At 49.7% G+C, this 141161-nt stretch overlaps 3 protein-coding genes across 3 annotated transcripts in view; 2 read left to right on the forward strand and 1 right to left on the reverse strand.

The window, feature by feature from the left end:
- The window catches only part of SLC35B4 (solute carrier family 35 member B4), a 15163-nt gene extending 8153 nt beyond the window's left edge, over positions 1 to 7010 (reverse strand). The window contains exons 1-3 of the mRNA XM_039711953.1: positions 6793 to 7010; positions 1521 to 1634; positions 968 to 1070 (exon numbers count right to left, since the gene is read on the reverse strand). Of these exons, the coding sequence (XP_039567887.1) occupies positions 968 to 1070; positions 1521 to 1634; positions 6793 to 6869 (294 nt within the window). The 5' untranslated portion in view covers positions 6870 to 7010. The remainder of the gene's footprint in view (positions 1 to 967; positions 1071 to 1520; positions 1635 to 6792) is intronic.
- A 10764-nt stretch (positions 7011 to 17774) lies between these two features.
- Positions 17775 to 120063, forward strand: LOC120503462 (collagen alpha-1(VII) chain-like). Its single transcript, XM_039711952.1, has 85 exons — positions 17775 to 17802; positions 28581 to 28714; positions 30224 to 30404; positions 30919 to 31078; positions 31742 to 31835; positions 32964 to 33137; positions 34090 to 34250; positions 36161 to 36290; positions 38115 to 38231; positions 38731 to 38886; positions 39682 to 39798; positions 43389 to 43535; positions 44120 to 44239; positions 44845 to 45003; positions 46887 to 47015; positions 47417 to 47566; positions 48329 to 48466; positions 48866 to 49012; positions 49713 to 49832; positions 51973 to 52119; positions 52255 to 52443; positions 52865 to 53004; positions 54256 to 54379; positions 55569 to 55712; positions 57102 to 57292; positions 57736 to 57804; positions 58416 to 58496; positions 58582 to 58608; positions 58808 to 58852; positions 59803 to 59871; positions 59967 to 60044; positions 60787 to 60813; positions 60970 to 61023; positions 61655 to 61726; positions 61970 to 62029; positions 62213 to 62248; positions 62763 to 62798; positions 63022 to 63057; positions 63561 to 63593; positions 64635 to 64697; positions 64991 to 65050; positions 65751 to 65786; positions 67039 to 67101; positions 69885 to 69929; positions 70147 to 70218; positions 71706 to 71759; positions 72910 to 72948; positions 73121 to 73156; positions 74184 to 74309; positions 74865 to 74975; positions 76721 to 76834; positions 77237 to 77244; positions 80278 to 80353; positions 80546 to 80734; positions 81621 to 81656; positions 82774 to 82818; positions 83544 to 83588; positions 84466 to 84501; positions 85166 to 85201; positions 86307 to 86366; positions 86961 to 87086; positions 87709 to 87780; positions 87941 to 87976; positions 88270 to 88329; positions 89056 to 89100; positions 90143 to 90178; positions 91016 to 91051; positions 92753 to 92809; positions 92928 to 92999; positions 94804 to 94875; positions 95331 to 95366; positions 100399 to 100479; positions 102384 to 102437; positions 102680 to 102733; positions 104522 to 104584; positions 105012 to 105074; positions 106383 to 106499; positions 109881 to 109958; positions 111164 to 111217; positions 113490 to 113538; positions 114316 to 114354; positions 114812 to 114964; positions 117693 to 117749; positions 119506 to 119676; positions 120014 to 120063. Exons 2-85 carry the CDS (start codon positions 28645 to 28647, stop codon positions 120061 to 120063), a joined length of 7209 nt encoding a protein of 2402 aa, XP_039567886.1. The 5' UTR covers positions 17775 to 17802; positions 28581 to 28644.
- A 9294-nt stretch (positions 120064 to 129357) lies between these two features.
- UCN3 (urocortin 3) lies at positions 129358 to 136460 on the forward strand. Its single transcript, XM_039711954.1, has 2 exons — positions 129358 to 129477; positions 135792 to 136460. The coding sequence occupies exon 2, from the start codon at positions 135801 to 135803 to the stop codon at positions 136257 to 136259; it is 459 nt and encodes a 152-aa protein (XP_039567888.1). The 5' UTR covers positions 129358 to 129477; positions 135792 to 135800; the 3' UTR covers positions 136260 to 136460.
- Positions 136461 to 141161: the final 4701 nt, after the last annotated feature.

The raw sequence follows: 141161 nt of genomic DNA on the forward strand, positions 1-141161 counted from the left end.
GAGTCCCTTCATCCAGGAGAAGGGGAGGAAATGAGCTGGGTGCCTTGGGAATAAGGATGTGGGTTGGATCTCCTGGCCAGGAGATCTTTTTTTGTCATTGTGGCCAAATCCCAGTGTTTAACTGGGACCAGGAGCCCAGCTCCAGGGATTGACTGCAGGAGCAGAGCCACAGCTCACCTGGGACAGCTCTCCTCCAGCCTGGGCTGGATTTATCCTTCTGAACCTCTCCTGATCCCAGATATTCCACCCCCGGCATGTGCCGTGGGCAAAGAGCTCCCACCAGGAGATTTTGTTATTCCCAACAGCTGGGGCTCCACTTCCTTGGGGTTTAAAAGATCTTTCAGCCTGGCACTCACCCACACTTAAGTGCAGATGCAGTTTAATGTTGTTTTTTGGTTTATTTTCCCAAAGCAAAGACCTGTGCAGGTGGAATTAGGCCAAATCCCAATCCATGAGCTGTGATGTTCAAGAGCAGAACATGAAGCACGTGGTGGCAGGGAAAGCTGGAGCCCTTGGGCCAACCAGAGCCTGGGACTGCTTTTGTCACTGCCACTTCCCCCTCAGCTCTGGAATTCCAAAGCCTCTCTGAGCCTGCCTCCCTGTCTGCCCTTAATCTGGAATTTAATGATCAACGCCGTAAGTTTGGAGCTGAGCTTTGGAGCCAGGCTGCTCTCCCACCAGCTGGAATAATCCAGGATCTCCTCCAACAGGGGCTTGTGCCCTCAGGGCACACGGAGCAGGGACAGCTCCGGCAGAAAGGATGGAATGGGAGCCCCAGGAGCAGGAGGAGGAGGAGGAGGAGCAGGAGCAGGAGGAGGATGAGGAAGAGGAGGAGGAGGAGGAGGAGGAGGAGGACGAGGACGAGGAAGAGGAGGAGGAGGAGCAGGAGGAGGAGGAGGAGGAGCAGGAGCAGGAGGAGCAGGAGGAGGAGGATGAGGAAGAGGAGGAGGAGGAGGAGGAAGCTCACCGAGCGGAAGATCATGTGCAGCGGCATGGCGATGTTCAGGTTCAGGGCGTAGTTATTGACCACGCTGACGGTGAAGAACATGGCCACCATGATGAAATAGTTCCTGAAACAGGGAAAAACTCCTGGGAGATGGGCAGGAACCTCCCGAGATGCTGAGAGACCCCTCAGGAATGCACAGAGAGCTCCCAGGTCTGCCACCAAGCTCGTCCCCAGTGGAGAAACATGAAGTGAATTTGGGTGATTTTCCAGGGAATCTTTCCCTTCCCACCACACCAAATCCCAGGGACACAAAGCTCTTGAAGCACACCAAACTCTTCCCTGTACAAAACTCTGTTCCTGCGACAGGGAAGGATCTGATGGCAACTTCCCATCAAAAATTCCTGATAGATCAGTGTGGATTTTATCCAGCCTGACAACTTCCTACCATGGCTCTGCAGGTGCTGCAGGACGGATGGGATTGCCAGAGGACAAGTGCAAAATCCATTTTACGAAAACCTTTTTGGAGATAAAAGAGATCCAGGCAATTCCTGCTGGGGAAAACCTCGGGATTTACCTGATGGGGATGGCCGGGCGCTTCCTCCCGAAGTTGGCCTCGAAGATGAAACCTTCCAGGGCAATGAACAGGAACTGGGAGAAGGTCACGATGTTCCCACATCCTGGGAACTGCCTGCAGGCAGGGAGAGCCCAGCATCAGAGCCATCCGTGCAGAGCTCACTCTGCCATCCCAGAAAATCCCTCACAAAAAGTGACAATCCCATGGCTTTTCCCAGAATCCCATCCCTTTTCCCAGAATCCCATAGCTTTTCCCAGAATCCCATAGCTTTTCCCAGAATCCCATAGCTTTTCCCAAAAAGAGACCCACCCTGGAGAGGATTCACTCGGGGTTTGTTCACCTGAGCTTTGCAAACACCTGCAGGGTGTTTCCTCCAACATTTCCCAGGAGGAACTGGTCAGTGAGATCAGGAATTAAAAAAAAATCTGCTGGATGTCCCTCTTTCCCACGGGAAGGGGCTCCAGGAGGACTCTGTCCCTCCCTGAAAGCTGCTGGGTTTGTTAGAGGTCGGGTCATTGAGGTAATCTGATTTTCCAGGGGGAAAAGGCAGCTGGAAATTCAATATCCCTCATCCCTGCTGCAGGAGGGAAGTGCCAAGGTCAGGGCTGTGCTGGCAGAGTGTCCCTGGTTCACATTTGCTCAGTTTCCCCTAAAAAACCTTCAGCTCCCCTGGGATGCAAAAAAAAACCAAAAAAACCCAAAAAAAGACCCTTTGGTTGTCTAGAAGGGACGAAAACTCCTCACAGGAGCCCAAAAAAGTCCTGGCAGAAATCCCACGTGACATCCACGGATCTTGGATTTGCTCAGTTTCCCCTAAAAAAGCTTCAGCTCCCCTGGGATGCAAAAAAAAACCAAAAAAACCCAAAAAAAGCCCCTTTGGTTGTCTAGAAGGGACCAAAACTCCTCACAGGAGCCCAAAAAAGTCCTGGCAGAAATCCCACGTGACATCCACGGATCTTTTTAAGCAACTCCACAAGGTTTCAAACTCCACAGGGTTTTGTCTGAGCTCAAAAGGGACCCTCTCAGTCCCCTTTTGCCCCCCTAGAGGGACCCAGGAGTGCAGAAACGCCACCACCCCCAAAAAATCCAAGTGTTTGTCCTGTGGGAACAGGAATTCCACACCAGGGAATTCAAGCAAAGCCTCCCTGAGGAGCTCCAGGGAGCAGGGAAGGATTTCCTGGGAAGCAGAAGCTCAGAGGAGACAAGGAGATAATGAAAAAGCTCGTGGGAGATGGAGGGATTTAGGGAATCCTTCCCAGAATTCCTGGGAGAGTCCTGCTCCTCACGGAACATGCAGTTTTGCAGGATTCAAGCTGGGAAATGCCCTGGAAAACAGGAATTTCCAAGCTGTCTCCAACAAATTCTGCTCTGTCACCCCACAGAGCTCTCAGGAGGCACCTGGGGAATGCTGGGCTGGAAATATTCCATTTTCCCTGTTTTTTCTCAGGGAGGGGCACCCCCCCGAGCCACTTCCCACATTCTTCCCAGCTTCATTATCCATAAAACTTCAACCCAGAGGATGAAATGCCCTGGAAAACAGGGATTTCCAAGCTGTCTCCTCCAAATTTTCCTGTGTCACCCCACAGAGCTCTCAGGAGGCACCTGGGGAATGCTGGGCTGGAAAGGAAAATTCCATTTTCCATTTTCCCTGTTTTTTCCAGGAAGGCACCACCCCGAGCCACTTCCCACATTCTTCCAAGCTTCATTATCCATAAAACTTCAACCCAGAGGCTGAAATGCCCTGGAAAACAGGAATTTCCAAGCTGTCTCCAACAAATTCTGCTCTGTCACCCCACAGAGCTCTCAGGAGGCACACGAGGAATGCTGGGCTGGCCCAACAGCAGCTGGAAAAATTCCATTTTCCAGGAATGGGCACCACCCTGAGCCACTTCCCACTTCCCTCTGCCACTTCCCACATTCTTCCCAGCTTCATTATCCATAAAACTTCAACCCTGAGGATGAAAGGTCCAAAAGCTCCTGGCAGGAAGAGAAGGGACCTTGAAGCAGAGGCAGAAGCTGCAGGATTGCAAATCTTATCTGCAGAGGGGATCACAAGGAGCTGGAAACCTGGGATAACCCAAGGATAACCCAAGGATAACCCAAGGATAACCCAAGGATAACCCCAGATCCCACTTTATCAGCAGAGTTGGCACCCAGGGTTTTGTGCTGGCTGATAAGGCACAGCTGAGCATGGCTCCTTCTCTGGCTCGCTCAGATCCACCTAAAAAATGAGATAAATTTGGATCTGTCCACCCAAGATCTGCTTCAGCTGCAGATTAACCAAAAAAAGTCCTCCCAGGAAGAAGTTTCCCTGCTCTCTCTCCTGCTTCGCCACGTGGAAAGGGAGAAAATCTGATTTTTGGGCCTGATTTACAGCCCTTCCACTGCAATTTGAGCCCCTTAAATGAGGAAATGTGGGATTTCTTGTTCTGCCTCCACAGCCCAGCAGCCACTCTCCACACATTTGAAGTATTTTTTCTGCCCTCAGGCATTTCCAGACTAAACACTTCTCATTCCTTTGCTTTCCTTCTAAATCCTGAGCAAATTTCTTCCCAATCACCTTTGCTGCTCCTCTCCAGCCTGGTCACTGCCTTTTCCTGGGATGCTGCTCCAGGATTTTGCTTTTTATGGCAATATTCACCTGCAGGAGGAACTTTTCCTTCCAAAACCCAAACAAAATAATTGGTGTTACCCCAATTTTTGGGATTAAAGGGGAGCAGGGTAGGTAAAAGGGATTGAGCTGGAGGAATTTTTAGGAATGGAGGAATTTTAGAAGTGGATGAGAGGTGCTGCCTGAAAAGCAGCTTTTCCCTGATGGCTGCAGTTGATTTTCTGGAATTTGCTCCTCTGGGCTTCAGCCACTTTGAATAATTCAGGTTTTGAACAGAGCCAAATGTTTTGGTTTTAGTTTGCTTGGAGGAGACACGAGTGGCGAAAAAACCCCAAATCCAAAGGGGTTTTTTTTGCTTCCAAAGGGTTCATTCCTCCTCTGGCACTCAGGCAGAGATTGGATTTTCCTGAGAGGAAAAACAACTCCTCACACAGGGTCTCTTCTTCCAGGAACTGCTTCTTGATTTTTCCAGGGATTGTGCACCATGTTGGAGCAGATATCCCAGCTGCTGGGCTTTGCACTCCCTTTTTCCTACAAAAATCTGGGATGTGGATGGGCTGGGAGGGATGAAGGGCTGGGTTTGGGAGCTGGAGTGGCTCAGGGGATGCAGCCCCACGCTGACTCACTGGGATTTTACACACAAACCAGTTCAGGCAACGCTTCTTTTCCAGTCAGGATTTCCCAGCTTTCTGACCAGCCCTTTCCAAATCCTCCTGGCCTTCCTCCAGCAGGGTGAGGAAACTGAGAGCCCCAAAAACATCAGGGTGAGTGAGGAAACTGAGAGCCCCAAAATCATTGGGGTGAGTGAGGAAGGTGAAAGCCCCAAAAACATCAGGGTGAGGAAGGTGTGATCCCCAAAATCATCAGGGTAAGGAAGGTGAGATCCCCAAAAATATCGGGGTGAGGAAGGTGAGAGCCCCAAAAACATCAGGATGGGGAAGGTGAGATCCCCAAAGTCATTGGGGCGAGTGAGGAAGGTGAGATCCCCAAAAACATCAGGGTGAGGAAGGTGTGATCCCCAAAATCATCAGGGTAAGGAAGGTGAGATCCCCAAAATTATCAGGATGGGGAAGGTGAGATCCCCAAAGTCATTGGGGCGAGTGAGGAAGGTGAGATCCCCAAAAACATCAGGGTGAGTAAGGTGAAATCCCAAAAACATCAGGGGGAGGAAGGAAAATGATCCCCAAAAACATCACAGTGAGGAAGGTGAGACCCTCACAATCATCAGGCTGAATGAGGAAGGTGAAATCCTCAAAATCATCAGGGGGAGGAAGGTGAGATCCCCAAAAACATCAGGGTGAGGAAACTGAGATCCCCAAAATCATTGGGGTGAGTGAGGAAGGTGAGATCCCCAAAAAATATCGGGGTGAGGAAGGTGAGAGCCCCAAAAACATCAGGGTAAGGAAGGTGAAATCCCAAAAATCATCAGGGTAAGGAAGGTGAGATTCCCCAAAGACATCAGGGTGAGGAAGGTGAGATCCCAAAAAACATCAGGGTGAGTGAGGAAGATGAGAGCCCCAAAATAATCAAGATGAGGAAGGTGAGATCACCAAAATAATCAAAATGAGGAAGGTGAGATCACCAAACACACCAGGATGAGGAAGGTGGGATCCCAAAAAAAATCAGGGTGAGTGAGGAAGGTGAGAGCTCCAAAATCATTGGGGTGAGGAAACTGAGATCCCCAAAAATATCAGGGGGAGGAAGGAAGGTGAGATCCTCAAAATCATCAGAGTGAGGAAACTGAGATCCCCAAAAACATCAGGGGGAGAAAGGTGAGATCCTCAAAATAATCAAGATGAGGAAGGTGAGATCCCCAAAATCATGAGGGTGAGTGAGGAAGATGAGATCCCCAAAAACATCAGGGGGAGGAAACTGAGATCCCCAAAAATACCAGGGTGAGTGATGAAGGTGAGATCCTCAAAATCATTGGGGTGAGGAAGGTGAGAGCCCCAAAATAATCGAGATGAGGAAGGTGAGATCACCAAAATCATGAGGGTGAGTGAGGAAGGTGAGATACCCAAAATCACTGGGGTGAGGAAGGTGAGATCCCAAAAATCATCAGGGTAAGGAAGGTGAGATCCCAAAAATCATCAGGGTAAGGAAGGTGAGATCCCAAAAATCATCAGGGTAAGGAAGGTGAGATCCCAAAAATCATCAGGGTAAGGAAGGTGAGATCCCAAAAATAAGGTGAGATCCCCAAAACCACCAGGATGAGGAAGGTGAGATCCCCAAAAGCACCAGCCTCCAATGTAGGAATTCAAGGGGACTCGGTGACTTTGCAGCGAGCGGCGATCCCGGCTGGAAAACATCCCAAGGTTCCGAGCTCGCGGTGCCAGGTGAGAGCATTCCCGGCTGGCTGGCCCTGCCCGGCATGGGGACACCGCTCCTTGTGCCCGGACAGGTCACCCACAGCCATAAAAATACCCCAAATCCCCCCCAAAACCCCCCAAATCCCGATCCGGGCGCTGATGCAGGTCTGGGCTCCTCCCTGAGGGGCACCGAGGCCTGAGGGGTAAAACCCCCTCAGTGCCAGCCCCGCACCCCAAATCCCCCAGACCCACGCTGCCACTGCGGCCCCTCACACACCCTGAGGGGGGATCACCCCGATCCCATTGGAATGGGCTCCCCTGACCCTTTATCCCCCCCAGACCCTCCCCGCACCTGGCCAGCAGCTCCAGGAACACCACGTTGCTGCAGCAGCCGCCGAACACCAGCCCCACCGCCACGGCCGGGTGCATGGTGTCGCTCCGGGCAACGAGGCGGCGTCCCGGGCCGCGGCCGCATCCCGATCCCGGGACTCTGCTCGCTCCCGGCCCCGCCGCCCCCGCTTCCTCCGGCCGCCGGTAGTTCGCTGTCCGCCTGCCCGTAAGAGAACTACAACTCCCGGCGGGCTCCGCGCCGCCTCAGCGCGGCTCCCGGCGGGCGCCCAGCCGCGGGGCATGAAGGGAGTTGTAGTTCTGGGGTGAAGGGTGTCATGGCGGCGCTGAGGTGGCGTCAGGAGGAGGAGCGGCTCCAGCGCTGGTTGTGGGGAGGAGCAGCGCGTAATTGACTTTTTGGGGTTATTTAGTGACCCCAAAACGCCAGTTAAAGGCAGGTCCTAAGGATGCCGTGCCAAAGAACTGTTTCGCTGTTCAAAATAATAATTATTATAGATAGGGAGAGCTGGGGGCGCTCACCTGGAGAGGAGAAGGATCCAGGGAGAGCTTCCAGCACATTCCAGGGGCTGGGTGCTCACCTGGAGAGGAGAAGGATCCAGGGAGAGCTTCCAGCACATTCCAGGGGCTGGGTGCTCACCTGGAGAGGAGAAGGATCCAGGGAGAGCTTCCAGCACATTCCAGGGGCTCCAGGAGAGATCCCTGGGATGAGGGATGGAGGGACAGGAGCCAGGCCAGTGCCATGGATGGGATTTTGGGAAGGAGGAGTTCCTGGCTGGGCTGGAATTGCCAGAGCAGCTGGGGCTGCCCCTGATCCCTGCAGTGCCCAAGGAAGGGTTGGAGCAGCCTGGGACAGGGGAGGTGTCCCTGGAATGAGCTCTGAGGTCCCTTCCCACCCAAACTGCTCTGGGATTCTGGGATTTGGGACACTCAGAATCCATCCTGAGGGATTTTTATGGAAGTTGGGGATGGAAATGGGAAGGGAGACCCTTCCTGGTTTCCTGAGATTCCCAGTGAAGCCCCTGGGTCAGAGTTGGGGTGGGGATGGATCCAATCCCAGGCTGGGAGAGCTGGGAATGGAGGGAACTCCCTGGCAAGGGAGATTGGGGTGGGATGTTGGCCATGAGGAATTGCTGGCTGGGCTGGAATTGCCAGAGCAGCTGGGGCTGCCCCTGATCCCTGCAGTGCCCAAGGCCAGGCTGGACATTCTGGGACAGTGGGAGGTGTCCCTGCCGTGGCAGGGGGGGCTCTGGGTGGACTTAAGGTCCCTTCCCACGCAGAAAATTCCAAAATTCCATCGTGAGTGTAACTTCCAGTTCTAAGGTTTTACGGCATCCCCTCCAAATCATCTGTCAAACCACAGAAACCACCCCGACTCCAGAGTGGGAATTCCATCCCACAAATGCTTCGCTTTCAATCCATTTTTGAGCTGAATCCGACCCTCATCTCCTCCTTCACTTTTGAATTCCACAGGTGTGAAATCCCACCAACAAATCCCAGATCAGTCCAGGAATGCAGCGCTGCGTTTTTCTGACTTCCAGCTCCTCCAGGAACGTGAATGAAACCTTGGCAGCTCCTCTGCTGCTCAAAGCTGCTCAAGACACGGTGAAACTGCCAGGATTTTCCTTCTTTTTTTCTTTTTTTGGCTCACTGTGAGACTTTTTGGGCTCTCTGACTCCAAACTTTTAATTTTTTAATTTCCCTAATAAAGAACTGTTATTCCTGCTCCCATACCTTTGCCTGAGAGCCCCTTAATTTCAAAATTACAATAATTAAGAGGGAGGGATTTACATTTTGCATTTCAGGGGAGGCTCCTGCCTTCCTCCATTCCCATTCCTGAATCCCATCCTGCTGCTTTTCCCAAGAATTCCCTGTGGGATTTGGCTGTGCAGACAAGGCTGGACCCGTCTTCATTCCCTGAATTCCCCTCAGGATAAAAAAGAGATTTGGAACCAGTTGGGAAATGATGCTTGGGGTGAACGTGGGGATTTGTTTGGGGGTTCATTCCCTGGTTTTCATCCCAAATTTCTTAGAAATGAGGGGAGGGTGAAAGAGGGAAGAGCACCCTGGATTTTAGTGGGATAACAGCCAGCTGTGGGGTTTGGAATGCTGAGCTGGATTCCTTTTTTAGGGATATTTTAGCTCCTCACAACCTGTTATTAATTCCATTTTTAGTGGGTTTAGGTGAGGAAACTCACACAACATTCCCAGGGCAGCTGTGGCTGCTCCTGGATCCCTGGAATTGTCCCAGGTTTGGAATGCTGAGCTGGATTCCATTTTTAGGGATATTTTAGCTCCTCCCAACCTGTTATTAATTCCATTTTTATGGGTTTAGCTGGGGAGGCTCTCACACAACATTCCCAGGGCAGCTGTGGCTGCTCCTGGATCCCTGGAATTGTCCCAGGTTTGATTCCCAGGGCAGCTGTGGCTGCTCCTGGATGCCTGGAATTGTCCCAGGTTTGATTCCCAGGGCAGCTGTGGCTGCTCCTGGATCCCTGGAATTGTCCCAGGTTTGATTCCCAGGGCAGCTGTGGCTGCTCCTGGATCCCTGGAATTGTCCCGGGCAGGGCTGGGAGCAGCCCGGGATGCTGGGAAGGCTCCGGAGGGTGGAACTGCAGAGCTCGGGGTCCCTTCCCACCCAAACCACGCCAGGATTCCAGGCTGAGGACACAAACAGAGACCCAGCCCCGTCCCGAGGGAAGCAGGAGCAGATCCCGGGATTTGGATTCCTCCCCGTGGTTTTTATTGCCCTGGCAGGGGGAGGATTGATGGGGAGATGAAATCCTTTGTGGTGCCTGAACCCCAAACTGATCCAGCCCAGCCGGCACCTCCTGCCCCAAACCCCTCAGCTCCAGAAGTTCCCAGCCCAGCTCCCTCACCTTTTTTTGGGAATGTGCCCAGCAGGAATTCCGCCCCACTCCCACTGGAAATGCCCCAGCCCTGGAATTCTGCAGCTGGAGGAGTTTTTTTGGGAACATTTTGTGGTTTTTTTTGCTTTAATTTCCCCCTTTTTGTGCTCTATCACATTAATTAAAAATAACCTAAAGAGATATTTTTATATCTATTTATTTTTAGGAGCTTTTGAAGGGCTGAGCCTCCTCTCCTTAAATTTTCTCATTCTTGGAATTATTTATTCCATCCAAACCTTCCAGCTCTTCCTGCTGCTCCCTCCTCAGCAGAGAGGGATTTTTCCCAGAGAATTTTTTCCCAGGAATTCCAGTTATTTTCCAAAATATGTCTCATTTTTGGAGCTTTCCTCAGCTCAGCATTCCAGAAATTCTCCCTGTTTCTCTGGAGGGAGAGGAGAAATTCCTGCTATCCCAAACTTTTCATTTTCCATGAGATTCAGGGGATTTTTTTTTTTCCACTGCTGGATTTTTCCTTGAGTTTTTCCCTTTGGTCCAAAGTTCCAGGCTCCTTTCTTTTCATCAATTTTTATTAATTTTTTAATCCCCCCAAATTTTTTATTCCTTTTATTTTCCTCTGCCAAGTGGGGTTTTTGTTGTTTTTTTTGTTTTGTTTTGTTGGGTTTTTTGTTTGTTTGTTTGTTTGGGGGGGTTTTTTTTGTTTTTTTTTGGGGTTTTTTGTTTGTTTTTTTTTTTTTTTTTTTAATTTTTATTTGTTTGTTCTTTGATTGTTTGGGGGTTTTTGGGTCTTTTTTTTGGTTTTTTTGGGTTTTTTTGTTTGGTTTTTTGGGGTTTTTTTTTTAAAGGGATGAATTCCATTTTTTTTCTTGCTGCTCCACCCGCCTGTGTCTGTTAGAACTTGTCAAATCTACTAAAGCCTAAAAACTCCAGGCACATTTTGGGGGAAAATTTGAAATAACTCCTTTTTTTTGTTGTTTTAAACCCTCTCCCCTTCCTCCTCCTCATTCCTTCAGGTTGTTACATTTGACATCCCTGTAAACGAGCTGGAAAAACTCCAGGCTGAAATTCCTTTCCCTTTGGAAATCCCTTTCCAGAGGTGATTGATGGGAATAATTTCCATTAAAATTCCCTAAAAACGTGCAAAAATTACATTTTTATCAATATTTTAACTGTTTTCTTTTTTTTTTCTTGTCCAGAACATGAATCAGAGCCATCCATACCCAAACTTGTTTGGATTTGGAATTCTGGCCTTCCAAAGGGAACCATCCCTAAAATCTTTTTCTCTGGAATTTGTGTCTTCTTTTTTTTTTAATTTTCTCCAACTTTTTCTGCTTTTGCCTCCCACATTTGGGAATTCCAGCTCTTCCCGACCTCACGGAAGAGCCATCCCTACCCAAACTTGTTTGGATTTGGAATTTCGGCCTTCCAAAGGGAACCATCCCTAAAATCTTTTTCTCTGGAATTTGTGTCTTCTTTTTTTTTTTTAATTTTCTCCAACTTTTTCTGCTTTTGCCTCCCACATTTGGGAATTCCAGCTCTTCCCGACCTCATGGAACCAAAGTTTAGTTTGGGAAATTTGGGAATTCCAGCTGTTCCTGATCTCACGGAACCAAAGTTTAGTTTGGGAAATTTGGGAATTCCAGCTCTTCCCGATCTCATGGAACCAAAGTTTAGTTTGAGTTCACTGCAGGACGTGGAGAGTTTGGAAAATTTGGGAATTCCAGCTCTTCCGGACTTCATGGAGGGTTTGGAAAATTTGGGAACTCAAGCTCTTCTGGAACCAAAGTTTAGTTTGGAAAATTTGGGAATTCGAGCTCTTCCCAACCTCATGGAACCAAACTTTAGTTTCAGCTCACTGCTGATGTGGAGGATTTGGAAAATTTGGGAATTTGAGCTCTTCCTGACTTCATGGAGGGTTTGGAAAATTTGGGAATTCCAGCTCTTCCCAATCTCATGTAACCAAAGTTTAGTTTGGAAAATTTGGGAATCCCAGCTCTTCCCGACCTCATGGAACCAAAGTTTAGTTTGGAAAATTTGGGAATTCCAGCTCTTCCCGATCTCATGGAACCAAAGTTTAGTTTGGGAAATTTGGGAATTCCAGCTCTTCCTGATCTCATGGAACCAAAGTTTAGTTTGGGAAATTTGGGACAAAAAATATCTGGAAAAGGACAAAAAAAATCAAAATAAATCTGGGAGGTTCCTTAAAAATCCCTTGGGACGTTTGGATTCGGGGGGATGAGGGAAATTTTGGGATTTTTTCCTCCTTCCTTGCATTATTAAATCAAATCCTGCAGCTTGGTATTTACAGGGAGATAAAATCCGAAGGGGAGGTTTGAAATCTCCCCCAAAGGAGGCTCTGGTTATTTCTCGGAACTGGATTTTCCGTGGGATGAATCAGAATTCCCAGAATTGGAATTCTGACCAAGGTGGGTGTCACCGTGAGGGGACAGTTTTGTGTCCCCCACTTTTGTCCTGCTCCATTTATTTTTATTGCACTTATTTTTATTTTATTTTATTTTTATTTTTATTGCACTTATTTTTATTTTTATTTTTATTTTTATTTTATTTTATTTTTATTTTTATTTTATTTCTATTTCTATTTCTATTTCTATTTCTATTTCTATTTCTATTTCTATTTCTATTTCTATTCCTATTTTAAGGAACAGGCTCGGCCTGCTGCTGCTCCATGGCAGAACCGGGATTTTTCCCTCTGTTTTCCATCGGATTCCCTGTGGGGCAGCCACAAATTCCATCCCGTGGAAAACAAATTTTTTGTTTTGATGTATTTTATTTTATTTTATTTTATTTCATTTTATTTTATTTTATTTTATTTTATTTTATTTTATTTATTTTATTTCATTTTATTTATTTCATTTCATTTCATTCCATTCCATTTCATTCCCATTATTCTTTTCCCTTTCCAATTCTTTCAATCCTGCCAATATTAATCCTATTTAATATTATTAATATCCTAACAACATTAATATTATTGTTAATACCCTAACAACATTAATATTATTAATACCGTGAAATATTAATATTATTGCTAATACCCTACCAACATTAATATTATTAATATCCTGAAAACATGAACAGTATTGTTAATACCCTGAAATATTAATATTATTGCTAATACCCTAACAACATTAATATTATTAATACCCTGAAAATATTAATATTATTGTTAATACCCTGACAATATGAATGTTATTGTTAATACCCAAAAAATATTAATATTGTTGTTAATACCCTGACAACATTAATATTATTGATAACCCAAAAATATTGGGGTGGTTTTGGGGTGGATTTGGGGTGGTTTTGGGGTGGATTTGGGATGGATTTGGGGTGGTTTTGGGATGTTTTTGGGGTGGATTTGGGATGGATTTGGGATGGTTTTGGGAGCTGGAATCCCATTGATCTGGGACAGGGATGGATTTCCCACTGCTGCGGTTTTGGGGTGGATTTGGGGTGGTTTTGGGATGGTTTTGGTGTTTTTGGGATGGTTTTGGGGTGGTTTTGGGGTGGTTTTGGGATGGTTTTGGGGTGGATTTGGGGTGGATTTGGGAGCTGGAATCCCATTGATCTGGGACAGGGATATCTACACCTGATGGATTTCCCCCTGCTGCACTCCCAAGGTGGGAATGGATCCCATTAAAAGCTCCAGCTGTTCCAGCTCTTCTGATTTTCTCTCCAGCTGAAGGACGGGTTTTTAGCAGAATTTTGGCCACAATTTTGGCTGCTCCCCAGTTTGGAGTGGCCCAGCCATGGAGGAATCCTGTGGGAACGGGATGAATCCAGACCTCACCCCTCTCTGAGGGATTTTTGACCACAATGGCTCAAAATCCCAAATTCTCATAAATTTCCCCCAATTTTTTTGCCATTTTACTCCCCACAGGGCTCATCCCAGGGAACAGCACTGGGAATGTGCTCCAGGACCAAGGCCGGAACCTTTTGGTCTCAAAAACGTCGGGAGAAGAGGCCGTGACTGGGTCGGGAAATTGAAAAATTGGGAAATTTGGATCCCAGTGACCAAACTGAGGTGGCTTTTCCATCCCTGCCAAGGTTTTTGTCACCTGCCCACCGTGGAATTGATGGTTGCTCCAGAGGAGATCCTGAAGCGATTTTTATTTTCTTTTCTATTTTTTTAAATTAAATTGATGAAGGGTGGGAATGTTTGGAATTGTTTTCCATGAGGAAATTTCCTGTTCCTGGAGTTGCTCCCTCTGGATTCCATGTTGGGATGTTTTCCCTGGTTCAGATTCCCAGATCTGCCCCCTGTTTTTGGTCTAAATCTGCTTTTATTTTCCACTTTGAAACATTCCCGGTGAAATCCTGCACGTTCCAAGTTAAAACCCCCTTTCCCAGTGTGATTTAGATCGCCCTAAACTGGGAAACCCCAAAAAGTCCTCGGTGCTCCAAAGGAGATCCTTGATGGATTTTAATTTTCCATTTTTAAATTAAATTGGTGGATGCTCCAAAGGAGATCCTGAAGCGATTTTTATTTTCTATTTTTTTAAATTAAATTGATGAAGGGTGGGAATGTTTGGAATTGTTTTCCATGAGGAAATTTCCTGTTCCTGGAGTTGATCCCTTTGGGTTCCACTTTGGGATGTTTTCCCTGGTTCAGATTCCCAGATCTGCCCCCTGTTTCTGCTCTAAATCTGCTTTTATTACCACGTTGAAGCATTCCCAGTGAAATCCTGCCCAATCCAAATTAAAACCCCCTTTCCCAGTGTGATTGAGATCACCCTAAACTCAGAAACCCCAAAAAGTCCTCAGCGCTCCAAAGGAGATCCTTGATGGATTTTAATTTTCCATTTTTTTAATGAAATTGGTGGATGCTCCAAAGGAGATCCTGAAGCGATTTTTATTTTCTATTTTTTTTTTTTAATTAAATTGATGAAGGGTGGGAATGTTTGGAATTGTTTTCCATGAGGAAATTTCCTGTTCCTGGAGTTGATCCCTTTGGATTCCATGTTGGGATGTTTTCCCTGGTTCAGATTCCCAGATCTGCCCCCTGTTTCTGCTCTAAATCTGCTTTTATTACCACGTTGAAGCATTCCCAGTGAAATCCTGCCCAATCCAAATTAAAACCCCCTTTCCCAGTGTGATTGAGATCACCCTAAACTCAGAAACCCCAAAAAGTCCTCAGCGCTCCAAAGGAGATCCTTGATGGATTTTAATTTTCCTTTTTTTTTCCACATTCAAACCCCCTTTCCCAGTGTGATTGAGATCACCCTAAATTGGGAAACCCCAAAAAAGTCCTCAGCGCTCCAAAGGAGATCCTTGATGGATTTTAATTTTCCTTTTTTTAATTAAATTGGTGGATGCTCCAAAGGAGATCCTGAAGCGATTTTTCTTTTCTTTTCTATTTTTTTTTTAATTAAATTGATGAAGGGTGGGAAGGTTTGGAATTGTTTTCCATGGATCCCGTGCAGGGCCACACTTTGCTGAGGTGACTCAGTGAACTCATCCAGCTTTGCATTCCCAGTGAATCCAATCCCTTGGATTCGCTCTGGAGATTCAAAAAGCTGAGCAAGGAACCAGGACTGGTCCCATCTCCTAACTCCTCAGTGCTCCAAAGGAGATCCTTGATGGATTTTAATTTTTTTAAAATTAAATTGGTGGATGCTCCAACGGAGATCCTGAAGCGATTTTTATTTTCTTTTCTATTTTTTTTTAATTAAATTGATGAAGGGTGGGAAGGTTTGGAATTGTTTTCCATGGATCCCGTGCAGGGCCACACTTTGCTGAGGTGACTCGGTGAGCTCACCCAGCTTTGCATTCCCAGTGAATCCAATCCCTTGGATTCGCTCTGGAGATTCAAAAAGCTGAGCAAGGAACCAGGACTGGTCCCATCTCCTCGTTCCTTAATTTTTCTCCCAAAGGTTTGGAGCAATCCCCTTCTCCCAGTCCCATCCAAGGGGGCTGCTCTCGTTTCCCTGGATCAATCCTTGGGTTGCTCGGGGTGGTTTTGGCTGGAAAAAGGAGCAAGTTTGGGCATGGCCCTAAATAAGGGAAAGGGTGAGAGGTGTCTGTGGGGAGAACCAGTTAAACCAGTATGGGGAGGAGGACACTTCCCGTAATCCCATAATCCCATAATCCACCCCTGGTGTGGGGTTGGGCATCCCAAGCAATGTTTCCTCTCCCTGTTTTCCATTAAAAAAAAGGAAGGAGAGGGATTTTTTAATATGGACCCAGGGAATGGCTGCCAGTGCCATGGATGGGATGTTGGCCGGGAGGGTTGGAACTGGGTGGCTTTAAGGTCCCTTCCATCCCTTTCTGGGATTCTGGGATTCTAAACCACCTTTGTTGGGTTTTCCGTGGAGCAAAGTGGGAGAGTCCAGCAAGGAAAACAACTGGGAACACAATTTTGGACCGGAGCAAAAGCCACTCTGACCATTTGGGGGCCAAATTTATCAAACAGGAGTTTAACGAGTGTTTATCAAACCCTTATCTCAATGTGGGGCTGATAAGAACCATCCCAGGAGCTGGAAATCCTCAAAGCTCCGCAGGGCTGAGTGGGACCTCGTGGAGCTTCTTCACTCCAGCTGTTCTTGGTCTCTCATCCCAAAAAGTCATTTTTGGGTCTTCCCTGCTGCTTGCAGGGCCTCAGCAAGAGCAGTGGGACAGAAACGGGGGCTGGGGGCATTCCTGGTGTTTTTCCAGAGGTGCTTTGGGATCAGAAAACTCTGCTGGAGCTTTCCCAGCTTTTATCTTATGGATGAGGTGTGGCTGCCAGGACTTTTTGCTCAATATGAAGCCAGAATTCCAGGAGATGGAACCCCTTCCCTCTCCAGAGGGGGTGGCATTCCAGGAAGTGTTTGCCCTGCCTTGCCCCCATTGATTGCCCCCAAATATTCCTTGTTGCTCCAGGAGCTGAGGAGCCTGGCTGGAAACCTCCCAAATTTGTTTCAGCACAGTTGATTTTTGTGGTTTTCCGTTTGGCCTGAGTTTGGTGTTTCCCCCTCCCCCCGTTTTTTTGGGGTTTTTTGACAATTAAAGAACTCGTTTTGTTCTTCACCCCCGCCCTGATGGAGCCTGTTTGGCTCCGGGGCTTGGGAATAAAAGCACGGAATTGTTCAGCTCCAGGGGTTCCCCTCACACCTGCCAAGAGCCCAGCATGAAAATTCCACATGGGCCGAGCCCAGATCCATGGGGAAAGTCACCCATCCCAACATTTATGGACAGGGACACTGGCTCAGGGTGCTCCAAACCCCAAAATCCAGCCTGGCCTTGGGCACTGCAGGGATCAGGGGCAGCCCCAGCTGCTCTGGCAATTCCAGCCCAGCCAGCAATTCCTCATGGCCAAGATCCCATCCATGGCTGCCCTCTGGCACTGGCAGCCATTCCCTGGCTCCTGTCCCTTGTCCCCAGTCCCTCTGCAGCTCTCCTGGAGCCCCTGCAATGTGCTGGAAGCTCTCCCTGCATCCTTCCCTTCTCCAGGGAACATTCCCAGCTCTCCCAGCCTGGCTCCAGCCCTGGAGCAGCTCCGTGCATTCCTCTGGATTTGCTCCAGCAGCTCCAGGTCCCGCTGCTGTCCCCAAGTGCCACATCCGCACCTCCTCCCGACCCCGCAGGGTTAAACCCCTCCGGACCGGGGTTCAAACCAGAACTCCTCTGGTTTTAACATTTCGGGAGCGCCAATCCCGTCAGGAATTGTGCTGGAGCTGCACAAAGAGCTCCTGATTGCCCCGCTCCGGGTTTGGGGGCGGATTCAGCTGCTGAATGCAGACCCGATTGCAATTAAGCCCTTTCAGCTCCCTAACGAGGCGTTTGCGGGGTTTAATTGGGCTCGGTTGTTAAGCCTGAGTTTATGGAGTGCTCCTCTGAAGCCTGGGGGCAGCATCGATCCCTGAAACTGGAGTTTGGAGGCAAAAATTATCTGAAGGAGAGGAAAAATTGTGGATATTTATGGGCAGGAAGCAGTTAATCAGTTAATTCCTGGGATTTTCTGCTGGAGACGGGGAACATCAGCTCAAGCGATTTCCCTGCAGGGAAGAGCAAAATTCCACCTCTCCCACCTTCTAATCCTGTGGATGTTTGAACACCTGGGAGCTGATGGATGATTTAAATCTCTTGTAGCAGCTCTTGGAGCCTCTCATTCATCACCGGGGCTCTGCAGATCCTTTGGCCTCACCTGGAGCCAGGTGGGGCTGGGATTCCCTGGAATTTTTTCCCATCTCAAGCCGATGTGTCCCTGCTCACCCTGGAGGCTCCTGCTTTTCCCTTTTCCTCTGTCCTTGACCTTTTTGGCCCCTTTAGCTCCTGGCCAGAGGATTTTTAGGGATGGCTGGGACCCTCCAGGGTGAGATCTGCTCTTCGGAATTCCCAGCACCCCAGGCACGGAAATCCTCGCTGCAAGCAGGAAAAACTGCTGGGATTTTGGGATATGGGGCTCTAATTCTTGCTATTTTTATTTTTATTTCTATTTTTTTACCTGAGCTGAAATTTCCTCTCTTGGTATGGTGGCAGCTCCAGGGTGGGTGGGTTGGGGTTTTCCCAGTGGCTGGAAGCTGCCTTGGGATGCAGCTCTGGATTTGGCTGCAGGAGGTGGCTGGAGCTGAGGGGAGAACTCAGATTTATTCCTGGGATCGTGTTTGGAACTGAGGGGAGAATTCAGATTTATTCCTGGGATCGTGTTTGGAATCAAAGGGAGAATTCAAATTTATTCCCTTGATCCTGTTTGGAACTGAGGAGAGATCTCAGATTTATTCCTGGGAGGAGAATTCAGATTTATTGTTGGGATCCTGTTTGGAGCCAGGGCTGAGAATTCAGATTTATTCCCTTGATCATGTTTGGAGCTGAGGGGAGAATTCAGAGTTATTCCTGGGATCATGTTTGGAGTGACATCTCAGATTTATTCCCTTGATCCTGTCAGGAGCCAGGGCTGAGAATTCAGATTTATTCCCTTGATTGTGTTTGGAGCTGAGGGGAGAATTCACAGGGCTGAGAGTTCAGATTTATTCCTGGGATCCTGTTTGGAGCTAGGGCTGAGAATTCAGATTTATTCCTGGGATCCTGTTTGGAGCTGGGTGTGAGAATTCAGATTTATTCTCTTGATCCTGTTTGGAGCTGGGAGTGAGAACTCAGATTTATTCGTGGGATCCTGTTTGGAACCAAAGGGAGAATTCAGATTTATTCTCTTGATCCTGTTTGGCGTTAGGGCTGAGAGTTCAGATTTATTCCTGGGATCCTGTTTGGAACCAAAGGGAGAATTCAGAATTATTCCCTCCATTCTATTTGGAACTGAGGGGAGAATTTAGATTTATTCCCTTGATCCTGTTTGGAGTTAGGGCTGAGAGTTCAGATTTATTCCCTTGATCCTGTTTGGAGCTGAGGGGAGAATTCAGATTTATTCCTTTGATCCTATTTGGAACTGAGGGGAGAATTTAGATTTATTCCTGGGATCCTGCTTGGAACTGAGGGGAGAATTCAGATTTATTCCTGGGTTCCCGTTTGGAGCCAGGGCTCCCAGGAGGGTGAGAATTCCAGAATTTCAGGATTTCATTTGTGCTGTCCCCCCTCGTGCCCCTCCAGCCCCCCAGCAATGTCACACTCCCACATTTGAGCCATAAATCAGTTTTTCACCCCAAGCCTGCTGTTTTCCACCCTCTCCAGGTGCTGGGAGTTTTTATCTCCCTGGGAACAAACTTTCCCCCTCTCCCTGCGCCGGCCCCTTCCCTCGCAAACATCCCAGTTATTTTATTATCATTTTATGCCCACAAGGTAAAAATATTTTAATTTTTTTTCCCCTTTTCCCTCCCTTTCTCCCCCCTCTCCATCCCCACATTCCTGCCCAGAGCGAGCGGGGTGGCATCCCCGTCCGTCCGTCCGTCCGTCCGTCCGTCCATCATTCCAGCCGCGGGGTCCCGCCTGGAGCAGCCCCTCCTCCCGCCTCCAAAATTCCTGCTTTTCCCCAGCCCCTGGAAGTTTCTCCGCCCGTGGAGAGACCCCTGGGCGGGGGGGGTGGGGGGAGGAAAGCCGGAGCCGGGTGAGTGAGCAGCAGGGTCTGTCTGTCTGTCCGTGTCTGTCTGTCCGTCCGGCGTTTGGCTCCCTTGGGTTTGGTTTTTTTTCCCCCTCTCCAGTCTCGGGTTGCAGCTAAAGAACGGCGGAGGGGAAGGAGGGAGAGGGAACGGGGAAGAGGAGGAGGAGGAGGAGGAAGCAGCAGCTCCCAAAGGGGAGGATGAGGAGGAAGAGGAAACTGAGGAGGGAGAGGAGGAAGAGGAGGAGGAAGAAGCAGCAGCAGCTCCCAAGGGGGAGGATGAGGAGGAAGAGGAGGATGAGGAAAGTGAGGAGGGAAAGGAGGAGGAGGAAGCAGCTCCCAAGGAGGAGGAAGAGGAGGATGAGGAGCAGCAGCTCCGGATGAGGAAACTGAGGAGGGACCCTCTCCAGTCTCGGGTTGCAGCTAAAGAACGGCGGAGGGGAAGGAGGGAGAGGGGCCGGGGAAGAGGAGGAGGAGGAGGAAGCAGCAGCTCCCAAAGGGGAGGATGAGGAGGAAGAGGAGGATGAGGAAAGGGAGGAGGGAAAGGAGGAGGAGGAGGAGGAAGCAGCTCCCAAGGAGGAGGAAGAGGAGGATGAGGAGCAGCAGCTCCGGATGAGGAAACTGAGGAGGGAGAGGAGGAGGAGGAGGAAGCAGCACCTCCCGATGGGGGAGGAAGAGGAGGATGAGGGGGGAGCAGCTTCTGATAGGGGAGGAAGAGGAGGATGAAAGGGGAGCAGCTCCCGATGGGGAGGAAGAGGAGGCAGCAGCTCCTGAGGAAGAGGAGGATGAGGAAGCAGGCTTTTGAAGAGGAAGATGAAGAGGATGAGGAGGCAGCAGCTCCAGATGAGAAGGATAAGGAGGATGAGGAGGCAGCAGCTCCCAGGGGAGAGGATGAAGAAGATGAGGAGGTAACACCTCCCTGTGGGGGTGGAAGAGGAGGATGAGGAGTCAACTTCTGATGGGGAAGATGAAGAAGATGAGGAGGCAGCAGCTCCAGATGAGGAAAATGAGGAGGAGGAGGTAGCAGCTCCCTGATGGGGAGGAAGAGGAGGATGAGGAGTCAACTTCTGATGGGGAAGATGAAGAAGATGAGGAGGCAGCAATTCCAGATGATGAAAATGAGGAGGAGGAGGCAGCAGCTTCTGATGGGGAGGAAGAGGAGGATGATGAGGAAGCAGCTCTGGATGAGGAAGCACCACATGGGGAGACTGGGGAGGAAGAAAATGTTGAGGAGCAACAGCTCCCAATGGGGAGGAAGAGGAGGATGAGGAGCAGTGGCTTCCAAAGGGGAGGATGAGGAGAGTGAGGAGGGAGCAGCTCCCTGATGGGGAGGAAGAGGAGGATGATGAGGAAGCAGCTCTGGATGAGGAAGCACCACATGGGGAGACTGGGGAGGAAGAAAATGTTGAGGAGCAACAGCTCCCAATGGGGAGGAAGAGGAGGATGAGGAAGCACTGCATGGGGAGATGGAGGAGGAAGAAGGGGCCGGCAGCTCCCGGTGGGGAGGATGAAGAGGAGGAGGAGGAGGCAGCAGCAGCCCCAGCTTCCCCCTCACTGCACAATCTGAAGCCCTGGGTGCCGCCCCAGCAGGGCCCGAGGTGCCCCAATCCTGCCTGGAATTGGGATTTTGGGATGAATTTCCACCGCCCCTGTGGGACGTGGCTCAGGGGCATCACGAGGAGCTTGGGAAGGAGATTCCAGAGCATCGTTGGAAGGGTCACCAAAGTGCCTCTCCTGGTCCTGCCCAGGACAATCCCAAGACTAGGGATTTGGGTGTCATTTGGTTGACAGATCTTGGGATTTCTCCTGGTCCTGCCCAGGACAATCCCAAGATCCCACCACATTCCCGAGGGTGTTGCCCAAATTCTTCTTGATCTCTGTTGGCATTGCCAGAGTTCCCATGGGTTTGTTTTGGGGTTTTTTGAAGTATTTTGGGAAGAATCCAATTCCTGTTGCTCCTTTGATGCATCCAGGTGGTCTGAGTGTGAAGTGGGAAGAATCTGATCCCAGAAATCTTCCCACCAGTGGGATAAGTTTTAGGATCACTAGGGATTTGGGTGACATTTGGGTGACAGATCTTGGGATTTCTCCTGGTCCTGCCCAGGACAATCCCAAGATCCCACCACATTCCCGAGGGCGTTGCCCAAATTCTTCTTGAGCTCTGTCGGCATTGCCAGAGTTCCCATGGGTTTATTATGGGGGTTTTTGAGGTGTTTTGGGGAATAATCCAATCCCTGTTGCTCCTTTGATGCTTCCATGGGGTCTGAGTGTGGAGTGGGCAAAATCTGATCCCAGAAAACTTCCCACCAGTGGGATGAGGAGATGGATTTTCTCCTGGTCCTGCCCAGGACAATCCCAAGATCCCACCATGCTCTCGAGGGTGTTGCCCAAATGCTCCTTGAGCTCTCTTGGCATTGCCAGAGTTCCCATGGGTTTGTTTTGGGGTTTTGAGGTGTTTTGGGAAGAATCCAATTCCTGTTGCGCCTTTGATGCCTCCAGGGGGTCTGAATGTGAAGTGGGAGGAATCTGATCCCAGAAAAGTTCCCACCAGTGGGATAAGTTTTAGGATCACTAGGGATTTGGGTGCCATTTGGGTGACAGATCTTGGGATTTCTCCTGGTCCTGCCCAGGACAATCCCAAGATCCCACCACATTCCCGAGGGCTCCGATCTGGGACAACAACGGAGCAAATCCCTTGGGAATGGTGATAATTCCAACAAAACGGATATTTTGGTGGGATGTGAGAGAAGCAGGCGTTGGTCTGGAGCCATTCCTGGCTGGAGAACTCACAAATTCCAGGGTGGAATTCCCCTTCCCTGCTGCAGGTTTGATCGTGGCAGTGGATGCAGGGGTTGAGTGTCTGGAATCCTGGAATCCACATCCAGCTGTGGATTTGCTCCTTTCCCAATCCAGCTTTTCCTGCCCCAGTGGTGGTGGCTGAGATCCACTCACAATTCCCAGCTTCCCCTGTGGAATGATGTTCCACAAATTCCTTTTTGATTCACAATTTGGTTTTTTTGGCTGCTCTCCAAAATAACGGGAATTCTGCTGCAATCAGGAATTGCAGGGAAGTGTTTTTATCAACAGCCGGGAGATGATTCCCGGAATGTCTTTGAGGCTCTTTGTGGTTTGGGGTGGAATTTCCAGGAATTTCTTCCTGTGGTCACTGCACCTGGGAGGAGGAACGGGGAAGGGACAGGGAATGTTGGGGCTTCCCGATTTTCCTGCAGCTCCAAGGATCCTCGGGAAAGGCTGGAGGTTCTGTTGGGTTGGCACAGGGATATGGGGACACGTCCTGGCTCTTCTGGGTGGCGTTTGGTCCTTTTTGGGTGGCACTGGACTTTTGGGATCACTGGATTTTTGGTCGTTATTTCGTCCTCTTTGGGTGTCACTGGATTTTTTGGGATCACTGAGGTTTTGGTCCTTGTTGAGTGTCACTGGAATTTTGGGTGCACTGGACTTTTGGGATCATTGGATTTTTGGTCATTATTTGGTCCTTTTTGGGTGCCACTGGATTTTTGGGATCACTGGGGTTTTGGGTGTGATTTGATCCTTTTTGGGTGTCACAGATTTTTGGGATCAGTCACTGGGTTTTTAGGATCCCTAGGGTTTTGGGTGTCATTTGGTCCTTTCTGGGTGCCATTTGGTCATTTTTGGGCTCACTGGATTTTTGGGCATAATTTGGTGCTTTTTGGGTGACATTTGGTCCTTTCTGAGTGTCACTGGAATTATGGGATCGCTGAGTTTTTGGGTGTCACTTGGTGCTTTTTGGGATCACTGGGTTTTTGGGTATCATTCAGTCCTTTTTGGGTGTTACTGGATTTTTGGGATCGCTGGATTTTTAGGATCCCTAGGGTTTTGGGTGTCATTTGCTCATTTTTGGGTGTCATTTGGTCATTTTGGGGATCGCTGGAATTTTAGGATCACTGGATTTTTGGGTGTCACTTGGTCCTTTTTGGGATCACTGGGGTTTTGGTCCTTGTTGAGTGTCACTGGAATTTTGGGTCCACTAGACTTTTGGGATCATTGGATTCTTGGTCGTTACTTGGTCCTTGCTAGGTGCCGCTGGATTTTTGGGATCTCTGCGTTTTTGGGTGTCATTTGGTCCTTTTTGGGTGTTACTGGATTTTTGGGATCGCTGGATTTTTAGGATCCCTAGGGTTTTGGGTGTCATTTGCTCATTTTTGGGTGTCATTTGGTCATTTTGGGGATCGCTGGAATTTTAGGATCACTGGATTTTTGGGTGTCACTTGGTCCTTTTTGGGATCACTGGGGTTTTGGTCCTTGTTGAGTGTCACTGGAATTTTGGGTCCACTAGACTTTTGGGATCATTGGATTCTTGGTCGTTACTTGGTCCTTGCTAGGTGCCGCTGGATTTTTGGGATCTCTGCGTTTTTGGGTGTCATTTGGTCCTTTTTGGGTGTCATTTGGTCTTTTCTGAGTGTCACTGGAATTATGGGATCGCTAAGTTTTTGGGTGTCATTTGGTCTTTTCTGAGTGTCACTGGAATTTCGGGTGCACTGGACTTTTGGGATCATAGGATTTTTGGTCGTTATTTGGTCCTTGCTAGGTGCCACTGGATTTTTGGGATCACTGGGTTTTTGGGTGTGATTTGATCCTTTTTGGGTGTCATTTTGGGGATCGCTGGAATTTCAGGATCACTGGATTTTTGGGTGTCACTTGGTGCTTTTTGGGTGTCATTTGGTCCTTTCTGAATGTCAAAGGATTTTTGGGATCACTGAGTTTTTGGGTGTCACTTGGTGCTTTTTGGGTGTCATTTGGTGCTTTTTGGGATCACTGGATTTTTGGGTGTCATTTTTTATTTTCTGGGTGTCACTGGATTTTTGGGATCACTGGGTTTTTAGGATCAGTAGTGTTTTGGTGTCATTTGCTCCTTTTTGGGTGTAATTGGATTCTTGGTCGTTATTTGGTCCTTGCTAGGTGCCGCTGGATTTTTGGGATCACTGGGGATTTGGGTGTGATTTGATCCTCTTTGGGTGTAACCAGATTTTTGGGATCAGTCACTGGGTTTTTAGGATCCCTAGGGTTTTGGGTGTCATTTGGTCCTTTCTGAATGTCAAAGGATTTTTGGGATCACTGAGTTTTTGGGTGTCACTTGGTGCTTTTTGGGTGTCATTTGGTCTTTCCTGAGTGTCACTGGAATTATGGGATCGCTAAGTTTTTGGGTGTCATTTGGTGCTTTTTGGGATCACTGGATTTTTGGGTGTCATTTTTTATTTTCTGGGTGTCACTGGATTTTTGGGATCACTGGGTTTTTAGGATCAGTAGTGTTTTGGTGTCATTTGCTCCTTTTTGGGTGTCATTTGGTCCTTTTTGGGATCACTGGGTTTTTAGGATCCCTAAGGTTTTGGGTGTCATTTGGTCCTTTCTGGGTGTCACTGGATTTTTAGGATCACCAGGTTTTGGGTGTCATTTGCTCCATTTTGGGTGTCATTTGGTCATTTTGGGGATCACTGGAATTTTAGGACCACTGGATTTTTTGCGTGTCATTTAATTCTTTCTGGGTGTCACTGGAATTATGAGATCACTGAGTTTTTGGGCATAATTTGGTCCTTTCTGGGCATCACTGGGATTTTAGGATCACTGGATTTTTGGGTGTCACTTGGTCCTTTTTGGGATCACTGGGGTTTTGGGTGTAATTCAATCCTTTTGGGTGTCACCAGATTTTTGGGATCAGTCACTGGGTTTTTGGGATCACTGGATTTTTGGGTGTCATTTGTTCTTTTTTGGGTGTCAATGGAATTTTGGAGTCACTGGGGTTTTGGGTGTCATTTGGTCATTTTTAGGATTATTGTAATTTTAGGATCAAAGGGGTTTTGGGTGTAATTTTGTCATTTTTGTGATCGCTGTAATTTTGGGATCACTGGGTTTTTGGGTGGCATTTGGTCCTTTTGGGGATCACTCAGTTTTCCCAAGCACAGCTCCTTTGGGAATGGGAAAACCCAGGGGAGCAGGGGATGGATGGAGGGATGGATGGATGATGGATGGATGATGGATGGATGGATGGATGGATGATGGATGGAGGGATGGATGGAGGGATGGATGGATGGATGATGGATGGGTGGATGATGGGTGGATGATGGATGGATGATGGATGGATGGATGGATGGATGGACGGATGGATGATGGATGGGTGATGGATGATGGATGGGGATGGATGATGGATGGATGATGGATGGATGGATGATGGATGGATGGATGATGGATGGATGGATGGGTTCCATGGATGGATGGGTTCCATGGATGGATGATGGATGGATGGATGGATGGATGATGGATGGATGGATGGATGGATGGATGGATGGATGGATGGATGGATGGATGGACGATTTGGGATGAGGGATCTGCAGGTGGTGTCGAAGCTGTGGGGTGTTCTCACCACAGGCCTCACCTTCCCGTGGAATTAGCAATTAAATTAATGGGAAAAGTCAGAGATTTGGGTTCAGAATTATTAATTAAATCAATGGGAAAAGTCAGAGATTTGGGTTCGGAATTATTAATTAAATTAATGGGAAAAGTAAGGGATTTGGGTTCAGAATTATTAATTAAATTAATGGGAAAAGTCAGAGATTTGGGTTCAGAATTATTAATTAAATTAATGGGAAAAGTCAGGGATTTGGGTTCAGAATTATTAATTAAATTAATGGGAAAAGTCAGGGATTTGGGTTCAGATCCTTGGCTCCAGCCCAGGGGCTGAGGGATCTCTTCCTGACTGGTGCCTCTGGATCTGCTTCTGCCATTCCCTGCCCATAAATCAGGGAATCACGGAGGGGTTTGTGTTGGAATGGGACTTTAAAGCCCATCCAATTCCTACCTGGCCTTGGGATGTTCCCAGGAGATGGGAATGTGGGAATTCCATTCCCAAACTCTCCTTGCCGCCTCCTTCCACGTCCTTATTCCAGCAAAAGCAATTCTGGAGGCAGGGAAACGGCAGCAGATTCCTGATGGGAGAATTTCCCCTGCCCCAAACCCAGGAGGCTCCCCGGGGTTGCAGAAACTTTGGGATCTTTGCTTCCTTTGTCCCCAGCTCCTGTTTCCCTCAGGAGCACTTGGAAATGTGAATAACCTGGAAAAGTTCCAGCTGGAGGAACCGGAGCAGCGCAGCCCTGGCTGCCAGCCAGGCACTCAATCTCTTCATCCGTCACTTTCCAACCCTTTTTTCCCCTTTTTTTAACCTCCACCTTCTTCAAATCCAATGATTTTCCCACAAATCCCCACCTCTCCTTGGCCGTGGATCCTGCTTGCCTGGAGACATTCCCTTTTTGAGAATGTCTAATCCCATTCCACCTTTTTTCAGGGAAAACGGGTGAACAAACGTCACCCCCTGGATGCCCCCCATGGCAGCAGGGTGACAAAACTGCAGATATCCCATTCTTTATTCCATGAATCCGTCTGATGAGCGGTGATTCCCAACAAAATTCCCCTTTGGAGTCACCCACCCCAAACCTTCACTCCTCTCCTGGGATTTCCTACACGAATTGGAGCTCAGGGCACCAAACCCCTCCCTTGCTTTGCAGCAGGCAAATCCAACTTTTTTTCCCCCTCAAATTGTTCTTCTTGGAGAGGGAGGAAGGTTCTGGCTGGAGATGATCTTCCCAGGAAACACCCAGCTGGAATTTTCTGCTTGGAAAAGCCTCTAAATTTGGCTTGAAAAGGTGATTTTAACGTGAAAATTATTTGTGAGGAGTCACCACGGAGCAGGAAAAAAGAGAGGAGGGTCTGGATGTCATTCCCAGGACTCACCAGGTGTTTTCCTGCTTTTCCCCTGGATGCTTCCAAGCTGAAATCCTCCATCCCAAATCCTGGAATATTCATTGTCACAGGAATCTTAGAGGGGCTCCTTATCCTCATTAATCCCTGATGTTAATTGGAATGAAATCCCTGGAAAAGAACGAAGCTGGATGAAGCCATTGGGATTTATTTTTTTCCCTGAATCCATAATTTCCAACTTGGAAGTTGTCTGTGCTTCCCTGGGAACAGGCGAGGCTCAGAGCAAGAGAAGAACTTTTGATTGCCCGTTAAAAAAGAATAAAATTCCTTTTGGCAGCACCACGGGGAGAATTCCCTTTTTTCCAGAGGGGGAATTCAGCAGCAGTTCTGGGAAGTCATTAAACCACAGCAATAACCAAAATTCCAGACTCCTCTGGCCTGGTGGGCTGGATCCTCAAGGAAGTTCATGCTGGATTTAGGAGCCTGGAGATCAGGGTTGGATGTGGGTGATTCCTGATTTTCCTGGCCTTTTGTCCCGGATTCTCCTGGATCCTCAAGGAAATTCATCCTGGATTTAGGAGCCTGGAGATCAGGGTTGGATGTGGGTGATTCCTGATTTTCCTGGCCTTTTGTCCCGGATTCTCCTGGATCCTCAAGGAAATTCATCCTGGATTTAGGAGCCTGGAGATCAGGGTTGGATGTTGGTGATTCCTGATTTTCCTGGCCTTTTGTCCCGGATTCTCCTGGATCCTCAAGGAAGTTCATCCTGGATTTAGGAGCCTGGAGGTCAGGGTTGGATGTGGGTGATTCCTGATTTTCCTGGCCTTTTGTCCCGGATTCTCCTGGATCCTCAAGGAAATTCATCCTGGATTTAGGAGCCTGGAGGTCAGGGTTGGATGTGGGTGATTCCTGATTTTCCTGGCCTTTTCTCCCGGATCAATTGGAGTGGGAAGTTTCTCCTGCTTTTATCCCACCACCAATATTCCCATTTGGGCCTCGTTGCCTCAGGTGGATGTTGGGAAGAAGGGTGGGGGCAAAGCTGAGCTCTCAGCATTACAAAGAAATGAAGGAATTCAAGAATTTATGGATTTCAATCCCAATTTTCCATGACAAGAGGAGCCTTTTTAGCTGGACAAAATCTTTTCCTGGCACTGGAGGTGGGTGAGAACTTCACCTCAGGTGGCCCCAGCTCCAACCTCTTCCCCTCTGCAGGTGAGGGACTCTCCAGGCTCTGTGCTGGCTTCCGGGAATTCCCAGGAGCTGCTTCCCAAGGGAAATGCTGTGTGCCCAGATCCTCGTCCTGGCCGTGGCCGCGGGGCCGCTCCGAGCTGGGGCTGCTCATGAAGGTGAGTGACAAGTGACAAGTGACACCCGGGTCACCACGGGTGCAGCGCCTGGGACATTTCGGGGAGGAAAATCCCTTTTCCGAGCAGATTTTCCTGGATCCACGCATGGATCTGTCAGGGTGGGGCTGTGGTGCTTTTAATTCCTGCTCGGGATCCTCTTAGGGTGGGATCATGTGGATAACAGAGCACCTCCAAAGGAATTCAGGGCCTGAATTCTGGGATTCATGGAGAAATCAGGGCTCTGCTCCAGCTCCTGCTCCAGAGGAAAGTGGGGAGAAAGGGAAAACAAATCCCCTTTGAATTCCAAGACCTCTTCCAGCCACCTCCCAGGAGATGGGAGAGGGAAAACCTCAAGGAAGCCTTGACTCCTTCTCCTGCTCTTCAGGGAGTTGGGATGGCACAAGGATTCACCTCCCCAGCTCCGTGCAAGCCCAGAAAGAGTTTTTGGGGATGAGGGGCTGGATCCAAAAAGCAGCAGGAAAAAGAATTCCAGGGAAGAACCTCATGGATGACCCAGGGTGTATTTTTTTGGTCTCTGGTGGGGAGATCCTTGGGAGAATCCTCCAGAGCGAATCCAGAGCTCCCAGGATTGTCCCAGGCTGGGTGGGATCCTCCTTTTTCCAACAACCCCCAGGTCTGGAGGTGCAGATTCATCTAATTCCGTTAAATCCAACAAGGAGTCAATGGAATCTTCAGCATCAGCTCGGAAATTAACTTGATTAAGCTGCTGTCCATCAATTAACCAATGAACTCGACTCTAATGCTGTTTAATTCCGGGCTGGGAGCGGGGCAATAAATCAACCTTTGGAGATGTCTCTGGCAAAGCCGTGAGGGATGGAACGGGATCGTTCTGGAGGTGCTTGGAAAATCCCAAATCCCATCCCATCCCCCTGTGATGGATAGAGCTGTCCGGGGTGGGATTTTCTCCAGAAGGTACCAATCCAAATATCTTTAACATCCCGCATTTCCCATGACAGCTCCAGGTGCCTGATCCAAACAGGAATTACGAGGTTTTGGGAAATTTTTGCCCCCTCAAAAAAAGGAAAGCCCCCAGAATGAGCTGGGATTGTCACATTATAGGGAAAAGGGCACCATCCCACCCTTTGGAATCCGTTATTTGTTGTTTCCTTCCTCATTATCCCTGGATGCAAATGAGGGTGGGGTGAGGAAGACTCAAAAATCAGGATGGATGGAGGAAGTTCTGCCATGGACAAGGACCTTCCACTATCCCAGGTCATCCTGGCCTTGGAGACTTGCCAGGATGGGGCATCTCTGGATGAGCAGCTTCTCCTGGGTCAGAACATCCCAGGAGATGAGATTTCCTTCTGATTCCATCCATCAATTAGGACTGGATGGAATTAGAAGGAAATCAAGGAGAGCTAAGGAGAACACAACACTCTGGGACGCACCAAAACACGGTCTCTCCATCTCCTTCCCTTCGGTGTCCTGGGAATTCAGGTGGCTCTGGGGGAATGAGGGATGAGCCTCCCTGTCCCTCTCGTCCCCCAGCCTGCAGGACAGCCGAGGTGGCCAAGGTTCTGTTCCTCGTGGGGCACTCGGAGGGTGCAGGGCAGGAGAGCTCCCGGCTGCTCCGGGATTTCATCGGGAGCGTGGCCGGATCCTTCGAGAGCGCCGGGATGGGAGGAGGAGGAATCCAGCTGGGCCTGGCTCGGTATGGGGAGACACCAAGGTGGGTCTGAGCCTCCTCCTGCATTCCTGGAATCCAGCTCGTGGATGAAGAGCTTCTGCAGCTCTGGGGAGCCTCTGAGCAAGAGCTGAGCCCTCAGCGGAGTCATCCAGGGGGGCTCGGCCACAGGGAATTCTTTCAGGGCAGGAAGGAGGGGTTTAACACCCAAATTCCAAGTTTTAGATCCTGGGTTGTGGTACCACTGGCTGGGGCTCGTTCCCTGCACTCCCCTGACTGCTGTGAGGAGAACTTCTTGGCATGAGTAGAATCCATGGAATGGTTTGGGTGGGAAGGGACCTTAAAGACCATTTAATTCCAGCTTTCATGGGCAGGACACCTTCCCTTATCCCAGGGTGCTCTAAGACCCATCCAGCCTGGCCTTGGACACTGCCAGGGATCCAGGGACAGCCACAGCTTCTCTGGGAAACTGGGAAGAAACTAAATGTCAGCATTACTGCTGGTTACGGCCATTTTCAGTGCATCCTTTTCTCTTTATTCCCCCATCTGTCACTCCCAGGATGAGCGTTGAGCTCACGGATTATGTGACCATCAAGGAAAGGCTGGATGCACTTCAGGATCTCTCCTTCCAAGGCAGCAGCCTCCACACGGGCTCAGCCCTGGCTTTTGCAACTCAGGCCTTGGCCCAGCAGGACACCCTGGGAGAGGAGGCAGCAAAGGTGGGTGAGCTCCTGAGGTGTTGTCCAGGGAGCAGCTGGGTCATCCCAGAATCCTGGAATGGTTTGGGTCGGAAGGGATCCCAAAGCCCATCCAGTGCCACCCCTCTGCCATGGACATGGACACCTTTCACCATCCCAGGCTGCTCCAAACCCCATCCAACCTGGACTTGGGCACTTCCAGGGATCCAGAAACAGCCACAGCTCTGAGAATTCCATTCCAGGTCCTCCCCACCCTCCCAGCCAGGAATTCCTTCCCAATATTCCCTCTGGTAGTGGGAAGCCATTCCCACTTTGTCCCGTCGCTCCATGATCTTGCAAGTTGTTATGAAGAATTCTTTCCTAGTATCCAATCCAAGCCCAGTCCTCCCTTGGGAGCTGCTCATGAGGACTCGTAGGGATGAATCCTCTCCCTGTGCGGGCAGGAATTTCCTCCTGGAGCTCCTGCCCCAAGCAGAGATGAGCCACAAGGGCAGGAGGGCCGTGCAAGAAGATCCCGAGGGGAGCAGCTCTGCTCCTTCCCAGCTCACGACAATGATTCCGTGGGAGTTTCCTCAGATTTAATTCCAAGAGAGGGATTTCAGGGATGCAAAACCCCACAGCTCTCACCCCGACCTGCTGATGTTGGGCCTGTTTCCTCCCTGGCTCTTATCCCAACTCTTGCAGGTGGTGGTTCTGATCACGGATGGGAAATCCAGCGATTCCGTGGAAGAGGGAGCCCGGATCCTGCAGGATGGGGGGGTGACAGTGTTTGCTGTGGGTACGTGTGGCCACCAAAACCTCTGTGTGACCAGCCCTCCTTCTTCTCCCTGGGGAATACTCCTGATTCACAACACCTCCTTCCTAAAAACCGCTCCCATCCCCAGGCTCAGCCTTTGGAAACCACTGCAAGTCCAGGAAAATTGTTGTGTTCTTGGATTTTGTTGTTGTTGTTGTCAAAAACTGATTTATTCAGTGAAAATCTGTGGGTTTGTGTCTGTCAGAGCCACTTGGGAATTCAGAAGGAGTTCAATAAATGGTTCCATAAAATGTTTTGATGTGGCATTTAGAAAAAAACAATTGAAAATGCTTTTGCTTCTGAAGTTTTCTCTTAACGGGACTCAGAGACTGACTCAAAAATGTCCCTCAGAGTAATTCCATGAGCAACAAAAGGTCCCACTGCTCCCCCCATCCCCAAGAGTGAAATTCCACCAGTCAAATCCTTCCCCAAATATCTCAGGGAATGACAGGAATGCTGGTGGGGTTTCAATACAAAGAGCAGCCAGGTTGATTTGAACCAATATGAGGTGAGAATTGAGGAAGGATTGGTTTTTTGGGTGGGGTTTTCCCCTTTTTTTGGTTCAAACAGAGGAACACCCTGGAATTTTCAAACAGCCTCCCAAAATCCCGTTGTCTGCTCAGCACAGGAATGTGCCTGTACCCAAAGGGAAGGACAAGGCTGGATCCTGCCCTGTTCCCTTTTTTTGGTTTGTTGGGTGGGTTTTTCCCCTTTTTTTGGTTCAAACAGAGGAACACCCTGGAATTTTCAAACAGCTTCCCAAAATCCCGTTGTCTGCTCAGCACAGGAATGTGTCTGTACCCAATGGGAAGGACAAGGCTGGATCCTGCCCTGTTCCCTTTTCCCCACCTCTCAGCCCGTTAGCAGCACTGACACAATCTCTATGACACCTCTGGAGACATCCCGACCTCTTTTCCCTGGTGGAAGAAGCTTCCTCTTCTTCCCCCATCCAGCTTGAGATTCCATTCCTCGTTTCCTCCTTTTCCTTGGCAGCACAACCCAAAACTGGTGTCAAACTCAAAGCCCAGCACGTTGCTCCCCCTTTCCAAAGCCTGCCTGCCCCATGGATGGTGTTTGATGTCCTCTTCTCCTGCTCTTTCCCTCCCCTAGGGATTAAGGATGCTGACAAGAACGAGTTGGGCAGGATTGCTTCAGATCCCACTGCGGAGCACGTGCTTTACGTGGAAGATTTCCAGCTGCTCCCAAACGTGGCTCCCAAGCTGTCTCGGAGGCTCTGCTTCACCGCCTCGGAGCCACCACGTCCTGCCAGGCAGAGGGAGCGAGGTGTGTCCAGGCTCTCCCTGGATCCTGCTTTCCTTCTGCTCAAACCAGCCTCTGGATGTGCTTCCATGGGGATGGACTTCCCACATCCCTCTGAGGGAGCTGGAGGGGTTGGGTGATCCTAGAGGAGCAACCAGCTCCTGCTTTGGGGACAGTGGTCCCGGGTGTTTTTCTTGGGGCTGCCTCTCCATGGTTTGTTTAGGGATACAAGATCCTGGGAATTTTGATGCTGGATCAAACAAAAGGAGCAGCATTTGGGATGGAGCAGCATTTCTGCTCCTTGGGCTATTTCGTTGTGGGATTGCCACAGGGAATTCTGGCAGCTGAGCTCAGGGTCTGGGGAAGAACTTCATTCCCTGCTGAAGATCCAAAGAGATTTACAAAGAGGTTTCCAAAGAGATCCAGACACTGCAGTGAATCCAGAGGTGATGGCACTGAATTCCTGCCCCTTCCTGGCTCACAAGCTCAGGAGAAGCTGAGTTAAAAGCTTGGGGTAGAAATGGGGAGAACTTCACCTTGAAGGTGAAGAGACTTTAAGGGGTCTCTCTTTTTTTGGCTTCTTCTCTGGTTCTGCAGCACTTCAGGGCTTCCTGTGATATTCCATGGAAAATCCAGGCTTCCTGTGACATTCCATGGAGAGTCCAAGCTTCCTGGCAGATTTATCCAGTGTTGGGAAGGAGAAGGGCAGGGAGGAGCTGCTGCCCCGTGCATTAACCAGGTTTCACTGGGGGAGTGTAACCAGAACCAATTTTGGTTTCCTGCTTTGTGTTGCCAAAAAACTGGCCAAAAAAAATTCCTGCTGGATCATCTCCTGTCTGGAAACAGATCCCAGGTGTCCCTGTGCTTCCAGCCTGAGTGACACCACGGCTTTCTCTGTGTGGGATGTGTTGACTCCATCCATGAACATCACACGTGGTGGAATCCAATCCAAACTCTTCCCTTTGTGTTTTTGCAGCTGAGCAGATCCTGGGCCCTCGGGAGCTGCGTGTGACTGAGCACAGCCACAGCTCCCTGAGGCTCTCGTGGGTGGCAGCCACGGGCAGGGTGACAGGGTACCATGTCCATGTCCTCCCCTCGCTGCCACCGGGGCAGCCGGAGCCGGAACACCAGCGGCAGGTAGGGTCATGTTCCCATTTTCCTGTTGGTTTCCAGTTGGCACCAGTTGGTTTTCACTTCCCAATGTTGGGTTTCAGTTCCCAAAGTTGGGGGGTCATCCCATGTTGAGGGCACAGCCCAGTTAGGAGGTGGCACCATGTCCCTCAGCCATCCTGGGCACAGTGGCATTGGCAGGAATTCCTGAGGGTTGAAGTGAATCTGTAGTTCCACCATGGGTATGGATCCACTATGGGATCCACCAGTTTCAGTTCCCAAAGCTGGGGGTTAACCTCATGTTGAGGGCACTGCCCAGTTAGGAGGTGACACCATGTCCCTCAGCCATCCTGGGCCCAGTGGCATTGGCAGGAATTCCTGAGGGTTGAAGTGAAGGTGGAGATCCACCATGGGAATGGATCCACTATGGGATCCACCAGTTTCAGTTCCCAGTGTTGGGTTTCAGTTCCCAAAGTTGGGGTTCATCCCTTGTTGAGGGCGCAGCCTGGTTAAGAGGTGACACCATGTCCTGCAGCCATCCTGGATCCCTCAGCCACATCTCTCATCCCTCAGCCATCCTGGCACAGCGGGATTGGCAGGAATTCCTGAGGGTTGAAGTGAAGGTGGAGATCCATTATGGGTGTAGATCCACCAATTTCAGTTCCCAAAGATGGGGTTCATCCCATGTTGAGGACACAGCCTGGTTAAGAGGTGACACCATGTCCTGCAGCCATCCTGCTCACAACAGAATTGGTGTGAATTCCTGAGGCTAGACAAGAAGATCTAGATCCACCATAGGTGTGGATCCCCCATGGGATCCACCAGTTTCAGTTCCCAGTGTTGTGGGGTCATCCCATATTGAGGGCATAAGCCAATTAGTAGGTGGCACCACATTCCTCAACCATCCCAGGTCAGAGGGATTGGAGGAAATGCCTGAGGGTTGAAGTGAAGCTGTAGATCCACCACGGGTGTGGATCCACCATGGGATCCACCACGGGTGTGGATCCACCATGGGATCCACCAGTTTCAGTTCCCAAAGTCGGGGTTCATCCCATGTTGAGGGCCTGGTTAGGAGGTGACACCACGTCCCTCAGCCATCCCGGTGACAGCAGGATTGGCAGGAATTCCCGAGGATTGACGTGAAGCTGTAGATGCACCATGGGTGTGGATCCACCATGGGATCCACCACTTACAATTCCCGGTGCTGGGTTTCAGTTCCCAATGTTGGGGGGTCATGTTTGGTTAGGAGGTGGCACCCAACCTTCCCAATATCCAACCCTTTCTCTCCTTATCTTTATGATGCCACCACCCAATCCCATCCAGCCTCCCTGGCATCATCTCCTGCCCCTCCTGCTGCCAGAGCTGGTCATTCTGGTAAGATCTCCATGGATTTTGGGATTTTCCATGTCCTTGTGTGAGGGATGCTGCCGTCATGCTCAGCTCATCCCACACTGCACAAAGTTTGGGAGTTGGACTGAAGGGTAGAAGATACTTGCCCTAAAAGCTTTGATTCCTAATAATAGAACAAAGCTATGAAAGCTTAAATTATTAAGGTGGAGATTATTAATTGTATTAATTATTAAAATTGTATTTAACTGGAATGATCACCCTTGGCAGCTTCTGTGTTTTCCCTGTTATTATGAGACCTGAAGTTCTGTTTCCATCTCTTGCCCTCAGGTTACATCAAAAATTCCTTCTCTGAGCTTAAAAGGAACTTTCTTGGTTGTTTTTTCCTTCATTTTCCTCAAAGGACTTTGAGATCACCTTTACCCTTAATGCCCTCTCCATGTTTTATTTCCTGGGCTGTTCCACAATTTGAGGATCACAACATCTGGGTGAGGGCCGTAAGAGGCTCCCGCTCCTGGAAGTCACCTTGAGCAGGCGTGGGAGGTGACCTGCTGTGGGCGTAACGTGTCCCTTGTCCCCCCGCGTGGCAGGTGGAGGTGGACGGGGACACGACCACGGTGCTGGTGACAGATCTGAAGCCCAGCACCAAGTACGTGCTCACGGTGAGGGCCAGCTACGGAGGGACCCTCGGGGAGCCGGCAGCCACCAGAGGGAAAACAAGTGAGTGTGCCCTGGGAAACACCCAGCCCAGAGCTGGAGAGGAGGGAGGGACGGAGGGATGGATGAAGGAAGGAAGGAAGGGAGGGATGATGGATGGATGGAAGGAAGGGAGGGATGATGGATGGATAGTGATGGATGGATAGTGATGGATGGAGGGATGGATGGATGGTGGGATGGATGGTGGGATGGATGGATGGATGGATGGATGGATGGATGATGGATGGATGGATGAGGGAGGTGGAAGGAAGGGTGGAAGAAAGGAATGGTGGAAGGAAGGAAGGAATGGTGGAAGGAAGGAATGGTGTGGTGGAAGGAAGGAAGGAATGGTGTGGTGGAAGGAAGGAAGGAATGGTGGAAGGAATGGTGGAAGGAAGGAATGGTGGAAGGAAGGAATGGTGGAAGGAAGGAATGGTGGAAGGAAGGAATGGTGGAAGGAAGGAATGGAGGAAGGAAGGAAGGAAGGAAGGAAGGAGAGTGATGGGATGCATGGGTTTGGAGCTTCAAAGTTTATTAGAGAAGCTTCCATTGAGTCCTGAGGTGCAGGAAGCTCCTTGGCTTTCCAAATCCTCCAAGAGGAGCCTGGACGGGGCTGGATCCAATCCCAGCCCTGGATTGTCAATGCATTAAATGTAAGGAATTATAGAGGTGTGGTTGAACCTTTGTCCAAGGATTAAAAATGGCAAACCAGGTTTATTTATATTACATAAAATTTATATTAAAATTAATGATTTCTTATGATAAATGAGTAGATGAAAATATCTTAATCAGAATTATTTACTGCACAGTAGAGGAGCTAAAATTACCAGGATAGGACAGAATCGTGCTCTTTATCAAAGTAATTATACTATACTAATTATATTGAAGTAATTATATTAAAGTAATTGTAATAAAATTAGCAAAAAAAAAAACATTGAAGTAGAGATTGATGTCACTCACCCAAACCAGTGTCCAGGGGCAAATCTCTTCTGCTGACCCTCAAGGGGTGACTTTGAGGGGCGTCCCCACCCAAAGCAGGAATCTCCATTCCCAATAAAGGATATGGGGAATGTCAGGAGAACGTTTGAAAGTGGGACTGGACTTTGATCACCTCTGCTTTTAGGGATTTTCAGAGTTTAAGGGGTTCACTAATCCCACTCTGCTCCCTGGATGAAGCTCCAATCCCGCTGTGCCCCAGGGGTTTGGTAATTAATTATTCCTTTCTTGCCTGCCTTTTGTTCCTCCCCGCACCCCCTGCAACGTCCGGGATTGTTTGTCTTCTTGAGGGGAGACCTCTGACAGGATGAATAAATAAAGCTCCTCAATGAGGTTTGACTCATCTGTACTTGCCAGGAAGAAGATGGAATGTCTTTATGGGTGGAAATAAAGCCATTTGATCTCTCCTCTTATTATCCCCAACACGAAGCCAGAGGCAGGAGCCATAAATCCGTCTGCCATGGCTGGCTGGATCCAAATGGGCTCCTCTCCCTTGGAATTGTGGCCGTGGGAGCAAAGCAGGCTTTGATTCATGGCTTTGATTCCTGCTCAGTCTGCAAGAACTGCAGAGTTTCCCCTGCCCAGGACAAATTTCCTCTGCTTGTGGGAGGATATTTCAGATCCCAACACCATTCCCGGAGAAAACTCCCGAACTTTCTGCCTTGGGATGTTTCATCCCTATTTTCGGGTGGAGAAAGGGTTGGTAGGAGGGGGATTGTTGGTTTTAAGGAATCAGAGTTGGTGCTTCTCCTCTTTGTGTCTCTCTTTTGAAGACAAAAGATTTTCCAAGGATCTTTTCCATTATTCCAGCACTGCCACCTCCATTTCTGCCCCATTTTTGTGTCCCCAAAGCTCCTGTGCCTCCAGTCACCAATTTCCGTGTGATAGAAGAAGGACTTTTCAGCCTGAAGGTGGCTTGGACACCTCCCCTGGGCAAGCTGGAGGGCTACAAGATCTACATCCCCAGGGGTGAGTTTTATTAATTTTTTATTAATTTTATTCATTTAAATGAATTTTAAATTTATTCTTCTTATTTTTTCTTGAGGTTTGCTTTAAAAGGTGACAGGGAAGGCGCTGTGAACTCCTGGCATGACTCTGGAAGGAGTCCAGGGTAGACTTTTCCAAATATTGTGGTTCTTCCAGGATGGAGGAGAATCCTTGGAAGGATTTTCCTTGGAAGAACAAGCTGAGGATGACGCTGTGAATTCCTTGTTTGCCCTGGCACATCCAGATGTTTCTCCCTCTCAAGTGCCCGCTCTGGTGGGGATTTGGGATGAGTTTGGGATGTCTCCCGCTCCCCTCTGTGGGATCTGAGGGCTGGGACAGCACAGCCAGAATTCCAAGCAACCCCACATGGATTGGGAGACTCCAACCACACCCCTGAGCCGCCTCCGTGGCGTGAAGACCTCCCTGTGGGATTTGGCCTCATGGAATGGCTTCACCATCCCTTTTCTCCTTGATCTTGCAGCCAACAAGCCCGGGGTAGCCCTTGAGCAGATCCTGCGGGGCGATGTCTCTTCCCACCTGCTGGAAAACTTGCAGGAGGACAGGGAATACAGCATCAGCATCTACGCCGTGTATCCCGAGGGCCCGAGCCAGCCCGTGGCTGCTCTGGGGAGGACACGTAAGAGCTGGGACCCCGTGCTTGGTCCCTTTTGTCCTCAGCTGTTGTGTCCCCTCTTCAGAGGTGGTGCCCTCATGCGCCAGGATTTTCCCAATTCCATCCTCACTCTTCCCTCATGGACGTCCTCAGTGCCATCCTGCAGTTTGGGGGAATGTGGGAGGTCGTGTTCCCTCCTGTTTTGCACCCACACTTCACAAGGGTGGTGCTCGGAGATGTTTGGTCCTGGATAGCCACAGGCTGGGCTGTTCTCCCTCTGGTTTATGAGGTGCCTTCAGCCCCTGGGCAGGAGCTCCTGGAAATCCCTCTCTTGGAATCATTAAGGCTGGAAAAGCCTTCTAAGATCCCTGAATCCAACCATCCCCAGCACTGCCATGTCCCCAGATGCCACATCCACGTGGCTTTGAATTCCCTCCAGGGATGTGACTCCACCACTGCCCTGGGCAGCTCTTCCAATGCCTGACCACCCTTTCCATCAAGAAGTTTTTCCCAAAATCCAACCTAAACCTCCCCTGGCACAGCTTGAGGCCATTCCCTCTTGTCCTGTCCCTCATTCCGTGGGAGCAGAGCCCAGTCCCACCCCCCCAAAATCCAACTTAAACCTCCCTTGGCACAGCTTGAGGCCATTCCCTCTTGTCCTGTCCCTCATTCCGTGGGAGCAGAGCCCAGTCCCACCCAGCCACCTCCTTTGAGGTGTTCCCTTCACCCAGCTGAGCTGGAGGAACATTCATGGAGACCCAGCAAAGTCCTCCACTCCCAAGTGGATGCTCTGACATTTTCTTTCCTTCCTCCTTCCAGTGAAGCTCCTGCCTGTGGAGAACCTCTTGCTGCAGAACGAGACCACGGACACGCTCCAGGCGCGGTGGAGCCCTGTCCGGGGAGCAACGGGATACAGGCTGACCTGGACATCAGCAGGTACGGATGGGGTGGGATTCAGGCTCACCTGGACATCAGCAGGTAGGGATGGGGTGGGATTCAGGCTCAGCTGGACATCAGCAGGTACGGATGGGGTGGGATTCAGGCTCAGCTGGACATCAGCAGGTACGGATGGGGTGGCTGCCCTGGGCAGCTCTTCCAATGCCTGACCACCCTTTCCATCAAGAAGTTTTCCCCAAAATCCAACTTAAACCTCCCTTGGCACAGCTTGAGGCCATTCCCTCTTGTCCTGTCCCTCATTCCGTGGGAGCAGAGCCCAGTCCCACCCAGCCACCTCCTTTGAGGTCTTCCCTTCACCCAGCTGAGCTGGAGCAAAGTCCTCCACTCCCAAGTGGATGCTCTGACATTTTCTTTCCTTCCTCCTTCCAGTGAAGCTCCTGCCTGTGGAGAACCTCTTGCTGCAGAACGAGACCACGGACACGCTCCAGGCGCGGTGGAGCCCTGTCCGGGGAGCAACGGGATACAGGCTCACCTGGACATCAGCAGGTACGGATGGGGTGGGATTCAGGCTCACCTGGACATCAGCAGGTGTGGATGGGGTTGGATTCAGGCTCACCTGGACATCAGCAGGTCAGGGATGGGATTCAGGCTCAGCTGGACATCAGCAGGTATGGAAAGGACTGGGGTGTGTATCAGTGAGCAGGGCATGGAAAGATGGGAGCTGTGAGATTCCCGAGGTGTTGGATGCACTTTGGAGTGGATTCCATCTGTGTCCAGAGGGAATTGGGATTCTTTTGGGGGGTGGTCTCTGACTTGTGGAGTTTTCTCTGCCATGGACACAAAAATTCCTGCTGTGGCTCTGTGTGAAGCAGACTGGAGGATATCCAGCCTTGTTACATGGGATTATTATTCCTTGAGGAGCCTTGGAATAGCTGAGAGGAGCTGGGAAAGCCCTCCCTGCAGAGCTGCACAGCCCCTGAGTATTTGGGGTCACCCCTTTTTTGGGGGAGAACTGAGTACGTGATTTTTGGGGGGACAGCATGTGCTCATGGGTTTTTCTCTGTGCAGCACTAAAACCAGGCTGCATCCCCCAGAATCCTCATTTTTAGGCAAATTTGGGAGTTTGGAGACAGATCCACCTTTGCAGCTGGAGCTTTTCCCCTGCCCTGAGCCCAAACATATTTTCCGTGGTGCTGGGAGGGGGAGCAGGAGTGAGAAATTCCAGCTGGATGGCAGATTTTGGCCTTGGGAGATGGATGTTTGTGGGGCTCAGGGATGTCAGGACACCTGGGCTCTATCCCAGGCTTTGAACAAAAATCCACATTTTCCTTTCCCTCGGCTCCCCTGGTTATGGTGGAAGGAGACATCTCCCCCCAGGAAAGGTGGGAGAACAGCTCCAGAGGTCACCAGGAGGGAAAAACCTTCACAGGGAAGGCATAAAACAGCTTTTATGGCTTTGGAATGAGCCCAAAACTCAGCAGTTTGCCCAGGCTGTGCCCAATATCCCAGCTAGGAATGGAGCTCGGTCTGGGAGTGGGGACACTGAGGGGACAATGGGACAACCACGTCACCTCCACCCCAAATTTCCATCTCCTTTTGCACCTGGTACAGCTCACCCCAATTCCAGGGGTGGGAAATCCCAAGGGCCTGTGGGTCCTCTTCCCAAACTCCATCCCGGGATTAGGGATGTGGTGATGGGATCCGGACCCTGCTGCCCGTCCCAAGCACGGGAGGGGTTTGGTTTTTCACCTCTGACTTTTAAAACCGGGATTAGGTGAGCACAAACTGGAGATGGGAGCTGTGGAGAGCAGGTGGGAAAAGGGGGATGGGGCTCCGGTACTGCTGGAACAGAAAATGGGGACGTGGCACCATCCAGTGACCAAACTGGAAAAGGCATTTTCCCTCTCTTAGAGGTTTTCCTCGGCTGGGAATCAGGGGTGGATCCGCAGGAATTCGGTTTTAACTCTTCTCCTGCTGGGCACGTTTAGCTGAGCTGGGTTTAGCCCACAACAAGGACATTAAAATTGCATTTTGGGGCATTTCTGGCTTCAATTCCTGCAGGGAAGGCAGCACGGAGTCACCCAGGGCTGGGCAGGCTGTGGAATAGCTGAGAGGAGCTGGGAAAACCCCAGAACCCTTTTATGGGATCACTCCCAGACCCCAGCGTGCCCGGTTTGGGGTTTTCCTGGTTCGCTCCCTTTGCTTTGCCAATCCCTGAGTTGCCTCGGTGATCCCTGAGCTCTTCCCGGGTGGGTGTGGGTTATTTCCACCTGCGCCCAGCCGGGGTGGTCCTGGTGTGCCGTGGGGTGGGGTGGGATGAGCCTGGGGACACGGGACAGGGGACATGGGATGAGACAGGGGACATGGGACACAGGACACGGGCCAAGCCAGGAGACATGGGCTGAGCCAGGGGACACGGGATGAGCCTGGGGACACGGACTGAGCCAGGGGACACAGGATGAGCCTGGGGACACGGGACACAGGACACGGGCCAAGCCAGGAGACATGGGATGAGCCTGGGGACATGGGACACAGGACATGGGATGAGCCTGGGGACACGGGATAAGCCAGGGGACATGGGACAGGGGACATGGGATGAGACCGGGGACATGGGACACAGGCTGAGCCAGGGAACACGGGATGAGCCAGGGGACACAGACACAGGACACGGGCCAAGCCAGGGGACATGGGCTGAGCCTGGGACATGGGCTACAGCAGGGGACATGGGCTGAGCCTGAGGACACGGGCCAGGGGACACGAACTGAGCCTGGGGACATGGGTTACACCAGGGAACATGGGCTGAGCCAGGGGACACAGACACAGGACATGGGCTGAGCCAGAGGACACGGGCTGAGCCTGGGGACACGAGACACAGGACACGGGCTGAGCCAGGGAGACAGGATGAGCCAGGGGACACGGGATGAGCCAGGGGACACGGGATGAGACAGGGGACACAGGACATGGGCCAAGCCAGGGGACATGAGCTGAGCCAGGGGACATGGGTTATAGCAGGGGACATGGGCTGAGCCTGAGGACACGGGCCAGGGGACACGAACTGAGCCTGGGGACATGGGTTACACCAGAGGACACGGGCTGAGCCTGGGGACATGGGACACAGCACATGGGCTGAGCCAGGGGACATGGGTTATAGCAGGGGACACGGGCTGAGCCAGGGGACACAGGACAGGGGACACGGGCTGAGCCAGGGGACACGGGCTGAGCCAGAGGGCATGGGCTAAACCAGGGGACACGGGCTGAGCCTGGGGACACGAGCTGAGCCTCGGGACACAGGCTGAGCCTGGGGACACGAGCTGAGCCTGGGGACACGGGCTGAGCCAGAGGGCATGGGCTAAACCAGGGGACACGGGCTGAGACTGGGGACACAGGACAGGGGACACGGGCTAAACCAGGGGACACGGGCTGAGTCTGGGGACACGAGCTGAGCCTCGGGACATGGGCTGAGTCTGGGGACACGGGACAGGGGACACGGACTGAGCCAGGGGACATGGGATGAGCCAGGGGACATGGGATGAGCCAGGGGACACAGACACAGGACACGGGCTGAGCCAGGGGACACGGGCTGAGCCAGGGGACACGGGCTGAGCCAGGGGACACCGTTTCCTTCACAGAGGGCAGCATCCAGGACGTGACCCTGGGCAGCTCCTACAGCTACTACATGATCCAGGGGCTGGAGCCGGGCGTGGAGCACACGGTGACCATCAACCCCATCTTTGGGGACATCGAGGGGCCGGTGGTGGCTGGCAAAGCCACCACGGGTGAGTGTCCTGCAGCAGGGGGGGCATTCAGCCCATGCAGACATGGGGGGTGCTGGCACAGAGGTGGTGTCACTTCTGTCACTTCTCTGCGTTGTTGGGTTTTTGTCACATTCATATTTTCTGGAAAAATCCCTTTGCCCAGGATTTCTCTCCTGGGAAGCTGAGAAGCCTCAGAGAAAAAGGAAAACAATTTTATCTCATTTGCTTCTCCTGTGTTTTGCTGCTTTGGAATGTGGTTTGGAGATTTTTTATCCAACAAGTGTTTCATGTGAATTGTTTTTACCTATTAACCAATCAGAAGCCAAGCTGTATGAAACTCTGGAGGAGAGAGTCACAACTTTTTCATTGTTATCTTTTTGCCTTCTGTCTGAATCCTTTCTCTAGTCTTTAGTATATTTTAGTATAGTGTTATTTAATATAATATAAATCATAAAATGATAAATTAGCCTTTTAAAAACATAGAGTCAGCTTCCTTCCTTTCCTTCCAACATTGGGGAGCCCAGAAAATACCAAAATACCGCAGGTTTGGGGAGCTCTTTGATGTTGGGACCTCGATGGAACTGGGCAACTCTTCTCTCCTGCAGTGGCATCCAGCACTGTCCAGATGCTGAAAGTGAGCGAGATTTCCATCAACAGCCTCCTGGTGTCCTGGGATTCCGTCATGGGAGCCACCGGGTACAGGGTGGCCTGGGGTCCGACACCAGGTGAGACCCATCTCTGCTCTCCCTGGAACGGGAGAACCTCAGGAATGGTGGGAGTAGGGCAGGTCCAGCTCATGAACTGCTCCAAGCAGCCTCTCCCACAATTCCAGAGCGTGAACTGAAGCCAGGGATTATTCCTGGCCCTGAGGTACCGTCCTGGCCCCAGCCCCACACAGAGTGAGGCCCCAGGAAGGAGACAGGGAGCATTCCCAGATTCCTGTGGTCCCTGATTTGGATTCAGTTCCTCTCAGCTGGTTTGGATCATTTAGGGGTTAAAATTCCAAAATAATTAACCACAGGAAAGCTCTCCCTTGCCCCGGTGAACTCATGGAATCCCAGCATCACTGAGGCTGGAGAAGACCTCCAAGTCCAAGCTGTGCCCAATCCCCACCTCGTGATGGAAGTGCCACATCCAGTTGGGCACCTTTAGGGATGGGCACTCCAAACCTCCCTGGGCAGCCCCTTCCAATGCCTGACCACCCTTTCCATGGGGAAATTCCTCCTGAATTGTCCTGGAGCAGCAGAGGGAACGCGGTAGATTTCCCAGGATGCAGCAGAGCTGCTCTCCAGACTCTTTCTCCTCTTGTGTTCTATTTTCTCTTCCAAAGAATTCGTTGGCAAGGACCGTCCCCGTCACCTGGCCCTCGGCAAGGCGGTGACATCCCACCAGCTCCGCAGCCTGGCCCCGGACACCGAGTACGTGATTTCTGTGTCCGTGCTCTTCGGCTCTGGGGAGGGCCCCGGGATCACCACCTCGGCCAGGACAGGTGGGTGCGGGTGGCATGGTGGAGGAGCTGCTACAGAGCGTAACCTCTGTGTATGTGGTTCAACCTTGTGTAACTCTGTAGCTACTACATACAGAACGTAACCTCTGTGTATGTGGTTCAACCTTGTGTAACTCTGTAGCTACTACAGAGTGTAACCTCTGTGTATGTGGTTCAACCTTGTGTAACTCTGTAGCTGCTACATACAGAACGTAACCTCTGTGGATCTGGTTCGACCTCGTGTGTCCCTGACTGGGGCCGTTCCTGTGCTCTGGGCTTGGGAAAAGCTTCAGATTTGTAAGAACCTAGTTTGGTTGAGGTTGGAAGGGTTGAAACGCTTGGAAGGGCTGGGAGAGTTGGAAGGGTTGGAAGAGTTGGAAAGTTTGGAAGGGTTGGAAAGTTTGGAAGAGATGGAAGGTTTAGAAGAATTGGAAGGATTGGAAAAGTTGGAAGGGTTAGAAAGTTTGGAAGGGTTGGAAGAATTGGAAGGTTTGGAAGAGTTGGAAGGGTTAGAAAGTTTGGAAGAGTTGGAAGGGTTGGAAGAGTTGGAAGAGATGGAAGGTTTGGAAGAATTGGAAGGATTGGAAGAGTTGGAAGGGTTAGAAAGTTTGGAAGAGTTGGAAGGGTTGGAAGAGTTGGAAGAGATAGAAGGTTTGGAAGAATTGGAAGGTCTGGAAAGTTTGGAAGGGCTGGAAAGTTTGGAAGGTTGGAAGGGTTGGAAGAGTTGGAAGAGTTGGAAGACTTGGAAGGGCTGGAAAGTTTGGAAGGTTGGAAGGTTTGGAAGATTTGGAAGGGTTGGAAGGTTTGGAAGAGTTGGAAGGTTTGGAAAGTTTGGATACATTGGAAGAGGTGGAAGGTTGGGAAGGGTTGGAAGCCCATCTTGTTTCAACACCTTCCACTATCCCAGCTCGCTCCAAGTCCCATCCAACGTGGTCCTGGATGCTTGCAGGAGAGGAGCAGCCACAACTTCTCTGGGAAACCTGTGCCAGGGCCTCCCCACTCTCAAAGCCAGGAATTCCTTCCCAAAATCCAACCTCCACCTGCTCTCGTTGATTTTAAAGCCACTCTCCCTTATCCAAAGTGCCTCCCCAGTGGTGAAGTGCCCAATCTGCACTCACTGAGCTTCCAGGTATCCCAAATTTCACACCAATATTGTCCTCAACATTATTAGAATCCATCTGCAAAAAAATCTGAAGAATAGGAAATCTGGGTAAAATCTACTGTAAGAAAGCCTAGGAAGATGAAGAGGGTGGAACATCCTACTGCATTCCTTTTTGCTTGGTGTTAAGGGCTGTCCCTTTCCTCAAAGAATTCCATAATTCCAAAGGAATCCTTCTGGGAGATCAGACCCCCTGGACAAGGGGCAGCAGGTGCAAATCCTGTGTAAAATAGGGAAAGTTGATGGACAAACCTTGTCCCTGTCTCTCAAACTTCTGCTGCCCTGGGGGTTGGGAAGAGGCAGCATCACTGATCCAAAAGCAGAGGTAGGATTCTTGGAAGAGATTCCAAAGTGGCAGCAGGTGACTGGAAATCCTGGAATACCAAATGGAGAAAGTGGTCTGGCCCTTGTGAGGAGGAGAACAGGGAATATTCTGCAGCTGTGAGAGTTATGGGTGAGTGTTTCACCTGGGGAACTGGGATATGGATCTCCTGGCTCCAGGGATCCCTGAACTGCCTGGCCTGGCCTTGCTCCCACTGGATCTGGGCAGAACGTGCTCCTTGATGACCTCAAGGAGTGGTGTCCCTCCAGGTGAGATTGAGGAGACATCAAGGATAAGCAAAGACACCATTTTTAACCCTTCAATACAATTTTGACTCATTAACGTGTCAATGATGAGCCTTTGGGCAGGAGTCAGGACGCTCCTGATGTTGTCCCCATCCTGCAGCTCCTCTGGGATCTGTCTCCAACTTCAAGGTGACGTCCCACACCAGCACCAGCCTGTCCTTGGCCTGGAGTGCCACAGCCGCTGCCACCAAATTCAAACTCAGCTGGAGCCCCGTGGGAGCAGGAAAAGGTGAGCAGGGAGAGCACATTCCAGGCACCTTCCCAAATTCCTGACCCGCTCCTGGGGGGTAGGAAAGAGATCCCACAGCTGGGAAACTTGGTCCTGTTGTAGTTCCTTCCTCCTCTGTTTTCATGGTTTTATTTGTGGAGATAATCCCCAGAGCTCTGGGACAGCGGTGGAGCAATTTCCTTTGGAGGAAAGGACATTCCAGGCACCTTCCCAAATTCCTGACCCGCTCCTGGGGGGTAGGAAAGAGATCCCACAGCTGGGAAACTTGGTCCCGTTGTAGTGCCTTCCTCCTCTGTTTTCATGGTTTTATTTATGGAGATAATCCCCAGAGCTCTGGGACAGCGATTTCCTTTGGAGGAAGGAAGTCAGCTCCAGGCTCTGAAATATTCCCGTTTTTCCAGGAAAGCAGGTTGCCAGGACTCGGTACCTGGGCAGCAGAGTGTTGGCTCATCGGATTGACCACCTGGTGCCCAACACCCTGTACAGGGTCAGCGTCCGGGCTGTGTTCAGCAGGACCGAGGGGCCCGAGGTGGTCCTGACTCACCACACGGGTAAGTCCTGCTGGAAAACCCTCCTTCAGTTGGGAGGCAAAGCTTGGATTGCTCTTGGGCGTGGGATTGGCTCAGTTGGTCATAAAACCACCAAAGTTTTGGGTTCAATCCTCGTGTTCATCCATTTAAGAGCTGGGCTCCGTGATCCTGGTGGATCAAGCTGAGGATGTCCTGTGGATGGTGGAGGCATCAGCAGCCCTCACTGCTGGTGGCAATAATCCATGGCGGTTCCCATGGGAGGGAGTGGACACGTCCTTCTGGCACATTGGACAATCCTGGATTTATCAACACAATTCCCGGAGTTTTTTATCCACAACCACCTTGGGAATGCAGGAACCTCTCTGCAGGCACCAGCCAGGGTCACTCACCAGCCTGCACTCTTGAGGTTTTGGGAATTCCTTGGATTGTGGCTCTGCCTCTTCCAACATGGAGCTCTGGCTCCTTTCCGTGTCTTCTTCTCCTGAGTCCATCTCAATGAGTTTTTAGTGGAATTTGAAGATGTGTCTGGATGATCCATCCTCTCCTGGAGTTCTTTTCGTGTCCCTCTGTGTGTCACCAGTTTGGTGTGGGTGGTGAGAGATGTGGATGAGATTCCTCAGCTTGGATTCCATGGATCCATTAGGAATTTCAGCCTGGAATCCTGGATAATGTTTGGGAAGTAGATATTGAACGAATGCCCAAATTTTTCTCCTCCACCACAGCTTGGAGCCACGGTGCTGCGCTGGGACTGAGCTGAAATCTTATCCTGGTTCATTTTTCCAGCTCCTTCTGGAGATTCCAACCCCATCCCGACCGTCCAGGACCTGAGGGTTACCGACACTGCTGTCAACACTTTGAAGCTGGCTTGGAAAAGGCTTCCTGGGATAAGTCACTACAAGATATCCTGGGAGCCATCCAATGGTGAGAATCCCAATCCTTGGTCAGGGAACACAAGGAACCCACAAAAACGGGGAGTTTGGCTCAGGAAATTCCTTTTTCCATGGGTGGTTGGGGTAGGTGGGGACTTCAGTGTCTACAGGAACAGGTTGAGCTCCTCTAAACAAGCCCTGAGCTAAGCTTTAGTCTCTAACCAAGGATATAAATATAGCTGGGATTTAGGAATTCCAAGAATTAGGTTCCTTTCCACATTTGTGACCGGATCTCTCCGCTGCCTGTGCCTCAGTTTCCCCGTGGGCAAAATGAGTCCCTAACTCTCCTCCCTGGCCAGGTCCTGTCAGGTGTGTGTGAAGCTGCTGTAACAATGACTGTTGCACTTCCCTTTCGTGGACGCCACGGGTTTTTTGGGATATCTCCTGTCAGGTGACTCGGAATCCTCCCAGCTGGTCCCGGCGGAGGCCGTTTCCTTCGCGATTCCCAAACTGAAGGACAACACCACCTACACCATCTCCGTGTCTGCAGTGGGAATGGGGCAGGAGGGAAACCCCACGGTCCTCACGGCCAAAACCTGTGAGTATGGGATTCATGGATTGGGATGAGAGCATCTCCATGGGGGAGTGAAAGAAAAAGAGCAGTTTGGGCTGATGGACACATTATTCCCGGAATTCCAGAATGTTTTGGGTTGGAAGGGCCTTGAAGATCATCCGCTTCCAACACCATCCGTAGACCATGTTGGTCCAAGCCCCATCCAACCCGGCCTTGTTTCTTCTCAGATCCCACAAAAACCAGACATTGACCCTTTCTTATTATTACCAAGGAATGTTGGGATTTCCCTGTCTTCCCCTGCCAATAATTCCCATTTTTGTGGCACATTATCTTGGAATTTCGTCTTTATGCAATATCTTGACCTTTTCCAGCAGGTAAAGGCCAACATCCCTCATGAGTTGTGCCAAAACGGGCAGGTTTGGGATCAAACAGAGGAGAAAGTCAGGGATGTGGAGCCAACGATGGGATTTCAGGGAGCACCTGGGAAAAAAAAATACAGGAAAAACTTCATTACCCATCCCAAAAACTCATGTTTCAGTCAGTTTAAAGTCCAGACTGGAAGACCTGACAAAATTTCCCCCAATTCCCACCAAATGAGAACCTGGTCGGATTCAGCTTCTTGGAAAACACCTGAAATGCTGGAGGAACTCCTTCTTCTCACCAGAATTGTGGAATTTGGGAGGCAAAAATGTCCCCTAAGCTTTGTCCCTTGCTTTTCCAACAGTGGAGTTGCCCAAAGTGATGGAATTCACCGTGCAGGAGGCCACGGATTCCAGCATTTTGTTGTCCTGGAATTCTGTTCCTGGAGCATCCCTGTATTTACTGACGTGGGGATTGTCCTCAGGTAATGTTTGGTGTGGGAAGGAAACCCTGATCCATCTCCTGAGCTCCCCTGGGTCCTGTTTAGCAGGAGAACCCTGGGGGTTTCCATGGGTTCCTTCATCTCAGCTTCTCCATTTGGCTGAAAAAGAGGGGAAAAAATGGGAACTGGAGGAGGATCACAAAATGTCCCATTTGGCCATTATGGAAAATCCTTGGAGGAAGAAAAAAAGGAGGGGTGGGAGTAGCTCAGGAAAAAGGAATTTTGGCATTATCTCTGTCCCTTCCTGTCCATCAAATCCACCAAAAAAAGGTGGATTTTTGTCATCCTTGAAACCTCATTTTTATCTGTTTCAAATCTCTGCTCTGCTGTGAAGGGCTTTGAAAAATTCCTTAATCATTCCTCACCATTCATTTTCCCAATTGATTCGGCTTTTCAGGATTTGCCCTTTTAAACCATCAACTCCATGATTTTTTCCTGGATTGGACTAAAATCCTCTTTGAATTTGGAGTTGCCCTTTTAGACCACCAACTCCATGATTTTTTCCTGGATTGGACTAAAATCCTCTTTGAATTTGGAGTTTCCCATCCTTTGCCTTCAACCACAAACTTTTTTCTAGGTTCAGTTCATGTCCCAAGTCAATAAAGAACAAAATCCAGTGGAATTCCCTGTGCTCCCTGCCGTGCTTTAGAGCTACCAGGAGCTTTATTTTTTTTTTAATTCCAAAGATATTTCAGGATTGGCAGCTCCATACTTGCCGGTTTTATCACTCAGGATGAACCATCCCATGACAGCAGCATTTTTTTGGGATAAATATTACGAAAAAGTGGTTTGGGAACAGAACCTTTGGATCTCTGGGGTGATTTTAGTGATCCAAAGCAACTGTTCCCCTTCCTGTGCTGTGCTGTTCAAATATTGATCTGGAAGGACTCAGAAATCCCTGATTTCAGAGTAGTCAGGGAATCAGGAATGGATAATCCCGTGTCTGACAGTCCCCCCGTGCCCTCCCTCCATCGATCCGGCTGGAATGGGTTCATAAATATTGATTTCCCATCACCAGCAGATGAATCCTGACCCCACTTCTCCACAGGATAAAATCTACACTCCTGAGTGAGTAATTCCAGTTTTTCCTGGTTCATTATCCTGACTGCCAACTTTGGTGTGCAAAAGCAATTAAAAATTTCATCCATATTTTTTGTCTTGGTTCATTTTCCTCCACACAACTTGATTTTTTTTCCTAAATAAAACGTTGTTTTATTACACATTTCCCTTGCTCCTTTTTAAGCCCATTTAATGCCCTTTTCCCTGCTCATTCCATCCAGCCTGTCCCATAAAAATTTGGATCCCTTTCTTTTCCACCTGGGATCATTTTTACCTGTGGATCAGACAAAATAAACCAATTATGGCTATTTTGACTCGACTTCCCAAAAAGAGGGAAGCACAAGAGTTTAAGTCAAATTTCAAGAGGGATTTTACTATTTTATTTAAAGAAGGAAAACCTCCCTTACAAAAATTTTTGTGGAGAATTGAGAACAGCAAACTGGATTTGATCTTTTCCAATTTTAATTCTATGAGTTGATGACAGTAGAGCAGATTATTTGCACTGATTTTATTTCTTACCATACAAACTGAGCTTTCTCGGTGATTTTTTGAAGTAAAATGTTATTTCAGAATAAAAATTTGAACAGTGTCAATTTAATCATTTATTATTTCTAAAGTAAAGCACTTAGGAAATGTCAATCATTATTATGACAACTTTTCCTATCATTATTTTAAATCAAAACTATGAATTGTGTGCAAACAAATTTCTCAGTCAAGTCTGATTTTATTTTTCATCAAACTTTCCATTCATTCCCAGAAAAGAATCTTATTTCTATCTATAAGAACCACATAGATAGAAATTGCTCTCTCAGCCTTGAGCACCACTTGCACCAAATTCCCTAAATTTTTGCATAAATTCCAAATTTTCAGTGCACAAAATCAACCTAATTTCATCTGGTTTAGGACCTGACCATTGCAACAATTTGTAAATTATTTGCTTTTGCCTCTTCTCCGAATCCTGGGAATCATCCCCGAATTCGTGTTTGCCGACAGTGATGCCACAAAAATGGGAATTACTCTGAGTTTTTCTGGCTCTCAGTCGTGTTCCTCCTGTTTTCCACAGCTCCCACCTTTTCCCAGGAATTCTTACCAGCAACTTCCCGATCCTATCGAGTGACAGGGCTGAGCTCCAAGGAAATGTATTTGTTTTCCATAAAACCAAAGTTTGGAGACTCTGTGGGACCGGAGACGACGCTCCTTGGACAAACCGGTATGAAGGATGGAGAGCTGGATTTTCCAGGGAAAACTGCTCTTGAGGCTGATTTTTGGGGTTTATACCCTTTTTCTCTTTGCTGGAGAAGCTAAAAGAGGTTTAAAATTCACTTTTTCTCTTTGGGTCCTACAGCAGGAGCTCCCAGGGAGCCACAAACTGCTCCAGTGGCTCCTGCACCGTTGGATATGAGGAAATCTCCATCTGGATCTCCCAGCAGTGTGGGGACCACTCCTCTCCCAGTGCCCACCAGTACAAAACTCCCAGAGCCCCCAGTGTGGACCAGCACGGTGTCGGCACCACTCACAACCCTGCCTGGGCCAAGTGAGTGTGGGGATGATGATGATGATGATGTAGAAATAGTCAAAGCTCAGAGACCAAGATCTTCCCTGATCCAAAGCTCAGAGACCAAGATCCTCTCTGATCCAAAGCTTAGAGACCGAGATCTTCCCTGATCCAAAGCTCAGAGACCAAGATCTTATCTGATCCCAGGAGCTAAAACTTAATTTTAAGCTAAAACTTAACTAAGGCCTTAATTCCCTGCATAACGAGAGTGGACAGTGTCAGGGAAGGCCCAAACCCCATAAATGCGGTGAAGGCCTCAGCACTGCCCTGAGGGGTGAAGGAGCTGCTGCTCACCCCAAAATTGAGGTTTGGGGTTTGTTTTGGTGCTCTGCGCACACAAAACCCCAGGACTGTGCTTTAGGACCCCTCAGCTTACGGAACTCCTCTCTTCCCTCTGCAGTTTGTGGGACGCTCAAGGCAGACGTTGGGTTCCTGGTGGATGAATCTTCAAGTATCGGCCAGAGCAACTTCAATAAAGTGAAGGATTTCCTCTTCCGGATCGTCTCCTATTTCCCCAAGATTGGGCCTGAAGGGACACAGGCAAGATTTCCTTATTCCATTTCCTGAAGTTTTTTTTTTCCTGGAGCAGAGTCCACCCAGGAGTTGTGGAGCAGAAAGGCCAGGGAAAGACCAGTGTGGAACAAAAAAGACAGGAATTAAAGTCTCCTCAATGTCAACTTTCCTATTTGGATAGATTTCCATTTCTTGGTTATTTTTCCAAGACTGAATCATCAGGAATAAAGCAAATTCCACACCTGAAATGCTGTCTAGGTTAGCCCAGAGATCTCTTGGGTGCTTATTCCCCTCTCAGATCCCATTTCTGACCCCATCCAGAGTGGGGAATTGTTGGAAATCCAGAGTGGGGAATGATGGGAGATCCAGAGTGGGAATGGTGGGAAATCTAGAGGGAGAATGGTTGGAAGTCCAGGTTGGGGAATCCAGGTTGGGGAATGGTTGGGAATCCAGGTTGGGGAATGGTTGGGAATCCAGGTTGGGGAATGGTTGGGAATCCAGAGTGGGGAATGGTTGGGAATCCAGAGTGGGGAATGGTTGGAAATCCAGAGTGGGGAATGATGGGAGATCCAGAGTGGGAATGGTGGGAAATCTAGAGGGAGAATGGTTGGGAATCCAGAGTGGGGAATGGTTGGGAATCCAGAGTGGGGAATGGTTGGGAATCCAGAGTGGGGAATGGTTGGAAGTCCAGGTTGGGGAATGGTTGGGAATCCAGAGTGGGGAATGGTTGGTAATCTAGAGGGAGAATGGTTGGTAATCTAGAGGGAGAATGGTTGGGAATCCAGAGCTGAGATGGTTGGGAATCCAGAGTGGGAATGGTTTGAAATCCAGGTGTGGATCCAAGTGGGAATTGCAGGGTGTCCCAGCAGCTCCCTCCTCCACCAAACAGAGAAGCAAAGCCCCAGGTTGTGATGGGAATCACCTCCATGACAAATGAAGCCTGAAGGATTTAATGACAGCAAAGCCAATGGGAAGACTCAGTTCCTCATTTATTTGGGGTCATTTATTCAATTTAAATTAGGAAGGGGGAGTTATGGAGCTCGGTTTAAGTTGAGCAGGAAATGGGAATTTCTTGGACTCTACTTGGAGGTGAATGATGAAGTTACCCTGGGTCAACAAATAACTCTGGGAACATAAAAATTTTTATTTAGGTGAGGATCTGACTCCCTTTTCTCAGAAAATTCAACCTCCTCCCATTCCCAATGCACCACGCTCTGTCTCGAGTCAGTCTGTCCCGATTCCTGTGGATTTGGGGATTTTAATCCCTGTTTTTGGCAGGTTGCTGTTGCTCAGTACAGCGAGGAGCCCAGGGCAGCTTTTCACTTCAACCAACACCGCGACCGCAACGGAGCCCTCGGAGCCATCAGAGGGCTGAGCTACACCGGAGGCAACACCAAAACAGGTCTGAGAGGGGGCGTGGACACCTGGGATGATCCTTCTGGCCCAGGACAGAACCTGGAAGCCAAAGAAAATATTTCTCTGTGTGGTTTGGAGCCATTTCCTTGGTGGGAGCATTGTGGTCAAAGTAATTTTAAATTTGAGAACGGATTAAATTGGATTTTCAGGAGTGGTTTTTCCAACCACTTGGTGCTTTATCCATGTCCTGGTTTTCCCCTGGGTTTCACTCATTATTTTATGATTTTGCCTGCACTTGGGGGAGGTTTTTACACCATAAACATGAGGATGGCTGATTTGAAGCATTCCTGCATCCCTGAAATCCAGATGTTTTGTCTCATTTAAAAAGCTCAGAGAGGATTGACACTTTCCATGTGCTCATTCCCAGCTGGACACTGGGAATACCTGGTTCCCTGAAGAAACACAAACAGGAATGATAAATTAAAGATGATTAATTTTTATTTAATCATTTAGCCCTGTTGGTTGGAAGCTGGTGCCAGTAACTCCAAGATTTGATCCCCCTATGGACCATTCAGGAATTGGAGTTGATGATCCTTGTGGATCTTTTCCAACTTGGAATATTCTGTTGTTTTGTGATTTTTCAATGAATTCTTCACATTTGAGGCACCGCAATCCCTCATCCTGCCTCAGTGGTATTGGACAGGAGCATAAAAAAACAGGAAAAGTCAAAATACAGGAATTTTCATGGGATTGCTTAGGGAAAGAAGGCATGGAATTGGTCAGGCTGGAAATTCCTGGCTAACTTTGCCTTTTTTTACTCTTTTTATGGAGTTTGTGTCCATAAGGACATTTTACTCCATGTAGAAATCTTTCCAGAGTGTTTTGGAGCTTCTTGACCACTTCAATCTGTAGGAGATTTCTTTGTGGAACTTTCTTGGTCATTCCAAAGACATTTGGAAATAGGAATTCTGTGGATTTTATTCCAGAAGTGTAAAAAGAGTGTTTCAATTTTCTGAATATTTTGTCTCCCCTTTCCCAAAACTATCTGCTGATACCACCAGAACCATTCCAGCTAAAATGATTTCCTGGTGTTATCCTCCAAAAGACGTTGTCCCATACCCAGGGCTTTCCACTTTCGAGGAGTTCGCTTCATCCTCCACCCATGGAAGAAGATCCAGAGTCCAAACCTGTGGAATTAATCCAGACTCTCACCCGGTCTCTCCCTGTCTGCTCAGGCCGTGCCATATCCTACGTGCTAAAGGAATTATTCCAGCCCTCCAGAGGGATGAGACCGGGTTTTCCTCACATCCTGGTGCTCGTGACCGATGGACAATCCCAGGATGACGTGGTGTCCCCAGCCAGAGCAGCCCATGCCTTGGGTAGGAGTTCCCACTTGTGTTTCCCTCCGTTCTCCATGAATTTCCAGGGGTTTGAGGGTTCCCACTTGTGTTTCCCTCCGTTCTCCATGAATTTCCAGGGGTTTGAGGTTACCCAGTTGGGTTCCCCATGGTTCTCCATGAATTTCCAGGGGTTTGAGGTTGCCCAGTTGGGTTCCCCATGGTTCTCCATGAATTTCCAGAGGGTTGATGTTGCCCAGTTGTGTTTCCCTCAGTTCTCCATGAATTTCCAGAGGGTTGAGGTTGTCCCATTGTGTTTCCCTCGGTTCTCCATGAATTTCCAGAGGGTTGAGGCTACCCCGTTTGGTTTCCCTTGGTTCTCCGTGAATTTTCAGGAGGTTGATGTTGCCCCATTTTTTTAGCCACGGTTCTCCATGAATTTCCAGAGGGTTGAGGTTACCCAGTTGTGTTTACCTCAGTTCTCCATGAATTTCCAGGGGTTTGAGGTTGCCCAGTTGGGTTCCCCATGGTTGTCCATGAATTTCCAGGGGATTGATGTTGCCCTGTTTTGTTTCCATGGTTCTCCATGGATTTCCAGAGGGTTGATGTGCCCAGTTGTGTATCCCTTGGTTCTCCATGAATTTCCAGAGGGTTTGAGGCTGCCCTGTTGAGTTTCCCTTTGTTCTCCATTAATTTCCAGGGCTTTGAGGTTGCCCAGTTGGGTTCCCCATGGTTCTCCATGAATTTCCAGGAGATTGATGTTTCCCTATTTTGTTTCCATGGTTCTCCATGAATTTCCAGAGGGTTGAGGTTGTCCCATTGTGTTTCCTTCAGTTCTCCATGAATTTCCAGAGGGTTGATGTTTCCCTATTTTTTTTCCATGATTCTCCATTAATTTCCAGAGGGTTGAGGTTGCCCGGTCGCGTTTCCCTTTGTTCTCCATGAATTTCCAGGGGTTTGAGGCTGCCCAGTTGGGTTCCCCATGGTTGTCCATGAATTTCCAGGAGATTGATGTTGCCCTGTTTTGTTTCCGTGGTTCTCCATTAATTTCCAGAGGGTTGAGGTTGCTCAGTTGTGTTTCCCTCAGTTCTCCATGGATTTCCAGAGGGTTGAGGTTGTCCCATTGTGTTTCCCTCAGTTCTCCATGGATTTCCAGAGGGTAGAGGTTGTCCCATTGTGTTTCCCATGGTTCTCCATGAATTTCCAGGAGGCTGAGGGAGGTGCCCCGTGTGAGGAGTCACTTTGAGGGCACTGTTGGTTCCTTCCCTCCTTCATCCTTTCTCTTTTCTCTCCCCACCTTGCCCTGGTTTGCTGTAACTCACACCCACTTCTCTGTGGGTTCCACCTGATCCCACCAGAGGTTTTTGCCAGGAAGGGGTCTGGAAACTCTGATCCCAGGGATGAGGAGTGGTGGGATCCATGTCATTCCAGGGCTCCGTGTCATTGCTGTGGGGGTGTCAGGAGCTGACCCCATGGAGCTCCACAGGATCCTGCTGCAGCAGAACCCCCAGAACGTCTTCTACGTCAGCACCTTCGATGACTTCCCCCAAATCCTCCAAGAGCTGATAGAAGCCATTTGTTCTGATCCTCAGCTTCCAGGAACCCAAATCCCACCAGAAAAGGTGAGTTCCTACTCCTGGGAGTAAATCCTGCTTGCAGCGGGTCAGGCACAAGGAAAATCTTCCCTGAGGGAAGTTTCAGAGCAGAGTCTGAGTGGATTTAGGACACTGTGTCCCATCCTGACCTCACTGTGCAGCCCTGAACAGCCAAACCTTTGAAATCCAGAGAGTGGAATTGGGGAAGTCTGGATAGAGCTGGGAACATTTTGGTGGATAAAGCCACTGCAGAACACTTAGATATATTAAAAATTCACATTATAAATTCATAGGAATAGACTTTAAATGCCTGAGAATTCTCCAGGGTGATCAGCTTTTCTTTTCCCTTTTTTTTTTTGCCTAAGCCAAGGAATGTTTTAGTCTGTGTTTCCCGGTCACTCCGGTTTATTTGCCATCCTTTGGTGGATATTAATTCCCTGATAATTTTCTTTTTCTCTTTTTCATTGAAGAGCTCCAGGGGCTCAGCTGCTCACAGGGGTTATGACCCCCACACCATGAAGGGAGAGAAAGGGGAGCGGGTGAGTCACGGAATATTTTCAGTTGGAAGGGACCCACATGGATCATCGAGTCCAGCTCTTAGAGGAATGGCCCCACAGCATGATCCACTTGGATAATTAATATCATGGAATGGTTTGGGTTGGTAGGGACTTAAAAAATCATCCAGTTCCAACCTCGACACCTTCCACTATCCCGGGTTACTCTGTCCAACCTGGCCTTGGACACTTCCAGGGGTGGGACAGCCACAGCTTCTCTGGGAATTCCATTCCAGTGCCTCCCCACCCTCCCAGCCAGGAATTCCTTCCAATATCCCATCCATCCCTGCCCTCTGGCAGTAAATACAACCAAATTATTGTCAAAGAAGAGTTCGAGCAAAGAATCACCCTCAGATCTTTTCTGTTGGCGTTCTGCTCCTCCTACTCCACGCTGGCTTTGAAAATCCAGGGAAAGGGACCTGCTCTGGAATTTGGGAATCCATTAATTTCCAGAGGGTTGAGGTTGTCCCATTGTGTTTTCCCTTGGTTCTCCATGAATTTCCAGAGGGTTGAGGTGTTAGGGTGCTGCCTGAAGCTGTTTGGGTTTGCAGGTCTGAGGTCATTCCCCCCCCCGCTGTTCTTTCCCACATTTTTAGGGTCTCCCTGGGAAGGATGGCATTCCCGGGCTTCCGGGCAGGCCGGGCCGGCCGGGTCCTCCAGGTCCACCTGGAATCATGGTATGGATTGGTTCTAACAAACTTTTCCAAACTTTTCCACTTTTCCAGAGAAAAGTGACCAGTATCCCTCTGTCCTGTTTTGCAGGGGCTCCCTGGCAGCCAAGGTGACGTTGTGAGTATTCGGAATCCCGTGTTGGCTCGGGTTGGAAGGGACCTTAAAACTCATCCCATTCCATGGGCATGACACCTCCCACTATCCCAGGGTGCTCCAAGCCCTGTCCAAGCTGGCCTTGGACACTTCCAGGGATCAGCACCCATGGTCTTGGAGCTGTTTTTCTGTTTAACACTGCAGAATTTATTTTTAATTGCAGGGATCTCCGGGCTATCCAGGACCCGCGGGGCCGAAAGGAGACAGAGTGAGTTCCATTCCTGGATTTCACTGGGAAAAATTCATTTCTTTGTTGTGACCTCTTTTTTCCATGCATTTTCACCGGGATCTTTGGCTAATGGGAATTTTTAAGTTGTGTCTACCTAATCCTCCACTGCCAGACTTCATCTTGGGGAGTTTCCCTCAGGAATTTTATGTCTTTATGGAGAAAAGTTCTCAATCCTAATCCCAGGCTCTGGGCACAATTAATTAGCTACTTAATTGCAGGAGAAGGTGGGTCATTCTGCCTTTCTGAGTTTCCATTATAAAAAAACCTGGTTTAATCCATTTAGGACACTAAAATATTTCAATATTTACTGGGGGCAGATCCCAGGAGGAGCTTCCTGCCCTTCTCCCAGTCCCCATTCCTTCTCTTTCCTTGCATCCCCCTGAGCTGTCTGTGCAGATGAAGATCGGGAATGGATCCTGCTGAAAGCCAACTTCCATTTTTCCCTTGGGATTAATTTTTTTTCCATGCCAGCAAACAAAGCTCAGGTCATGGCCATGTAGTTTTGGGTACCAGGTGCTTTGGGTTTCTGGGCACAATTAATTACTTAATTAATTGCAGGAGAAGGTGGGGCCATTCTGCCTTTCTGAGTTTCCATTATAAAAAAACCTGGTTTAATCCATTTAGGACACTAAAATATTTCAATATTTACTGGGGGCAGATCCCAGGAGGAGCTTCCTGCCCTTCTCCCAGTCCCCATTCCTTCTCTTTCCTTGCATCCCCCTGAGCTGTCTGTGCAGATGAAGATCGGGAATGGATCCTGCTGAAAGCCAACTTCCATTTTTCCCTTGGGATTAATTTTTTTTCCATGCCAGCAAACAAAGCTCAGGTCATGGCCATGTAGTTTTGGGTACCAGGTGCTTTGGGTTGATGGAATTGCTCCTAAATCACCCAATCTGCTCCTGGATCTCCCAAGGTGCCTTTATCCACAGGGAGAGCCAGGCTATGTCCTGGGAGGAGTGGAGGTGATTCCTGGCCGGAATGGGCAGCCTGGCCCCCCTGTGAGTACCAAACCCCGGGTGTGGGGGAGCCTTCAGCTCCCCAAGGGCTGGGACAGATCCCAAATCCCTCCCTCTCCTGTTTTTCCTGGTTGCAGGGGCAGAAGGGGCAGCCTGGGGTTCCTGGGGTTCCAGGACCACCAGGTTCTCCAGGGCCACCAGGAATCTCCATCAAGGTGAGTTTGGAGCACAATCCTGGGATGTTCCCCTGATGCCTTGAGAATCTGAGCTGGGACAGAGGCTGGGCCGAGTTCCAGAACAAAGCAGGGATTGATGGAAAGGATCTCCTCCATGGATGCACCTTGGGCAGCACCAGAGCCCAGCCAGGGCTGCACCCAGGATGAACCCCAGTGGTCCCAAAATGAACCCAGGATGACCCCAAATGGTCCCAAAATGCACCCAGGATGACCCCAAATGGCCCCAAAATGCACGAGCGCTGCCGGGGGCTCTCCCTGGGCTCAGCTCTGCTCCATGTGCACATTGCAGTTCAGTGTCCAACCCCAGTGCAGCCCCTGCACTCCCATCCTTGTTTTTCTCTCTGCAGCCCACGGGGTTTGTGCTCCTGGGCTGGCATTGGGATCATTTGTCCTTGGTGCCCAGCTCAGCAGGAATTGTTTTGTCTCCCTGCTCTGTGCACAGAGCTCCCCATCCCATAATGTGAGCCCAGACCCACACCCCAAAGCAGCTCAGAATGTGAAAATAGAAAAGATAAACCCTAAGTTAGCACAGGAAAAGGAGACCCAAGACCAAATATTGCAGGTGGAGGTGTGTGGAGACCTCTCCTAAATCTCTCCCTTCTGGTGGGAGTGGGAATTTTGCTCTCTTGGATTGTCAGACTGCAGGATTTATTTTTTTTTCCTTTTTGGTAAGGAGCCCCTAAATGCCCATCCCATGGGAATTCTGTCTTTTCTGTTTCAGGGCGAGCCAGGGGATTCCGGACTCAGGGTGAGTACCTGAGCTCAGCTTTCACTTTGGGATGAAAAACCTTTTTTCCAAAATTATTTCTAAGCTGCCCAGGAAGTCCTGGCTTCCAAACTTCCCAAAATTCCATGGAGATCCATGAAGGGATCATGGAGTGAGACTTTCCTGTGCTTTGTGCAGGGTCCCCGTGGGAGGAGTGGCCTCAAAGGTGACAGAGGAGACACGGGAGAGCCGGTGAGTGTCCCAGGGAGTCAGGGAAAAACTGGGGCAGGTCCAGAGGGGGGAAAAATGTGGATCAAGAGCAAATGGCCCCAACTGGCAGCAGATCCAAAACAGGGGAAGGGTGGTTCTTCCCTAAATCATCCCACAAGGAGGTTTGGGGTGTGGGAAGTTTGAGTTCAGGGGGAGATACGAGAAGAGTTCCATGGAGAATTACTGGGAATAAGACACCAGGATTTTTTTGGGGAATTTCCTGTGTTACAAATGGCTCGATCTGAAGGATAACATCCATGTGATGTTCTTCCATCCTTCCTGGATGTGTTTTGGGTTGTTTTTGCCATATTGGAGAGCCATATCCCATAAGCCAGCCCTTTCCATGGGTCTGGATTCACCATTCCAGACCAACGTGGGCTCCCAGCCTCTGTCTCCCATTGTTTCCCCTTCCTGAGTAAAGCCAGGGATTCATAACTTATTTGTGAGGGAAAAGGAAATTTGGAAATGCACAGACAGCTCTGAGATTCCTCAGTTTTAAAGGAACTGCTCAGATGAACAGATCAGGATAAATATTTCTCCACAAAATTAAAAATAAACCTTTCCAGTTTGGAGGGGAAAAAAAAAAGATTTGATGATGTTCCTTCCTTTCCAGGGAAAACCTGGTTTGCCAGGCCCTGTGGGGCTCCACGGGGCTCCTGGACTGCCTGGACCACAGGGAGAAAAGGTTGGATATTTCCTGAATCCCCCAGCCCAGGGGGAAAATGACAGGAATAGCAGGGTAGACCTGTGGGATGGCATTTTGGGATGTCCCAACATTCCCGGAATTTACCGGCTCTGCTCAGAGCCAAACGTTTCCAGAGGAAATTTCTCCCCTCCTGCTTTGCTAAGAAAGACTCTGGAGCAGAAATCTGGGAAGGGTGGGTGCTCTGGGGTCAGCATTCCTGAGGATTCTGTGCTTTCCTGGCAGGGAATGGCAGGGATTGGCATTCCTGGCACTGCTGGCACGAAGGGGGAAGAAGGAGAGCAGGTGGGTCGGGATCCTTGGGGTGAGATTTGCATTAAAATCCTCTCAGAGTGTTCAGTGTCCCCAAAGTCTCCTCCAATGTTTAGGTTTTCCTTGGAATCCCATGGTTCCGCATGGGAAGGGTGAGAAAACGGAAGATTTGGGGTTTAAAATCAGAGCTTTCACTGTTCCCTCTGTCATTTTCAGGGAATGATGGGACCTCCAGGAGCACCAGGACCAAAGGTGGGTGCTGAAATCCTGAACCCGAGTTCCCAAGACTGGAATTCAGGTTCCAAGGGAGTTTTCTGCCCCTAACCAGCATCATAAGGAATCACCATCATCATAATTCCTGTGGGAATCACTGGGTCCATGGAGTGGTTTGGGTTGGAAGTGACCTTCCAAGGTCCAAACCCTCTGGACTGAGCAGGGACATCTTCAACCACATTGGTCTGACCTGGAGCCTTCCAGGCTCAAAACCAAAAAAAAAGGGAATAATTTTCCACTCCCTGGACTCTGGAATTCCTTGCTGCCAAGGAGAGGCCTGGAATGGCAGCAGGGTGGAATATTTTCAATAATAAATGGCACTTTTGTGGCCAGGGAGACTCCAGAGTCCCAGGCTGGAAGAGCTGCCCTGTAATTAATGGAAAATTGGGTTGAAGAGCTCCATCCTTCCCTCCCTCCCTCTGGATGGCAGAAGGAGCCAAAAATGTTGGATCTGTCTTCATTCTGGTGGAAATTCCCTTCTGATTTCTTCCAGGGAATTCCAGGACCTCCAGGGCAGAAGGGAGACCAAGTGAGTGGAGCACTAAGAGAACATTTGATCAGCTCAGGTGCAATTATCCTGATTTTTCCCAGGAGGGATATCCTTGAGCTCAGTTTCCCCTCTCCTTGGCTCTTGGGCTTCTCAGATGGCTTTTGGGCACTTTTAAGGAATAAATGATGGGAAAGGGATGAGCAGAAAGATTTCCCTGCCTCACATTTTTCATTCCACTGGCCACCATTCCTTCCTTTTGCAGGGAAATCCAGGATTTCCAGGTGCTCCAGCCTTGGAGGTAACTTGGGGTGGTTTGGAGCCCTTCAGCTGTGCAGCTTCAATCCCAAAATGCCGGGATTCCATGAGTTGTGTCCCACAGAACCGTGGGAAGAACACCCAGACCTTTTCCCTGACCCTCCTGCCAGATTTGTCCTCTTCTCCCTTGCTCCACTTCCTGTATTCCCAATATTCCCATTGTCCCCTCAAAGGAGCTTCACTGCTCTCCAGGATGAAAATTCCAGGACTGAATCCATGTTCTCCAGGCCTGGCCCTGCCCAAGCTCCTCATCCACAGGGATGAGCCCTGCTGGACACTCACAGCTCTCCATGCCCCCCAAAATTCCAGCTTTGAGGAGAAACCTCCATGGTGGCCACCTCTGTGTGCCATAAAATTTCTTTTCCCATAACGATTTTTGTGCCATAAAATTCCTTGCTTTGGAAAAAGTACCATGAAAAGGATATTTTAAAATTAAATTAAATTAAACTAAATTTTTTTTAACAGAGGATTTCTTCTTCTCCTCAGATTCCGGGACCTCCAGGGAAGAAAGGTGTCAGGGTAAGTCGGTTAATTAATTATTTTATTTAATTAATTTAATTTATTAGCACTGCTTGGAAAGGAAACATCTTTTCCTGGAAAAGCGGATGTTGTTCCATGTTTCCTGAATTCCATCTCCCTTGTGACTGACAGGAGAGAAGACTTGGAAAAGTCTTGTCCTGGGGATATTTCTCTTGCTTTTATTCAATTTTGTGCCTGCTATTCCCATTCTAGCCTTAGTCCAGGGGAAAATTTGGGATTTCAGAAGGGAGACGTCACCCAAGTGCAGATCAAGCCCAATCCTAGAAGATACTTCCAGCTGTTCCCTGGCTGAATTTTCCATATTTTCCAGCTGCTTTAGAGAATTCAAATCACTTTCTCTGTGGCTTTGAGGTGAAACACGACCTGGAATATTTTAAATTGAATTTTTGAACTTTTGGTTTTTTTTCCAGTCTTGCTCTCTCATTGCCATCCTGCCAAGAAACTTGCAGGACTGATTCCCCGTGGCTTTTCCACGGGAATTCCCTACAGTGCTTCAGACCTCCCTCATTCCATGGACACAATGAATTTTGACTTTTTTTTGCTGGGATTTGATGTTGGAATCACCTCCTTTTATTGGTCCTGCTACCCAAACTGCTTAACCTTGGCTGGCAAAAATCCCCCTTATCTTTTAGGCTGAGCTTAAGTGGTGTCCTAGGAATTTTGCTGTGGCCTTGTGATGGAATGTGACCTGGAATATCTGAATTTATTTTTATTATTCATGATATTTCACTAATCTGCAGAGAAATGACAATTGTTCATTTTATTCCTGCTTTAAACATGTAAAAATGTGTTTGTGGTGCCATGTAGAGTGGCAACAACTGTGATGAATTTTGGATAGCATAAGGCAGGTGCCATGGGAAAAAATCCTTAAAAATCCAGGATAGATGGATGGGTGGATTTGGCAAAGGAATTTTTTCCAGGATGCGTTAGAAGTGCAAAATGCAGCCCTGAGGAGTCACAAGAACAGGGCTTGGCTTCCTGAAGGATATTCTTGGTTTCAGATCTGGCTTTTATTCCCAGGGAGATCCCGGACCAGCTGGACCACAAGGAGACAAAGGAATGCCAGGAGAAAAAGGGGAGAAGGTGATGACCTTGCACTTCCTTTAATGATAAAAAGATTTAATTTTTTTATGGCCACCAAGGAGACTCTGAGGGAGATGGAATTCTTCCCTGAGGAATCCAGGGGAAGAATTCCATGTGTAGAAATCCAAAGCTCCTGGAAAGTAAATCAGGAAGGGAATAAATGCTCAACTTCTTGGTTGTCCATGGGGATGGAAATATCTCGGATCTGCTCTGGCTTTTCCTGCTCTGTGGAGATTTGTCCTGAGCTTGGAAAAGCTGCCTTGGCAAGACCCTGAATCCCTTTGTTTTCTCAGGGAAGTCCAGGATTTGGAATTCCTGGCCAGCCCGGGCTAAAGGGAGACATCGGTGACAGGGTGAGTGGGACAGTGGGGTGGGTGTGGGATGGGAAGAGCCCGGGGGACAAACCAGGAGGTTTAGGGACAAAATCTCTCCGTCACCTCCATGGATTTCTTGTCCCTGAGGAGATGAACACTGGGAGGTGACAAGGAACCAGGCTGGTGACCCTGTGGAGGTCTGGGGTGACGGGGTCATGAGCTCTGTCCTCAGGTCAGGTGCAAAGGTGGGATGCCCCAAAATGTGGAGAATTCCTCGTGACTGGAGGAAAACATGGATGGTCAATGCTCAGCTGGTGATTCTGTGGACAGAATCCAAGGAAGTCCCATTTCCAATTATTTCCCCTCCTGAAAGTCACCTTGATCTTCATCTCCCTGACTTTGTGTCTAGGAAGGTCTTGGTGGCTCCCTTGTGACTCCAGTGATGTCCAGGAAAGGTTGGGTCAGTCCTTGCTGTTCCCTTCTCCAGGGACATCACAGTCCATTCATTTTAATCCAGCAAAAATTGGCAAATCCCAATGTTACGGATGAGAATCTCTGGAAGAGGGGTGGGAAGCTCAAAATCTTGATGGTTGCACAGTGGGGGAGACAGGAGACACCTCTGGACAGGGTGCACTGGGCACAGTGTCCCACAGTCTCTCGTGGGACATTCCCTGTTTTCCCCTGCTCTGATTTTACCTGGAATTGTCTTGCCTGTGTCATTCCTTCTGTGTTCCTGCAGGGAAATGTGGGATTGTCTGGGAAGCCAGGTCAGAAGGTGAGTCCATGGCAAGCTTTGTTCCCTGGGAGGGTGGGGAGGCCCTGGCACAGAATTCCCAGAGCAGCTGGGGCTGCCCCTGGATCCCTGGAAGTGTCCAAGGTGGACATTGGTGCTTGGGATAGTGGAAGGTGTCCCTGCCCATGGATGGAGGTGGAACCAAATGGTCTTAGAGGTTCCTTCCAACATCTTTGATCAGGCCTTAAAAAACTCCTGCTAATCCTCACCTGCAGGATTTTTTCCCAGGAAAAGTTCAAAACCAGTCAAGAAATTTCTGGCAAAGATCCCACCCGTGGAATTTGTTCAGTGAGTCTCAATGTGGGCATTCCTCAAGCAGGGATCTCCCCAGACTTGGCTGGAGGAGGGTTTGGGTTTGGGAATTGTTCCATAGATCTGTGAATGGAACGTTTAGACCAGATCAGCTTCCAGGGCATGGAAAAATGGGAGACAAAATGGGTCACAACATGGGATGCAGGCAAGCCAGCAGGTGTTAACGAGATGTGTTAATGAGGTGGCAAAGTGGAGGCAAGGAATGGGGTTTGGCTTGGGAGACGGCCTGCCTGGAGACGTGGTGTCACAGATTTCCCAGATTTCATGGAATATTCTTGTTTGGGAGAGACCCACAAGGATCATCCAATCCAGCTCTTAAGGAAGTGGGATCAAACCCACCACCTTGTGGGACAAACATCAAACAGAGCACATGAGGACCCATCCATGAGAGCTCAGCTGATTTGAATGGGAATAAAGATTAAAACGTGGAATGGGAATGGTCCTGTGTCCATTTCGAGTCTCTGCTAATCTGAGCTGCTCCTGGAGGTGGAGAACCTCAGCAGATTCTGTCCTGAGTGAATTCCAGGGGTGACTGTGGAGTCTGGATAGATGAAGTTGGAGCTGGATGCTTTCCAGGCAGATAATCCTACAAAAATAATCATACTTAATTATATTATAATTATATAAACTTAAATTTATATTATATATATATAATTATATATATTTAATTATAATTAAATAAACTTAAATTCTATAAACATATCTTATTAAATAAATCAAAATAAAATAAATATTAATAGAACAAAACCTACAATCCCAGCCCCTCCTAGCACAGGGTAAATGCTCTGAGCCCAAACTTCATCCAGGATTGTGGAAGGAGCTCCATGACCGTGGATGTGCTGCTGGAATCTGCCCCTCAATGCCTGAAGTGGGAGAGCTGCGGAATGCAGGACAGGAATGTGACAAGTCTTGTTTCCTTCAGGGGGAGAGAGGCGAACCAGGATTCCCTGGAAAACCAGGAGAGGCCGGCCTGAGAGGAAAAGATGTGAGTAAAGGCAGGATCCAGGGGGATGGAGCTGCTGATCCCTCGGGACCAACCAACAACCCCAGCTCTGGCCTGAAATGGCAAACAAGGGATGACTTTTCTTCCTTGTTATTCCACATCAGTGCCCAGAGCAGCTGGGGCTGCTCCTGATCCCTGGAATGTCCAAGGACAGGCTGGACACTGGGCCTGGAGCGGTGGGAGGTGTCCCTGCCATGACAGGGTGGCACTGGATGGACTTTCCCTTCCAACCCAAACCATTCTGGGATTCTTTGATCAGGATTTTTGTCACTGAGTCACATCTGCTTGATGTGGATTTAGCACGAGGTGCAGCCACACCAGCCCTGAGGGGTCACTTCTGGTTCTGAGCCTCAGGTGGTCTCAGCTTGGAAAGGATCCATAAAAATCATGGAGCCCAGCTCCCTGCTCCCCACAAAACTGCCCAAATATTTCCCTTTTATGGCCAAACAAGGCGGGTCCTCATGAAAACATCAGAACAGGCTTCTGGAAAATTCTCCTGACCCCAGTGAGGAGCTTTCCTCAGCTCTGAGGGCTGGGTTGGTCCCTGGAAACGGAATAGGAACCCTATTAAGAGCTCCCTCTTGGGATCCTTCAGAAAAACAAATGGGGCCTCATAAAAACAAGGTGGTCCCTCACAAAAGAAGAGTTTTTTGGCCCCTCACAAAAAACAAGATGGGTCCTCACAAAAAACAAGATGGCCCCTCACAAAAGCAAGGTGGGCCCTCACAAAAACAAGATGGCTCCTCACAAAAACAAGGTGGGCCCTCACAAAAGAACATGGGCTCTTTCAAAAACAAGATGGCCCCCTCACAAAAAGATGATGGCCCCTCAGAAAAAGAAGATGGCCACTCACAAAAGAAGATAGCCACTCACAAAAACAAGATGGCCCCTCACAAAAACAAGGTGGCCCCTCACATAAACAAAGTGGGCCCTCACAAAAGAACATGGGCTCTTTCAAAAACAAGATGGCCCCCTCACAAAAAGATGATGGCCCCCTCACAAAAAGAAGATGGCTCCTCACAAAATCAAGATGGGCCTTTACAAAAACAAGATGACCCTCACAAAAGAAGATGGCCCCTCAGAAAAAGAAGATGGCCACTCACAAAAGAAGATAGCCACTCACAAAAACAAGATGGCCTCTCACAAAAACACCCTGACTGGCTTCTGAAAAACTGGATTTTTATACATTGAGCTTGATGTCACATGATCTGGAATATCCTTGTGGTCAGTTTGAAATATCCCCCTGCTCAGTTTGGAATATCTCTGTGGTCAGTTTGGAATATCCCCGTGCTCAGTTTGGAATATTTCCACATTCAGTTTGGAATATCCCCGTGGTCAGTTTGGAATATCCCCGTGGTCAGTTTGGAATATCCCTGTGGTCAGTTTGGAATATTTCTGTGGTCAGTTTGGGTCACCTGTCCTGCCTCTGTCTCCTCCCAACCTCCCATGAATTCCCAGCTTTGCTCCTGGAAGAGCTCTCCTGCCCACAGCCAGTGAAGAGTTTTGTGCAGCTCCAAGGGTTGGGTTGATCCCTGGAGGTCAAGTGGAATAGGATCACCCAGGGAAATCTTGGAGAAAAAAAAGGCAGCAGCTGCATTCCAACAGCCCTGACTTCGGAGTCATGATTCCAGGAGAAGAACTCAAAATTTGAGTAGGAAATGATAGTAAAAAACTTGGAAAAACCCAGCACTTTTTCATTGTAGGGAGAAAAAGCTCCTCTGAGACCCCGGTAATCCCACCCTTCCCAAGGTGCCAGGAAAACAGCAGCTGGAAAATGAAACCCTTGCGTTTGTCCTGAAGTTGATCCCTGCTCATTTTATTTCCTGTTCATTTGTCCTTAAATGAGGCTGTGGAGAACTCTCTTCATCTTTCTTATATCTTCGATTTCACATCCCAAAAAGCTGGAATGGAAAAGCCAAAAAAAAAAGAACTAAACTGGTTTTTTAGGGTTTTTTTTGTTTTGTTTTTGATTTTTTTGTTTGTTTGTTTGGTTGGTTGTTGGTTTTTTTTTGTGGGGTTTTTTGTGGGTTTTTTTTTGTTTGTTTGTTTGGATTTCACATCCCAAAAAGCTGGAACAGAAAAGCTGAAAAAAAAAAGAACTAAACTGGTTTTTTAGGGTTTTTTTTGGTTTTGTTTTCGGGGGTTTTTTTTTGGTTTTTTTTTTTTTTTTTTGGTTTTTTGTTTTTTGGTTTTTTTGTGCGTTTTTTTTTGTTGGTTTTTTGTTGTTGTTGTTGGGGGTTTTTTGTGGTTTTTGGGGGTTTTTTTTTTGTTTTTTTTTTCTGGGAGATGCTGAAAACAGAGTGCCATGAATGGAATCCGAGAATATCCCGAGTTGGAAGGGCCCCATCAGGTTCATCCAGCCCAACCCCTGGCCCTGCACAGGACACTCCAACCATCCCACCCTGTCCCCAAGATCATTATCCAGACATTCCCACAGAACAGTGGGATTTGGTGGCAATCACCTCATCCTGCCCCTAAATTTAAATATTCCCATCACCCCACACCTTGTGCCCCTTTTTCCTCATTTATAGGAATGCTGTAAAACACCATCCCTAATTTAAGACATCCCAGATATCCCAAAATCTGCCTCCATCCCCATTTTCCAAGCATTAAGCAGGGCTAAAGAGATTTAACCTCAATTAGAGCCCCTGGAATGTTTTATGGACTCGGTTCTCTTCATTTAAACCATTTCCTCCAGATTTAAGTGGAATAAAATCCTTGCCACTTGATGGAAAAACATTTGGAAAGCTGCTCCTCTATTTTAGGGCGAAGCTGGAATCCCTGGAGAGCCAGGAGTGAGAGGAATCAGGGTAATAATTCCATTTTTCTCACTATTATTACAATTTCCTGCCCTGGAGAGTGGTGGGGCTGCTCTGTTTCCCTTCCCCATCCCAATGGGAGCCCTCACTTGGAAAAATCCACTTCCAAATATTCCTTTCCTGTGGGAAAAATGATATTTTCCTTGCTATTTTCCTTTCCTGAGCTGCTGTTTGGGATTTTTTTTTTTCTCTCAATCTCTTCTTGCAGGGTCCTCCTGGACTCCCAGGACGAGCTGGAGAGCAGGGAATGAAAGGAGATCCAGGAGAACCTGGGAAGGATGTAAGGAATCCCTGAAGGAGCAGCTGGGAGAGGGTGGATTTTGGGAGAGCTTTTATTTATTCCCAGCATTATAAATAAATCATTTTTTTTTTTTCTTCGGATTGGGGTTGGATAGATCCAGCAGAGATGGATTCACTCCATCCTTTTTTCATCCCCATGGGAAAAAATCAGGGAAAATATTACCAAGTTTCTCATGACTTTACCTAAATCCTTTTCAGGAGATTCCCAAAAATATCAAAGCAGCTCCTCCCCCTCTCCCACCCTCTACCCTGTGGCCATTTCAACAAGAATTGGGAGTTTAAATTTGTAATTTAATTATTTAATTTACTTTATTATTTAATTTATTTTAATTTATTCTATCAAAATATTTAACTTATTCTATTTAATTTATTTTAATTTTTAAAATTATTTTATTTATTTTGAATTTGATTTATTCCCGCTGTGTATTTTGTGGGGACGGGGAAGGACACGAGGCAGAGCAGCCACAGCAACAATTCCCAAGAAATTTTGCTGTGCTGGGAGGAAAAACTCATTCCTAGAGGTCCAAAGGGTTTTTTTGGATGGATCCTTTGCAACCATTCCTGCCAAATTCCTGATTTGCCTGCAGGACTCGTGTCCTGAGTCACAGGAAAAGTGGGATTGGGAGAAAAGCTGCAGGAAATATCCCCATGGATCCAAAAGAGATCCAACCCAGGCCTTCCCAAATAAATGGTGTCGCTTCCTCAGCCAAAATGTGGTGGCAGGGAAATAAAAGCAAAATTTGGGTTGCATGAGAGGTAATTCCGTTATTCCTGGTGGGATAGCAAAGGAAAATCCAGGAAAAACAGAAAAATTCCCAGGAACATGAGCCCTTCTGGAGGTCAAGCTTCAATGAAGAGCAGAATTGCTCCAAATTTATCCCAAAAACGGGAATTAGGGAGACACAAGAAGGGGTTGGTTGGTCCCTCTGGAAAAGCTGGCCGTAGTTTGGGATCAGCTCCCAGGAAATGGGAATTCTAGAGGGAAAGTAACACATTCCTGCTGGTTTTCAGGGAATTGCTCCAAATTTAACCTAAAAACAGGAATTAGGGAGACACAAGAAGGGGTTGGTTGGTCCCTCTGGAAAAGCTGGCAGTAGTTTGGGATCAGCTCCCAGGAAATGGGAATTCTAGAGGGAAAGTAACACATTCCTGCTGGTTTTCAGGGAATTGCTCCAAATTTAACCTAAAAACAGGAATTAGGGAGACACAAGAAGGGGTTGGTTGGTCCCTCTGGAAAAGCTGGCAGTAGTTTGGGATCAGCTCCCAGGAAATGGGAATTCTAGAGGGAAAGTAACACATTCCTGCTGGTTTTCAGAGAGTTTATCCAAATTTAACCTAAAAATGGGAATTAGGGAGACACAAGAAGGGGTTGGTTGGTCCCTCTGGAGAAGGTGGCATTAGTTGGGGATCAGCTCCCAGAAAATGGGAATTTTAGTGAGGAACTGACACATTCCTGCTGGTTTTCAGGGAGATCCTGGGAAGGATGGCCTGAGAGGTGAACGAGGCCCCCCAGGCCCAAAGGTAGGTCCTGAGTCCACGTTTTTGTGGTGGTGCCACCACCTCGGGCAGGTCAGAGGGGAGGAAAACCCAGCTCAGATCTCCTCTGACCCCCCAAAAGTTTGGGATTTCAAAGCAGAGCTCCAGGGCCGTGGTCCCACATCTCCTCAGAGCTTCTTTGGGAAGAAGAATGTTCTTCAGGAGTCAAACAGGAAAAATTTCTGGAATGTTCACAGATTGTTCCTTCCTTTCCTGCTCCTGCAAGTTGAAGAGCACATGGAAAGGGGTGGAAGGGGGAATGGCTTCGGATCCCACACATCCAAGGTCTTTAGAGGTGGGAACAGCTCCTTCCTTAATGGAAGGAGGAAAATGCTGCAGGAAGCAACACCACTGGGGACAGGGAGATTTCCTGGTTGCCACGAGATCCAGACCTTTGGAAAAGCAAAGATTTATCCCAGGAAGAGCATCCCAAGTTCTCCCTGGCACACCTTGGCTGGAGATGCCCTCAGGGCCTTCCTGGTGCCCTTCATTCCACCGGAATCTGTCGATGCAGAGCCCGGATTTCAGTGGAATGAAGCCCCTCAGAGAGGCAGGTCAGCCCCACCTCAGCCGATGTTCCTCACCCCAGGAGCCTCCAGGCTGGACCTTCCCGAGCCCTGCAGCTCATCCATGATTTCATCCACGCGCGATCCAAGATCTCTCGCCTGGAGATGGAATTCCATCACCGTGACCTTCTGTGGGAGCTGGAGATGTTGGACCCAGCCACGTGTGGGGCCACCAGCACCATGGCCACCTCCAGGAGGGGCCACCAGCCATAGGGACACCTTCCTACTTGGTGTCCTCTGCACTGGTGGCACTGGTGGCACCGAGGGACCTCCCAATCTCTCCTTTCCCCCACATTTGTGGCCAAGAGGTGGAGAAGGGGATGGAGCAAAGCCCAAACCTCACTCGGACGCTGCTCATGGGCCAGGCTGTCCCCACAGAATCCAGCTGTGCCTGTGTCCAGTGGAGGAGGGAAGGAGCAGGGTGGGATTCAAACCCCTAAATGGGATTTATCCGGGATTACGGAGCGGGCTGGTGGCAGATGAAGGGCCAGATATGGGATTAACCCCCTTCCTCTTCTTGCGCCTCATGGAAATGGCAGAATTAATGAGCTGATCTCATTTATTCCAAGGGAGAACCTGGCCCACCAGGAAGAGGAGTGGAAATGAAGGTAAATAAATCAAAATTAACGACCATATAAATGTTGGAAGCACCTCCCGCTCTGTCTGGGCTGGGATGGCAGAGGGCACCCAACGTGTGTCCCCTTGGCCATCAGCCACCTCCAGGAGAAACTTCCTGGAGAGCAGAGGGGGAGAAGTTGGGACTTTTCTCTCCCCTTGCAGGACCTGGAGAGGCTTTTTGAGGCGTATGGGATCAAGGTAGGAGATCCTTTGTCCTTCCTCCTGACCAGGGCTTGTAATTTGGTTTTTCCATCTCTTCCCTCTGGAATCCTGGAGGTGGCATTTGCTCCCCCAGCAATCCCAGGAAGGTTCATTCCGTTTCCTTTTCCAGGTTATATTTAAAAATTTCTGGGACAGATTTTTTGCTGCCATTTTAGATGGTGGCTTTGAGGCCCCTGTGACAGTGACACGTGGACCTTAAAGCCCCTCTGATTCCAACCTCAACACCTTCCTCTATCCCACGTTGTTCCAAACCCAATCCACCCTGGCCTTGGACACTTCCAGGCATGGAGCAGTCACAGCTTCTCCGGGAATTCCGTTCCAGCTCCTCCCCACTCTCCCAGCTGAAAATTCCTTCCCAATATCCAACCTAAATCCTCATTCTGTTTAAAACCCTTCTCTCTTGTCATATCCCCACATTCCCATGGAAAAAGAGAATTTTCCCCTTTTTCTCCCTCTTCTTTAAGTCCCCTTAAAGTCCTGAAAGGCCACAGACGTGGGGTTTTTATTTAGGATGGGGACAACCCCCACAAAATCTCCATGGATCAGCTCCTTGATCCCAAACCTAAACCATCCCTCAACTGTCCCTGCCCTGTGAGCCCCTGTGAATCCATCATTCCGTGGTTTGGGATGGCTTCTCTTGGATTGTCACATGTTGGGGACAGACCCCACAAAATCTCCATGGATCAGCTCCTTGATCCCAAACCTGGATTTAAACATCCCATGGCTGTCCCTGCCCTGTGAGCCCCTGGGAATGCATCATTCCATGTTTTGGGGTGGCTGCTCTTGGATTGTCACGTGCTGGGGACAGACCCCACAAAATCTCCATGGATCAGCTCAGCTCCTTGATCCCAAATCTGGATTTAAACCATCCCTCGGCTGTCCCTGCCCTGTGAGCCCCTGGGAATGCATCATTCCGTGTTTTGGGGTGGCTGCTCTTGGGTTGTCCCGTGCTGGGGACAGGAGGGTGGCCCTGGGCTGCCTCACTGGGGTGCACTGGTTCCAGCTGGCGCTGCTGAGGGACCTCTCCGAGGCGATCCTGCGGGATGGGCTGGACGGGCTCCTGTGGCACCGGGGCGGCTCCAGGACCAGCAGAACTTCCATGGAAAACCAGGCAGCCGTGGCTGTCACCGTGAGTCACCTCACCTGCCGGGGGTGGCAGACCTCCAGGGAATGAGGGAGGTGGGAATGAGCCACCAAAGCCACCGGGGTCACCTCTGTCACCGAGCAGGTCGTGGTGGCTTGGGACAGGCTGTGGCTGGCACCAGGATCTGGGATCTTTGGGATAAAGGGATACAAAACACTCATTTTTTAATGGGAATGAAGGAATCAGTCATTGTTGTCCATAGGAGACATTCCCAAAGCCACCAAAGTGTCCTTGTGCCCTCTGGGAGCTTTTGGAGTGGTTGGTGTGGGGCTGGAAGCACCAAAAGGGGTCATGAGTGGGGTCTCGACAGCAAAAGGCACGCCAGGGAGGGAGGAGGATTCCTTGGAAGGAAAGTTTGGATGTGACCAGCAAGGAATTGCTGCCCACTCGCCCCATCCTGGCTCAGAAATGTCACCAAGTGGGACAGAACGTGCTGGAAGGTTTTGGGATGAAGCCACCAGGATCCAGCTCCTCACGGGTGTGGCTCCTGGGGGCTCGGGGCTGTCACTGTCACACCAATCCCTTGTTTTGGTGTGGCAGGATCCATCCAACACTTCTCGCCGTGTCCCGGCCGGCACCGAGGTGACAGGAGGAGGACAGAGCCTGGAGCTGGAGGCTCCGGAGGTGCCGCTGTCTGGAGGATTCCCTGAGGTGAAAACAAACAGCAGGAAAGATGAAATTGGGGTTTTTACTGCGTCCATTCTGAGCTCTTCCAATCATGGAGAGTGTTCAGGGAAAGGGAATGGAGCTGGGAAGGGTCTGGAGAACCAGGAAAAGCTGAGGGAGCTGGGAAGGGTCTGGAGAACCAGGAAAAGCTGAGGGAGCTGGGAAGGGTCTGGAGAAGCAGGAAAAGCTGAGGGAGCTGGGAGGGGGCTGGAGAAGCAGGAGGGGCTGAGGGAGCTGGGAAGGGTCTGGAGAAGCAGGAGGGGCTGAGGGAGCTGGGAAGAGTCTGGAGAAGCAGGAGGGGCTGAGGGAGCTGGGAAGGGGCTGGAGAAGCAGGAGGGGCTGAGGGAGCTGGGAAGAGTCTGGAGAAGCAGGAGGGGCTGAGGGAGCTGGGAAGGGTCTGGAGAAGCAGGAGGGGCTGAGGGAGCTGGGCAGGGGCTGGAGAAGCAGGAGGGGCTGAGGGAGCTGGGCAGGGGCTGAGCCTGGAGCAGAGGAGGCTCAGGGGCCCTGGTGGCTCTGCACAAGTCCCTGGCAGGAGGGGACAGCCGGGGGGGTCGGGCTGTGCTCCAGGGAACAGGGACAGGAGAGAGGGAACGGCCTCAGGCTGGGCCAGGGCAGCTCAGGGTGGGCACAGCAGGAATTTCCCCATGGAAAGGGGTCAGGCCTTGGCAGGGGCTGCCCAGGGAGGTTTGGAGTGCCCATCCCTGGAGGTGTCCCCTGGAGGTGGCACTGAGTGCTCTGGGCTGGGGACAAGGTGGGGTCTGTCACTGCTTGAACTCCATGTCCTGGAATCTTTTCTATCCTGGGATTCTGTGGAGTGTCTCCTGCCCTGGCAGGGATGGATCCAAGTCCCGTTGTCAGGATGGATTGGGATTGTCCCTGCTGGGACTGCCAGAACATTTGGACACCGCTTCCAGGGACAGGGTGGGACTGTTGGGATGTCCTGGGCCTGGATGATCCCTGTGGGTCACTTCCCACTCAGGACATTCCATGATTCTGTGACTCCAGAGCCTTCATGTGGAGTAACCAGACAAATTCCAGCCACCTGCATCCTGACTAACAGCTCCTGTTTATGGGAATTAGGAATTTATCCACAATTTAAAAGCTTCTCTCCACACTGGGCTTCCTGTAGGAGGCATCTCCTGGGGGTTTATCTCCCTCTGTGGCTGGATCAGGATGATCCAATTCCTCAGAAACCTGGACAAGGTGGGACAGGACATTCCCCCTCAGCCCCAGGCTCCTTCTGTATCCTCAGGCTCTTCCCAGATTTTTCCAGGATGGATTAGGACATTTTAGGGGCTTGAGAGGGGAGGTTTGCACCAAGAGACACAACCCTGGAGCCAGAAAAAGTTGGGATTTGGGACACAGGGACCCCAAAACTGTCACTGTTGAGCTTTGGGAGCCCAACACAAACGGGAAAAAAGGATTTGGGACCATCAGAGCATCCCTCACTCCCTGAGGGAAGGAATTCCCTCAGGGAATCCTTCCTTTTCCATTGGCACTGCTTGGATGGGTGCAAAGGGGTTAAAATTCCCAGAGCTTGGCTGGACAGATCACTGGAATGTTGAGTTTTTCCCCTTTTTTTTTTTACTGGAAAATGAAATTAGAGAAAGGATAAGGATTTCTGCATGGATCAATGTCAGGGCTTGGGAAAGGCTCCTGCTGTCCATTTTTTTCCGTTTTTTCCAGTAATTAATGGAATTTTGTTGGCGTTTATCCATCCTTTTCTGCAGAGCTTGACTGTGCCCCCACCACATCCAGGAGAGCTGCAGGAAAACCATTCCCTGGATCTCCTCCAGCCCTTGGAGGAGAGGCTGGAAGGACAAGCCCAGCAGGACTCCAGCCAGGTACAACATTCCAAGGATTTCAGATGGACCGGGATGCAAATCTTAATCCTGGGGGTGGCTTCTCCATATCCCTGGAGAACACCAGAGCTCCTGGAATGGGCAGGAGGCTGATGGCAGTGACAAAAACCCCTTGGGAAATGTTTTGTTGGTTCATTCCACCATTTTGGGGTGGAAAACCAGGATAATCCCATTTTATCTGATCCCATCTGGCCACACCATCCTTGAGTTATTCCAGCTTGGCTGACTGGGGAGTTGAGGATTCCCAAGACTTTTGAAATAGGGATAATGCAGACTCCAAACAGGGAATTTAAAATATGCCTCCTACAAGACATTTCCTTCCCATTTTCCATGGATATGGAAACTCATGGATATGGTCTCAGCATATTCCAGAGGTATTCCAAGATATTCCTGTTGTGCTCAGGAGCATTCTCCTCATTTAAAGACAAGGATTTTAGGAATTTGGAGATTTTCTCTGATTCCATAAAATGTATTTCCCTGCCCTCCTGGGCAGAGATTCCCTTCCTAAATCCTGCTCCAAAACCAGCACTCTCCAGTTTGGACATTGTTGTATCCCTACAGAATTCTTGGAAACACCTAGAGCCAGGATTTGCTTTTCAAGCACCAACTTGAAAAAGCAAAGGGAAAAATCCTTGGGATATTTCCTTGGAGCTGCAGGAACAGCATCACAAGGATGTTTTTGAGGATGACAAGGGAGTGACTGGAAATGGGGAGATCCCGCTCCAGGAAATCCCGCTCTGCCGAGCTCTTCCTTCTGCTCCCGTCCCTTTATCCCTGCCCTGGCTCGGGGAATGATTCCAGGGATAATCACAGCGCTGGAATCACCATGGCTCGGCAGCCACGAGAGGGCTCCCGGCTCCAAAGGAAAATCCTGGAGTGGGAACTGCGGCTCCGGAGAGCCGGGATGTGCCCAGAGCATCCGCGGGCTCTGCTTTCCCTCCTGGATGCAGCAATTCCCTCTCCTGGGAATGGTCAGGCTGGAGGAAAAGAGAGGATGGAGCTCAAATCTGTCGGTTTGGGAATGGTTTGGGTGGGATGGGATTTTAAGGATCATCCCATTCCATCCCCCTGCCATGGCAGGGAATCTTCCACCATCCCAGGCTGCTCCAGCCCCAATGTCCAACCTTGGACATTCCAGGGATGCAGGGGCAGCCCCAGCTGCTCTGGCAATTCCAGCCCAGCCAGCAATTCCTCATTCACAAGATCCCATCCATGGCTGCCCTCTGGCACTGGCAGCCATTCCCTGGCTCCTGTCCCTTGTCCCCAGTCCCTCTGCAGCTCTCCTGGAGCCCCTGGAATGTGCTGGAAGCTCTCCCTGGAGCCTTCCCTTCTCCAGGGAACATTTCCAGCGCTCCCAGGCTGGCTCCAGCCCTGGAGCAGCTCCATGGATTCCTCTGGATTTGCTCCAGCAGCTCCTGATCCCCATTTTATCAGGAGGTTTATAAACATAGAACAACTTCCACCAATTTTTTAGGACACTCCAAACTCCCTCAGCAGGACAGGATCTGCATCCCAAGGATGTTTTCCCTGCTTGCATTTGGAATAAAATCCCATTTATCCTCATGAGAAGAGAAAAGCAGATTCCAAAGGCAGGGAAGGAGCAGCTCCACATCCCAGAGATGCCAAGAAGGGATGGAGCTGGTTTTTCTGCCAGTTTTCCTGCCACTTTTCCTGCCAGTTTTCCCAGTAGCAGCAGCAGGAATCACAGATTTCCACCTGGAACAGCCCAGGAGCTCCATCCCTGAGGAACAATTCCTGGCAGGAGTTAATTGGAAGCAAAGGGACCACAGGGAAGAGATGGATGAGCCCAAATCCACGTGTCCGGAGCAGGGCTGGATGCTCATCCATGGATGAGCCACTGCTTTGGGGTTATGGGACCATCCCAAAAAATTCCTGCTCCACCATCCCAAAAAATTCCTGCTCCACCATCCCAAAAATTCCTGCTCCACCATCCCTGGATTTAAGCTTATTCCTTTCCGGAGTTCATTTGGATAAATCCCCCTCATCTCCATATGGATAAACCCACAATTGCTTTATTTTCCTTCCTGAAATCCTGTCCTTTTTTTCTATTTTTCCCTTTCTTTTTTCACAGGAATTTTTTTTCCTCTCCCTTTTATTTACATTTTTTCTCTTCCCTCCTTTTCTCCATTCCCTCTTTTCCTTCCTTTTTTTTTTTTCTCCCTGCCAGCAACAAATAATTCCTCGAGGAAGCAGCAGCCTCCCAATTTTTCCTGGAAGTTCTTCAGTCCTGGAGCAAGGAACTGCCAAAATTACAGAGGAATTACTGAATTAATGGAATCTCATTACCCTGGGCAATTTCCCAGCAAATGGGATCCGTTCCAAACCTCAGCCAGGTCTTGGCAACCTCTGGAATCTCTGGAATCGCCTCCACCAGGATCTGTGGAATATTTTAGAGCCATTCCCAGGGAAATGAGCAGTGGTGCCATCCCATGGTGCCACCTCTGGGAGATTTTTCCTCCTTTATCCCAAAAAATCCCACCCTGGATGGGTTCTCCCCATGCCAGCCTATTTTATTTATATTTATTTCTTTATTTATTTTATTTTATTTATTTATTCCTCCTTTATCCCTTGTTCCCTCATCCTCTTCCAGTAAAGAATTCCAATTTTAATTGTATCAAAATTGGGGTTTTTTTCCTCTTATGAGCCAAAAATTTGCTGGGTTCATTATCCATGAGGCGGAATTATCCCGTGGTTTGTTAAAATCCAGGAAAACAGGAGGAACATCCCAGAAAACCTCACTGAGCTGCAGTCACCAACATTCCCTGGAAGTTTAGGATTTATTTTCCCCGTTAAAACCATCTAAAAATCCATGAAATTAATGGAGGTAAATCCAGGTATTTGTTCCTAAAAAAACCAAAAATGGGAATATCCCTAAATAACTGCACCACATCCTGACTTTTCCTTCTCCTTCTTGTGCTCCTGGAAGATGTCAGGACTTTCATGGCAAATAAATTCAAATTTCACTTCCAGGTCCAAATATTCCCCAAATATTTGCCTCAGGAAATAATTACTGGGAATATTCTCAATAGGAATATTCTCATTTTTCCAATGGATCATTTCCTGCTGTTGCTATGGAAAAGCAGGAACAATTTAGGAGCCAGGTCAGGAATTATTTGCTTTACCTTGTGTGCCTTAAGTATTCCAAATTATCACCGAGGGGCTGATTAACATATGGCCCTTAATTGGCATTAATTGATGGTTTATTCCAATTGGATGCTCCAGGTGCAATAAACACGGAGTTGCCCGGGAATGGCTGGAGCAGGGAGGGATTTTTGGCTCCATTTTGGGATATTTTAGGTGGATTTGTGGCCTGGCGATAAACTGGAAAACGGAACCATGGAATTCGTCAGGTTGGGAAAGATAATTTTGGTTTATTGGCGTTAATATTATAATTTTATAATTAGAAATTCATGGAATGGGTTGGGAGAGATCCTAAAGCCCACCCAGTTCCATGGGCAGGGACACCTTCCACTATCCCAGGTTCTCCCAACCAACCTCACCATGGACACTTCCAGGGATGGGGAATCCACAATTTCTCCAGGAAATCTTTCCCGGAGCCTCCCCATTCCCTGGGTAAGGAATTTTTTCCTCCCATCCAATCCAGTTCTCCCCTCTGTTGGTTTTAAACCGTTCCTTGTCCATATACCAGGTGCTGTGTTTCCCTTCCCGCAGGAAAATGGGAATTCCGACAGCGGCTCGGCGATCCCAAGGCACAGATCCAGGAGATCTCACCCCGTTAGGATCCCATTCCAGAGCCATCCCAGTGATCCAGGAGGAAGCAGTGCCCCTTCCCTGGAGGCTCCACCACCAGCTCATCCCCCCGGTGCTCCAGGAGCTCGGAAATTCCCGTTGGGATCCACGGTGAGCAATGGAAGTGGATCCTTATTTTTGGGCAAAGACAATGAAAATGCGGAAATTTAGGGATAAATATCCATGAATAAAGCAGGAAACGGGTGCTGCAGGAAGCATTTTTCATGGACAAACTGATCCTTCTCATGAGCTTATCCAGGGAAATGAGAATAATCTGGTTTTTTGGGGAGAACAGAACAACTGGAATCCCCTTGGAATGTCGAAGGTATTTCCCTGTGAGGGTGGGTGGTGATAAACCTGCCCGTTCCTGACACACCTGGACATTCCAGGGATCTTTAACACAAGATCCCAGAAATGGGGGAGAAAAGTTGATTATTATAAAATTTAGGAGCAAAAATTCCTATTCCCAGGAGTTAAGGATGGAAAATTCAGGATGATTTTCCTGTGAATGGATTTATTTGAAAGCGGGGAGTGACCCTCGGCCTGCATTCCCAGGAGGAATGAGCTGAGCTCATCCACACCTTCTCCAGAAACTCCAGGGTTAAAGTGGGACAACTGTGGTTGCCAAAAGCCTGGAATTGCTCAGGAATTGCTCAGGAATTCCTGGCATCTCCCAGATGTCCCATCCAGGCTGAAGCAGATGGGGAGCTCTGTTGCCAAAGGCCTGGAATTTCTCAGGAATTGCTCAGGAATTCCTTGGTCCTGGCATCTCCCAGATGTCCCATCCAGGCTGAAGCAGATGGGGAGCTTGGAGCCACCCCAAATCCCACCAGGAACCCTCCAAAGCATCCTGGTGATCCCTGGAAAACCCCGGCTTCCCTCTGGGATTTCCCACCTCCTTCCCCACATCCCATTCCTCAGAGGTTTCTTTTCCATGGCTCAAGGGAAAGTTTTTCCAGCTGTTCTCACAATTCCCTCTCCTCCTTTTGAATCCAAGGCATATCCAGGCCCTCATCATCCAAGGAGAATTAAGGTACGGAATTCCTCCTGTCCTGCTCTTATCCCAGGGAGGAGGCAGCTGCTCCTTTCTCCCATCCCATTCCACTCTATCCCATGGACACCATCCCATCCCATGGATCCCATGGATTCTATTCCATCCCGTCCTTCCCATCTCATGGATCCCATCCCATTGATCCCATGGATCCTATCCCATTTCATGGATCCAATACCATGCATCCCATCCCATCCCATCCCATCCCATCCCATCCCATCCCATCCCATCCCATCCCATCCCATCCCATCCCATCCCATCCCATCCCATCCCATCCCATCCCATCCCATCCCATCCCATCCCATCCCATCCCATCCCATCCCATCCCATCCCATCCCATCCCATCCCATCCCATCCCATCCCATCCCATCCCATCCCATCCCATCCCATCCCATCCCATCCCATCCCATGGATCCCATCCCATGGATCCCATCCCATGGATCCCATCCCATGGATCCCATCCCATGGATCCCATCCCATGGATCCCATCCCATGGATCCCATCCCATGGATCCCATCCCATCCCATGGATCCCATCCCATCCCACCCCATGGATCCCATCCCATGGATCCTATGGATCTCATCCCATCCAATGGATCCTATGGATCTCATCCCATGGATCCCATCCTATGGATCCCATCCCATCCCATCCCATTGATCCCATGGATCCTATCCCATTTCATGGATCCAATACCATGCATCCCATCCCATTCCATCCCATCCCATCCCATGGATCTCATCCCATCCCATCCCATGGATCCCATCCCATGGATCCCATCCCATCCCACCCCATGGATCCCATCCCATGAATCCTATGGATCTCATCCCATCCCATGGATCCCATCACATCCCATCCCATGGATCCCATCCCATCCCATCCCATGGATCCTACGGATCTCATCCCATCCCAACCCAACCCAACCCAATGATCCCATTTCATGGATCTCATGGATCCAATCCCATGGATCCCATCCCATCCCATGGATCCCATCCCATCCTATGGATCTCATCCCATCCTATCCCATGGATCCCATCCCATCCCATGGATCCCATCCCATCCCACGGATCCCATCCCATCCCAGTTCATTTTTTCCCCGCAGAAGGAGGGAAGTGGCCCGGCAGATCCCTCCTCCCCTGGCCCACAGGTCAGTGCTTCACTTATCCCACATTTTAATACGCATTCCCGGGATAATGATCCATTTTCCCAGAGCTGTCTCGCTTCCCATGGATCCCATCCCATCCCATCCCCCGGATCCCATCCCATCCCAGTTCATTTTTTCCCCGCAGAAGGAGGGAAGTGGCCCGGCAGATCCCTCCTCCCCTGGCCCACAGGTCAGTGCTTCATTTATCCCACATTTTAATACGCATTCCCGGGATAATGATCCATTTTCCCAGAGCTGTCTCGCTTCGGAAACTGAGGAATCACAGGGGAAAAAAAATCAGGAAAATCGAGATGAAACCAACAGTTTTGGCATTGGTGGTTGAGGTAGTTTGAGCAGAAATTCCAGGATGGAATCTTTCACAGCTGATCCAAACATAGGATTTGTGTTTTGGGAATTCCCAATCAGTTTGGGATTCCTCCTGTCTCCTTCAAATTCATGGAATTCTTTAACACCCGCAGTATCCTGGGACAGGGAATCCCTGGATTTGTCCTTTGCTCCAGGATTTGTGCTTTTCCCACGGCACAGGAGAATTCCCAATCCGTTGTGAGAATTCCAGTGATGGAATTCAGGGATTCCTCCATGGATATTTGCCAAAAACTGGAGCAGGAATGAGGGCAGCACCCACCTGCTGCAAAGAGGGAAGGGAAAATTCCTAGGAATAATGAATTTTTGGGATTGATTTTATTGGGGGATTGGTTGTTTTCCAGGGAGAAATGGGAGCTCCTGGATCCCGTGGAGACAAAGGAGAAAAGGTAGGGATGGGGTTTTCCCGATCCTTTGAAACCAGGATTCCCTGTGCTGAGAGGGTCTGGAAAGTTGGGAATATGCCCATGGAGAGGACAATCAGATCCAATGGAAACTGGGTTTGGAATAAAAAGAACATTCCCAGCTTTATCCCCAAACCTTCCTGGGGGTTTTGTTCCCAAATTCCAGCAGTTTTTCCACACATCTGCCACGCTCAGGAGGAAATGCAAAATTTAAAGGTTGGATTTAACGATTTTTGAGGAATTTTTCAGCCTAAATGATGGAATTATTCTATCCTCTGATTCCAAAAATTCAAGCAGTGCAAAGAGGGAAGGGAAAATTCCTAGGAATAATGAATTTTTGGGATTGATTTTATTGGGGGATTGGTTGTTTTCCAGGGAGAAATGGGAGCTCCTGGATCCCGTGGAGACAAAGGAGAAAAGGTAGGGATGGGGTTTTCCAGCCTGATCCTTTGAAATTCCAGCAGTTTCCCACACATCTCAGGAGAAAATCCAAAATTTGAAGGTTGGATTTGGTGATTTTTGAGGAATTTTCCAGCCTAAATGATGGAATTATTTTGTTCTATGGCACCGAAAATTCAAAGTGTTCGTTTTCGGCTGGATAAGAGAGCTAAAAGATGGGATGGACAAGGAAATTCCAGCCCTGGCACAAGGATAGGGATGGAAAAAATGCCACAAAAAAAACCTTATTTCATGGATACTTTGGGCAGTGAAAATTTATAGGGAGCAGGTGGCAGATCCAGGGGGGCGGGACACGGAATTCCAGGAGAATTGGTGAAGGCAGAATCCCATGGGGAATTTTGGATGGAATCCTGGGAGAAAAGGAGGGAAGAGAAGAGGCTGGAAAGGGAATTTTGTCTTGCAGGGACAGCCTGGGGACGTGGGAGAGCCTGGAGAGAAGGTGAGTGCTGGAATCGGCTCCAAAGTTTATTTGGGAATCTGCTCCAAAGTTTATTTGGGAATCTCCTCCAAGAGCAGCCTGGGTGGGGCTGGATCCAATCCCAACCCTGGGATATCAATGGATTAAATCTAAGGAATTACAGAGCTGCATGTGAAACTTTTTCCAGAAGGACTCATGATGGCAAAAAAAAAATTATATTTAAAAATTAATTATTTATTATTAAAAAATAATTAGACAAAAATATCTTCATCAGAATTATTTATTATGGAGCAGCTGAAACTCTCAGGGTAGAACAAAACAGTGCATGACACCAAAATAAATTAATTTAAATTGATAATTTTGGTGTTTGAAAATAATTTATTTATTTTAAAGCAATTATTTTTAAAGCCGTTAATTATTATTTTATAATAATTAATATTTCTTTTTAAACAATTACCTTAAAATTAGCCCAAAAATCCCAATAATTGAAGTAGAGATTGATGTCCCTCACCCAGACACGACCTGAGAGGGGCCTTTGATCTCCCCTCTCATCCCATCACTGAATTCCTTGGAATGAGGGTGTTTTCCCAGGTTTTCTCCCCACATGCCAGGCAGAGAATCCTTGGAAATCTCCTGCTCAGGGGTGGCAATTCCATGACCTCGGAATCCTCTCTTTATTCCCCAGGGCACGAAAGGAGACCGAGGGGAAGAAGGTCAAAAGGTAAAGGACGAAGCTGGTGGAGCCAGGAGTGACTTTTCCTGCTTTTCCCATATCCCACCTTCCCACCTCGGGATCTGCGTCCGGGTCACCTCCTGAGGCGTGGCTGGGCTCCATTCCAGGATTCCAGGAGGATCAGCTGGACAGGACATCTTGGGAATGAGTCATGACAGGAAATGTATCTGACCCAGAGTCCTGTGATGCTATTCCCAGGAATATTCCAGGAGGATCACATGGACAGGTCACCTCGGGAATGAGTCATGACAGGGAATGTGTTTGACCGAGAATCGTAGGATACCATTCCCAGGAATATTCCAGGAGGATCACATGGACAGGTCACCTTGGGAAAGAGTCATGAATGCCATGGAATGTGTCTGACCCAGAATCCTGGGATAACGTTACCAGGAATATTCCAGGAGGATCACATGGACAGGTCACCTTGGGAAACAGTCATGAATGCCAGGGGATGAGTCTGACCCAGAATTGTGGGATAACATTCCCGGGAATATTCCAGAAGGATCACATGGACAGGTCACCTCAGGAATTAGTTATGAACGCCAGGGAATGAGTCTGACCCAGAGTCCTAAGATAATGTTCCCAGGAATATTCCAGGAGGATCACCTGGACAGGACACCTTGGGGAAGAGTCACGACAGGAAATGTGTTTGACCCAGAATCCTGGGATAACGTTCCCGGGAATATTCCAGGAGGATGGACAAGACATCTTGGGAATGAGTCATGAATGCCAGGGAATGGGTCTGACCCAGAATTGTGGGATAACGTTCCTGGGAATACTCCAGGAGGATCACATGGACAGGACATCTTGGGAAAAAGTCATGAATGCCAGGGAATTCGTCTGATCCAGAATCCTGGGCTAACATTCCCGGGAACACTCCAGCTCCCTCTTTTCCAGCGCAGATTCCCAGCAGCTTTGTCTCTCCAGCTCAGATCATCCAGAGGAGACGAGGGCTCTGCAGGAACCCTTGGAATGGGATCAGCTCTGTGGGATTTCAGCTGGATCTCCACGGAGCAGCACGAATCAAACTCTCCCTCCGCTGGGTTCACACTGGAAGGAGAATTCCTGACTTTTCCTGATTTTCCTTTCACAGGGAGAGCCAGGAATTGGGTTCAGAGGTCCCACTGGCCAGGCTGGGCCACCTGGATTTAAGGTAAGGTTGAATCTCGCTTGGAATTTCATTTTTATCCTGGGTTTTTCCTCTTTGTCATCCTGGTTTTCCACTGCTGGGTGTGGAGCACGGAAGTGGCTGCAAAGGGAAAGCACCAAAATCATCCTGGAAAGGCAGGAGAAGGATTTGGGAATGCTCTGTGTCCTCCAAAGGGCCATTCCAGAGGGAGATCCTGAGGATAAATACGGAATCATGGAAGGGTTTGGGCTGACCCCTCTGCAATCAGCAGGGACATCTCAGGCTGGGGGAAAAAAAAATCCAGGGAATGGTGGGCGCAGCAGGAATGAGCTCCAGGGATCCCTGGGATGTTTGAATTCCCCACAGATCGGGAGCTAAAGGCTCTGTCCTCATTTAGCCATGGAAAAGCCCTTTTGTCACCAAAACTTGGGAAGAAAAGAGATCCCAAATTCAGTGACAATTTCTCCAGCCCTTGGATCTCCTCATGGATCGGGACTGGGAGTGGTGTCCCAAATTCCACACACTGGTTGTGGGAATTCAAGGAGACATCCCAGACTTTCTCCAGGACCCCCAGCAAATCCCACCCAACATCCCAATTCCTTGTGATTCCCTCACCAGGGCGAGCCCGGGGCCCCGGGACCTCCAGGAGCTCAGGGCATCCAAGGAATTCGCGGCAACGCCGGCACTCCCGGATCCCAGGGGGACAGAGGGGCTCCGGGTGTGCCCGGAATTCCAGGACAGAAGGTGAGGAGACACCATGGAATGTGTTTGTCACCTCAAGGTGACCACAATGAGCAGACTGCCCAGGCCAGCTGTTCCCTGTGGGACAAACCCGCACAATTCCAGGTCTTCCTGAGCCTGGAGGTGGTCAGGGAAGTGGGAACAAATCCCAGTTGGGAAAGGAAAGGTACCGGGAATGATTAGAATGATGGGATGATCCTCAGGTTCCAAGAGAAACCAGTGGAGCTCCCAGGGAGTTGTTCTTCCTGGGAATTTAATGGTGCGGCTGGAGGAGGGGACTGGGAAGGAGTGGCCGTGGGGATGGCAGCTGGAATGTTGGGGTCATTAATCCCTGGGAACAGAGGGAGGAATCCCAGAATTCCAGGATCACTGAGGTTGGGAAAACCCTCCAAGATCAAGGAGCCCAAGCTGTGCCAAATCCCCCTCCAGGAATTCCTTGGACACCTCCAGGGATGGACACTCCAAACCTCCCTGGGCAGCCCCTGCCAAACCTGACCACCTTTCCATGACGGAATTCCTGCCAGTGCAGGGAACACCCGGATCACCAGCTCCTGCTTTTGTCTGGATCAGGGAAGTCGGGACCTTTCCCATCCGTGTTCTCCTCTCAAAGGGTTTTGTTTTCCAGGGGGAACGTGGGAGGAGAGGCCGGAGCGGATCTCCTGGGCCCCTGGGACCATCAGGATCCCCAGGAAAAGAGGTGGATTTGTAAATATTCCCTGTGCCTTTTGGGAGGGATGGATGAGGGATCTGGGCTGGATGGGCTTCGATCCTCTGGGAATGTTGGGGTAGGAGAGCACTGAGCACTTCCGAAGCAAATCCTCCCTTTTGTTTGTTTATTTGTTCTCCTTGTCCTGCAGGGAATTCCTGGGACACCTGGACCCAAAGGCAACAAGGTCAGTGCCACCTTCCCGGGAAAGTCATGAGCAGAAATCCTGGGATGGGAATGGGACAAATCCCTGCCTTCTCCTGGCTCCTCATCCCTGACCCCATCCTTCTTCATCCCATTCCACCCTCGCTCCCTTCCTCCCATGGTTCCTGGAGCACCCTCCAGAGAGAACAGCAGAAAATCCATGGAATTGAGTATCCTGAGTCTTCCTGGGACTTCAGTCCTGGCCAAACCAATCAGGAATTGTGGGGTGGGGTTTCCCTGCTCCCGGTGACACCTCTGGAATTCTCTGCTTTCCAGGGAGAAGCTGGCATTGGAGCCGCTGGCCCAAGAGGTCCCCATGGATTCCCTGGCCCTCGAGTAGGTCCATCCATAAATATTCCAGGCTTGGATTCCTGCAGCCTCCAGCCCCCTTCGGAGGCAGCTTCATCCATCACCTCCTTCCCACCCATCCCAGAAATTCCTGAAGCAGCAAAAGTCCCTTTTTGTCCTATCCCTGAGAAGTTTTGGTCTCGTTCCGGAAAAGACAAAGTCGGAATCGGAGGCCATGTTTAAATTTGCTGCTCCTGTGGCTGTCCCACAAATAAATTGGGATTTTATGTCCCAATCCATCGGGACAAACTCCCCACCTGCTTTGGGATGAGGCCCCTGAGGCAAAACACTCCCTGGAAATGTCAGCAGCTGTGGGTAAACCTCGCTGGAGCTTCCTCATCCAAAGGAAATGATGGAATAATGTTTCTGCTCTTCCGACTCCGGCAAAACTCTGAATCCCAGGATCTCGGGTTGCGTTGGCTTCATATGGGAGACCTAAATTTGGCCTCAGTTGTTTGGAATTTGGGCAATTCCTGAGGTTTAAAGGCGGGTGCTGTAGGGCCAACCCAAGGAGGCCTCCATGGGCCCTCCAGTGCAGCTCTTCCATCCCGATCCATAAGAACCCCCGGCTCCTAATCCCGATGGAGGGATGAGGAGGTTGGACAGGTCCTCTGGAGACGGGGAATTCTGCCTGCCCCATTCCCAGCGGGATGGTTGGTGGGTTTGGGATCCCTGTGTTCCTCATCGCTGTCCCTGCCCCTCTGTGTCCCCCAGGGCGACGAGGGCATCGTGGGAATGCGGGGTCCCCCTGGAATGATGGTGAGTGTTCCAAAATTCCCGGGAAACCACGGATCCGCGGCTGGCAGAATCGCCATGAGAGAAATAAAATGGGATTCTTCCAGTGGGAAATGGAGATTTGGGAACCTGAATTCCAGTGGGATGGGGAAGTGGAAATCCTGTGAATTCCTTGCTGTCCTTGTCCATTTGGGTGGCTCATCCCAAGGTTTGGAAAATCTCCTGGAATTTCAATCCCTGCCTGCTGTTGTCAGGAATTTCAGGGCAGGAATTTCAGGCTCTTGTTCCACTGGAGGGGGCTGAGCAGGGAGAGACACAAATGGCAGCTGGAATGTGGATAAACTCATTATTATTTATTAATTATTATTTATTAGGCTGTTGTTTTTCATGGAATGAAAGGAAGAGGATTTTTTATAAGGACACGGAGCAATAGGAAGTGGGGGAATGGCTTTAAACTGGAATAGGACAGGGATAAACGGGATATTGGGAAGCAATTCTTCCCTGTGAGGCTGGGGAGGTCCTGGCACAGAATTCCCAGAAAAGTTGTGGCTGCCTCATGCCCGGAAGTGTCCAAGGCCAGGTTGGACGAGGCTTGGAGCACCCTGGGATAGTGGGAGGTGTCCCTGGAGATGGAAATTCCCATATTTCTGCATATTCCCGGGAATTTAGCAAGCAGGGGTGACCACGATGGCTTTTCACCTCCCCAAATGCACTTCCCACCCTCCATGGGATCTGGAGATCCCCATCCAGGATCCACATCCACCTTGGAGGAACCTCTTGGAGCAACCCAGCTTTTCCTTGATGCTGAGGGTCCAAAAATCCCACTGGGATTCTCAAAATGAGGGAATTTGGCTGAATTTTTCCACCTGCCAGGAGATCCCGGTGGTGCACAGGGGATTAAAGTAGGAGCTCCTGTGCTGGTTCTTCCAGCGGGTTTTCCATGCTGGAGCCCATCCCTGGAAGCAGCTCCACCTTCGGATGGAGGCGTTTCTTTCCCAATTTTCTCACCTTCCCGCTTTCCTCCTGTTTTTGTGGATTCTCACGTATTTTTAATGTGTTTTTCCAGGGTCCAAAAGGCTTCCCAGGCGTGAAAGGCCAAAGGGTAAGAACTGATCTTATCTACAAAATTTATCTTGTCTGCAACTCTCATCTTATCTAAAACTCCTATTTTGTTATCTACAACTCAAATTTTATTATCTAAAACTCCAATTTTATCTACAACTCTTTTCTCCACATGGTTCCCTGGTGTTGCGGGGAGCACCTTCTATTTAAACCAGTGGGATAATCCAAGGATTCCCTGGGAATGCACTGGGAGAGCCCCTGGATCAGCCTTTGGGAGTAATCCCAGGATTTCCTGGGAATGGGCTGGAAGAGCCCCTGGATCAGCCTTTGGGAATAATCCCAGGATCTTTGGGAATGGGCTGGGAGAGCCCCTGGATCAGCCTTTGGGAATAATCCCAGGATCTCTGGAAATGGGCTGGGAGAGCCCCTGGATCAGCCTTTGGGAATCATCCCAGGATTTCCTGGGAATGAGCTGGATCAGCCTCGTGTGCTCTGCACTCCAGCTCCTATTCCATACAGATCCCATTAAAAGATTTGAGGGGGAAATTTGGGAAATCCTTCATTTTTAGGACGCCATCCCAGCCCTGCAGGATGGAGGTGCTGAATCCCATCGGGATGGGAAATCCAGCAGCAATCCCACATTGTGCTGGGCACGGAGTCAGGAAAAGCACCTCAGTGCCCTGGGGTTTTATTCATTGTCAGCGCCATAAATTTGGATTTTCCACAACATTTCATGGCAAACTGAGGGTTTTCCAGGGTGTCCAGAGGATCTGACTTCCAGCTCCAGGAGGTTTAAGTGGCTTGGAGTGGGAATCAATGTCCTGAGGAAATAAAAAAGGAATAATTCACCTTTTTTTTTTTCTTTTCCTGTTTTTAGGGTGATCGGGGACTTCTGGGACCAAAGGGAGAACAAGTAAGGACATTCCAGATTTTTGGGGTTTTCCTTTCACTGCGTGGCTCCCAGAAAAGCCTGGATCCATCCTCTCTTTGCCTATGAAATTAAGAGGAGGCAACACCTGGATTTTTCCCCTCCTTTTTGGGGGTCTCCACCAGTTTAAATCAAATTTTTTTATTCCATCCTCGCACTGGAAACGTCTCTCGGAGCTGAGTTTGTGGGATGGATTTGACAGGATCCTACAAAGCACAACAACCACCAAAAAAAAAATAAAATAAAAGTAATTTTAGGAACAATTTGCTGGGGCACAAAAATCCTGAATTAAGAGAGGAAGAAAATTCCCCCTGATTTTTGGAATGAGCAGCTGACCCCAAAGCCAACCTTAATTTCCACCAGCCCGAGCTGGCTCCTGACAGGTAATGGGAAAATAACTCCTCAAGTGCTCCTGGAAAATGCTCAGAAACCGCTGAACTCGTGCCCGGCGTTTTGTCGAGTCCCTTCCTGGCCGGAATGGCTGGTTGGAAAATGAGGTTTTGGAAAAGCTCCGCGATGATGCCGCCTTTGAGTCACGCAATATTCCGTGATTAAGGCCCATTTGTCTCTGAGGAAGCTCCTCTGGAAAGGAACTCGCCCCGGAGACCAATCAATTCTTAATTTGCTTCGTGAGGAGGCCTCGGAGCTCTTCCCGAGCCGAAGGAATGTGGGATGAGTTTTCCGAAGGATGCCTTCGTAAAAGATGAGGTGGAATCGGAGATAAAACGGGAGCCGGAGGGAAAAACTGGCTTGAGTTTGTTCCACCTGATTCCAGCTTCATTTTCCATCTCGTTCTCCCTGGATGGGTGTAGGAATAACTCCACGGATTAAACTGCAGGATTTTCAGTCTCCCTTTTATTCCCAAAATTTGTTGAGCCCCATCCTGGCTCTGTCAGACAGCTGGGAAGGAGGAATGTGTATGAAACCAGAATTCGGGCAGGGTCCTGTGGAGAGGGTTGGACAGAGTCCAAAAAAAAATGTCAGATTTTTGGGAATATCGACGGACGTGGAGTTGGTAAAACCCCAGCAGGGCAGAATCACCGGGATCAGGAATATTTGCACTGAAGGCAGTTGAGTGAAAGGAATTTTTTCCAAAGGGAACCCAGCTGCCCACCTTTGGAGACACAACCATCCCTTCTCCGGAGCGGACACATTCCTTGGAATAACCAGGATTCCAGCCCCTGGGAGCTCGGCACGGATGTGTCCGTGGGGTTCCCGTGTCCCTGTGGCTCCCAGGGGTGACACTGTGGGGGTGTCACCCCCCAAACCCCTCTGAGGGGTGACCTTGGTGCCATTCCTCAGCTCCATAATCTGGGACACCACGGACAGCTCCATTCCCTGTCCTGCCTGTGGCCGCTTCCCGCAGCCGGGAAGAGCTGGAAATCCCCTGAGTGACAAAGCCAGGGGTCACTCACGGAATCTGTCCCAGCACTGGGATCAGGGAATGATCCCGTTGTCCCTTTCCATCTGGAAAAATGTGCTGGGATAACCCCAGTGGTGTCCAACGTTTTTAGGGACAGAAAGCCACTGGGAAACCTCAGGATTTGGGGTTTTCTGGGCACGTTCATAATCCAGCTTTTAATTAAGGGTGATTAACCCTAATAATTAATGTTGTTTGATCACTGCATTCCCAGTGGGATCCATGAGCTCCTGGTGTATCCCTTTCCCTGTTTTTCCTTTCTCCAGGGTGAATCCATGACAATTTTTGGACCCCAAGGCTACAAAGGCACCAAAGGAGATCCCGTAAGTTTGGCTTTCCAAGCTGTCCCTTCCCTGCTCGGGATCAGCACTTGGATCCAGCTGGATCCTTCCAGGAGAGGTGGAATAACTCAAATTCACCAATTCCTGGTTTTCCTTTCAGGGTGAGCAGGGACTGCCAGGTTTTGATGGAGACAAAGGCGAGAAGGGAGAGGACGGACCCGTAGGAGAAAAGGTGGGAACTTCCCAAAGCCTGTGAGGAAGGGACTGAGGGTGGTGAAAGGAATTCCCAGAAAAATTACGGATGCCCCTGGATCCCTGGAAGTACCCAAGGCCAGGATGGACACGGCTTGGAGCAACCTGGGATCATGGAGGGTGTCCCACAGCTGGGATTGGAGCTGGGGGATCTTTAAAGTCACTTCCATCCCAAACCATCCTGGGATTCTCCTGGAAACACAGCCACACCCAATTCCAGCACCGACAGGGAGAGGAGGGGGCTGGGCCAGGGTTTGGGGACCCCAAACACTTCCCATTTCTCAGGTGTCCCACTGGGAAAAGCGACCATTCCATTCCCACATCCCCCTCTCCCTCCGGGAGCCGTCCCTGCTCCTGGAGCCTCTGGAATGCTCTTGGCAAGGCTCGGGCGGCTCCCGTGTCCCTGTTGTGTCCCTGGCTGGTGGCACAGCTCCTCCCTCTCCCTCTGCTCCCCGGGAGCTCATCCCAGGTCCCAACCCAGCCCCGTTTTCCTGGGAGGAATCACAGAATTCTCCCACTCCCCGCTGAGTCACAGCTCCCGTCTCCGCGTCCTACTCATCCCAATTTCCATCTCACGGAAATGGCTTTGGCTTCACAAGCCTGACCCAGGACTGAATAAATTTGAGTTCCTGCAGCAGCAGTGACACATCCAGCTCCTGCTATTTCCCACGGGAAGCTGGATCCCGGTGTAGTCCAGGTGGGAACTGGCTGATCCAAGGTGGGCACATCCCTTGGGAAGAGGCAGATCCTGCCCTTTTCTGATCCCGTGCTCAGGTCCCCAAAGCCAAGGAAACTCTTGGAGATTCTTCCATGTTTTTAAAGTCGTTGCCTGATCCGAGGTGGGCACATCCCGTGGGAAGAGGAAGATCCTGCCCTTCTCTGATCCCGTGCTCAGGTCCCCAAAGCCAAGGAAACTCTTGGAGATTCTTCCATGTTTTTAAAGTCGGATAAAATTCCATGTCCCTTGGGAAGAGGCAGATCCTGCCCTTTTCTGATCCCGCTGCTCAAGCCCCCAAAGCGAAGGAAACTCTTGGAGAGTCTCCCATGTTTTTAAAGTCGGATAAAATTCCATGCCCCTTGGGAAGAGGCAGATCCTGCCCTTTTCTGATCCCGCTGCTCAGGTCCTCAAAATGAAGGAAAATCTTGGAGATTTTCCCATGTTTTTAAAGTCGGATAAAATTCCATGCCCCTTGGGAAGAGGCAGATCCTGCCCTTTTCTGATCCCGCTGCTCAGGTCCTCAAAATGAAGGAAAATCTTGGAGATTTTCCCATGTTTTTTAAGGTCAGATAAAATTCCATGTATTTCATTTGTCCGATTGGGCTCTGATGAAAAATCCTCCATAATAATTAATCCATAAAAAATAACCCACTAAAATATTCCAGAAAAAAATAATCCATGAAAAATAATCCATAAAATAACACACAAACATCTCCTCTCCGATAAATATCTGGATGACTTTGGAGAGTGAAATCTCCAGCCCCAGTGAACCCAGCAGGGTCTTCTCCTGGATTTTTGGCAGAGATAGAGGATCCTCATCCCGAGGATCCAAACCCCCTCCCTGCCTGTTTTCCTTCAATCCCCACCAAGGAATCTTCTCCAGAACAATTCCCAGAGGTTCCTGCCATCTCCTGGCACTGGTGGCTTTCTTCCCGACCCCCGGGATGGAATTTTGATATGAAAATGGTGCTTTTGGTCATCTTGGTTATCTCCATGGGTTTTTCCATGGATAAATCCCAAAGGGCAGGTGCTCACAACGTATTTAACAGGGATTTTAACGTTTTAGGGAATCAAAGGAGAAGCTGGATCCAAGGGAATGATGGGACTTTTCGGGAGCAGAGGACCCGTGGGACAGAAGGTGAGCTCCAAACTTGAGGCATCTCCTGCCAGGACTGAGGTGGAAAATCCCATCCCTGGTTTTCCCATGGGATATAATCCCTCATTCCCTCCCCAAAATTGCTGATTGGAATGACTGAAGCTCTGGAAAAGCAGCAGCAGCTGCACTTTTCCAGGAAAATCCTGAAGATTTTAATGGAGCAGAGCGCTCTGGGAGCTTTCCCAGGCTGGAATGGTCAGTAAGGAGTTGCTGGAATGTCAATATTCCAGGAGGGAGGTGAGAGATGTTCTCCAAGCTCCATTTAGAGTCCGTGGAATCCGTTGTTTTCCAGCAGGGATATTTGGGATATTCCAGCTGCTGCTGTAAGGAGCTCCTCAAAGCTCTCCTTGTCCCTTTTCCAGAATTCCTAGAGCATTCCCTGTTTCCGAGGGATCTCAGCTCCTCCCCAGGGTAACTCATCCCCGCTTTCCTTGCAGGGGGAGCCAGGAGAGCCGAGCTCGCCGGGATCTTCCGTGAGTCGGGAAACGTTTCCCTGCCTTTCCAAACCCTGGGTGGGGAGAAGGGCCCTGGTCCTCTCCCACGGCCAGGAATTTGGGAAAGGGTGGGAAGAGGCCGTGGGAACTCGGAGCTGCTCCCCAAAGTCCGTGTTCCAGGAGGTTCTGCTGGAAAACCAGCCTGGATATCAGGGATCACAGCCAGGGGTTTGGGGTTGTGGCTTGTGGAAGAAATTCCTCTCTGGGAGGTTCAGGATGCCCTGGCACTGAATTCCTAAAAAAAATTATGGATGCCTCATCCCTGGAAATGTCCAAGGCCAGGTCGGACAGGGCTTGGAGGAACCTGGGATAGTGGGAGGTTTCCCTGCCCTTGGGATTGGAGCTGGATGGGATTTAAGGTCCCTTCCCACCCAAACCATTCCATGATTTTGCATTAACACAAGAAAAATACATTTATTTAATGTTTTTAATGCCTTTGGTGTATTCGCCCCGAGTGGAAAAGTCTCCAAGCCCCAAAGACTCCCAGGATCACGGAATCATGGAATATTTGGAGTTGGAAAGGACCCACCAGGATCATCGAGTCCAGCTCTTAAATTACGGGCCCAAACTCCAAATTTCCAAGGTTGTCCAAAGAAATAAATTCCCATTGATTCCCGGTCACAGCCACGGAATTATTGACAGGCCTGGAATCCCGAGTGGGAATTGCTCCCTGAGGAAAATGCCCTCATCCGATTAGCTATTGTATTAATTATTATTGTTATTAGTAATTATAAACAACCTTCTGAGCACTTGGCCAAAGCCTCGAGACCGGAATGTGCTGGAAGACCTGGGATCAGCACTGCTAGGGGCTGGATTGAGGATATTTATGGAATTGTTTTGTAGGGAACACCTGACTCCATGGGGTGAATCCATCCAGGAACGGAGCAAAGTTTGCTGAGTGCAAAGGGATCCCAGCAATCTTGGTTTTCCCTGGATTTTGGGGATAATAACTCCCACAAAAAGGTGTCCTGCCATCCACCATCTGAGCAAAGCCAAGGAATTTTCCTTTTGGAAATATCCTGGGATTCTGCTGGTGCAGAGCAAAGCTGGGATTTGATCCCTCACCACATTCCCAAAATTCCAAAAGCCAGATCCGAGCTGGGACACTGCTGGAGGATCCAGGATAAATTCTGGAATTCACCCCCCCCGGGGCCACTCTGCCAGGTTCACTTCCCACTGGTTTTATTGGAAGATTTAGGGAATTCCCACCCATCATTCCCATCCATTCAGGCACCTGAGGGAGGATCCTGATGGGAATTAAGCTCCCACTTCATTTCCTACAGGCTCCCACTTGGATTATTCCTTCCCTGAGTTATTCCCGAGCCGTCCCTCATTCCCCAAATCCTCTTTTCCCAAGGATTTTCCAAGGACAGAACTCCCATCCTGCCTGGATCCTCCACCAAATCTTCCAGGCACAGCCTCGTGCTCCTCATTTTCCTTCATTTCCCTCTAATCCCACCCTTTATTCCCACAAATTGCCAACAATTGCTGCTCCCGCTGAATTCCCCGGCAGCGATTTCGGCGCCCTCATCCATTTTCTCTCCCAATTTTCTGATCCATGGAAGTTCCCAGCCGGGCTGACAGCATTTGTGTCTTCTCCCTGCAATTATTCCTGGGAAAATTTCAATGGATCCACTTGACTTCACACGCGGGTTCAGTTTTGATATTCCAGGCGCCTCCTCCTCCTTTCCCCTCTTTTCTAAAAGCTCTGCTCCCTTTTTATTTTGCTGTTTCCTGCCTCGCTTCCCTCTTTTATGTTCCAATTGCTGCTTTTTATTCCCATTAACTCGTCATTTGGATCGTGGACTCGGGCTTCCAGCTCCTCTTCTTTATTCCCTGTGATTGTGCATTAAAATTACAAGGGATTAACCCGTTATTCTCCCCAAAACTCTGATTTTTTAATGCTCTTTCCCCTCGTTTCTTGCTCCCTGATTTGGTTTTCCAGGGATCCTGAATCCCTGGAGCGCGCCAGACTGGGAGTTCAGCAGGAGTGGGAATGGTTTACAAGCAGGAATTTGAGTTTATGATGGATTTTAAGTTTCCCAGGAAAACTGGGATCACACAGAATCCTAAAATGCTGAGGGTTGGATCATTCCCTCCCAGATCCTCTCATTCCAAACCCCCCACCAGGGGGAATTTTCCACTAAACCAAGAAATTCCCACCCCAAACACCAAATTTTAGTGGGGGGGGAAAAAAGCTCAAAACTGCAGCAAATAAAAGCAGATTTTAACCTTTTCCAGCAGGAAAAGGCTAAAACCACAGCTGGAGCTCCAGGGTGGAAATTCCATTTGCATCATCCCATCAAATATTGAGGAGCGGGACCCCAGGAGGCGCAGAACCTTTCAGGAGAAGTTTTGGGGGGATTCATCCTCCTTTTGATGTGCGCCTTCAAACATCTCCATCCTTTGGGGGAGCATCCCGAGGGATTCCAGCCTTTCCCGGCGTGTCCCTGCTCATCCCCGGCTCCTCCAGCCCGGAGCTCCGCGGGAATTTTTGCCCCGGGAGCGGAGGATCCGAGGTTTCTCTGCGTCACAGGGTGGGTGACTCAGCCTCTCTGCGTCAGCAAGGTTCGAATCCCAAATCCAAAGAGCCGGAGTCTGCTCCCAGCATTCCCGCAGTAATTGCCTTTAAATTGCCAGTTAAATTTTAATTTGCTCCCATTTATTGTCCGGCCTTGGCTTCCCTGGCACGAAATCCAAGGGAACAAATTTCCATTTGGCTTCTTTGCATTTTTTTTTCCCTCTTTTTTTTTTTTTTTTTCTCTTTAAATTCCTCCAATCCATCTTTTCCCTGTCCTGAGAAAGCGTCACCTCCATGATCTTCTTCCCTTTCAGGCCACGTCCAATCCCGATTTTAAACATTCCAATCCACATTCCAAAATCTCTCCAGCAGGAAACCACTTATGGAGAGATAAAACCCAGGTTTAAATCTTATTTATGTAGCCTGGACTAAGCAGGCCAGGCTTAAACCCAGCTTTCCAGCACATCCTTATGATTTTAAACATTCCAATATCCAAAATTTCAAACATTCCAATATCCAATATCCATATTCCAAAGTCTCTCCAGCCCAGGGCAAGCAGCAAACCAATTCTAGAGAGATAAAACCCGGGCCTAAATCTTGTTTATGATGCCTGAACATGTAGGCCAGGCTTAGACCCAGCTTTCCAGCACATCCTTACGATTTTAAATATTCCAATCCATATTCCAAGATCTCTCCAGTCCAGGACAAGCAGCAAACCAGTTACAGAGAGATAAAACCCGGGTCTAAATCTTGTTTATGATGCCTGAACATGTAGGCCAGGCTTAGACCCAGCTTTCCAGCACATCCTTACGATTTTAAATATTCCAATCCATATTCCAAGATCTCTCCAGTCCAGGACAAGCAGCAAACCAGTTACAGAGAGATAAAACCCGGGTCTAAATCTTGTTTATGATGCCTGAACATGTAGGCCAGGCTTAGACCCAGCTTTCCTTCAGCACATCCTTACAATTTTAAACATTCCAATCCATATTCCAAAGTCTCTCCAGCCCAGGACAAGCAGCAAACCAATTCTAGAGAGATAAAACCCGGGTCTAAATCTTGTTTATGATGCCTGAACATGTAGGCCAGGCTTAGACCCAGCTTTCCAGCACATCCTTACGATTTTAAACATTCCAATCCATATTCCAAAATCTGCCCAGCCCAGGACAAGCAGCAAACCAATTATGGAGAGATAAAATCCGGGTCTAAATCTTATTTACGTTGCCTGGACTAAGCAGGCCGGGCTTAGACCCAGCTTTCCTTCAGCACGTCCTTAAGTGAGTTTAACTTTAGTTAAACTTAGTTTAACTAAAACCATCTGGGATTCTCTCAGAACGAGAAGGATCTCCCGGAAAGCAGGAAGATTAGTTGAACAGGAAAACATGGAAAACCTGCTCTGGAGATATTTGGGATAATTAAGAGAAGTATTAAAACTTAAATTAAGTTAGGAGAACTAATTAATCTCAGTTTTTTGTGCACAAAAAGAAGCTTTTTGAGCCGTTCCTGCTCTGATCCCAGCTCCCAGCTCCTTCAAGACTCCAGGCACTTGAAGGTATCCCGGATTTGTGGGATTTAACCACCACACAAATGGTTTATTGCCCTCCAATCTGTGCCAGCAAACAGAAATATTCCCATTTTCCCAGGGTTTTATGGTTTGTTTACGTCCCCAGATGGAATTTTCTATTGATTGTGTCAATAAACAGTTACCAATAAAGAGATATCTGTGCCTGGAATATGGGGGAACATGGATTTCCCCTGATCCAGGGAGTCCCTGGCACACAGATCTGATTTTTTTTTTATCTTAATGAATTTGTTTCCTTCCAACAACCACAGCAAACAAATTCCAAGCAGAGAATTCCACCTGTTCAGCTCCTGATTTGCTCAAGCAGCCAATTCATTCTCCCCTGAGAGGGGCTCAAGTGGGGATAAATCCAATTTTTCCATCACATCCAGGAGCTGGAAAATGCCATGAAAATTGGCCAGGATGGATGAGGAGACTGCAGCAACCTTGGGAAAAATTTAAAATTTAAAAATAAGTTTAAAAAAGAGGATTTTTAGCAGCTTTATCTGCTACCACAACAATGGGAGACTCCATAAAGTGAGCTCCCAGTGCTGGATGTGGCTCCAGCAGCCAAAAAAATTCCAAAATGGGATAAAAAACCTGCAGCCCCCAAAAATCATTCCTTAAATCCCTGTTCCCATTCCCAACCCCATCTAAATCTCATTGCCTGGATTTTGCTGCCACAATTTCCCCAGCTGGAATTACAAATTCACCCCCTCCCAGGTTTCCCTTGCTGGGATTTACAATCCATGGAATTGGGGTGAGGAATGGGAACCAATCCCGACCTCGGGCCTTGGGGCTGCTCCCGGGGGAGCTTCTGCCCTGGGACTGACGGATCCTGCAGCTGGGATTCCACCTGCACTGTCCTCATCCCTCTTCCCTGAAAAAAAAACAGGCTCTGGAATGAATTTTTCCCAACTTTCTGGCAGGGTGCAGCAGGAGTGGACGGGAAGAACGGGATCAAGGGAGCCAAAGGTGACAGAGGCCTGCAGGGGCAGAAGGGGAAGACGGTGAGTGGCAGGAAGGGACACGGATTGTTTGGGAAAGGCTCTGCTCCTTCCTGGATCCCACACTCCTTTTGGTGCTTTCCTGGATCCCGTATTCCTGTCTGCTCCTTCCCAGATCCCATATTCCTGTCTGTGCCTCCCCAAATCCCACATTCCTGTCTGTGCCTTCCCAAATCCCACATTCCTGTCTGCTCCTTCCCAGATCCCACATTCCTGTCTGCTCCTTCCCAGATCCCATATTCCTGTCTGTGCCTTCCCAGATCCCACATTCCTGTCTGCTCCTTCCCAGATCCCACATTCCTGTCTGTGCCTTCCCAAATCCCACATTCCTGTCTGTGCCTTCCCAAATCCCACATTCCTGTCTGCTCCTTCCCAAATCCCACATTCCTGTCTGCTCCTTCCCAAATCCCACATTCCTGTCTGTGCCTTCCCAAATCCCACATTCCTGTCTGCTCCTTCCCAAATCCCACACTCCTGTCTGTGCCTTCCCAAATCCCACATTCCTGTCTGTGCCTTCCCAAATCCCAAATTCCTGTCTGTGCTTTGCTGCATCTCAGGAATGAGATCCCACATTCCTGTCTGCGCCTTCCTGGATTCCACATTCCTCTCTGCTCCTTCCCAAATCCCACATTCCTTTTGGTGCTTTCCTGGATCCCATATTCCTGTCTGCTCCTTCCCAGATCCCACATTCCTCTCTGCTCCTTCCTAAATCCCACATTCCTGTCTGCGCCTTCCTGGATTCCACATTCCTCTCTGCTCCTTCCCAGATCCCGCATTCCTGTCTGTGCTTTCCTGGATCTCACATTCCTCTCTGATCCTTCCCAAATCCCACATTCCTGTTTGTGTCTTCCCAGATCCCACATTCCTGTCTCCTTCACAGATCGGACATTCCTTTTGGGCCTTCCTAAATCCCACATTCCCGTCTGTGCCTTCCTGGACCCCACATTCCTCTCTGCTTCTTCCCAGATCCCACATTCCTTTTGGGCCTTCCTGGATCCCACATTCCTGTCTGATCCTTCCCAAATTCCACATTCCTGTTTGTGTCTTCCTAAATCCCACATTCCTGTCTCCTTCCCAAATCCCACATTCCTGTCTCCTTCACAGATCCTACATTCCTTTTGGGTCTTCCTAAATCCCACATTCCTCTCTGTGCCTTCCCAAATTCCACATTCCTCTCTGTGCCTTCCTGGATCCCACATTCCTCTCTGCTTCTTCCCAAATCCCACATTCCTGTCTGATCCTTCTCAAATTCCACATTCCTCTCTGTGCCTTCCCAGATCCCACAATCCTGTCTGTGTTTTCCCAGATCCCACATTCCTGTCCAATCCTTCCCAGATCCCACATTCCTGTCTGTGCTTTCCTGCGTCTCACATTCCTTGTAGTACTTTCCCAGATCCCCCTTTCCTGTCTCCTCCTTCCCACATCCCACATTCCTGTCCCCTATTTCCCAAATCCCACATTTCTGTCCCCTCCTTCCCAAATCCCACATTCCTTCCCCTTCCCACCCCCTGAAGGCCTCAGGGCTTTCCTCAGGGTCCCCTTCAGTGTCCTTTCCAAATCCTGGAAAAGTCTCCAAGACACATCCTGGCCTGGTTTTTGGGAGTTGTCCTCCTCCAGTTCCCAGCACGTCCATATCCCAAAATTTCTAACTTATCCCGCGTTTCCCAGCCTGAGCTTTCCTCTGTTTCTTACCAACGCCCAAATCTCAATTCCCTTCACATCCCAAGTCCCTCTCTGCCTGGTGGAGAGCAGGAAACCAAGGAATCCTTCACTAAATCCCTCATGGATTTCCTGGGATCAGCTCCTTCACAACAGGGAGGCTCCCAAAAAACTTCCGGCACGTGGTTGGGATTTTGGCCCGTTATCCCTGAAAATTCATCTGCTTTGTCCTTTTTTTTTCCATGTAGGGAGGGAAAGGTGACCCTGGGACCACTGGTGACACCGGGCAGAAAGGGACAAAGGTAGGACAGGGATGAGATCCCAGGAAATCCCCATCCTTGGAGATGCCCAAAATCCCTGGGAACATGGTGGAAGAGCTGTGGATGGCACTGCTGGAGAAACGTTCTCCAGAGCTCCTTCCAACCTCAGCCGCTCCGTGATCCTGGGGAATAAAGGCTGGGATGAGCAGAGGTGGGGCAGCAGCTTCCAGCAGCCCCAGAATTCCTCCTCTGTCCTCATTCCCTGTCATCTCCTTAATTCCCAGGGCTTGCGGGGGCTTCCAGGCCGGATCGGCGCTCCCGGAGCCAAAGGGGCCAAGGTGAGGCAAGGCCAGCTTTCCACCCTGCTCCAGCTGCCCCGTTCCCAAAACTGCTTCCCACTCATTCCCAAGAAAACGTCATGCATGGAATCCTGAGGAATCCATCCAAATTTCTGTGGGGAAATCCCTCCTGGAAGGCCTGTGAAAAGCAGGGAATCATGGATGAGGAAGCTTTAAATCTTGCAGGGAACTTTGGGATAATCCAGGGTTAAAAACGAAACTAAACCCAGCCCAAACCCCTCCTGATCCCTGGCATGGAATCCTAAGGAATCCATCCAAATTTCTGTGGGGAAATCCCTCCTGGAAGGCCTGTGAAAAGCAGGGAATCATGGATGAGGAAGCTTTAAATCTTGCAGGGAACTTTGGGATAATCTAGGGTTAAAAACTAAACTAAACCCAGCCCAAATCCCTCCTGATCCCTGGCATTAAGTCCATCCCAGTTTCTGGGAGAAAATCCCTTCTGGAAGAGCTATGAAGAGCAGGGAATCATGGATTGGGAAGTTTTAAGGTTTTGCAGGGAACTTTGGGATCATCTAGGGTTAAAAACGAAACTAAACCCAACCCAAATCCCTCCTGATCCATGGCATGGAATCCTAATAATCCATCCAAATTTTTGGGGGAAAATCCCTCCTGGAAGAACTATGAAGAGCAGGGAATCATGGATCTGGAAGCTTTAAGGCTTGTAGGGAATTTTGGGATAATCTAGGGTTAAAAACTAAACTAAACCCAGCCCAAATCCCTCCTGATCCATGGCATGGAATCCATCCCAATTTCTGTGGGGAAATCCCTCCTGGTAGGCCTGTGAAGAGCAGGGAATCATGGATTGGGAAGCTTTAAGGCTTGCAGGGAACTTTGGGATAATCTAGGGTTAAAAATGAAACTAAACCCAGCCCAAATCCCTCCTCATCCCTGGCATGAAATCCTAATAATCCATCCAAATTTTGGGGGGAAAATCCCTCCTGGAAGAGCTATGAAGAACAGGGAATCATGGATCTGGAAGCTTTAAGGCTTGTAGGGAACTTTGGGATAATCTAGGGTTAAAAATAAACTAAACCCAGCCCAAATTCCTCCTGATCCCATGGAATCCATCCAAATTTCTGGGGGAAAATCCCTCCTGGAAGAGATATGAAGAGCAGGGAATCATGGATTGGGAAGTTTTAAGGTTTGCAGGGAACTTTGGGATAATCTAGGGTTAAAAGCTAAACCAAACCCAGCCCAAATCCCTCCTGATCCGTGGCTTAGCAACGGCCTGGGCTCAGGTCTAAATTGGTGCCGGGCTCTTATCATCAGCATTAGTTCCTTATCAGTAAACAACATCCAATGAGCCTTAATGGGCTTTTTATGGATGGATTGGGAAGCTGGATAAGAGGAATGGGAGCTGTTGGTGACAGAGGCAGTGTTGTTGTTGTTGTTATTGTGGTTATAATAATTTTTAAAATTAACATTATTTTTATTATTGCCGTTATTAACATTTGGATTCATCAGCCCCGCTCCATTTGGTAACTGAATTTTTATCCAGGGAATTCCCCACCTGCTTCCCTCCAGGTGAGCTTGGAGTTGGGATAATCGGTTTTAAGGATTCCCAATTATCTTGGTTATTATTTAAATTAGTGTTGGTTTGTTGATTTGTCTCATTCATTAATAGTTAAATTTTAGTGATCTGGAATTTCTAGGCTGAGGTGAGACTTCGTCTCTGAGTGTCATCCCTTTCCTTGCTTTTCCAGAGTTTTCCCAATGTTTTGGGGGCTCTTTGTCCTCACAGCCCCTCCACTGCTTTTCCATCCACAGGGAGAAGTTGGCAGTCCTGGAAAACCGGGAATTCCAGGGTTGAATGGACAGCGTGGGCCAAAGGTGAGGATCTGAACCATCACAGGATCATGGAATGGTTTGGGAAGGGACATTAAAGGTCATCCCACCAGAGTTTTCCCAGAAGTTTTCCCAAATCCACCTCTGGAAAATGCCCGTTTCTTCCAAAGGGCATGAACTGGGTTTTCCTGGGTCTGTTCCCATAAATCAGCACGGATTGGGTGAGGATTCTTGGATATTGGGATTGGGATCTTTACTCACCTCCTCAGCCGAGTTCATCCATCCCAATCCCGATGCTCCACAGGCTCTTTTCCATTTTAATGGGAATTTTCCCCCTCCTGGAGCACCACCCGTGCCCAGACTGAGGTGACACTCAGTAAATAACTCTAATCCAAGGAAAAACCAGTTAAATCCCAAAATCCCAGCCTTTCCAAGCCCACATTAGCCATGATTTCACCTTGGCTCCTTCCAGGGCGAACCAGGAGCCTCAGGGAGCGACGGCGCCTCGGGAATTCCTGGGGAAAAAGGAGAAAAGGTTGGTGCCGAGCCATTTCCAAGGAATAAATCCCACATCCATCAGGTGCAGTTAACAAAATTTAACAAAATTTAACAAAATTTATTTTCCACATCACTGGTGCCCTTTCCAGAGGGGAAATGTCAACTGGCTGGAACGTTAGGGTTGGGAATGCAGTCGGAAAAGGGCAGGAGAGAGAGGTCTCCTCAAATTCCCCTCTGTCCATGGATAAATGCAGTTAACAAAATTTAACAAAATTTAACAAAATTTTCCACATCACTGGTGCCCTTTCAAGAGGGGAAATGTCAACTGGCTGGAACGTTAGGGTTGGGAATGCAGTCGGAAAAGGGCAGGAGAGAGAGGTCTCCTCAAATTCCCCTCTGTCCATGGATAAAATCCCAGGACGAGCCAGTTTAGTGGGAGGAGAAGCCATCCAGAGTTATTCCAGCACCATTCCCAGGGTAAATCCCTGGGATAGAAGTGGATCAGGCTGTGGCCACCTTGGCATGGGAAATGGGAAAGGTCTCCAAGCTGATCCCAAATTGTTCTCATCTCCTTGAGGAATTCCCACCTGGATCACTCCTCGCCAGTCTTCCTCCTCAGCATTCCTTAATTTCCTGCTTTATTCCTTAAAAAAACCACTCCTAAATTTGAAAAAGATCACTCCTAAATTTGTACTCTGCCATATGGGAAAAAAAATTGGGATTTCTGCTAAAACAGTAAATTTATAAGGAAAAACAGAAAACCCAAACAAAATCTCTTGGCATTTTCCAGCCCCTCAGGCCCTTGCCGCATTCCAGTCTCCAAAGGATTTGGGATCTTAAAGGATTTTATTGATAACAAATCTGTTCCCCATTCCCTGATGGTCGAACACCTCCTGAAGTCCCTGGCTGGTGGCTTGGAGATCATTCCCAGGGAATTCTCATTCCCTTCCTCTCCTGGCCTTCTCCTCTCCTAGGATTTGTTTTCCACCACTGCTGGCTGTTGGATTTTTCCTTCTGCTGGGTTTTGTGGGAATATTTTCTGTTCTGACAGCTCTGGGAGAAAGCTCAGGGGTGAAGATGAAATTTATGGGTTTGGGATATTCCTGTTTCCTCATTTTTCCCAGGATTACAAATGAAAGGGTTGTGTTTAGGTGAGCTGGGAATTTAGGAATTCTTGGGAATAGTTGGATGGAAGACCCAAGTCACCAAGCACCTTCTGGACAAGGAAAGGTGGAGAGCAAAGCTCCCACACCAAGGAATGTGGGAGGTGTTCCCGGATTCCCAATGCCATGGAAGTGTTTGGATGAGGTTTGGCTGCCCCATCCCTAAACCCTGTGATTCCCAGGGAGCCAAGGGAGTTCCTGGACTGGGAGGATTCAAGGGACAAGCGGGATGGCCTGGGAAGCCTGGAGGGGCTGGAGCAGCTGGACCTCGAGGGCCACGCGGAGAGCCAGGCCCGCAGGTGAGCAGCGGGTCCCGAATCCCACAGGAATCCCACAGATCCTGAACCCCACAGGAATCCCATGAGAGTCTCACAGGTCCGGAATCCCACAGATCCTGAATCCCACAGGAATCCCAGAGATCCGGAATCCCAGAGGAATCCCACAGGTCCTGAATCCCAGCAGGTCCCGAATCCCACAGATCCTGAATCCCACAGGAATCCCAGCAGGTTCTGAATCCCACAGGAATCCCACAGATCCTGAATCCCACAGGAATCCCAGCAGGTTCTCAATCCCACAGGAATCCCACAGATCCTGAATCCCAGCAGGCCCTGAGTCCCACAGGAATCCCAGAGATCCTGAATCCCACAGGAATCCCAGCAGGTCCTGAATCTCACAGGAATCCCAGCAGGCTCTGAATCCCACAGGTCCCGAATACCACAGGTCCTGAATCCTACAGGAATCCCAGCAGGTCCTGAATCCCACAGATCCTGAATCCCAGCGGGCCCTGAGTCCCACAGGAATCCCAGCAGGTCCTGAATCTCACAGGAATCCCAGCAGGTCCTGAATCTCACAGGAATCCCAGCAGGTCCTGAATCCCACAGATCCTGAATCCCAAAAATGCCAGATACCAGCAGGTCCTGGATCCCACAGGAATCCCAGCAGGCCCGGAATCCCAGCCGGTTCTGAATCCCACAGGATTCAGAGATCCTGAATTCCATAGATCCTCAGTCCCACAGATCCTGAATCCCAAAAATTCTGAATACCAGCAGGTCCTGAATCCCACAGGTCCTGAATCCTACAGATCCCAAATCCCACAGGTCCCAAACCCCAGGGGTCCTGAATCCCACAGGAATCCCAGCAGGTCCTGAATCCCACAGGAATCCCACAGATCCTGAATCCCACAGATCCTGAATCCCACAGAAATCCCAGCAGCTCCTGTATCCCAGCAGTTTCTGAATCCCACAGGAATCCCAGCAGGTCCTGAATCCCACAGGATTCACAGATCCTGAATTCCACAGGTTCTCAAGCCCACAGATCCTGAATCCCACAGGAATCCCATGGAGCCTGAATCCCAGGAGGTCCCGAATCCCAGAGATCCTGAATCCCACAGGAATCCCAGCAGGTCCTGAATCCCACAGGATTCACAGATCCTGAATTCCACAGGTTCTCAAGCCCACAGATCCTGAATCCCAAAAATGCCAGATACCAGCAGGCCCTGAATCCCACAGGAATCCCATAGGTCCTGAATCCCACAGGAATCCCACAGGTCCTCAATCCCAGCAGGTACTGAATTCTACAGATCCTGAATCCCAAAAATTCTGAATCCCAAAAATTCTGAATCCCACAGGAATCCCAGGAGGTCCTGAATCCCACAGATCCTGAATCCCAAAAATTCTGAATCCCACAGGTCCCAAACCCCACAGGAATCCCAGCAGGTCCTGAATCCCACAGATCCCAAATCCCACCGGGATCCACTCCTGGACACCCCTGAAGTGTCCCCCATGTCCCCCCTCTCCCGAGCTCTCCCACATTCCCTCTTCCCACGGGATCTTCATCCACGGATTCCATCTCCCCGTTCCTTTCCCTCCGGACATTTCCCCTCCCCTTCCCTCCCCTCCTTTTCCGTCTCTTCAGGGGAAGATCTGACCTCTCCATGGAGAGATAATTCCAGGTGACCTCTCCATGGAGAGATAATTCCAGGTGACCTCTCCACGGAGAGATAATTCCAAGTGATCAGGACACCAAGTGGTTCATTATCCCGGGATCAGGATGCCGGGCCTTGGGAAGGAGCCGCCGGCTCTCAGCTCCCGTTTTTAATGAATATTTTTGCATTCCAGCCACGCTGGGCACCTTTAGAAATAGGCGGAAAAAAATCCAGGGAAATGAGATGTTAATTCCATCAATGAGCAGGATCACCCTGCCCTGGAAGTTTTCTTGAGACAGCTCTGAGAAATAAATAACTTTCCAAAGTGAAAAAAGGCTGGAAATGAAAATTCCCTCCGTGGTTTTGCTGGGGGAGTTTCAGGCTTGGATTAAAGAAACAAAAATTACCTGGAAGATCCAAGAATCAAAGAAAAGCTGGAATAAAATAACCTGGAAAACCAAATTTTATCCGTAAGCCCTGCTTGATTCCTGACAGGGACAGCAATAATTTGGATTTTGGAGGACGTCAGCTGGGACAATTCCCAATTTTCTGGGAAAATCTGAATGAGTCTGGATCTCATCACATCCAGGATCTCCAAGGTCTCCTTATCCTACAGATCTTTGTAGGAATTCTGACATGGATGGGTCACTAAAAAATCTCTATTCCACCTCATTCCAGGAGTTTTCCTGCTTTTTTCCCAAGGCGTTACCCATTGGCAACTCTTACACCACATCAGCTCCATCAGGATTAAATATCGATGGGATTTTGGCAAATTCCACGCGTGTGAAAAATAATGTTTTAATTAATTATTAAAAACTGCAACACCAATATCTGGAATGGGAAATGTTGATCAGAACAGGAGGCTGCTCCTCAGAAAGACAAAATCCATGTGATCCCATGGAATTCCCAAAAAAAAAAAAAAAGGGATTTAAGGCAAGAAGAGGGATGCAGGGCAGAAAGGATGAACAAGGAACTCAACCCACATCCAGAAATTCCCAATAATTTCTTTTTTTTGTGGCACCAGATCTCCTTAATCAACTCCTTCATCACAAAATCAACTTTAAAACAACTCCTAAATATTTCTCTTTTTTTTCCCCCAAAGACACTTGGATTTTCTCCCTGCTAATTTGCCTTTTGGAGGCTGAATTTTACCTGGAAAACACCTCTGGAAATCAGAATTTTCCTTAAAAATAAGAGCTTGAAGTCACTGAATAAAGATGCTGCAACTGTGAGATCTTTAAAAGGAATTTTGAAGGGTGGTTATAGGAGCAAGGTGGAAAAAGGTCCTTCCAGAACAATAAAATATGGATTAAATCCCTCTCCAGCCCATGGAAACAAAATTATTCTTCCTTCTCTTGCTCCCCAGGCTGTGCCTTGCCATGAAAAATAAATCAAAGGAATCACAGGAGGGAGGAGGGAGCCGAAAGTACAAGATTCCCTCATGGATATTTAAAAAGGCTGGAATTTTTGATGTTATTAGCGAGCCCAGAAAAGCCTGTCTGGGATAATAAATGGCTTTTTTTTCGGACACTGATTAAAGAGAGGCTGTGAGGTGCCACTCTTTCCTCCCACACCGCTCCTGGGCTTCTCCTGGAATTAAAGGAGAAGCTCCTGGAATGGCTCGTGGGGTTGGGAGAGAGGGGAAGGAATTCCAGAGCAGATTCCCATCCGAGGTTGGGGTTTTTTGGGGGGAAAACACCACAGAAATGTGGGATATCTCTGGAAGTGCTGACAGAACTCTCCTTTTCCTCCCCAGGGTCCGCCAGGGAAAAGAGGGAGATCCCAGCTCTGCCTCCAGGGACCCCCGGGCATGGATGGGCCAAAGGGAGAGGTGGTCAGTATGGGAACGATCCAGCGGGGATCCCAAAATTCCAAACTGGGGTTGGGTGAACCTTGGACCTTCCAGGTCTCATTTCTCAGCTCTCCAGATTTTCCAACGAGAGCAGAGCCGTTGGAATCCCAAATTCCAGGTGCTGGGCACGGGCAGCGCTGACCAAATTCCTGCCTGGAGGTGTCTCCAGCTGGGGGGGGGAGATTCCTTTGGGAAAATAAAACTTTGGATCAGCACAGCCCCGAGGCAGAGCAGGAATGAACCATAATCAGCGCGGGGTAATTAATGCACAATTAGCGCTCAGCAGAGAGCTCCAACAAGAGCTTTGGATCCCAACCCCAAACCTGTTTGGGGTCAGTCCCTGCAAATCCCGGTGTCCCAAGGGATTTCAGGGTCAGGAGCGGCACTGCTTTGACTCCATGTGCTGCTGGTGGAAAATGTGATTTGTCCTGGCGCTGGAAGTGAGCGTGGATTGAGAAAAATGATCCTCCCGGCTTTAATTGGGATCATCCTTCTTGTGCTCCCTGTCCTTTAATATTTTGAAGTACCCTTAATCCACAAATCCAGTTTCCAGCAGTTCCGAGTGGGAAATTCATCAGGGCGTTTTTATCCCTTGTTGACAAAGCTCAACATCTCCTGGTTTTTCCATCTTTCCAGCGCTGGAATTGCAGCTCCAGTTTCAAATCTTCTGCTTGAGCTGATTCCCAAAGGTTCTGTGCAGGCCAGACCCTCTCCATGCATCCAGCTGGAAAACAAACCTGACTGGATCCATGGATTTCATCTCCTGGTTCTTTTCCCTCCGGAGATTTTCCATCCCCTTTCCTCCTTTTCTTCCCTGTCTCTTCAGGGGAAGATTTGACCTCTCCATGGAGAGATAATTGCAAGTGATCAGGACATCCAGTGGTTAATTATCCCAGGATCAGGATGCCGAGGCTTGGGAATGGTGGCTCTCAGCTCCCGTTTTTAATGAATATTGTTGCGATGGAGCAGAGCTCCCAAAAAATCTGGGATGATCTGATGGACGCATGGATGAGGCCGTGCCTGTCAGCCCACTGAGCCACTCGCAGATATCCCTAAAATTTATAGGAAAACACGTGAGGCTTTTTCCCCATCTCCCTTCCGAGCCATCATCCCTAAGGAGCACTTATCCCCGGAGCATTTCGTGGACAATCTCCGGAGATGTGTAATGATCCAAGTGTTTCTAACAGGGGGAAAATGGCCCCGCCGGGCAGAAAGGAGCCAAGGGAGATCCGGGCCTTTCCGTGAGTGCTTTCTGCCAAAATTGTTTCCCATTTCGGGGGGAAAATGGAGAAAATCGGCCAAAGCGTCCCTAAGAGGCCGAGGGGAGGAGGGAAATGCTGGGATTTGCTCCGAGAATATCTGGGAAATGAGGCTGTTGGTGTTAGCCAGGGACGGCAGAGCTGGGCTCTGCAAAGCCAAGCTTAAAGCGCCAGGAAGATATTCCCTCCCCCATCTTTGCCACGATTCCCGACTCCTGATTGTCCGACAGGATCGGAGCTCCAGGGCTGGTCCAAGGCAAAGGAAAAGCAGGAGAGGGAAACGTGCCCCGTTTCCAAAGCCTTTAGGGAAAAGCTGCTGCCCCGGGCTTCCAAATCCCGAGGAAGAAGGAGGGGTTGAGCCACACGGATCAGGACAGAATTCCTGCTGCACCTCCCTCCACATCCCTTCATCCCGGATTTTTGCGCCACTTGACTGACACAAGGCAATATTTCCATTTTCCCAGGGTGTGGATTAATTTTCCAAGCAGGATTAATTTTAGCATGGGAATTGTGGGAAAGGATTTCCTAAATTTGGGCTGCTGAAAGTTCCAGCTCCCTACATGGGAAAATGCCCCAAAATTTAGAATCCCAAGAAAGATAAGAGGTGATGACCCCAGGAAGTCCAGTAGGACATCGACCATCCCACAGGGAAGATTCCCAATGGGATCAGTGGCTGTTGGCTGTCCCAGGGATGAAGGATGGGCTCCAAATCCATGAGACTGGAGGTCTCATTCCATGGGGAATGGCTGGGAAAGAGGCAGAGAAAGCAGGAGGAGGTGCAGCTCCAAATGATCAAGTGTGGTTCCACAGCCCATTCCCAAGGGGCAATCCTGGAGGATAATTTGGATTCAGGTGGTTCCATGGCTTTTCAGAGCTCAGGGAAGTTTGGGAGGTCGTGGCTTTGGGGACAATGCCAGGAGGGTGGGGACACTCCCTGGAAAGCCAGCCCAGGTTTGACATGGGTTGGTGGGCGACAAGGATTTTTGAAGACCCTTCCAGTTTGGGACATGGAATGATTTGGGATGGAAGAAGCCTTGAAAATCATCCAATTCCAAGGCAGGGATTCCAAAAGAGAGCTGGATTTGATCATCTTTATTGATCCCTTCCAATTTAAGACATGGAATGGGTTGGGATGGAAGGGACCTTAAAAGTCATCCACTCCTTGGAAAGCCCAGGTTTGAGGTGAGACATGGGTTGGGATCCCATTCCTCGTGGCCAGAGGAGCTGGCTGCAGGAAAACCAGGAATTTCCAGAGGGAATAAGGTGCAAATCTCAAACTGAGCTCCCCGTGACCCCAAATCTCTGCTCTTGTTACACCCCAAATGAGGTGGCTCCACCTCGGTGGGACAATGCCAGCAGGGTGGGGACACTCCTTGGAAAGCCCAGGTTTGAGGTGAGACATGGGTCGGGATCCCATTCCTCATGGCCAGGGGAGCTGGCTGCAGGAAAACCAGGAATTTCCAGAGGGAATAAGGTGCAAATCTCAAACTGAGCTCCCCGTGACCCCAAATCTCTGCTCTTGTTACACCCCAAACGAGGTGGCTCCACCTCGGTGGGACAATGCCAGCAGGGTGGGGACACTCCTTGGGAAGCCCAGGTTTGAGGTGTGTCATGGGTCGGGATCCCATTCCTCATGGCCAGGGGAGCTGGCTGCAGGAAAACCAGGAATTTCCAAAGGGAATGGACCACAAATCTTGAGCAGAGCTCAAATCTCCAATCGCATTGCACCCCAAACGAGGTGGCTCCACCTCGGTGGGACAATGCCAGCAGGGTGGGGACACTCCTTGGAAAGCCCGCCAAGGGTTGAGGTGTGACATGGGTTGGGATCCCATTCCTCGTGGCCAGAGGAGCTGGCTGCAGGAAAACCAGGAATTTCCAGAGGGAATAAGGTGCAAATCTCAAACCGAGCTCCCCGTGACCCCAAATCTCTGCCCTTGTTACACCCCAAACGAGGCGGCTCCACCTCGGTGGGACAATGCCAGCAGGGGGGGGACACTCCTTGGAAAGCCCGCCCAGGTTTGAGGTGAGACATGGGTTGGGATCCCATTCCTCGTGGCCAGAGGAGCTGGCTGCAAGAAAACCAGGAATTTCCAGAGGGAATGAGGTGCAAATCTCAAACCGAGCTCCCCGTGACCCCAAATCTCCGCTCTTGTTACACCCCAAACAAGGCGGCTCCACCTCGGTGGGACAAGCAGGGAGATGGTGCTGGGGCTGGAATTCATCCCTAAATTCTGTTTTTCCCACTCTGGCGCAGGAGGAAGAGGTGAAGGAAGTGCTGAGGAGCGAAATGAGAGAGATTTGTGGTGAGTTGGCCCCGTGGTGACCCTGCCAGCAGCTAAATTGGAGCCATTTCCGTGCCAGCACACATCCAAATGTCACCGTCTGCAGCAGGCGGAGCTGGGGCCCCTCTCCAGGAGTGTGGAATTCCAGGCCCTGCAGATTCCTGACCTCCTGAAACTCTCCGTTTTTATCCCGTAACCCCCTCCCCTCTCTTCCCATTTGGTTTTGTCAGAAAATCTTTCCCCCATTTCCTCATGGATTGGGAAGGTGCTGGGTCACTTGGAGGTCACTGAACCTTCTAATTCCCAGTTTTTTGTGGCATTCCTTGGCACACAGAATACTCTGCTCCCACAGGGAATAACTGCCACCAGCACCACAAAAAAAAAAAAAATCCCCAAAACACCAAACAAACAAACAAAAAAACACCAAAAACCCCCAAACCTTAAAAAAAACCAAAAAACCACACCCAAAAAACCCCCCAAAACCACCAAATCTGGGGATGGTTTTATCCCAGAACCCCAACACTGAAATTTTTGTGGTCCTGCTTTCCTTGCCCTGAAGAAATCCATTTATTTGAGATCCAGCAGAATATTCCTGCCCCGTTCCCAGGGCTTTCCCTATGGATAAGGAAGATTTTTAGGTTCAGCACCACTGGAGTTTTTAGGAAGCATTTGGATCCTTGAAAATGGGGGGAAAGGAATGAAAAATAACCCATAAAAATAATTATTTCCTTGGAAAATCTTATTTATGTTGGGGAAAAAAATAGCAAACAAACTCTTCCCTGTCTCTTCTGCCTGCAGGTTGTGGAGGTGAGCTGGGAAGGATGTCCATGGAAAAGGGTAAGGCTGGGAATTCTTGCAAGAAAAGATCTCCTTGCACCAAACCAGCCCGAAACTGCAAGTGAGAAGTTGTTTTTAGGAATAAATGGGGTTTTTTTCTGGGATTCAGTGCAGAAAATGTGGGATCACCAACAGCTTTTGGATCCTGGTTTGAGGGGGATGGGTCTTCCTGAGAGGAATCTGAGGGATCAGAGGGACACCTGGAAGTGCCCTGTTTTCATCCTCTCCTCCAGGACATGATCAAATCCCTTCCAGACTCCCAGTTTTTAAAGCTGAGCCCACAGAAATCCCAATCCCTGCCCACAAAATTCCGGGATTGCTCCACCATCCCAAACCATTCCCCAGGATGAGCTCCAGGGCTCATGGAATCCTCAAATCCAGGTGTTCACGGAGCCTGGAGAGCTAATCTGCCCACCCCAAAGCATTGGGTTCATCCTCAGTGACCCTCAATCCACAGGTCTGGAGGTGGCTGAAGTCCACAGGCGGCTCCATGGGTATTCCCAGCCTCGGGAATACGCCGGGAATGGTGGAAATTGGGAAGGAAAGCTTGGCACAGCTCACGGCAAGACCACGGTGAAGCCCTTCACGGAGCCACCTCCACTCCTCGCAGGTGAGTTCAGCCTCTTCCTTCCCACCTTTCCAACCACGGAATTCTCTGGAGCGTCCCGTGGTAAATCCTCTTCCCTGGAATTGGGCAGGGATGGGATTCCCAGTGAGACTCCCACGGTCTTGGAGATGACACAAGCCCTGGAAGGTGAGGAAAACCCAAAAATTCATGGGATCAGTGGCGATCCCAACCTTCCAAAGGGTTCCTTTTCAAAAGCTGGGAGGACACAGCCATTTCCAGGCTGATTTTGTCCCACTTTTCCCACCACATCCTTGGCAAGTTCCAGCAAATCTTCCAACCAGGCAGAAATGGCATCTCTGAGACCAAACCTCCCAAATTTCTGTCCAGGGCCTCGTGAACGTTGTAATAAAGGATAAAACCACGGCTTAAAAACACGGAAAAACATGTTTTCCATGAGTTTTCCTCAAGGAAAAACAACTGGAGCTGTTCCTGTTAGTGTTTTCCAAGAGGGAAAGGCCTTGGGAGAGCCAGATCTGCCCTAGAGCAGGACAAGAGCCACCCATGGACCTCCTGATCTCCTCACCGGGGCTTGGATTTCCACCTGGATTGGTGGGAGAGAGGGAAAGCAGGATGGGGGAAATTGAGGGATTGTGGAGTAATTTGTGGCAGGATTCCTTCTACTTGGAGCTCAAAATCCAAACTTCAGGACAGGATTAAAAAGGAGGGAGAGTCTGGGATAATTTCTTGTAATTCAGGAAATAAAGATGCTCAGATTTTGTCGCCAGGAGGAAGAGGAGGAGGAGGGTTGGGTACAGACGGAGAAATCATTCAAAATTAATTAAAAATCCCGTTGCACTCAGCGAGACACCCCAGAGTTGTCACCTTCACACCCCAAAATCAGCTGCAGTGTTGTCCTACAGGTGTGGGGGTTTGTTATGGGATGCAAATGTGATGTTCTTGGGGAATTTCTTCCAAATTAGGGGGGTGGAGCAGTGGAATGCTTTTCCAGCCTGGGGCATTTGGGGTTTAATTAAACTTGATCAAACACTGTCGTTAAATCCTCTTGGTCACCCCAAAAATATCCTCTAGGGGAGGTCTCACTGCTCCAAATTCCAGTCTAAGACGGAGTTGGACTCCGTGCGCCTTCTAATTTGGGACATGGAATGGTTTGGGATGGAAAGGACCTTAAAAAAATCATCCAATTCCAGGCCAGGGAGTCCAAGAGAAATCTGGATTCCAGGATTTTTACAGACCCTTCAAATTTAGGACATGGAATGGTTTGGAATGGCCTTAAAAACATCCCAATTCCAGGCCAAGGAGTCCAAGAGAGATTTGGATTCCAGGATTTTTACAGGCCTCTGTCCAGTTTGGAGCATGGAATGGTTTGGAATGGCTTTAAAATCATCCAATTCCAGGCCAAGGGGTCCAAGAGAGATTTGGATTCCAGGATTTTTACAGGCCTCTGTCCAGTTTGGAGCATGGAATGGTTTGGAATGGCCTTAAAAATCATCCAATTCCAGGCCAAGGAGTCCAAGAGAGATTTGGATTCCAGGGTTTTTACAGGCCTCTGTCCAGTTTGGAGCATGGAATGGTTTGGAATGGCCTTAAAAATCATCCAATTCCAGGCCAAGGAGTCCAAGAGAGATTTGGATTCCAGGGTTTTTACAGGCCTCTGTCCAGTTTGGGACATGGAATGGTTTGGGATGGAAGGGGCCCTAAAAATCATCCAATTCCAAAGCAGGGATTGCAACAGAAAGTTGGACTCGGTGATCTTTATTGATCCCTTCCAATCTGAGACGTGGAATGGTTTGGGATGGAAGTGCCTTAAAAATCACCCAATTCCAGGCCAAGGAGTCCAAGAGAAATCTGGATTCCAGGGTTTTTACAGACCCTTCAAATTTAGGACATGGAATGGTTTGGAATGGCCTTGAAAATCATTCAATTCCAGGCCAAGGGGTCCAAGAGAGATTTGGATTCCAGGGTTTTTACAGCCCCCTTTCCAACCTGAGGCATGGAACAGTTTGGGTTGGAAGAGTCCTTAAGGATCATCCAATTCCAAGCTCATATCCTACGATTCCATGATTCCCCAGGACGGAGAGCTTTGGGAAGAGCTTTGGGAAGGGTTTTAAGTCAAACCCATGGATGGAATGAACACATCCCAAAAAATCCAGCCAAGCCTGGCACCAAACCCCAGCAAGGCCCGCTCCCCTCCCGCCCCACTCCGGGCGCTCTCCCGACGTCTGCGCCGGACGTCAAAGTCTCCCATCGGGACCTAAACTCGATTTAAACCACGGCAGCGCTGGGGATCAGATGGATGGGACATTCCAGGTGTTATCAAATCACGGCAGCAGCCAACAATCCCATTAAACGCCGGGGCTGAGGCAGGAGGGCTCATAAATCCCTCTGCTAAGTGACGAGCGCGGAGCGGCTCCAAATGTTAACCGGATTCTGCAGCCGGAGCGTTATTGCCGCCAGATTCCAATCGCTCCCGGCTTTTCCGAGCCTCCCGAACTCCAGCCTGACATTTATCTCCGGCAAACAACCACCAACACTTCCATTTTCTCTGACGAACGCCCAACCTTTCCCACGGAGTTGTTTAACACCATTAAGGGTTTTATTGCCGCCGGTTCCTCGCTGCCCGTGGCCGGTTGCTCCGTGACATTTATGAGGAGAACTCGTTAGGCTCCAAGGATCTTTATTTAAATGAGGGATAATTTGTTTGCACGCCCTCATTCCGTGTGATTTCCCTGGGTTTTTTTTCCCCCCCAAGCTCCGGCGCGGCAGACGGCGGGAGCCTCTCAGGGAGAAGCCGGCGGCCAATTACCAGGTGAAAAGCTGGGAATTAAGTGGCATTTTGGGAAGTCACTTCCCAGGTGGATTGGCCTTGGGATCAAGGGATGTGGCACTGAAGGAGTTACACGAGGTTAAACCTCGCTTTGGGCTCGGCTTAAAGCAGCTGGGTTTGCCCCGGGGGTGCTGAGCTGGTGGTGAAGGAACTGGAGGGGGTTTTGATCCAGAGAAACACACTGGGAGGATCCTCCTGGAATTCCCTGAGTGCAAACATTCCTGGGAAAATATCCCACCCGGAATCCAGGGTTTAACCATCCCTTTGGAAAGGTCAGGGGCCTCCATGGTGGGAACCACAGGGATGGAGCAACATGGAGCTCATCCCACTCTGGGAATCCAGTGTGGGATGTGCCCTTTGTCCACTCTGGGAATCCAGTGCTGGATTTGCCCACTCTGGGAATCCACTCTAATTCCCTCCTTTGTTTAATATGGGAATCCATTCCTGGATTTTCCCATTGTCCCCTCTGGGAATCCAGTGCTGGATTTGTCCACTCTGGGAATCCACTCTAATTCCTTCCTTTGTTTAATATGGGAATCCATTCCTGGATGTCCCCATTTTTCCACTTTGGGAATCCAGTGCTGGATTCCCCCCTTTGTCCACTCTGGGAATCCACTCCTGGATGTCCCCATTTTTCCACTTTGTGAATCCAGTGCTGGATTCCCCCCTTTGCCCACTCTGGGAATCCAGTGCTGGATATCCCCATTTTTCCACTGTGGGAATCCAGTGCTGGATTTGTCCACTCTGGGAATCCACTCTAATTCCCTCTTTTGTTTAATATGGGAATCCAGTGCTGGATTTTCCCATTGTCCACTCTGGAAATCCACTCTAATTCCCTCCTTTAATATGGGAATCCACTCCTGGATTTTCCCATTTTTCCACTTTGGGAATCCGGTGCTGGATTCCCCCCTTTGCCCACTCTGGGATCCACCCCACGGGTGGGTGTGGGGTGTTTTCCAGAGCACATCCAATCCATGGATTGTTATGGGGATGTTTCCCAAAGTGTGGCCTTTTCCCACCTGGATCCAGCCCCTGGATGCTTGTGGGGTGTTTTCCAGAATGGATCCAACCCCTGGGGGGTGTGAGGGTGTTTTCCCACCCGGATCCAACCCATGGGAATTGTGGGGTGTTTTCCTACCCCAATCCAACCCATGGGAATTGTGGGGTGCTTTTCCACCCGGATCCAACCCCTGGGAATTCTGAGGTGCTTTCCCACCCATGGGAATTGTGGGGTGTTTTCCCACTGGGATCCAACCCATGGGAATTGTGGAGTGTTTTCCCACTGGGATCCAACCTATGGGAATTGTGGGGTGTTTTCCTACCCCAATCCAACCCATGGGAATCGTGGGGTGGTTTCCCTCCCATGGGAATCGTGGGGTGGTTTCCCTCCCATGGGAATCGTGGGGTGTTTTCCCAGCCCTGGGAATCGTGGGGTGTTTTTCCACCGCTGGGAATCGTGGGGTGTTTTCCTACCCATGGGAATCGTGGGGTGTTTTCCCACCCCTGGGAATTGTGGGGTGTTTTCCCACCCCTGGGAATTGTGGGGTGTTTTCCCATCCGGATCCAACCCATGGGAATTGTGGGGTGTTTTTCCACCCCTGGGAATCGTGGGGTGTTTTCCCACCCCTGGGAATCGTGGGGTGTTTTCCCTCCCATGGGAATTGTGGGGTGTTTTCCCACCCATGGGAATCGTGGCGTGTTTTCCCACCCCTGGGAATCGTGGGGTGTTTCCCTGCAGCCCGCTGCCTGCAGCCCATGGACGAGGGCTCCTGCCAGCGCCATTCCCTGCTCTGGTACTTCCACGGCCCCTCCAACTCCTGCCGGCCCTTCCTGTTCGGGGGCTGCCGAGGGAACAGCAACCGCTTCCCATCCCGGCGGGAATGCCAGCGCCGCTGCCGGAGCTCCCCAGGTGAGGCTGGACCCTCCACATTCCCTCTTCCTCCAGCCAGGAGCAGGAAAGCCCATCCAGGATTTGCCCACTGCCGCTTCCTTGAGGTGGAAGTGCCAGGAAGTTGCAGGGTTTTCTTCCCGCCCCATTCCCAGATCATTCCAGATCATTCCAGGAGCTCCTGGACATCTCCCCTGGGCTAATTCCATGCGTGGGGTGGGCATGGATTTGTGCATGGATCCACCTGGACACCAGGTCCTGGTGTTTTGGATGTCTTTTGTGCTTTCCAAGGGCTGACATTTTGCAGGAATTTGGGGATTTTGTGCCCTCAAAACCCTGGAATGTTCCATCCAAGCAGACTCCGGCATCTCCAGGCAGATCCTGAAGTCCAGTCTAGACCTGGATTAACATCCCAGGGTTGGGATCTCACCTCATCCAGGGGTTCAGTGGGAAAATCTCCTGGAAGCACAGCTTGGCTTCCGCTGCCGGATCCAGGGGTTTGGGGCTGGTTTGTGTGGATTTTCCCTCATCTCCAGGTGATCCCAGGGAAAACGGGGCCTGGCAGGAATGCAAACCCTGCCCCAAGCAGGGCAGGAGCTGTGACTGATCCCAGCTTCCCAAGGAAAATATTCCTCTCTCGGAATTCCCTCTGCCTGGAGACCTTTGGAAAAAAAAATCCATGAATTCTCCACAATCCATTAAAAAAAAAATTTTATGTTGAGGTTCTTTTGCTCTGGGTTTGAGGGAAACTTAAAAAAGGGAGAGGAAATTCTATGTTGAGGTTCTTCTGCTCTGGGTTTGAGGGAAACTTAAAAAAGGGAGAGGAATTAAAGGCTCGGATCCATAATTTTGGGAATCACTCCAAGGGCTTGAAATCCAGGCCCAGCAGCACCAGGAAATGAGTGAAGCTCCTCCTGCCCAATTTTTTTCCAGGGAATTTGCTTTAGGAGCCACTGGGAACTTCACAAAGCAGCTGAAGGTACCTCCAGCGCATTTTGTGGGAAGAAACAACCACTGGGAATGGGATTAATCCCAATCCAAGACAGATCCCTGAGTCCTCCCTGTGCCCGTTTTCCCTGACTGATCCCAACCAGAGCCAGGATCGGGATATTTGCTTTTTGTGGATGTGGGATGGGACAATCCCGTGGTGTCAGGGACCTCCTGAGCCGCTGCGAGCTTGGGAATTCCAAGAGGGAGCCCAAACTGCAGCCAACATTCCCATTGTTTCCTCTTCCCTCTTTTTCCCAAACCAGGCAGAGGGATTTGAGCAGCTCCAAGTGCTTCATTTAAATCCAACGGGATTGGGAGGAGTGACTCCGACACTTCCGGGATGGACAAGGAAAACAAACACCAAAACGTTGGGAAAAATATTGGAAAACTGGAATTATGGACGTTATGGGATGAGGAGAGGGAAGCCTCTGGATGTTCAGGAAAAGGAGGATGGGAAGGGCAGAATTCCTGGGCCAAACCAGGTGGCACAAATTCCCGAGGTTTATTTTTGTAAAATAAAAGTGTCTCAATGCTGTGGAATTCTGGATCACTCGCCTGGAAGAGGGAAACCTTGGGAATGGCAGAGAAAGGTGGGAATATCTACTTTTTCCAGGTGGATCAGGTGGATCCCCATCCCTTTTGGCCTGGCCCTAAATTCCCTGGGGCCTTCAGGAATTCCCACCCTCTCCTCCACCTGGGAATTCCGGAAAAGGAGCTATCCCAAAATCTCCAAGAAAAAAATCGGGATCCAAACCAGGTTTCTCCCACAAAAATGCCACTTCCAATTCCTCGAGGAGCTTGGAGCTGCAACTTGTGGAAATCCAAGAAGAGGTGTGGAAATCCAGTAGGAATTATTCCAAATCCCGGGATTTTGGTCCCATGGAGACACAGACACAGCTGAGGGGGGTCCTGCTCCATGGGACAATCCTGGGAAAAGTTACAGGATTTCCAGAGGGAAAACAGGGATTTATTAAAAGTTTTCCATGTGATTTTGTAAAACTGAGCTCAGATTTCCAAGGTTTCAGCATTCCCAGATTTCAAATTTCCTGGGATTTGGGGCTGGCTCTTTGCTCCTGGTAGCACAGTAGGAAAAGGATTCTCCTCACTCCCAAAATCCCAGGATTCTCCTCACCCACAACATCCCAGGAACTGAGGAGGGAGGAGCAGAGATTTGGGGACGTTTCTTCCTTTTCCTCTCCCAAAAAAATGAAAAACCGGGAATTTTGTACGCCTTGGCAAGGAGCCACTTCCAGAGTGACAATTCCAGCCTCTCCTCCTGAAATCCTGGTCTGTCCTGAGATGTCCTTGGGGAGGAAAAACATTCCAGAAAAATATTCCCTAGGAAAAGAAACAAAATGTTCCTGGTGGGAAAAGCAGCATCACCCAAAGGGAGGGATCGGGCTTTTCCACAGGGCTTGGGAACAAGTGGAATTCTGGGAAACATTCCCACATTTTCCCATTTTCCTGGTTTCCCTGTGTGAATTTACCCAGGAATGCTGATCTTGGGATGCTGCAGCCTCTGGAATTTGACATCCCCGGAAATATGGAATGAGCAGAATTCCGGCCCCAAGGGAGCTGAGACCATCCAGGGAAATAAAGGATTTGAAATAATCTCATTCCCAAATTAAATGGGAAAAAATGATCAGGGAAAGGGAGGCTTGGATGAGCCACAGGTTCCCTGGCTGGAAAATAAAATCATGGAATGCTTTGGATTGAAGGGCCAAATCCTTCTCCAGCCTTTAGGATTTGGGATTTGGAGCCAAAAGTTGTGGGAAGTTCTCACCGAGGCTGAGGAGACGCCAAGCAGCAGAAATTCCATGAAAATCCTTTTTAGAGCTGGGAATCCACAGGGCTGGAGGCAGCAGGAGGGGAGGAACAGACCCGTGGGATTTGGGAACCTGAGGAAATTCCCTTCCTGTGTTGTTATTCCCAGAAATGTTTGGACAATCCCTTCATTTTCCCTTTCCTAAAAATCAGACCTCGCCTCCCTGGCTTTGGAATTTCTCGGCAGCTTTTGTCTCCAAATCCCAAATCCAAGGCTGGAAAAGGATTTGGCCTCCTGGTCCAGGAGCATCCAAAGGAGCTGGGAAGAGCCTCCCAAGGGAATGATTTGGCTCCAAATTCTCCACCAAAATCCACATTCCCGAGGGATCCAAGTGATTTAATCCAGGTTTGGAAGAGCTGGGAAGTTAAAACCGATATTTAGGCAAGCCTAAAGCCGAGTGGATTAAACCCAGCTCAAATTCCCATTGGGGAAAATGAGAACTGGAATTTTTTTTTAATCCCCCCGGGATGAATCAAATTTTCCCTACGGATTTGCCATCCAGGCTTTGGCAGGGCCGCGGCATTCCGGGAACATTTCCCTGGAACATTTCCCTGGAAATGTCAGGGCAGCCTAATCGAGTTCCTTCAAATTAGCTCCGGGCAGGAGTGGGGGGAGAGGTTTTAGGTTTTTCTGGTGGCTTTCCAGGCCCCAAAGCAGAAAATTCCTGAACATCTTTTGGGAAAAGCCAAGCTGGGCAGTGGAAATCTGGGATTTAAAGCACATCGAGGCAGCTCACAAACCCTCAGGGAATCTGGAAATAAAGAGGGGTTTTGGATTGGGATTTTTGGCTCAGGGATGTGAATCCCTGGATTTAGGAGCACTCCCAGCCCCTCTCCAGGAGAAAATTCCTGGAATTTTGGATGTTGGAATATGGATTCCTGCATCCAGCCAGGGAATCCTGAACTCTCCCGATGTCCGCGGCAGTTCCTAAGCAACCCCGAGGGAGGAAAAGGGATGGAGAGGGAGGAGAGGCTGGCTCGGGGTAATTTGGTAATTGGATAACGAGGCAGCCCTGGAACGGCCACGGCTCTCTGGGAGATGGGGTGGGATCCGTCGGGAAGGAGCTGGCAAAATCCTGCCAGGTGGAAAAGCAGCCCCGGAAATCCCTGCTGGGATTGGGCTCGTTAATTATGGATTAACAGTGGGAGCAATTAAAGATGCTGTTAATGGAGGGCTGGATTTAATCCTGGAATGGTTTGGTTGGGAAGGATCCTAAAGCTCGTCCCATGGGCAGGGATCCCATGATCCCGGGTTGTTCCAAGCCTCATCCAACCCGGCCTAAATCTTGGGAAAGCCTCTGTGAGTCCCTCCATCCTCTCCGGGAGCTGTTCCTGCCACCCGCAGTCCTTCTGGGGTGAAATCCCTGTCCCCGTTCCCAAATCCCCATCCCGTTTCCAAATCCCCATTCCTGTTCCCAGTTCCCAAATCCTCATTCCCATCCTTGTTACCAAATCCCCATTCCTGTTCCCAAATCCCCATTCCCGTTTCCAAATCCCATCCCTGTTCCCAAATCCCCATCCCTGTACCCAAATCCTCATCCCTGCACCCAAATCCCATCCCTGATCCCAAATCCCCATCCCTGTTCCCAAATCCCCATTCCTGTTCCCAAATCCCCATCCCGTTCCCAAATCTCCACCCCTGTTCCCAAATCCCAATCCATGTTCCCAAATCCCCATCCCTGTACCCACATCCCCATCCCTGTTCCCTGTTCCCAAATCTCCACCCCAGTTTCCAAATCCTCATTCCCATCCCCGTTCCCAAATCTCCATCCCTGTACCCAAATCCCCACCCCATTCCCAAATCCCTGTTCCCAAATCCCCACCCCATTCCCAAATCCCTGCTCCCAAATCCCCATCCATAATCCATTTTTTTTTACCCTGGGAAGGCAAAAACCCCCTGGAAAATCCTGGAAAAGCTTCAGCGCCAGGCAGGAAAGGGGGAAAAACCGGGATGGGTTTGTCCCTGGAATTCCAAGGAGCAATCCCACCCCGGGCTGCTCGTCCTGCTCCGTTTGGCACCCGAAACCACCTGGAAAATCCCAAAAAAAAATCCTGGAACGGCCCCAACCCCACCCGGAGGGAACGAAACGTTCCCAAATCTCCATCCCTGTACCCAAATCCCCACCCCATTCCCAAATCCCTGTTCCCAAATCCCCATCCCGTTCCCAAATCCACATCCCCGTTCCCAAATCTCCACCCCTGTTCCCAAATTCCAATCCATGTTCCCAAGTCTCCACCCCAGTTTCCAAATCCTCATTCCCATCCCTGTTCCCAAATCCCCACCCCATTCCCAAATCCCTGTTCCCAAATCCCCACCCCATTCCCAAATCCCTGCTCCCAAATCCCCATCCATAATCCATTTTTTTTTACCCTGGGAAGGCAAAAACCCCCTGGAAAATCCTGGAAAAGCTTCAGCGCCAGGCAGGAACGGGGGAAAAACCGGGATGGGTTTGTCCCTGGAATTCCAAGGAGCAATCCCACCCCGGGCTGCTCGTCCTGCTCCGTTTGGCACCCGAAACCACCTGGAAAATCCCAAAAAAAATCCTGGAACGGCACCAAACCCACCCGGAGGGAACGAAACATTCCCGGAGCTTTTCCAAACTTTTCTGGCTGCTGCGGCCTCGGAGCGGGGTCAGATCCCAGCTCTGGGTGCAGGAAAAGCAGGAGCAGCTTTTTGGGATAAAAGTGCAAAAATCCCTCGGGAAAAGGGGCAGGAAGTGCACCAGAGGGGAAGGAATAAAAAATTCCGGGAAAATTTGGAGGATTTGGGATTTTTTTTAATTTCCACAACTTTTTTCCTCCTCTTCCTTTGGAGGGAAAGCAGCAAAATCCAAGTTTAATTCCAAATTTAATTCCAAGTTTAACCCCAAATTTAATTCCAAATTTAACCCCAAATTTAATTCCAAATTTAATTCCAAGTTTAATTCCAAGTTTAATCCCAAATTTAACTCCAAATTTAATCCCAAATTTAATTCCAAATTTAATCCCAAATTTAATCCCAAATTTAATCCCAAATTTAATCCCAAATTTAACTCCAAGTTTAATTCCCAGTTTAATCACAAATTTAATTCCAAATTTATTCCCAAATTTAATTCCAAGTTTAATCCCAAATTTAATTCCAAGTTTAATCCCAAACCAAATTTAATTCCAAATTTAATTCCAAGTTTAATTCCAAATTTAATTCCAAATTTAACCCCAAATTTAATCCCAAATTTAATTCCAAATTTAATTCCAAGTTTAATTCCAAATTTAATCCCAAATTTAATCCCAAATTTAATCCCAAATTTAATCCCAAATTTAATCCCAAATTCCTGCCATTCCATCAGCATCCAAAGCTCCATGCTTTAATTAATTGAATGAATTAATTTAATAAATTGAGCTAATTTAATTAATTCCCAGGAGAACATGGAGAGCTCTGTGGAAATCCAGGGATGCAAATCCTCTCGGAAAAGGTGAAAAAAAAGTGTAAAAAAGGCAAAAAAATTATCCAAAATTTTGTATTCCCAGCTCTTCTCTTCCCCTTGGATGGGATTTTCCAATTTTGGGAAAACTTTACAGATCGGAGCCGTTGGAAGGAGTGAAAATCACCCCCAAAATGGGGTGGGAATGAAGAGAAATCCCATAAAATCCCCTAAATCAGCCTCGTGGCACAGGAAGGGTTTGCTGTAGGATTTTAGGGAAATTTTCCTCCTTCCACAGCCTGGAAAATGCAAATTGAGCCCGAAAAATTGGGAAACTCCAAGTTTAATTCCCAGTTTAATCACAAATTTAATTCCAAATTTATTCCCAAATTTAATTCCAAGTTTAATCCCAAATTTAATTCCAAGTTTAATCCCAAAGGGTTTGCTGTAGGATTTTAGGGAAATTCTCCTCCTTCCACAGCCTGGAAAATGCAAATTGAGCCCGAAAAATTGGGAAAAAAGGGAAAAAGCCACGCAGAAAAATCCTTTTTGGATCCATGTCCGACTCTTCCATGGAATTCGGGTCTTGGAAGCACCAAACGAGATCTCCTGGGCCGGGCAAAAATTGTGGGATTTGGGATTTTTTTTGGTTTTCGAGGTTCCTGGGGCGGAATGACCCCAAATCCCTGATTTTCCCTAGCAAAACTTCTGGGATTTGGGATTTTTTTTGGTTTTCGAGGTTCCTGGGGCGGAATGACCCCAAATCCCTGATTTTCCCTGGCAAAACTTCTGGGATTTGGGATTTTTTTTTTGTTTTTTTGGTTTTCAAAGTTCCTGCATTTTTCATAAATTCGGGACTTTTTCAGGGAAACTTTTGGGAAGTTTGAGGCCTCCAGCTCCTGTGGGATGTTCTCGGCTCAGCTCGCTCCTTCCCGAGGGATATTTTGATGGAATTTTCCCTTGGAAACACAGATCCAGAGGTGGAAAAGTCTCTCAGTCCCATGCCCTGATCCTTTTCCTTGGAAAAATCCCTCCCGTGGATTTTCCCACCCAGCTCCTTGTGCTGGAGTCACCTGGGAGTTTTCTTTCCCAGAAACAGCTCCAAAATTCCCAACATTTGGAGAAAAAATTCCCTTCCAGCCCCCAGCAAAGGAGGGAAACCAAAACCTCATTCCAGGAGGTGGAAGCTCCGAGTTGAGGTGGGGAAGGAAGGAATTCCTGGAGAGGAATTCCTGGCAGAATTCCCAAGGTTTGGAAGCTCCCACACATTTTTCATAAATTCGGGACTTTTTCAGGGAAACTTTTGGGAAGTTTGAGGCCTCCAGGTCCTGTGGGATGTTCCCGGCTCAGCTCGCTCCTTCCCGAGGGATATTTTGATGGAATTTTCCCTTGGAAACACAATTTTCCTGCAGCAAATTCTCCTCCCAGGGTGAGGAATTCCAAACAGCGGCAGCCAAAAAAACCTGGATTTGCTTTTCAAGGGATGAACCAGGAAATTCCTTCTTTTTTCTGCTTCTCTTCCCTATTTTTCCTTAATAAAACCACTGTGAAAATTCCATGCCTGAAACACGGAAAATTCCATGTTTGGAGCATGGATTTTCCTCCTCCAAGGACATTTTCCTTTCCCAACAAAGATTTTATGGGAAAATAAATTTGTGGGGGAATAAAACTCGGGAAAGCAGCCCAGGATGGGATCCAGAGGTGGAAAAGTCTCTCAGTCGCATGCCCTGATCCTTTTCCTTGGAAAAATCCCTCCCGTGGATTTTCCCACCCAGCTCCTTGTGCTGGAGTCACCTGGGAGTTTTCTTTCCCAGAAACAGCTCCAAAATTCCCAACATTTGGAGAAAAAATTCCCAACATTTGGAGAAAAAATTCCCTTCCAGCCCCCAGGGAGGGAAGGAGGGAAACCAAAACCTCATTCCAGGAGGTGGAAGCTCCGAGTTGAGGTGGGGAAGGAAGGAATTCCTGGAGAGGAATTCCTGGCAGAATTCCCAAGGTTTGGAAGCTCCCACATTCCCAGCTCGGATCCCGGCTCCTCAGCCAGGAATTCCCACAGTTCTGGCTCCTTCTCTCCGGGCTGGGAGTGGGAACATCTCCCCACCCTAAATCAGAGCCCATCCCGGTCTCTGCTGGCTCCGGGGGTTTCTCCAGGGATTTTCCCCGTTTTTAGCAGGATTTGCCCCATTCCCAGGGATAACTGCTCCCCTCCCGCTCGGCAATGGCTTTTCCAAGGAAGTTTCAGAAAGGAATTTTGGGTCATTTGGTCCTGGAGCCTCCAGGAGAATCCAAATGATCCATAAATCCATGGTGGGACCCTTTGGAGAGACCTGAGATCTTCTTTGGATCACAGGGAAAAATCCCTGGTCCCAAATCTCCATCCCAATCCGCATTCCCAAATCTCCATCTCCTTCCCAAATCTCCATCCCCGTTCCCAAATCTCCATCCCAATCCCCATTCCCAAATCCCCATCCCCATTCCCAAATCTCCATCTCCTTCCCAAATCTCCATCCCTGTTCCCAAATCTCCATCCCAATCCCCATTCCCAAATCCCCATCCCCGTTCCCAAATCCCCATCCCCGTTCCCAAATCCCCATCCCCATACCCAAATCCCCATCCCTGGTCCCAAGTTTCCATCCTTGTTCCCAAATCTCCATCCCTGTTCCCAAATCCCCATCCCCGTTCCCAAATCCCCATCCCCGTTCCCAAATCCCCATCCCTGTTCCCAAATCCCCATCCTTGTTCCCAAATCCCCATCCTGATCCTCTTCTGCTCCCAAACTTTGGGGAATTCCAGGACTTTCCTCTCTGGGCTCACTGGGAGCAGTCTGGTGTTGGGAGCCCAAAGTGGGAATTTTCCCCAGCTGGTGTTTTGGGATGATCCCAGTGAATTTAGGGAATTGTTTTAGGGAGCTTTTTCCCCCCATCCCACACCTCGTCTTTCCCATCCTCTCCCAAAACTTCACCCGGGATTGTGCAAACAAATCCTGGAAGAACTTTCCCAAAAAAATCTCCATTTTCCAAGGCTTTCCCTGCACAAGTGGGAAGAGAAAACTCCCTGGAAATGGCAAAACCAGGGAAAACCCAAACCCCCACTCTGGGAACAAAACCCCATCCTTTGGGATAACCTCGACCCATCCTCGGAGCCGGAAAAACCTTTGGAATTAAAACATCCCTGCCCCAAATCCCCGGGGACAGAGCCGAGCGTGATCCTGCAGAACCCCGGCGCCGACGCCGGCCCCGCTTTGGGGTGACTCTTCCCAGATTTTGGGATCCGACGTCTTTCCCCCCCCCAATTCCCGGTTTTTTCCCTCCCTGCGGATGGGGAGAGGCTCCGTGACGTCGCCGGCTCGCTCTGATCTCATCCTAATGAAATCATTCCCGAGGCACGGCTCCACGCCTGGAATCACGACTGCAACCCCGTGATCCCTGGGATTTTTATAAATACACCGGGGAGGGGGGAAAAGGTTCCCAGAGAGAGGGGGAAAAAATATCCCAATCCTTGGGAAAAACCAGCAGGGAGGAGAAGTTTGGGAAAGGCTCCTGATGCCTCTTTCCCGGGAGTGATTCCACGGCAAATCCTTCCCACCCCGAGCATCCAGGAGAAGCAGGTGAGTGCCTGGATTTCATTTATTCCCCCATCTGCAGAAAATTTAAATATTTCGGTGTTTTCCTTGGGAAATCAGATTCCAGGGATTTTTTTTTTTTAGGGACTGAGAGACTTTTCCACCTCTGGAGCCCATCCTGGGCTGTTTTCCTGAGTTTTGTCCCCCCACAAATTTGTTTTTCCACAAAATTTTTTGTTGGGAAGGGAAAATATCCATGGAGGAGGCAAATCCACGCTCCACACATGGAATTTTCCAGGTGTTTTCTTTTTTTTAGGGAAAAAAAATAGGCAAGGTAGGGAAAAGCAATCCAAGATATTTTGATATCAAGGGATTCGTAATTCCCCTCCTGGGAAAAATAATTTTTTATTATTATTATTATTCCAGCGATTTTGGGAGGCAGACTGGAATAGGCAGCACGGGAAGGATTGGGAAATCCTGGGAAAAGGAAAATTAGGGAGATAAATCCACTGCAGGGACGGGGAGGAGAGCGAGGCACAGCCAGCCCCGCCTGGATTTTGGGAATCATCCCCGGGAAGAGCTCACGGGGGGAAGAAGCAGGCAGATCCTCCGGATCCCATTCCCAGATTTATCCCAGACTTACTTGGGAAAACCGCGCCGCATCCCGTCCTCTGCCGCAGGGAGAGGCAGCGATCCCGCTTTTTTCCTGGAAAATGAGGAGCTTTTCTCCTTCCACGCCGAGCTGCGGGATTTTCCAGGGTGGGCAGCATCCCGATAAAATTCCTGGGAAAATTCCCGGCTGTCCCGGCAATTCCCGGCGGGGGGAGCGGCTCGGGTTTCATCCCCATCTCCTCAGATCCACCGCGGGTGCTTTTCCTCCTTTTCCCTGCATTTTCAAACAAGGAGGAATCCCCAATTCCAGCTTTTTTCCTGCTCCATAAAAACTTCCCGGCGCGGAAGGGCACAACCCCTCCCCACTCCCGGCAAAAAAATAAACCCAATCCCCAAAAAAATCAATTTTTCCTTGGTTTTTTCCTGGATTCCTGCTGCTTTTGCCGGGATGTCCATCCCGGCGAGGAGCAGGAATGGGTGTGGATGGCTCCAGCCGCGTTTTCCCTTTGCTCGGCTGAGATTCCCAGAGTTTTGTTGAGAGGGAAAAGCTGGAAAAATCCCAGGAAAAGGCGCTGGATTCAGCGCGTGGTGAGGGAGATGCTGCTCCGAGATTCCAGGCGGGGCAGGAACATCCCGGGGCTCTCCCAGGAGCTTTTGGGGAATATTCCCATTCCCTATCCAGGGTTTGGGGTGAGGAAATCCCCGATCCCTGAATTCCCATCCCATCCTGCAGGAGATCCGGGGCTTTGCTGAGGGTGGAGGGAGGAGAAACACAGCTGGGGAAAAAAGGGAATTTTGGGGTGGGAGGAATTTTCATCCCGAGTCTTTCGGGATCCCAGCCTTGGAAAAATCTCCGTTCCCAAAATCTCCAGCCCCTTTCCCAAGAAAAATTAAATCCTGGGATATGTTCGTGTTTAAATCCCAATGGGATTTGGGGCTGAGGGGAGTTTGGGGTTCCGAATGATCCCATGGGGGGCTTGAGTGCCTGGGAAGGGTTTTCCTCCCTGGATCTGCAGGAAAAGCTTTCCCTGGATCGATCCAAGGCTGCTCCTCTTCCTCGCCCACCCCGATGCAGGGGATGGATTTGGGGGTTTGGGGAAGGGGTGAAATGGGAGGCAAAGAAGCGGAAATGGAGCAGATCCCTAAAATCCCGAGGGAGGATTGGCACGGCCAGATCTCCCCTGGGAAAGGGAAGAGTTCAGGGAATGAAGGTCCCAAAACTCTCCCCTTTTCCATGGAGAGCAAAGGGATGAACCTGCCCAAAATTCCCACTCTGAGGAACTGCAAAGGGAAAAGAACTTCCCAAAATTCCCTCTCCAAGCAATGGAAAAGGGAAGAATTTAGGGGATAAAAAATTCCCAAATCTCCCTCTCCAAGAGACAGCAAAGGGCAAAGTTAAGGGGGAAAGATCTTCCCAAAATTCCCATTCCAAGGAATGGCAAAAGACAGAATTTAGGGGATAAAAGATCTTCCCAAAATTCCCACTCCAAGGGATGGAAAAGGGCAGAGTTAAGGGGATAAAACTTCCCAAAATTCCCATTCCAAGGAATGGCAAAAGACAGAATTTAGGGGATAAAACTTCCCAAAATTCCCCCTCCATGGACACTAAAGGGCAGAATTAAGGGAATAAACCTGCCCAAAATTCCCTCTCTGAGGAACAGCAAAGGGAAAATTTAAGGGAAAAGACCTTCCCAAAATTCCCTCTCCAAGGGATGGAAAAGGGAAATATTGAAGGGATAAACCTGCCCAAAATTCCTTCTCCAAGGAATGGCAAAAGACAGAATTTAGGGGATAAAACTTCCCAAAATTCCCCTCCATGGACAATAAAGGGCAGAATTTAGGGAATAAACCTGCCCAAAATTCCCATTCCAAGGAACAGCAAGAGACAGAATTTAGGGGATAAAACTTCCCAAAATTCCCCCTCTGAGGAACAGCAAAGGGCAAATTTAAGGGAAAAGACCTTCCCAAAATTCTCCCTCCATGGACAATAAAAGGCAGAATTCAGGGAATAAACCTGCCCAAAATTCCTACTCCAAGGAATGGCAAAAGACAGAATTTAGGGGATAAAACTTCCCAAAATTCCCCCTCCATGGACACTAAAGGGCAGAATTAAGGGAATAAACCTGCCCAAAATTCCCTCTCTGAGGAACAGCAAAGGGAAAATTTAAGGGAAAAGACCTTCCCAAAATTCCCCCTACAAGGGATGGCAAGGGGAAGAATTAAAGGGATAAACTTTCCCAAAATTCCCTCTCCAAGGGATGGCAAAAGGCAGAATTCAGAGCATAAAACTTCCCAAATCTCTCCCTCAATGGACAAAGGGCAGAATTTAGGGAATAAACCTGCCCAAAATTCCCATTCCAAGGAACAGCAAGAGACAGAATTTAGGGGATAAAACTTCCCAAAATTCCCCTCCATGGACAATAAAGGGCAGAATTTAGGGAATAAACCTGCCCAAAATTCCCATTCCAAGGAACAGCAAGAGACAGAATTTAGGGGATAAAACTTCCCAAAATTCCCCCTCTGAGGAACAGCAAAGGGCAAATTTAAGGGAAAAGACCTTCCCAAAATTCTCTCTCCATGGACAATAAAAGGCAGAATTCAGGGAATAAACCTGCCCAAAATTCCTACTCCAAGGAATGGCAAAAGACAGAATTTAGGGAATAAACCTTCCCAAAATTCCCCCTCCACAGACAGGGAAGGGCAGTTTTAGGGATAAACATCCCCAAAATTCCCCTCCATGGACAATAAAGGACAGAATTTAGGGAATAAACCTTCCCAAATTTCCCCCTCCACGGACGGGAAGGGCAGTTTTAGGGAATAAACATTCCCAAATTCCCCCTCCATGGCCAATAAAAAGCAGAATTTAGGGAACAAACATTCCCAAATTCCCCTCCACAGACAGGAAGGGCAGTTTTAGGGTCGGTGGCCCAGCAGGTGACAGATCCCAGACCGCGGATGGATCTGAGGAACATCCCCCATTCCCAGGGGTATTCCCGGTATATCCTGGAATCCTGCTGGCATTCCCAAACCCTGGAATCCTGCTGGCATTCCCAAACCCTGGCATTCCCAAACCCTGGAATGCTGCTGGCATTCCCAAACCCTGGAATCCTGCTGGCATTCCCAAACCCTGGCATTCCCAAACCCCTGGAATCCTGCGCCATTCCCAAACCCTGGAATGCTGCTGCCCCGCACGCCCCCATGGGATGAGCTCTGCCGCTCCCAGCCCCAAAATCCGGGATGGAATTCCAGCCCTGCTGAGGTCCCGCCGGCCCCGGGACCGGCCCCGGGCAGAGCGAGCGCCGGCCGCGAGGTGGGGCCAGAGGATTGGGAATGGCACGGGATTCCCGGGTCGCCGGCCGCGAGGTGGGGCCAGAGGATTGGGAATGGCACGGGATTCCCGGGTTCGGGAATTCCAGAAACATTCCAGGGTTTGGGAATGGCACGGGATTCCCGGGTTCGGGAATTCCAGAAACATTCCAGGGTTTGGGGAATTCCAGGGTTTGGGAATGGCAGAAAGATTCCAGGGTTTGGGAATTCCAGCAGGATTCCAGGGTTTGGGAATTCCAGCAAGATTCCAGGATTTTGGGGATTCCAGCGTTTTGGGAATGCCAGAGGATCCCAGGATTTGGGAACAGCAGCAGGATTCCAGGGTTTTGGGGATTCCAGAGGATTCCAGGTTTTTGAGAATGCCTGCAAGATTCCAGTTTTCTTGGGAATTCCAGCAGGATTCCAGGTTTCTGGGAATTCCAGGATTTTGGGAATGGCAGCAGTATTCCAGGTTTCTGGGAATTCCAGCAGGATTCCAGGTTTCTGGGAATTCCAGGATTTTGGGAATGGCAGCAGTATTCCAGGTTTCTGAGAATTCCAGCAGGATTCCAGGCGCTTGGAGAGCCCTCGGGGCTGGATGGGGACTTTTTTCCATCCTGGGAATGGGCAAGGGAGAGTTAGCCAGGGATTTATCCAGGGATTTATCCAGGAGATTTATCCAGGAGATTTTATCCAGGGATTTATCCGGGAGATTTATCCAGGGATTTATCCAGGAGAGTTATCCAGGGATTTATCCAGGGATTTATCCAGGGATTTATCCAGGAGAGTTATCCACGGATTTATCCAGGGATTTATCCAGGGATTTATCCAGGAGAGTTATCCACGGATTTATCCAGGGATTTATCCAGGGATTTATCCAGGAGAGTTATCCACGGATTTATCCAGGGATTTTTCCAGGAGAGTTATCCAGGGATTTAGAGCCCCCAAAATGGGCCAAAAAGACCCCAAAAGGACCCAAAAATGGCCACGTTTCGAGCAGGAGGATCCCGGGGATGGAGCAGCCCCGGAGCACCCGGAGCCAGGGCTGGAGAGGGGACACGGGGCCGTCCCACGGGATCGTCATTCCCACGTCCTGAGGGGTGGGATGGGCTGGAGGAGCAGCCCTGGTGACCGCAGGGGACAGGGAACGGCCCCTTTGCGGCAGCCAGGGACACTCCGGGGAGCGGAGACGGATCCATGGCATTCCTGAGGTCCAAACAGCAGCCACGTGTGTGCCGTGCAGGAAAGGCCACGTCCTCCTCATCCCTGGAAATTCCATGAAGGAAAGGCCACGTCCTCCTCTCCATGGAAGTTCCATGGAAACTCCACAAAGGAAAAGCCAAACCCTCACCTCCATGGAAGCTCTGTGGAAATTCCATGGAAAGTCCATGAAGGAAAAGCCAAGTCTTCCTCTTCATGGAAGCTCTGTGGAATTTCCATGGAAGCAAAGGCCAAATCCTCGCCTCCATGGAAGCTTCTTGGAAGTTCCACAAAGGAAAGGCCAAACCCTCACCTCCATGGAAGCTCTGTGGAAATTCCATGGAAACTCCATGAAGGAAAGGCCAAGTCCTCCTCCTCGAGGAAGCTCTGTGGAATTTCCATGGAAGTAAAGGCCAAATCCTCTTGTCCATGGAAGCTCCTTGGAAATTCCACGAAGGAAAGGCCAAGTTCTCCTCCTTGTGGAAGCTCTGTGGAAGTTCCGTGGAAGCAAAGGCCAAATCCTCTCATCCGTGGAAGCTCCTTGGAAGTTCCACGAAGGAAAGGCCAAATCCTCATCTCCATGGATCTTCCATGCAAGATCCATGGAAGTTCCATGAAGGAAAGGCGAAACCCTCACCTTCATGGAAGCTCTGTGGAAATTCCATGGAAACTCCACGAAGGAAACGCCAAGTCCTCCTCTCCATGGAAGTTCCATGAGGGAAAGGCCAAATCCTCGCCTCCATGGAAATTCCATGGAAGATCTATGGAAGTTCCACAAAGGAAAGGCCAAACCCTCACCTCCATGGAAGCTCTGTGGAAACTCCAGAGAACTTCATGAAGGACAGGCCAAATCCTCCTCTCAGTGGAAGTTCCATGGAAATTCCGTGAAGGAAAGGTCAAATCCTCCTCTCAGTAGAAGTTCCATGGAAATTCCGTGAAGGAAATGTCAAATTTTCCTCTCCATGGAAACAAAGGCCAAATCCTCCTCTCCATGGAAATTCCATGGAAGGTCCATGGAAGCTCCTTGGACATCCCACCTCTCACCAGCACCCCAAAACCAAGGGCTGGGCCTTGCTTCCCAAGGAAGCTCCTTCCCACCTGTCCCAGCCTTTGGAGGGGACTCCAAGAGCGCAGGAAGGGGAGTTCAGGGGTCGGGAAGGGATGAGGAGAGCTGGATCCCCCCGTGTCCCACGGGAAGCTCACGTCCCTCTCTGCCCTCCCGCGGGTGTCTCCACGGCCAGGCCGCCGCCATGTCCCACGCCAGGCTGCTGCTGCTCCTCATCCTGCTGGGAGCCGCCGGCACCGGCCGGGCCCTGAGCCTCTCCAGCGCCGCCTCCATCTTCAGCTGCCTCAGCGCCGCGCTGCCGGAGGCGCACAAGGTCCTTCCCGAGGAGAACGCCGTCCTGGACAAGCGCGGCTCCCAGCCGCCGTCCCCGGAGGAGGCGTCCGAGGAGGACGCGGCGGAGGAGGAGCTGGGGAAAAGGACATTCCCGGGGGACGGCCACTACAAATACGTGTCCCAGGCGCAGGTGAAGGGCAAGACCTACCAGAACCAGGCCAAGAGCGACCGGCGCACCAAGGTGACGCTGTCCCTCGACGTCCCCACCAACATCATGAACATCCTCTTCAACATCGCCAAGGCCAAGAACTTGCGGGCCAAGGCGGCGGCCAACGCGCACCTCATGGCCCAGATCGGGCGGAGGAAGTGACTGGGCCGCCGCCGCAGGGACTGATGGCCGGCTGTGACATCGGCGCTGTCGCCATCGAGCGACCTCACGTCCGTGCTCCTCCTCCCCCTCTCTCCTCCCCGCTGTCCTCCGTCGTTCCTTCCGGACATTTCCGCACGCGGGGAAGAGGTTCCTGTCCCCAGCAGGGCGCAGGGGACGCGTCACCCGGGAAGGTTCCTGATTAAAGCTGCGATCTCTGGAGTTTCCAATGCTTTGCTGTCCCATCTCCTGCCCCGGCTGCTCCCTTGGGTCCGAAGGGATTCCAAAGCCTCTCCCAGCTCGGCCTCGTGGCCCTGTCCCCACCACGGCCCTCCCAAATCCCGCCACGAGGTGTTCCTGCCACGGCCACCAATCCACCGGGAAGGGAAAACAAGGGGACAACCTCGGCAGGGAGTTCCCAGTTCCTCCTCCTGGGATTTCCTTGAGTTTGTCACCAGCACCTTCAGCATCAACCTCCCAACCCACATGACCCCAGTGTCCCCGCATGGGCCCTGGTCATTGTCACCCACATGGCTCCAGTGTGCCCTGATGGGCCCTGGCCACTGTCACCCACACAATCCTGGTGTCCCCTATTGGGCCGTGGCCATTGTCACCCACATGGCCCCAGTGTCCCCAGACGGGTCTGGCCAGGGCCACCCCATGGCCCCAGTGTCCCCAGATGGGCCCTGGCCAGAGCCACCAATACGGCCCCAGTGTCTCTTGATGGGCCCTGGCCATTGTCACCCACATGGCCCTGGTGTCACCTGATGGGTCCAATCAGGGCCACCCACACAACCCTGCTGTCCCCAGATGGGTCCCAGCCATTGTCACCCACATGGCCCCAGTGTCCCCAGACGGGTCTGGCCAGGGCCACCCCATGGCCCTGGTGTCACCAGATGGGTCCAATCAGGGCCACCCCAAGGCCCCAGTGTCCCCTGATGGGCCCTGACCAGAGCCACCAATATGGCCCCAGTGTCTCTTGATGGGCCCTGGCCATTGTCACCCACATGGCCCTGGTATCAGCTGATGGGTCCAGCCATTGTCACCCACACAATCCTGGTGTCCCCTATTGGGCCGTGGCCATTGTCACCCACATGGCCCCAGTGTCCCCAGACGGGTCTGGCCAGGGCCACCCCATGGCCCCAGTGTCCCCAGATGGGCCCTGGCCAGAGCCACCAATACGGCCCCAGTGTCTCTTGATGGGCCCTGGCCATTGTCACCCACATGGCCCTGGCATCAGCTGATGGGTCCAGCCATTGTCACCCACACAACCCCGGTGTCCCCACATGGGCCCTGGCCATTGTCACCCACACAGCCCTGGTGCTCCCTGATGGGCCATGGCCACTGTCACCCACATGGCCCCAGTGTCCCCACATGGGTCGTGGCCATTGTCACCCACATGGCCCCAGTGTCCCCTGATGGGTCCGGCCAGGGCCACCCACACAGCCCTGGTGTCCCATGATGGGCCGTGGCCATTGTCACCCACACGGCCCCGGTGTCACGGCCCCAGTGTCCCCACATGGGTCCGGCCAGGGCCACCCCAGGGCCTCCGGTGGGTTTGGAGCCCAGGAGCTGCAGGTGGCTCTGTGGCTGCTCCAAACCCCCGCTGGGTCCCACCACCAACCCCCCCTGTCCCTTCCCACCTTCCCTCTGCTCAGTTTTCCAGCGGCTCCAGGTGCAGCTCTTCACCCAGAGACCATCCGTGCTCACCCCGCTCCTCCCTGGTGCCCCACGCTCCCACCCTTCACCTCGGAATATCCATCCCTTTCTCTCCGCCTCCCAGCCCCGCTCAAATTCCACCTCTTCCCTCATTCCTGCGTGCAGCAGGTTCGGGAGGTGGAGAGAAATTTGGGAGAGAAATTTGGGAGAGAAATTTGGGAGAGAAATTTGGGAGAGAAATTTGGGAGAGAAATTTGGGAGAGAAATTTGGCCCTTCTTCCCTGGGAGGCGCTCACCAAGAGGAGGAAATGAGATCTCACCAGCCCCATCCAGGGCATGGCCATGGGGACATTCCAGGTGGGACACCACGGGACAGCCAGAGGGTTGGAGATGTCCTGGTGGGTGGGAGATGTCCTGGAGAGCCACCGGAGGGACAATGACCTCCCGCCTCAGCTCCAGGGGTGCACAGGGTGGGTCTTTTCCTACTGAAATCTGCTGGAATCTTGGATTTTATGGATTTTTATAGCCCAGCAAATTCCTGGTGTTCTCATCCAGCAGGACACGGGCATTGTCCCCTTTTTCCATGCAGGGAAACTGAGGCACGGGGAGAACAAGGCCACACCTGCTCCGTGTCCAGCTGGACACTCATCCCTTTGTGGGCTGTCCAGGTGTCCCAGGCTCAGCCATCGGTATGCTTGGAGGATCCTTGGAAGGAGGGATTTGCTCGGAGCCCAGGGAGAAATCCCTGCTTTGAGCAGAAAGTTGGGAGAGGTTTCCCACTGGGATTCCCAGGAAAACACCAATCCAGGCTGGGAACAGCTTCTCCCCCCAGCAGCCCTGCTGGGGATCCTCTCCCAGCTCCTGGCTGGACAAGGAGAACATCCCAGCCCTGTGGAGAGACTGGAAATCCAAACATCGCCTGCGGGATCTCCCACGGGATCTTCCCCCTTCAGGGAAGGAAATTCCCAGGGAAGTGGGAAGGGATGAGCTGAGGATCTGCTGGGTCCAGGCGGGCTGAGGCAGGGGCAGCTCTGATCAGCTGATGAGGAGGGGTGGGGGAGGCCGGGATCCTCCCTTCCCAGAGCAGGGTCCCACCCACTCCTGGCACCGGGATAAACCCTTATTAAATAGATCCTTCCCAAATGAACCCTTCCCAAATTAACCTTTCCCAAATGAATCCTTCCCAAATTAACCTTTCCATGTGGACCCTTCTCAAATGGACCCTTCCCAAATTAACCTTTCCAAATGGATCCTTCCCTGTTAAATAGATCCTTCCCAAATGGACCTTTCCCAAACGGATCCTTCCCACATTGATCCTTCTCAAATGGACCCTTCCCAAATGGATCCTTCCCAAATTCACCCCTCCCAAATGGATCCTCCCCAAACAAACCCTTCCCAAATTAACCTTCCCAAGTGGACCTTTCCCAAATGGATCCTCCCCAAACAAACCCTTCCCAAATGGATCGTTCTCAAATGGACCTTTCCCAAATGGATCCTTCCCAAATGAACCTTTCCCAAATGGATCTTCACCCAATGAACCCTTCCCAAATTAACCTTCCCAAGTGGACCTTTCCCAAAGGGATCCTTCCCAAACGGATCCTTCCCACATTGATCCTTCTCAAATGGACCCTTCCCAAATTAACCTTCCCAAATGGATCCTTCCCAAATGAACCTTTCCCAAATGGATCTTCACCCAATGAACCCTTCCCAAATTGACCCTTCCCTATAAAATAGACCCTTCCCAAATTCACCCTTCCCAAATGGATCGTTCTCAAACGGATCCTTCCCAAATTAACCTTTCCACATGGACCCTTCCCAAATGGATCCTTCCCAAATATTAACCTTACCCAAATGAACCCTTCCCAAATGAACCTTTCCAAATGGATTCTTCCCTATTAAATAGATCCTTCCCAAATGGATCCTTCCCAAATGAACCTTTCCCAAATGGATCTTCACCCAATGAACCCTTCCCAAATTAACCTTTCCAAATGGACCCTTCCCTATAAAATAGACCCTTCCCAAATTCACCCTTCCCAAATGGATCGTTCTCAAACGGATCCTTCCCAAATTAACCTTTCCACATGGACCCTTCCCAAATGGATCCTTCACAAATTAACCTTCCAAATGAACCCTTCCCAAATGAACTCTTCCCAAATAAATAGATCCTTCCCAAATGGACCCTTCCCAAATGGAAGAGCAAACCAGAGGTGCTGCAAGAGTTCCGACATTCCCAAGGACAGCAGGACCCTGAATCCCATCCTGGGATGGAGGAGGATCCAGCCCCCCCTGCTGAGGGACCGATTCCAAAAATACATTCCCAGGATTTTGGGGATACACCCACGTTCACATCCATTGGGGCTGGGAACACCACGGCAATTCCCAGCAGCAATCAGGACACGGAATGGGATGGATTTGTAGGGAATTCCGTCAGGAGCCCCGGAGCAGGGGCTGCAGACCCACCTGGAGCCATCCCTGATGGAATGAATCCTTTTCCTGGGATTCCTGCCTGCTCCAGGCTGCCCCAGGTGGGGCTGGGATCACTTTTCCCGGGATTTGAGGCATTCCCACCAGCCAGGAGCTCCTCATGGATCCCCCTCAGCACACGGACAGGAAAATCCAGAGCAGGGTGAGGCTGTTCCCAAATCCCAGCTCCATGGGCTGCTGGGTGGGATCTCTGTGTCATTCCCTGTGCTTTTCCTTTGATTCTTCATCCATCCCCTTCCTGACCAGTTTTTAAGGATTTTTTTCCCGGGAATGGCCTCATTTCCTGCTTTCCTCAGATGATCCCAACCCTCCACTGAACCCAAGCAAGGTTTGGGATTGACCAGGAATGTCCATGGGGACCAAACCATGATTCCCACGGAGCTGCTCCCACATCCTAAATCTGGATCACGTTTTAAAATGTCCTTTTTCTGGGACACCTCATGTCCATGAATTCCTTGATTTTGGCTGTTTTGCATGGAAAACAAAACCACTGCCCACCTGCAATGGGATTGGTCTCACTGGTGACTTCAGTCCTGGCTTTGTCCCCTCTCCCACAGCTTTTCCAGGACATCCCTAATTCCCCATTTCTGATGGAATTTTTCTCCTGATTTCAGGGAAGGGAGACTCAGGGGTGGAAAGATCCCCACCGGTGTTCCAGGTGCCTCATTCCCTCTGGAAGTGGGATCCAGCTCCATGGGGAAGGTTTGGCGTTTCCTTATCCATGGTTTGGGCTCAGAGGACTCAAAATTCAGGATTATTTGG

Source organism: Passer montanus, unplaced genomic scaffold, assembly GCF_014805655.1.
Source record: "Passer montanus isolate IOZ18808 unplaced genomic scaffold, ASM1480565v1 scaffold259, whole genome shotgun sequence".
In the NCBI taxonomy this organism is placed as follows: domain Eukaryota; kingdom Metazoa; phylum Chordata; class Aves; order Passeriformes; family Passeridae; genus Passer; species Passer montanus.

Bases quoted from the DNA above. Each gene is read 5' to 3' on its own strand.
- UCN3 (XM_039711954.1), top strand. From the start codon at position 135,801: ATGTCCCACGCCAGGCTGCTGCTGCTCCTCATCCTGCTGGGAGCCGCC.
- LOC120503462 (XM_039711952.1), top strand. From the start codon at position 28,645: ATGCTGTGTGCCCAGATCCTCGTCCTGGCCGTGGCCGCGGGGCCGCTC. The intron at 47,016-47,416 runs GTGAGCAGGGAG...CCGTTTTTCCAG, and splicing joins CCCCGTGGGAGCAGGAAAAG to GAAAGCAGGTTGCCAGGACT. The intron at 111,218-113,489 runs GTGAGTGCTTTC...ACTCTGGCGCAG, and splicing joins AGGGAGATCCGGGCCTTTCC to GAGGAAGAGGTGAAGGAAGT.